The following is a 142865-nucleotide window of genomic DNA, read 5'->3' on the forward strand; positions in this document are numbered from 1 at the left end:
CAGGATATATAAAGAACTACTATGCAGTTACAAAGAAAGTGGTCTTTAAGAGTCTTAGTAAATACATTTCAGTAACAAAAAGACAATTCATTTAAAAGTCAGAGGATCGGAAGAGATCCTTTTCCAAGGAAGATGTACACAGGGCCAGTAAGCACATGAAAGGATATGGGATACCATCAGGGAGATGCAAATGACAACCACAGTGAGCTACCACTTCACACCCATTAGAGCACCTAAAATCAAAAGTTGGTTAACAAGTTACTGGATGTGGAGGAATTGAAATTCTCATACACTGAGAAATGTAGTTGGTATAGTCACTTCAGAAAATAGCCTGGCATTTTCTCAGAGTTACCATATGACTCAGCATTTCCATCCCTTAGGTATATATTCAAGAGAGACTTATCCACATAAAAACTTGCACACAAAAATTCATAGCAGGATTCTTCATAATAACCAAAAAGTGGAAGCACCCCAAGGTCAGTGGATGAATTAAGGAACATACAAAATGCGGGATACCTATACAGTTGAATATTATTTTGCCACAAAAGGAATGAAAGACTACTACATGCTACAACTTGGATGAGCATGGATGGACATGGTGATAAAGCCAGGTATAAGAGTTTATGTATTATATGATTCCGTTAATATGAGAGTCCGGAATATAAAAAGAGTAGTTTAGCAGTTGCACATGGCTGATGTGCAGAAAATGGGTAACTAGGGTGGTGATATGATAGCTGAACTTTCTTTTTGAAATGAATATGTTCTAAAACTGGTGATGGTTGCACCCTGAGTATACCAGAAGCCATTGAGTTGTACACTTGAAGTGGGTGCATTGTATGAATTATATCTCCATAAAACTTGGTTCAAAAAAAGGTAGGGACTTTACCCAAGAGAAATCTAAAGGGTCCATACGCATGAAAAGGTCTTTGATCACCATTTAGAAAAATGAAAATGAAAACTAGGCCGGGTCACCCCACCCTCCCCTCCAGACGGATAGTCATTTAAAGTGCGACAGTGCCAACTGTTGGTGAGGATGTGACATGACAACACTGCTGGTGGGAATATCTAGTATGGTGAAAACACGCATAGGACCAAGCAGTTTCTCCTAAGTCCGTGCTCTAGAAATGCTTGGATGTGTTGTACTATGATGAGCATGCAAGAATATTTGTGATAGACCCTAGCTGGAAACAACCCAGCTATGGAAATGAACTACGGCTGTGCAAAACATCCTGGATGGAATCTTAAGAACAATAAGCAAAAAGAATGAGAGAGGAATAATAGTTTTCTCCCCACTCATTCGTAGTTGAATAGTAGGTAAATACTGTTTGGTGGTGCATTCATAGGGGATGAGACTAAAGAACATGGAATATGGAAGTCAGCAGAGAGGTTGTCTCTGGAGACTGGGGTGCTGAGGGGAGGCGGCCCCTAGGAGGCTTCCAGAGTGCTACAGCATTCTGTCTTCCAACCGGGGTGGTAGTTGTGCAGGTGCTATTTTATAGTTACTGTTAAACTGCCATTATGTTTGTTAGGAGAGCAAATGAAAATTTAAGACCCAATGGGCCCTTTAATAAAAATGCTTATTTTAATTTACTGTGCTCTTTTTCATCATCAACAGTTTAGGCTGAGTTCTGTATCATTTCTTTTCTGGATACCAAAAGCTTGGGAAGAATGTAAACTTAGAAAAAAGTTAAATGTGGAAATTTTTATTGGTGACAAAATCGTTTAGTCACTTCCAAGTGGAAGACTGTCATATCATTCAAAAAGCAATTTTAAAATTCCAGTGAAATATTTCATCCCCTACTTAGCCGAGAAAGAGTGTTTTTAGATTGCTACACAAAAGCCTGCATAAAACGGAAATCAGCCCACAGTTTTAGTTGTTAGCCCTACAAGAAACGGGGAGGGGGTGTTGATGCTAAGAAAACGTAATCTATCAAGCTCTGATGAATCAGGCGGCTTTCATTTCTCTCAGATTTAGTGTTTAGTTGTAAGATGTTTTTGAAAATGAAAAACACATAATGGAGCCCTTCAAGATATTTCAGACCTAAGCTAGGCTTATTACATGAATATGCTAATGAAGCAGCCAGGCCTTCAGTGAGTCTCCTTCCTTTTGGAATGGTGGATATAAAGTACAAGACCGTTGCATTTAAAAATTTTAATTGTAATGTGATTTGGGTTTTCTTCCCTTAAACATGAACTTGGATATTACCAGAGTAAAGTCAAATAGTTATTTTCCAAGATTTAGAACTTAACCATACTGTTACCATGAAGTCTGTGGGCCACATAACCACATTTCTGAGAAAATACATGGTTTTTGCATTTTTTTTAAAGTTAGCACTAAGGATTCATCCAAGATGCAGTTGTTTTTGTAATTAATTTTATTTCTTCCCTTAAAATACTGTTTTGAGATAAAAATTGTAACAGAACAGAAGAAAGATGTTTTAGGATAGATATATTTAAAGAATAACTTTTTCCCCTTAAAATCTCAGTGTTCCACATACTAAGCACATCCTGTTAGACTTCTTAAGTATTAAATGCATCTTCTATCCTTGGTCTTTCTGCATTTAGCTTTTTTGGGAAGTATGTTTTTACCCACAGCATATGGTATGAGCTGCTGATTCAGTATTGAGTGGCTCTTTAAGCTTGTTAGTTACATTCTGTTGATCAGAATGGTACGCCGAACATCAGAAGAAAAACTGGTTCCTGGTCTGAAATAAATTAAACACTGTTAATCAGCTTCTGAAGAGGAACAAATGAGTAAAAGGGATTTTGTAAGGAAATCTAACACTGCCTTCCCAGGTGCAGTGTCTTTTTGTGGGGAGTGGGGAAGGTATTGGGTGTGGCCAATGTGAAAATGCCCAGAGTGATGCACACAGTTTGAGGCTAAAACTGGAAGTGGAGCCTAAATTAAAGTAATAGTTTTCTGCCTGATATTCTCCCCACTCTACTTCCCTTGATAGAGCTGCAGCTTTCTCTTAATTCTGCATCGGATTTATCCATGTGTCCTTCAGCTGTCTGTGGACACTGTGCGGCCGTGCTCACTGTCACAGAGAAAGTAGTCCCTCGTAGAAAGCGTCTCGTCACTTGTAGCAATGCCTTCCTCCCTCTGCAGAGGGAAATGGGGAGACCTCGCCTTGCCTTTGACACAGCAGCTTCCCCACTTCCCTGGAAGCAATGTTTCATGGTGTCAGACAACATTCAGAACATGGTCCAAATTCAATGTATGTTAGCATATTTTTGCTTTGGCTTGTGGTTTGTCCAACAGAAGTGCCCACACACATCTTTCATCCAGCTCTGTGGGAAGTTCAGCAATGGCTCGAACAATATGGGATGTTGGGCTGCTGTCACTGGACCATCCTGATCTTATTTCTAGACTTGGTGAACAGAAGACCACACTGCTGTTGCCTTCGATTCACTTCAAAGAGGTAAAAAGAAATTATAAACTCCCTTAAACAGTTAAATTGAGGAGGAAAGGAAAATTCTGTCAGTGGACAATTCATTAGCTCTAACAAAAGAACAATAGCTATGAATCCCTTGGTGTTCAGAACCAACCAGTACGTTTAACCATGGCAGTCAACCTATATCGTCACACTATTACTATTGTGTTTATTTCCTAGAATCTTGGTGACACTTATAACTAGCAGTCAGTTTAATTTTACAAATAATCTTGAATGGAAATAGCTTAAAGCCAAATTAAGCGTAGTTAAATCTAGGACAGTGTGTCTATTTTCAGTTCAGCCACCAATCTGAAATTTCAGTATGCATTGTCCATCCAGCAAGATGTATTTTTATTTTCTCCATCTTTTCTTCACATAATGATCAGGACTTCCTATTTAGTATCAATTTTAATGTGATATTTTATTATTAAACATTGTGTGGCCCAGCCACATCATGAAAATGACTTTGCACAATGAATCCTGAGTATTTTAACCTGGGTGAAGAATTTGGCAACATTAAATACTTGGTGGGTATCTGAAACGACAGGGTCCTGTGCTGGTTCCACCAAAAGCTCATAGAGGTAGGCACTTCCATCTGTGCTCCACAGACAAGGACACGAGGCCTCAGAGGTTCAGGGACTCGGCCGGGTCACACAGCCAGGAAGTGGCAGAATGAGGATTTGCACCCCAGGAGCGTGTTCCAAAATCTGTGCTTTTTTTTCCCCTTTCCATTTAGATACTTAAAATATAGTTAGGGATCTGAAAGGCACACTGGTGATAAATTTAATCTTTCTAAATATTATTTAGTGTCAAAATGAGTGGTGTAGGCAAAGGAACAGGAGTTAAGGAAAATCGAGGGAGGTGTGCTGCAGATGTGAGGCATTTCTAATTCTGGGGTGGAAGCCGCCACTCCTGTGGAAGGCTTCTCGTGGCAGCTGGGGACACAGCAAGAGGGCTCCATCTACGAAGGCCCATTGGCCGCCATCTAGGGCTTATTAGCCTGGGGACACTGGGCAGCTAAGAAGCTCCTTTCTTTCAGATGCTTACCCATCACCAAATGCTGCCATCAAATCAAGTGATTGCACTGTACTCTGGACAAAAGATTAGGCTGAAATGAAATGAGAGGGTTGGCCAGAAGCCTGCAAAATGGGGGAATAAAATAAGAAGTCAGCGGCTTTGCTAGCAGGACACTGAAGCCGGTGCACTCAGACGTTCTGATCACTTGACTTGCAGGTTATAGATGTCCTTTCTTGAGCTGGGAATGTTTGATCCAGCCTCTGGGGAATAGCCCGAGCGACTCTCAGTCAGTCTGCTCTTAATCTGTTCCTAGTGAGCAAACTGATGACTCAGCCTGCACAGGCCAGGACACGCGGCTGAGTGAGAGCGGCCAAGTGGCATATCCGGATGGCTGTTGCAGTTGCTTCGCCCTTGCTTCGCCGCTTAGCAGCGTGACTTGAAGCTGGCCCTCCTCGGATAGCTTTCCCCCCATCTTCTGTAATTTAAAGGGACTGGATTATTAGAGTTCTCCAATGCCACACGCCCAGGGCCAGGCAGGTACGGGGTACAGAGGGTAGTGGGGTGAAGGCTAATGCCAACCTAAAGGCATTCAAAAGTTTAGAAATGCTGCTGACCAAGAGAATATGTCTTTGCTTCTAATTTTGTCCAAGGGCCACCAGTGTTTGTCCGTTGGGGTGGTCTAATAGTTCCTGATTATATGAAAAATGGATGTCGTACACTTGCTGAAAAGGGGCTCAAGCCTCTGTTGTAGTCTGTGCCGATGCCCCAGTTGCTACCCCCATGGGGTCCCGCCCTCCTTGCTCCCTCTGCAAGTACCAGGCTTCTGACCCAGCTGGTAATTCTCTCATCAGGAACAGCACACTTGGCTGCTTTATTTTTTATTATCAGCTGTGATCTTAGCACCCAAGTATGTCGAGGTGTAGAAATACTCATTGATAATGCGTTTCCCTGAAACTTTTGTGGTGGTTCCTTCCCTAGAAAGGGACATGGAGAAAAAAAGACCCAGTGAATCCCAAGGATGTAGAATGGGGAAGGACCTCTGGTTACCTGACAAAGGAAAGGCTAGGTGGTTGGATCAAAGCAGCGCTTCCAATCCATGAGTTTAAGTCCAGGTTTTGGGGAGAGTGAGGGTAAGGACTTAGAGCAGGCTGTGACCTTCGGAATTCGCTCTGACTTAAGGAAACTTCAAATTCAGCAAATTTAGACAGCAACCAGGTGGAGGACAGGAATCCCTGGAAAGCTAGCCTCCTGGGTCTGCGTGTAGCGGAGGAGTTTGGGGTTCAATGAATAATAGCTACAAAGAAAAAGTGATTGGGAAGAAAGGTAGGTGGGATTATTAATTCTGGGAATATCAAAATTTCTTTTAAAAAATATATACTAATTGTTTCAACTATGAATCTTGCTCATTTAGTCATATTAATTTATTGAGTTTTTAACTTCCAGTGTCCTGTTAGTTTCAGGTGTACAATAGAGTGATTCAGCAATTCTATGCATTACTCAGTGCTCATTATGTCAATTTTATTTAACTTTTGAAAGAATCAGTTTTTGGTTTCCTTGATTTTTCCTATCATATGTCCATTTCCATTGCACTAATTTCCACTCTGTTTTATTTTATTAAGTTAATCATAATTTAAACACCAACAAGTAATTTAAGAAAAATAATTTTTAAAAATACATATATTTGGGATAAGGAAGGGTGTAAGAGAGGAAATCTGACATTCTTTCTGTTAAGGTAATGTCTAATTGCAAAATAAAGAAATAGCAGTATGAGCATGTTACAAAAAGCATGGAGACAAATGCCAGAGGATTCTAAGAGCTGAAAGCAGCCCCCTCTGGACAGTGAGCAGGACAGCACTGAGAGGGGGGACTGCCGTTTTCATTATGAATCTCATAATACAGTTTCTGAAAACCCTCTTTTTCTTTCATGTAAAAGAAATCTGGAGGTAGAAAATCTCAGTACTGTACTGTGGTTCCATGAACATCAGGGACCCTGGATTCTTTGAGCTTGTTTCTGTACTGTGTGTGACCTCTCTTCTCAAGTCCCTCATGGCGCAATACGACCACCGGGCTCCAGCCAATGCACCCACACTTCAAACAGCAGGAAGGAGGTGCTTAGGAGGATGTTCTTGCTAACTTTAAGGAAATGGAGAAGTGGTACACATTGCTTCCACTTGCATCTTCTTGGTCAGAATCAAGTCACGTGCCTGTGCCGAGGGAGGTGGGGAACACTGTCTTTTGCTGTTTGCCCTTCCTCATTGGGGCACTTGAGTAAAACTCGTTTTGAAAAGTGTGTTTAGGAATGGCAGGGGATTTTTAATTGGAGATTGGTAAATGCTTTGGGATAATGCTATTTCCTCTTCCTGCACCATCTTCGAAACTGCCCCTCCTTTTCTTTAATATTTATTTCCTCTCAAAGTGTCCTTTGGTTTCTGTTCTCCTTCCTGTGTAATAACTTCTTGAGATTCTAGTCTGTTCTGTAATCCTGTTTCCACTGAATCCAACTAAGCTCCAAATTCAGGATCTTGTCAGTTTTGCCCACAGTCCTGAGCATAGTGGGCATGGTATAGGTTCGCAGGACATACCTGTGTGGAGAGTGTAAGCTCCGGAGGGAACCCATTTTTCGGCCCCTTTGAGCACTCCAGGGTGCCCCATGTATAACTCTCCCTCTGGGCTGTCATGAAGGGTGTGAAGCCCTTGGATGTGGGCATGGCTAGAACAAAATGACCTTCCACAGAATAGACTGGGAGAGTGTTGAAGCCAAAATGCAGAGCTGTGGAGACGGGCCTTGAGTCTCATGGCTGGTTGGTGGCAGAGCTGTCTGGATGGTGGGTGGACCTCCCGACACTCAGGCACCTCTTCAGACCACAGAGCTCAGTCGGACACTGATTTCAAGGCAAAGCCTCATCACACAGCATCATTAAGAAAACAAATGGATAATAAATTCTTATGTATTCGGAAATTGTTTCTCTCCTCCCCTCCTCTTGGGATTGATGAGCTTAGTTGGAAATAATGGACCTGAAGTAATGTTTTGAGCACCAGGTCTAAATGGTAATTATTGTTCTTGTACCTTGTTTATAGACTTCCGAAGACTGTAATACTTATTAAGAGGATCCTTTTCTCTCCCCCACTTCCCACCAGTTTTTTTTTTCCCCCTTAGTGTTAAGAACTGAGGAGCCAGAAAATAAATGAGCTGGAAGAAAGAACAGTTTCTTTTTTCTAGGAGTTGTGTCATATTTCTAAAGGGCAGCTCTGTAAATACCGTCCTCCCCTCGGGGAAGGAATCGTGCTTCAAGGACACCTCACCGGAGACACATTCCAGGGGAAGAATGGCCAGTTCGGGACTTACCCAGACAATTACACGGTCATTGGCCGAATTCCTGCCTTCCCAGAATCTCGCTGACAGAGGCCCCGGGGTCACCTCATAGGGGTTTCTTGGTTTTGTTTTTGTTTTTCTGAAGCCATTTCTGCTTTTTTCTGACTTTTTTCAGGTATTTGTGGCTTGCTTAATGATATTATCCTTCAGACTGCTTGAAATTAATCCATGCCTGTCTCTTGGTTCCTTCTTACATAAAGTGGTCTCCTGTTTGTCCTTAGCTGGCCTTGTGGTTTCGAAGGCAGCCAGCCCTCTGAGTCTCGGGCTAGTGAGCAGTTCTACCCTTGGGGCTGGAAGCACTGGTGAGCCTTACAGAGGCAGCACATGGCCCCCTGGAGCTAATCCCTTAGTGACTCCTGTGAGGGACTGTGAGAGGTCCAGAGCCAGAGAGATCCCAGGTGGTAGCTCAGAGACCGGCTCCGACACTGCCCCCTGGGAGCTCTGGGGGCTTAGCTTCTGATTAACTTTAAGACATTCTCTTGTATATCTTGCCTGGGCCCTAGCAGCCCAACGGCCAAGGAAAACAAGGCCCAACCTCCTTGGCCTGAAGCTGAGTTGCTTCCCGTCCACATGTAGCCCCTACCGCCTCTGGTTCCTTTCCTAGAGGTTCCAGATCTCTGCCTTTCCAGCCCCGGATGCTCCCTACTGGCCCAGGCAGCTGAAGGACCAAGCACTCTCCCCGCTTCGAATGCTGAGGCCAGTCCTCCTGACCACAAGCCACTGGATCTTCCCGTTGCACCCCAGCCCAGCTACTTCCTGCGCTCTGCTCTGCTGCGGCTGCCTCCTGCTGTCCAGCTTCACCCCTTCCCCTGCGCTGGGGAGGACAGTTTCCCTAGAGGAAATGGGGAGCATCGTGACCCAAAGGACTGAAGAAGGGGTAAAGGGCTGAGTACAGCATGTCCACGTACTGCCTTGCAGGAGGTGAACAGTAGAAGAGATACAGCAGGGGAAGGGCGAGCAGTGTCTGCGACTTCAAAGCCTTCTGAAAGAGTCAGCTGCTGCCCTGGGTGGGGTGGGGCGGGGGGAGGAGAAGGGGTGAAAAGAGGGGGAAATGGAGAGGACAGGAGGAGGGCTGTGCTGTGCTCTGAGCCTTTCATGAGGGCTGCCAGCTGGTCGCCGAGTTGGCTGAATGCCAGCCCTGCTCCACTGTGTCTGTCCTCTGTGTGCTCTGGGCCAGGCTTTGTCTGCTCCAAGGGCCACCTCCTTCTCATTCCCATAAAGACCCTGTATGAGCAGCAGTGGCCTCTTGGAAGAAAAAGATGTCTTTGTGTTGAGGCACAAAGAGCTAAAATCCCTGAACTCACAAAGGCCAGCGCTGGAAAAATGATTCTAAAGGCTTGTAAAGGAACGCTGAATGGGAGCATGAATTTGTAGCTAGAGTGAAATGAGGAAGCGTTTTGGAAAATCTCTTTCTAGAGGCCAAGAACTACTAAGCCTTCATTAGTCAAGGAGTAGCTTGGGGCCTCAGGGAGACCCTGTCCTGGGCCAAGGGGAGCTGAACATGGACAGCAGAAGTCTAGGAGAAGGGAACAAAAGCCATGGAGCACCCAGTCTGCACCATACGTTCTGCACACAATCTCATTTAATCCACACACAGACCTGCCACCTGTGGGGACACCAAAATGGAGGCTGGGAAAAGGGAAGTCACTTGCCTGAGTGAGGTCACTGAGTTGAATAATGGAGGGACGGCTGCCCCGCATGCCTCCTGCTCCCCCTCATCCCTACCCCCATGAAGTGCTCACCGAGAGAGCACTCCCCATGCCCTGACCAGGACACGGAGACTCAGAGGACTGGAGGAATTTGCCCAAACTCACTGGGATGGTGGGGGCAGGATCGGGGGCCGCATTCGCTCCACGACATCTTCGTAGGAATCTTGCAGTTAAATTCCTCCTGTGGGGGTGAGGCGTGGTCTGCGTGGTCTGCAGAGATTTCAGTGTTTCCTTTCTCATGTTGGTGAGTCCTTTCTCAAGGTGGCAACAAAATTTGTCAGATTTTCCTCCTTCATGTTGAGAGATGCATCTCCATGCTGTTTATCAGACACTTTTATAGCAAGATACTGTCTCTCTAACTCCTCCTTTGGTTGACTGAAGTATGGGCCAGACCCACGTGCTGAGTAGAGGTGTGTTAGAGGTGGAGGTTTGTGCTGAGGCCACTGAGCCTCCTTTCACCAGCTCACCTGAGTGCCGCTGTCCAGGGACAGTCTGGCCCCAGGCAGCTGTCTTCAACATATCCATCATCTTCTCATTTAGCTCATTTTGCTGGTTTCACAATCCCTCATGGAGAGTCTAATAACTAAAGTCTTGGAAGGAATCTGGGCTGTGAACATTGTCCTCAGTGGACCAACTAAGAGCTGAAAAGAGTAAAATGAAAAGCGGGACAAAGCCATTGCTCAGGTTAGGATAATTAGAATTCGAGGCGTCTTTCTTCTATAAAAGGAAGGGAAAAACCACTATCCTGGTGGTCTCCATTAGAGAAAGAAATGTTTTATTAAATCGTATGTAATCCTGGCAATTGCTTCTATTGGAGCTTGAAGAGAGGCCTGGGAATGTTCCATCTCCCAGCACTTTCTCGCTACCTCCTTTACGACACTCTTTACTTTCTGCCAAGTCATCTGTGTCTGGTCTTAGTGTTTAATTTTTGCTTCTAGATGGTATGTCCCTATATCTACTTCTGTGGACAATTTGTAGTGGTTTGTATGCATGGAAGGTGCTCAATGAAAGATGTAATATAAGCACATGATGGATGGACAGCTGGTTGGATGGATGGCCCCTGATAGGCAGGTTAGCACGAGAAGAGAAGAGTAGAACTTGCTGATTCAGGAGGGGAGGTGAGAAGGGGAGCTGATATTCATTGAATGTCCTTGCTATGCACTATGTTTGGCACTTTATAACCATTTCGGTAATCACTACACCAATGCAGTCAGGTGGGTTTGTTTTCTCATTTCAAGGTGTTTAATACCCCAAGGACTAGGGAATTCGCTTAATAGGACCCTCGTCTAGACTGGTCTGAATAGAAAACCCACCACACTCTAAAAGTCAACCCAGCACCAGGTGGACACCGAGAGTTGGCTTTTACGATGTGGTTTACCCAGTCGTAAACCCAGTGATTTACCCACTGACCCCAAAAATCTGTGGATGCAGATTGGTGGAGCTGGTTTGGGCATGAATGAGGGTGTGCTGTGGGAGTGAGGGAGTATCCGGCCTCCCCAAGGCCTGAGTGACTGAAGTATCAGCCCAGGAAGACTGGCTGCCCTCGTTAGTTCCAGAGGAGCCAGGAGAGGTGTGGCCATGCCCTCAGCATACCTGTCCTAAAATGCTGTGTGCTGGGGACGGGGAGCCTGGGGGCTCAGTCAGCTAAGTGTCGATTCTTGGTTTCACTTCAGGTCAGTATTTTGTGGTCGTGGGTTCCAGTCCTACTTTGGGCTCTGTCATGGAGTCAGCTTCAAATTCTCTCGCCCTGTCCCTCCTGTTCACGCACACCCACTCTCCCTCTCAAATCAATAAATACAAATCTTAAAAAAAAAAAAAAAAAGTGGGGCACCTGGGTGGCTCAGTGGGTTAAAGCCTCTGTCTTCGGCTCAGGTCAGGATCCCAGGGTCCTGGGATCGAGCCCCACATCGGGTTCTCTGCTCAGCGGGGAGCCTCCTTCCCCCCCTCTCTCTCTGCCTGCCTCTCTGCCTACTTGTGATCTCTGTCTGTCAAATAAATAAATAAAATCTTTGGGAGGAAAAAAAAAGGTGCTGTGTGCCACCAGGGGTGGCCTTCTCCCTTCCCATGTCACCCAGGCCTGCCTTCCCCGCCCCCGCAAACAACTGTACCCTTCTCAGTGCCTACTGAAGAGGGTAAAAGCTAAGAGTGAGAGTTACCTGAATGGCAGCCCTCAGAGGAGGGGAGAGCGGAAGCCAAGTTCTGCCAGCTGGAGGCTGCCTGGAACAACGTTTGTTGGGCCTGGCCTCAAGCTGATGTCACCATCCAAGGAGACAGGGCTGGGAGTCAGCGGGCAGCAGGGTTTGGGAGCCCAGACTATGGATTTGGTTCTGGAGATCAAATCCTTTATGTAACTTGCCCACATGATGGCCGTCTGTCGTGCGGGAGCATCCTGGTTCCAGAGTCTATCCCAACTAGCCCTGGTGGGCCTGTCCCTCATAGATGCTGTCTCGTGGGGTGGGGGGAAGGGCTTCTGTTAGCAGGCCCACGCCGACGACAAGCTGCCACAATTGCTCTGTCCTCTTTGCGGGGGGTGGGTGCTTCTGAGTTTCTGACAAACTGTAAAGCTACCCAGCTTTTGTGAACTCCCCACAAACCCCTCTCCCTACCCCCTTGAGGTACCAGTGCAGCCTACTCATTCTTCCTGGTTATTTACACTTCAAGTCATCTGAAGGAGAATAAAGTTTGTCAGAGAATACTAATTCTCATTTCTAGTCATATGGCCTTCAGTGGTAGACATTATTTTTTCACATATATTGTCTTTTGGAGTGATTATAACCCTGTTTTATTTGCATCTCTGTGGGGGACTCATTTGTCTGCCTGACCACTCTGGCAGGCCCAGGCTGTATTGGCGCACCTCTGTACAGAGACCTCAGGAGTCCTTGTGTCCTTTGGACTGGGTTCCTGGGACACAACCCCAAGATAGGTGAAGAGGTTGCCCCCTCTCCTCCACCAGGGAGTCGATGAGGTAGAGGAGGAAGTCCCCATAAGGTGGCAGAGGCTGAAGGCACTTGTGCTGGACCTTTTAGCTCTGTGGGGAGAGGCACTTTTGGGAAGCTGTCTGTGTGGTGCCCTATGAGTACCCTTTGACCCTCGTTATCCCTGGCTCCTTGAGCAAGAGAACTAGAAGAAGAAGAGACAGCCAGGCCCCTTTTGGAGACACTCTTAGAAACTGTAACGCTGGTTGGGAGAGAAATCCTAACTCCCCAAAAAGTGGAAAGCAAGATGTGTGTGAAAGTGACAAAGTGAGGGGTTGTCAGCTGTGGCTGCGGGAGAGAAGCGTGTCGTCCTCCCCTCCTCCCCACCGCCGCCCCGCCGCCATCTCACTGCGTGGCATCAGGGAGGAGAAGGGACAAGGTGTAGTGAGGCTTCCACAGGGCCGTAAAGGCCACCACAGATGGCCTGAGCAGGACCATTGTAATGGACACCAAAGAGAACATGTCAGCCCCTCAGGTGCCTGTTGCAGGAAAGAGGGTTTTGGGGCTGGGGTCTGGGTTGGTTCTGCTGGGAGCGTGTCTGTGGCTTCCACCGTTTTTGCCACTCTGGCCACTACCCCAGGATCCTACCAGGAGAGGACCACTGGGTGCTTGCAGCTGGTTTCTCCGGGAGTCGGCAGTCTGTGCTTTTCTCCTTTGCTGATCTCAATCTCTACCCTTCCTCTGTGATCAGCCACAACTGTGGGTAGCATAGCTCTTCTGAGTTCTATGAGTCCTTCATCGAACCTAAGGGTGGTCTTGAGGACCTCAACAAAACGTGCCAGGACCTGAGTCCCGTGTTTATTTCAAAGGCCTTATAGGAGGTGGTTTCACGGGCATTCAGCACCAGGAGCTGGTAGGGAGTGTTAGTTATTTTTCTTTAAGTGAAAGAGGGAGGAGATGCCTGGAAATTTCACCTCAGAGGCAGATCTGCTTCTGTTCTAGGCTTTTCCCATATACAACCAGGACAGCAGATCACTTCCCTTCCCTCCCCAGGCTGCTCATCTGTAACACAGGAGGGCAGGCTAAACCCTGGCGAAGGGTGGCTAGCACAGGCTCTGGAGTGGGGAGCGGGGAGCGGCAGCTCCTTCTCTGTGTGCCCAGTCTCCCTGGTCTCCCTGGTGCACAGTGGGTGAGCTGGAGGGAAGCCAGCAATGCTTGGCTTGCATTCCCACTGCCCTGAAGGGGGCTCTGGGCTCTGGTGGCAGATCTGTCTGGAGTTTCTGCAGCAGGAGCAAAGCTTCCCAGTGGCATTGGTGGTGGAGCAGAGGGGCATGAGCCCAGCCTGGAGTCCACGCTCAGGCCCCACAGAGGACGGGGGTGCTCACTGCGGGAAGACTGCAGGCCTCGAGGGGCTTGATACCTTCAGAGAAAGGGGGTGAGGAGCTGCAACATCCAGGAGAAGGCTGGGCCCTAAGACGTCTCCTGGCCAGAAAGCTTCAGTCCGCCCCCAGGGATTTTGCATTATTCCCGATAACTTGTTTAGGATGAATAAGATAGGATAAGATAATTTTCCCCCACTTTTATTATTTTGATTTTTAACGAGTGGAAAGGGAAATCCCCTACTGGGGAGGGTGAGGTGAGGATAAGTGGGCTGTGGAGGGGCGGATGTTCTCAGTTTCTGGAACAAAGAGACTCTCTAGCTGGTAGAAACCTCCCTCCTGCCCTCTTGCCCCAAGCTCTGGTTGCTCGGAAGAGAATCTAGGGAAGTTGGAACATGGGAGAAGGAGACCGATTGAGAGACTCTTGTGAATCTTGGGGTGTTTGGTTAATAGTATCAGAAGCTGGATTAACAGAGACCCTGTTCCTTAAATACTAAGTCAACACTGGAGACAGTATTCGTTAGAAATGTAACAGGAGATGGCTGGAAATTTGTCTTTTTTTTTTTTTTTTTTTTTTTTAAGAGAGAGAGAGAGGAGGGGAAGGGGCAGAGGGAAAAGGAGAGACAGAGAATCTCAAGCAGGCTTCATGCCCAGTGCGGAGCCTGACACAGGGCTCATTTCACGGCCCTGCGATCATGATCTGAGCCAAAATCAAAAGTCAGGTTAAATACAAAGTAAAGCCCATTCGACCGGGCTTAACCAACTAAGCCACCCAGGTGCTCCAGGAATTTGTCTTTTAAAGGAAGGAGTGTTAGGGCTTTCATTCATCTTCAGTCCTCTGAAGCCCGAAGTCAGCAAGGTGAATCAATGATGCTCTAGAATGACCTTTTCTGTGACCTTTAACTGATTAGTAGGGTTCCCATCTCCATATGCTGGGAGCCTAGGCTTTCGCCTCCTTCTGCTCCATCAGAATCTGGTCTTGGAAGAGACTCCACTGACAGTCATTTACACTTTAGTGAGAATATGCCATTGTACTCTCTCTCCCTGGATATCTGCATTCCAAGACTGAATTTTCCCATGAAAGTTGCTATTGCTACAAAAGACATTCCAGCCTTCCAAGAGCAGGGAAGGAGTTATCCTGGGTAAGGACAATGTTAGTTCACATATTTCTGTTGCAGAGTGACCTAACTCAGTTCATAGACCAAGGGGGAAATTACTGGCTCATACTGGTGGGAAGAAAGCTGAGGATTTGGGGAAGGAAATGCAGGCGCCAGGCTCAGAGGGCACCGCTGGGCTAAGGCAGGCCTGCCTCCACTTCCCTTTGCATGGTTTCTTGCTCCCTTCTTGCAGGCTGAGGCTCTCTGTGGCCCAGGAGGGAGGATAGTCCCTGCCCCAAAGCCCTTGCAGGCAGGATGTGGTGGACAGGCACTCAGCATCCATTCCACACTCTTTTTTAGAGGGCTGTCCTATACCGCAGAGACTAGGAGGCTGAAAACTACATTCCCCAGACTCTCTTGCAGCTACCGATCTGGCTGAGATTTCGATTCTGCATGTTAGATGTGCCTGCACAAGATGTGAAAAGCAGATGGAAGAGAGAGCCTGTGCCCCTGCTGTTGGCTGCTGACAAGGGGGTATGTCTGATTTTACTGGAGTGACTTCTTTACCAGGGTGGCCTTTACACAAGTGGCTGCTTCCCAATTGTAGGAGAGATAGCAACCCTCTCAGGGACCTGGCTGTCTTGGTATGTATTTCCCAAGAGTCAGTCCTGAGAGCATCACCCAGAGTCTTTTCGACTTTTCTGGTGACACACAGGCCATTTGATAGCCCAGGTTAAATACAAAGTACAGGCCATTAGACCAGAAAAAGAGTGACAACACGGTACAGCCAAGCAGGAAACCATTCCAGGACAGGGTCTGGGAAGGCTATTCAGATGAGGTTTAAGGAGGAGAAATGGGTAACATCTTTTAAAATCGAAAGACTGCAAATTCTGTGTCCCAGAGCAGGAAAGCCAAGTCTTGTAGTGATGCTGACTGATCTGTGAGTTGTCTAAGCATGGGGGACTGGAAGGGGCCTACTGGGTGCTGGAGATGCCCATCTCAGGATTATGGTCCAGGGGTCTCTCCCCGGGGGCTATGGCACCAGTGCCCCGCAAATTCAGCCGGGCTGTCAGTGTCAGTGACCTTGGTGGCCAGGTCAGAGTTCGTCCCCGATCATAAATCGCATCTGCTTAAACCAGCTGAACTGGATTCTATTGTATTAACTTGGCCCTGATTGGAGCACTGGGCTTAGCTCGTAACCTATAAAGGGAGAGGGACACTCAATCACCCTGATCCTTGGAATGCCAAGGAGGTCCTCCCCTGGCCTGGCCATGTGCCCTCCCTTAGACCAGTAACCATGTTTGAGGATGTGGAACCATGGGTGATCTGGCCTAGAGGGAGGGTGCCAGGTCCTGTACAGAGGCGGTCTCACTCCCTACATCCTCCTGTAGAGGAACTATTGCAGGGGATGGTGACTGTGTGACACTGCTCTGGTCCATGAGATGTCAGCAGAATGGCACCAGGGAGGCCTGGGAAAGCCACTTCCCAGGAAGGCTCCCTTCCTACTGCTGCTGCTGGTAACACAGATGGAAGACGGCGAGGTCTCCCACCTCGCCACCGAGGTGACCAGCATGAGAACCAGAGACAACACGCTAAACATGGCAAGTGGGAAGAGAGGAAGTGCTGGCCTTCCTGTCTTATGACAGCATCTGCCACCAGACTCTGGTTATTTGAATCAAATCCCCTTCTTCTGCTTCTTTAAGCTCCTCTCTATTGGATTTTCTGTTACTTGCAGCTGAATGCATTCCTAACTAACACAGGAGGCATCCTGGGATTGACAAGTTTGCTAGACCACAGGGAGATGGGGTAGTTTTTCAATAGGACAGGACAGGGATATTGTTCCCAGACAAAGGGAATAGGAGAGCGTCCTAGACTGATGAAGGCAAAGGCTCCACAAGGTCCTTTGATGGGCCTTATCAACAACCCCTAATCCCTCCTCTGCAGGCCGTATTACCCCAACTGTGGGTATGACCGACTACTGTGGTTTGTGCCTCCTCAGTGAAAGCCAGCAGAACTGGGACCTGATTAAGAGGAGAAGGACTGTAAGAACCTGATCTGGAACGATCTGATGGGGGAGGAACAGAGAGGTTGGGGGTTGGGTAGAAAAGGTCTATAAACTCCCATGTTCATTGGGTGTTTTGATAAATACCGACTCCCACCCCTCACCCCTGTGGCTGCCCTGGAGTTGGAGCTCTCTGACCCCAGAGCTTTTGGAATGGGCGTTGCTGTAGCGACAGACATAGGTTTTATCGGTGCTGTCTAATGCCACATGTGAGTGTTCAACACTTAAAATGTGGTTTCTGCAACCAAAGAACTGAATTGGTAATTAATTGGTAACTTAAATTCATTTGGATGTAAATAGCTGGGTGTGGCTGGTGGGTGTTGCACCAGACAGAATCCAGCGCGGTCCTTGACAGGTCCTGGAGGAAGCAGGGACACAGAAAGACAAAGGCCTGGAGCTCACAGAGGTTTCCACAGCCTTGGGAATGTGTGCAGAAGCTGCAGCTTTCAGCAGGAAGCTGACCAGCCCACCGCAGGCGCGCTTCCTTCCATCCTGTGTCCAGATGGCCAGTCCTGCTCAGTGCAGTCCAGGGAAAAAGATGGGGTACAAATGGTCCATGTTGGGTTAGGCACTTGGCAGGTGTTTGTGGAGCATGGTTCTTAAAGGCAGCCCCGTGGACTCTTTCATTTCTTCCTTACCCTCTCTCCTCCTGAGCCCCAGAATGACAGAGCCCAAAGGCCTGGCCCTCCCAGGGCTGACACAGAGAAGGATCCCAGGGAGGGAGAGAGGCCTGCTGGCTGCCAGCGAGAGCAGCAGTCACAGGGTAGAAGGCAGCACTCATGGCCTCTGGTTAAGCCTTTCTTTTAGTGATTCCATCAACATCCCTTCTGTGAACATTTCCCTCCAAATAGAGCAGCAAGAGGCCATGGATATAATTTGCTTTGCCAGACTTCAGTTTTCTTTACTTATTTATTTTTTAGATTTAAATTCAATTAATTAACATATAGTGTATTACTGGTTTCAGAGGTAGAGGTCTATGACTCATCAGTCTTCTATCACACCCAGTGCTCATGATGTCACGTGCCCTCGCTCCTTAATGTCCAGCACCCAGTTACCCCATCCCCGCAGCCCCCTCCCCTCCAGCAACCCTCAGTTTGTTTCCTATGAGTAAGAGTCTCTTATGGTTTGTCTCCCTCTCTGATTCTATCTTGTTTTATTTTCCTTCTCTTCCCCTATGATCCTCTGTTTTGTTTCTTAAATCCCACATATGAGTGAGATATGAAAATTGTCTCTCTCTGATTGACTTATTTTGCTCAGCATAATACCCTCTAGTTCCATCCGCGTTGTTGCAAATGGCAAGAGTTCAGGTTTTTGATGGCTGAATAGTATTCCCGTATCTATATACCACATCTTCTTTATCCATTCTTCTGTCGAGGGACGGCCTAGACTCCAGTTCTTTCAGCCAGTAGAGCACTCCACTATACTTCCCCTCTCTGGTCTTTTCACTTGCCACTGCTCCTGCCTGGAACATTTCCTGCCCCTCATCAGCACGCTCAGTTTGGACAGCCTGCCTCTGAGGGCCGTCCCTGAGGAGGCCTTGGCTGCCTCCCCCGGGTCCCCCCATCGTCCAGGCTTTCCCGTGGATCTGAGGCACCTGTCCTGCCTATTGTGGTGCCCCGTCTCATAAGCCTGGAGCTCAGGGATGGTGAGGGCTATGCTGTCTTTCTCACCCATGTCTCTCTAGCTCCCGGGATGCCTGGGTAGCTCAGTCAGTTACATGCCTGCCTTTGGCTCAGGTCACAATCCTGGGGTCCTCGGATCGAGCTCCACATCAGGCTCTCTGCTCAGCTGGGAGTCTGCTTCTCCCTCTCCCTCTGCCCCTTCCCCCTGCTTGTGTTCATATGCTTGCTCTCTCTCTCTCTCTCAAATAAATAAATGAAATCTTTAAAAAAAAAAAATTGGGGACCATCCCTAAGAAGAGGGGGGTGGCTGGCCCTAAATTGGACAGGTTACTTACCCCTCTGACCCAGGACAAAATGGGGGAAAGCACCAAATTCCTAGGGTAGGTAAGAGACAGTGAGATCAATATGCAAACTCTTGTCTGAGGACCTGGCTTGGTAAATGTAAGTTCTTTTTTCTTATCTTCTCCTTCAGAAAAACAGAAGGGGAACTGACCATAGAAGGGAGAGGGTCAGCTGCCTATTGGCATGGCTGGCAGTGGATCTAAACTGGCAAAGGACTCATAGACCTCCCATTTGAAAAGAAGGTAAGGAGCCCTTTGTGCAGGTGACTGCCCCACCTGAGCTGATCACACAACTGGGGCCCAGGGCCCAGAGAGAGAAGAAGATTGAGGGGCACCAGAAGTCGGGCCCCTCCGATGCCACAGCTGGCAAATGGGCCTTAGCTGGAAGCAGGGTAAGAGGACGCTTTCATTCCACTACAGGCTGGCGTTTTTCAAACTGCTGGGTGTGATTCATCAGGAAATCAATTTAACGGCTTTGACCAGCATTAAAACAAAAGAGAACAGAAAATAAGATGCTGCCTGTCACTACAGTCCTATGAAACCTCTGGGGCTGGGGGCTAGAGCGTGATTCTGTGGATTGAGGTGACCAGGGCCATCCTTGAGGGACCCATAAACTACTTCTCAGCTGGAGGGAGGGCACCCCAAGGGAGAAGGGTGACCCAGGGACGGGCTGTGGAGTTTGCAGTATTATGATGGCCCCACCGGCAGAAGCAGTCATTTGGATGGAACCTTCTTCCCCAGTTGGCACTGCAGAAGCTTCAGGGCTGCCTGGTTCCTCTCAGGGTGACCCTTGGCATTTGTGGAGATCTGACACTTTTCTGCTCTCAGCCTCTCATTTACTTTTCATAAGACTCCTAGGGTGGGGGGAGAGATGGGGTGTCCATGATATCATTATCCTGCTTCAGAGATGAGAAAACCGAGGATCTGAGCCAGCAGGTGACTGCCAGATGCGGAACTAGATGTCAGACTCCCTAACTTCTAAGTGAGCCTGCTTTCCACACCATGACGAGAGTGCTCTGTGTTTAGAGTGTGGGTTCAAGACACAGACTGCCCATTGGGAGTACCTGGGCACCGCCCTCAAAATTCCAATGTCTGCCTGAGCTCCTCCTAGGACCACTGAAATCAGAATCTCCACAGGGGCTGGACACTGGGGAAGGAGGTTGGCTGGCGGGGGTGGGTGGGGGGTGGACTGGGCATCAGTATTTTCTCAAGTTGCCTCAGGAGAATCTAGTGCAGGACCAGGATTGGAAACCGCTGCCACCATAGGGCCAGTTTCCTCTGTGCTCATCTTCTCTGTGGGCCCAGCTATTAGAAACTGGCCCAGCCCCAATTCAGCCAAGCTGCCTGCAAGGTACATTGGTGGCTCCCAGCTCAGATGGATGTCACTGTTGTTTTGCTGAGTAACTTCCCCAGGGAGCTGCTGCTGGGGCCCAATTCAAGGAGCTCAGGTCTCCTGGGGCCCCTGAGAGGAGGTGTGATCAGGGATGTGGGGAGACAGGAGGCTCTGACAGACAGACAGCAAACAGCTTAAAGGGGTGGCAGGCTGCATTTTATTCATCGTTAATTTCAACACCCTTCAACTCCTCTCTTGGAGTACTGCTCAGAAAAATAAATGTATTGTTTAAGAAACCCTGCAGGCTTGCCCCACATGCTCTAACCCCCCTCCTGAGAGAACACAGTAGCATAGAAAATGACTTGTAAAGCAAGAGGGAGCTTCCCTGGGGAGAGGGGAGAGGGGGAAGAGGCTGAAGGAAAGGAGAGGAGGGTCTCAGGCCCTGTGAGTACAGAAATCTCATCGCTTCTCAGCACTTAAGAAGGCGCCTGAAGGTGCCAGGGCTGCTCCTAGGAAGGGGGCACAAGTCCAGGGCACAAGTCCAGGCCCCGAGTCCACGCCGAGGAATGTGCCCCGGCTCAGGAATGGTTTTGGCAACCCTTCCCCCACCCCAGCCCACAGAGACTGCAGCAGCCTCCAGCCGCAGCCCTGCAACCCAGAGGCCCCAGTGTCCCTTCTGGACTCAGAAGGACCCGAAGCAGTCTGTCTGGCTATGCTTTCCAGACAGTGTGCGTGTGGAATTGTGCTTTTTGTTTGTTGAGAATGTAAAAAGTTACAGTAAGATGGAACCCGCCTGGCCCCCAGCTCCTGGGGCCACCACTTTTGTGGGCCTCCATCCGCCTTGGTTCCCCAGAAGCTTCTCCTTTGGCTGTGAGGGCTCAGCTCCCCTCACCCTGAAGCACACAGGAAGAGGGCGTCTGTTAGGAGGCCTGTCTGAGGGGTGGAGGAGCCTGCGTAAATTTAGCAGCTATCTTCCACGGTTTGGCTTGGGTTTGGACGCTGGCTTCTATGTAAAACACAGATTCAAATGCATGCAGAGTGTATGTGAAACTCCCCCAAGGCAGAGAGGAATTTTCCAGGCCCTAGTAGATCTCCAGGGAGTTAAAAATGGGAAAGCTTTCTTCTCAACGTGATCCAGACTGGGATTTTTCCTTGGGGAAAGGGGCTAGTAGCTCCTGGTAAGGCTGGTGTGTGTGAGTGTGTGTATGTGTGTGCATGTGTGTGCATGCGTGCATGTACGTACACATGATATGGTGATGTGTGAAGCTCCTGGGCAAATGCCTAGGACTGTATAGCATTTTCCACAAGCTGAGGGCCTGACACAGCCTGAGCTTTCTGACTCTCTCCAGGCCCTGGGGACTCTGGCTTCAGTCAGAGGACAGAGGAGCCTGACCACCTGGCCTCGTTAGCAAGCAAGGATGTGGGGGGCGGAGGGCAGGCTTCCTTACCTGTCTGCTCATCCTGGAGAAGTCCCACAGCCACTCACTAAGACCCTGGCCTCTGTGTCGCTACAGCGGGTGGCAGGGCTGCTTAGAGCCCCACAGCCCCAGCCTGAGAGGGATGAGTATGGACATAAGGTGGGACAGCAACCCCAGGAGCTGGGAGCGGGGGGAGTCATAGACCACTGGGAGCTACCAGCTGTGGCTCCCGCTGGAGATCCCCACATGGTGGGAGAGGGCACAGTAGCTAAGAGGATGGAGCCTTACTTAGCTTGAGGTTCAGAAGAAACTGCACCAAAGAAAAGGGGTCCGTATCAACATTATTATTCCCGAATGATGGTAGGACCCCAGTTCTGGTTCTCGACACTCAGCAGGATGCCAAAGAGACCTTGAGGCAGGGGTCAGGGCTCCAGCAATCTCCCTAACTTCAGGAACCCAGCCTCTCCCCACCCCCCTGGGAAGCAGCCCCTGGCATTTGGGACACTGAGCACTTTGGCCAGAGGTAAAGGACAACAATGTACTGAATTTGGGTGAGGGCACTAGGGGAACATGGGCAAAAAGACAAGCATGACTCTGGATCCTAAGCTCCTTTTGTATGTTGGAGGGCTGGTGTTTCTCTGGGAGGTTGATGAGAGGGAAGAGTCCCTTTCCTGTCCCCATTCAGCCAGGCTTATGGCTCCTTCAGAAGTTTGCTCAAGCTGCTTGCAATTGTCTCCTTCCCAAGGCAAAGCAGTGGAGAAGTGAAAACAGCGAAGGCTGCAGCATGAGCAATTTAGGATAGACTTTAGGAAGCACTGCTGACAGAGAAGACTGCCAAGGAAGGTTGTGAATTTTTCTTCTCTGGAGGCGGGTCCTGCTCCCTCCCGTGGAGACACAGCTCTGTGCAGTCCTGTGTGCTGGTCAGTGCGATCCCCTGGACACCTCCTTGGCCTGTCTAGCTCAAAGAACCTCGTTAGCTAGGTCTTAAACTGGGGCTCATGTCCTCTGCATTGGCTGCTGTTTTGCCTGCTCACGAGTCCTCATGGTCTAGATGCCTCCGTCATGGGGCTCTCTCACCCCCCTCTGTCTGCTTCAGATCCCCAAGTTATTGCTTGTTGCCTGGGTGACACCTCTAATTGGATGCCTTTTCATCTTTCCTTCTTTTAGAGGGATTGGCATGACAATGTATTTCTAGGCCTTATGAGAGGGCCTTGGTCTAGAGCATGTGTGCCCCTCTCAGTGGGCTATCTCTGTAGTGTGACCCCAGCCATGGCTTGAGTGGGGCAGGGGTATCACCAGCTGGCCTGAGTGATGGTCACCGTGACTCCTGAAGTGTGGGCCTTCAGGATTTAGTGAGACTGACCTCTCTTCTGGCCACTCCGCCTTCCTCCCTCACCCACAGATTAGGGTCTGTGGTTTCAATCCCAATCCCAATCCCAATGAGAAATTAATCAAAGTAGCTAGAGTAACATTCGGATCCCAACACATTTTCCCCTTCTGGTCATGAATTGGAGCAGGGAAAGGGGAGGTTGACATCGAAACATGACTCCTAATGTGTGTGCATGTGTGTGTGTGTTCCAGGCACATACGCTTCCTTCACTGCCGGGAAGGGAGATTTCACGGCCTCCCATGCCTCTTGGGCATACAGTGTGAGGCATCCTGGTGCTTCTCCAAGACTTCCTGTCAGAAGCTGTGGATATTGGTGGGTCACACCATGTCTGACTAGACTCTGGCATTTGTCCTTGGGATGATCTCTTTAGATGAGGAAGATGGGCCAGAAGAGGATTGTTCCTTTACAGAGTCCAAGAACCCTGTCCTTTCAATGAAGGCAGCATCTGGCCTTCCTCCAGGTCAGGGACCCCTCTGCAGCAGAGGGCGGAGAACCAGTCCCTCAACTTGACAATCAACCAGCACAAAACTAATTCTAAAACCGCTTCCATCCACCCCATCCATCAGCTCCCCCCGCTCCTGCCTTCCTCCACCTCCAATACAGACTGTGCGTGGAGAAAACAAATTCACTTGACTGTCAGTGGAGGCCAAACAGGGTTTAGAATGGGATCTGTCCGCAAAAACATTATGGGCCCTGGAGCCAAATTCTCTGACATTCTCAGGATGGCTGCTTTGGGTTCCTGGTGCAGCAGAGCTCAGACTCAGAGGAGGAAAAGGGGGTTTTGCAGGCTGTGCTCTGCACCCTTAGGGGGAAAACAAGCTGCTCAACGGGGAGTTAAGAACCGAAATCCACACCAACAAAGCAAGCTCTTGTCTGAGAAGACTCAGACATTCCTGATTGGTAATGAAAAGCATTCCCAAGGACAACACTGGTAGAAGAAAGGAGGGTTGGGGGGTTCTGTGATGCACCCCCAGCCTCAGAGATCAGCTGGCTGAAGCAAAACAGGGCTTGGGGAGCCTGTGTGCTCCCCTCCCTGTGGCCACCCTGGGTTTCCAGCATTCAGAGTAGCTGCCCTGTGTGTGGGGCTAAATGCACCAACTCCAGGCTGAGAAAGGCCAGCTGAGCCCCTTACCATCCCAATTTCCAGATCTCAGGGAAATGCCACAGTCTGCAAGTCGGTGCTGTGTTTCATCTCATTGCATAATACTACACCATTCTCCGTGTGTAGCGGCTGTTCTATTTATATACATCGGTAGGCAACATATGGCTCTCCCCACCCCCACCTGTCAAAACTGTGACTACATCACTTCTGACGACCAGAAGGAAGCTGCTAGGCTGGGCCAGGATTCTAAATGCTGCGGAGGTAATTCAGAGCCATGAGAAGTTGCACCATATGCTTTGGGGTTGCCGGCTGCTTATGTGCATGGGGACAGGGTTTAGTGCCAGTCCGCAAAACCCAGGAGTGGCCCTCTCCTCGCTGCAGCATGCACCGGGTGAGGGTCTGGGGTGCCACTTTCTCTCGCTCAGGAGGACAATCTGCTGGGGGCCACGGTTCTTCAAGAGGGGACCCAGGAGGAAAACAGGCTCCCCCGAAACCTGCCCTGGATAACATCAGGCCTGGCCAAATAGTATTTCTTTAAAAAAAAAATTTTTTTTTTTTTGGTTTGATTTTATTGGGTAAAGATTAAGAAAGCGCCAGCGTCTGAGAGAAGGAAAGCAAACCACGGCCGGCGGCACGCCAGCCTGCCCAGGGTCCGTGGCGCGGCCTGGCAGTCTACCTGGAGGCGCTGGTCTCCGCCAGCCGGTTGTTCATGATGCCCAGCGCGCCCACGCCGCCGGAGAAGCCGTTCTGGCGCGTGTTGACGCACACGCTGCGCGGGTAGCCGTTGGCCGTCTCCGACAGCTGCTTCTGCAGCAGCGCCAACGACACCTTGTTGGAGGCCGTGAGGTCGCGCATGGAGATGAGCTCGCCCGACAGGCGGCGGCCCTCGGCGTCGCTGTCGCGGGCCGCGGGGTCGGCGCCGAGTGCGGCCAAGCGGCGGCGCAGCCGGGAGCCCGGCGTGATGGCGTTGCGCCGCGAGAGGGGCGCGCCGGGCGCCGGGCAGCAGCGCGCGCAGCAGCGGCAGCTCAGCTTGCGCAGCATCCAGTTGAGCACCTGCTTGATGAGGATGGAGATGACGTTGAAGAGCGAGTAGATGCAGCACACGCCGAGCAGGATGAAGAGGAAGTTGCCCAGGCGGTAGAGCCCCTGGTTCCGGTAGGCGGCGTGCTGGCTGCTCACCAGGTCCCCGAAGCCGATGGTGCTGAAGGTGACGAAGCAGAAGTAGAGCGAGTCCACGTAGTCCCAGCCCTCCACGCTGGTGTACATGGCCGAGGCGCAGCACGATAGCAGCACAGCGAACAGGCCCAGGATCAGTAGCACATGGTACACCGAGGGCTTCCAGCCGGCCAGGCAATCGGCCTCCGAGAGCGCCGAGCCGCGGCGGAAGGTGGCGGGCAGCAGGCCGCTGCGGCGCAGCTGGCGCTCCCGGCAGGCGCGCATAATGAAGGCCAGCAGCGAGATGATGCGCTCCAGGAAGAGGTTGAAGAACAGGATGGTCCCGGCGCAGCCGAACAACCCGTAAGCGATGAGGAAGGCCTTCCCGCCCACCGTCGCGGGAGTGGTCATGCCGAAACCTGGGGAGACAGGGCAGGGGTCAGCGAGGCCCTGGCTAGGCAGGTGGTGCCTGCTGGGTGGCGAGCTGGGCGGGCGTACGCAGGTGCTGCCGTCGCTTCTTCCCTGAGTGGCATCACTCAGAGGAGGGGAGACGGTGCTTAGACATTTCTCTCCCTTGGCGGCACTAGGCTTGGTTCCTGATTTCGGGGCGATGCCTAAACTGATGGAGGAGACACACCCCTTGTCTTGGGGAATCTGTAGATCGAAATGCGTGGGGCAGGATGGCCACTAGGAAGGACCCATAAAGACTCAGGAAATGAAACCACTGTGCAGATGCAGACCACTGAGATACCTACAAAGCGACGAAGAGATGTCACCTGCTCTCCCACCCCTCAAACTGTTTTGTTTTTTGTTTTTGTTTTAAGGTAGCCAATGCACATGTGGACAAACTTAGGACAAAATTCCATAAAGGCTTCATTTTAACCGGGGTTACTAGGGATGGGGTAGAGTGTGTTCAGTCTGGGTAGCTATGCGTGATGGTCTCTAAAAGGGGGGTTATGAAACTGACAAAGATTGAGAATGAGTCCACAACCTTCAGAGAGTGAGCTGGCTCTGTCCTTAAGTGTCCAACCTGGGGCCTATCCCAGGACCCTTGGGTCATGACCTGAGCCGACTGAGCCACTGAGGTGCCCTTATCAATGGATTTCTGTGGGAGGCTTGACATCCCACCAGTGTGCTCAGGCCCCTGCCATCCAGGGCAGTGCAGCTCTGCCCCTCTCACCTGAGCTCTCAGCCCACTTCTGCTGTGGTCTCTTTGTGGGACCCATGTTTGCCTCACTCTGGTTATAGAAGGTACAAAGACTTTGGCATCAAGATTCACTGCTGCCTGGAGTCTGAGCTGGAAATGGATCATCTGTCTGAACAAGCACCATGGCACCTTTCAGCTCCCAAGCAGCAAAAATTCAAGGGCATCCCTGTGCAATGTATGCCCCCACGTCAGGAGGTCAGCCTGTGTGCTGCTACTGGTGGGGTGAACCAGCCCTGGGAACTGGGTGGAGAAGAGTTTTGTCTCACTTGGCTTACTATTTCCTTAAAAGAGCCAGAGAAAATATTTATTTTCAGTAATTCCTTAAGCCTATATACTAATCATTCTCTAGATTCCCTGGAGGAAATCTCAATAGCCTAACCATGGTCATTTTCTGCTTAATGACTTAAGTTAGGAGGAAAGTTTATGACGATACCATGTTGAAGAAGATGAATTATATCCGTAGATTCATATTTTGTCCACAAGACAGTAAAAACAAAAACGAAAACACCAAAACTGTATTAGCAGTGTGACCAATTTAATAGAGGGACTTTTCCACAATCAAGGGGAGCCTGGGTGGCTCAATCTATTAAGCATTGGCCTTAGGATTGAGCCCTGAGTTGGGCTCCCTGCTCTGTTGGGAGTCTGGTTCTCCCTCTCCTTTTGCCCCTCCCCTGTCCATGCTAACCCCCATCCACACCTCTCTTTCAAACAAATAAAATCTTAAAAAAAAAAAAATCTTAAAAAGAAAAATAAAGCCCAACCTAAGTTCTTGAATTCACAAAGAAATCAGTTCTGAATCCATATGGTTATATGTGGTTATATGTGAAGTGAAAGTGTTTGTATTTGTGTGTGCGTGTGCACATTTATATAAAGTCCTACACTGATGACCCAAATATCCAACAACATAACCAAGTCACAGTCTGTTCATACAAGGATAAAACATTGAGAAAGCATCGACCACAGCTACTTGAAATAATAAGAATGAGCCTCACAAAAGAATGTCAAACAAGGAAGCTGAGCACAGAATACCTTCCGTATTATTCCACGTATAAAAAACTCAAAACTGGGCACCGGGGTGGCTCAGTCAGTTAAGCGTCTGCCTTCAGCTCAGGCATGATCCCAGGGTTTTGGGATGGAGTCCAACCTTGGGCTCCTTGCTCAGCAGGGAGTCTGCTTCTCCCTCTGCCCCTCCCCACTCGTGCTCACATACTCTCTCAAAAATAAAATCTTTAAAAAAAATTCAAAACCAAGCAAAACCAAACTATAGTAATTTTTTAGGAATACATTCTTGGTTGGTAAAATTATAAGGTAAATCAATTTCTTTTTTTTAAGTTTTTATTTATCTGAGTAATCTCTACTCCCAACACAGGACTCGAAGTCGTGACCCCAAAATCAAGAGTTGTATGCTCTCCCAACTGAATCAGCCAGGTGCCCCCCCCATTTTAAGTTTTTATTTAAGGGAAGTAATTTGAATAAAAGAATTGAAATTTCCCCTGGGCGTGGCAGGGGGTAATAAATGGGAGGGAATACAGGGGCCTCTGGGATGTTGGAAATATTTTGTTAATCTAGATAGTGGTTACATGGGTTGTGTAATTATCTATGTGTTTTATGAGGGTTTTGGCTTTTTGTTTGTTTGGTTTTTTGTACTCATGATATGAAAAACTTTAAAAACCTCCTAGACTCTTAACCCTAAGAGACCTTAATTCTGACCTACCTTTCACTGTATAGGGGAGGGAGCAGGAGCAGAGGGGACATGACCTGCAGCTTCTTGGGGCACATACCATACATGTGTCCTGGCTTCTAGTCTGGTGCCTAGACCATTCTACCCAACACTGCTTCTAACACACTGAGGAAAAATAGCACCTGTAATAGGGGATTCCTTTGCTAGATTCCAGAAGAAATGGAAAGTCCTGAGCCTGGAAAATTAACAGCTGCGTGAGAGAATATAGGATTTTCTGAGACAATGGGATTTTCCCAATCTTTAGGATTTTTAGCTGAAGTTCCAAACATAAGAGTGACACATGGTATGTTATCCTCTATTTGAAAGAGAAATTCTAGATGCATCTATGCCGGATTCCTAGAAGTCCAAAAATGGGTCTGGTGACTAGCACACCTCATCTCCAGGCTATATGGAAAAGGCTAGAAATTATCCAGGGATAATGGGAGATGGTCATGAAGTAGCAGAGTTTTTGTGGCGGAAGGTACTGTGTCATCCTGGACCCACCTCCAGGGCAGGTATGGGGGGTGTGGTCAAGAGCGTCTCTGGTTGCAGCCTCACTTCCGGAGGCTAGCCAAGCTGCAGACACTGGGAGGCCCAGCCAGGGCCACTTGTTGCAGTATAGCAAGAGTTTGGGGAGAGCCAGAGGTATTTCCTAGAGTCTGAAGCTATGCTGGAGAGTTCTCTGGATGGGAGGCTGGCTGGAGCAGCCCACACAGGCAGGGGTGGGAAGAGGAGAGCAGTCTGCCCTTCTCATGACGCTTGTTGCATCAAGTATGTGTGAGAGTGACACGGTCGAGCAGAGGGCGGCCAGATCTGAAGAGACTCTGCCCAAGACAGTTGCTGCTGAATGCAGGGGCCCCTAGGAATAGGAGGCTAAGGCGCGGGGTGCTGGGACAGCGTTGGAGGTACTCACAGGAGGTAGGATGGAGAGGGCTGGCCCACTAAGGGAATAGCGCAGGGCATCTCCAGAGACCCAGAGATGGGCCCCATGAACATGCATGTTCGTCCCCACAGTGGCCACGGCAGTGCTACCAGCAATAGCTAAGAAGGGATTATAGTGGCACCAGTGATGTCAGACGAGGCGAACAGATTGCCCCTCTCTCACTGCAGGCCCCTTCCCTTGAACTGAGGGCCAGGCCTCAGCCGGAGGGAGAGGCTGAGCTTTGATTAGAAGTGAACTTGAAGATTGGATTTAGATTAGGTTGAGATCGGACTGGATATTTGAGACTGAGTTTCAATTAGAAAATGGCTGGTACTTAAAAAAAAAAAAAAAAGACTAATTGGAAAACTCTAGCATTTGCTCAAGATGTGAAGGGATCCAAAGCAAAGTTATTTAAGAGACCAGATGAGGACCATTTCCCGGGTCAGGCCATTGAATAAACTGGTTCCACCTGGGCTCAATGCAGGGAAGGCCACACACACCGCCCCCACCCCCACCCCCCACCCCCCCCTGCACCCCCCCACCCCCGCCCGGCCACCGACATACCCCCAACAGGCCTCCTAACTTCATCTCTGCAACAGCTGTGAGGGAGCATACCCCACCACACAGACAGGAAATCAAATACTAGGGGGGTAAGTCGTTGTCAAGGCCCCACAGCATGGAAGGGTAAGCTGAGACAGAAACCCAGGTCTGCCAGTACCCACCATCCACATTCTTCCCACACTGCCTTCCCAGGGCACTGAGGGCCTCCGTTCCTCCTAGAAAACCTAATTTCCATTCTCCAGGGCTGGCAGCCAGAAGCGTGCTTTCGTATGGGGAGGAAAACCCTCAGTCACCACTCCTGTCTCCAGGCAGTCCTCTGTCCCCTGTGGCTCTCTTTCCACTGACCACTGCTGGAGAGAGGGGCCACTGATCCTCCTTAATGTTCCCACCAAGGTGGCTTCTTCACCCCTCTTGTGGCTCAGTGAAGACAAGTGTGACTTTGTAACCAGACTCAACCCTGGGCTTGGTTAGGGACAGCAAGAGGAACGCAAAGCTGAGGGGACCTCTACTTTTGGCTAACTGGCTGATTGCCCACAGGCAGGGGACTCATCTGCCTCACAGGACTGCCCCTACCTGACCTACCTCCTAGTCAAAGGCCATGCCCTCGATCAGCAGCATCCTTGGATTCCTCCAAACTCCATGTCTGGCTTCCCAGACCCTCTCTGGAGCTGCGTATCTTTCTTTTTTAAGATTTTATTTATTTATTTGAGAGACAGAGTGTGAGCACAAGTAGGGGGAGAGCAGAGGGAGAAGGAGAAGCAGATTCCCCACTGAGCAGGTAGTCTGATGCAGGGCTCAATCCCAGGACCCTGAGATCATGACCTGAGCAGAAAGCAGACACTTAACCAACTGAGCCATCAGCAGCCCCTCTTTTTTTTTTTTTTTAAGTTTTACTTATAATTTTTTAAAAGATTATTTATTTGAGAGGAAGAAAAAACATGAGTGGAGTGAGAGGCAAAGGGAGAAGCAGACTCCCTGATAAGCAGGGAGCCCAAAGTGGGGCTCAATCCCAGGACCCAGAGAGCATGACCTGAGCCAAAGGCAGACACTTAACCAAGGATAAGTTAAGGATACGTCTCTTCCCTTGACGATGGGATTGAGAATGAGAGGAGTTTCCTTACCAACCATTCTCCTTCCCTGAGGGGGTGTGGCCTTATCCTAGGGCCCCTTTAAGGTACACCCCGAGATATGCTGCTGGAAGACCAACACCCACCCATTCACTCCATCAGCAAACACAGTTTGGCAGGTTTTGTGCTGGGCTCAGGGATATGGTGGAAAACCGGACAGATGCAGTTTCTGCCCTCACAGAGTATCTGGGCGGTCTTCTTAGACGTATTGACTTGAATTTCTCTGCTGCCGCAGGCTCACCCCCGGGCCAGGGCACAGAGTTTCCTTCCTGCCCCCACAAAGAGGCTGGACCAGAACTTATTCTGGGACCTCTGCATGGCCACGACCACAGGCCCAAAATGGTGCCGAATGCTTGACTGGCTGTGGTCCCATCATCCCAGAATGAAGGGAACAGGCAGATTAGGAGTCTCTCTGACAGCACAGACAGCACCCAGTCAAGGTCCCTCTCACCAGCCCTATTCCTGAGGTCTGGCTCTGTGCTTACTGTACCTCCTTTTGCTTTCCTACAAACGACACAGTCTGCTTAGCTCAAGAGATAGGGTGGAGGTGACAGTTTACCCTCCTTCCCCCATTCATACCCACAGCCTCAGAGCTCTGGGGGAAGGGGAGGATGCTGAGGCCTTGGGGTCAGGCTTCTTGCTGAGGGCTGAGGGTGGGGGTGTCGTCTGTGCCTAGCGCTGGTGTCTAGCCAGGTGCTTCCCAGAGTAGAAGCGCTGTCCCCCAAGCTCTGGTAACCTGTGGGGAGCCAGGCTGGCCCTGGAGGGGGGCCTCGAAGCCTTAGCGGAGAAAAGGCAAACCCAGCCATCCTGAGAGTCCCTTCCCTCCCCCAATCACACCCTGCAGAGGCGTAATCTGTCCCCAGTTTAGCACCAAGCCTGCTGTTTTGTTTATGCCACAATTGATCTGCCATCCCAGTTTGCAAAGAGCAGACACTTGGGGGCTTTATTATGCCACTTTGACAAAAGCTGTGAAGCTCTTTTCCACAGCCTGTCTGGTGCCGCCTTCGCAAATGGGGCCCTGGTGACAGGGCCTCTGGAGTTCAGCTCCAAGAGGCTGGAATGGAGATGGGGAGGCTGGTACTGATCTATGTCGGGTGCTCCTGGCTGGCCCCTTTGGGCCGGACACTGGTCGCATGTCCTCTCATCCAGTCCTCCCAGCCACCCTATGAGAGAGGCATCATCAGCCCCAACAAGGACAAGGGCTAAGGGAGCTGAAGGCCGTTGGCTGAGTTCCAATTTGTAAGTGACTGAACTGACCCTGAAGCCCCTTCTGCTGGGCCGGACAGAGGGGGGTCTTTGCTCTTCACTGGGGAACATTTTCCTGGCCACTCTACAGTGTCAACTTGGAGAAGGGGAGATATAATTTATAGCCCAATCCAGTATACTTTTCAGAGTAAAAGGGGCACTAGTAATAATTTCCCAGAATAGCATGGAGAAATCAGAGGGGATCCAAGCAACTGGGAGGTATGATTAAAATGCAGATTCTAAAGCAGAGGCCGGTTAGGTCAGCTGGTTAGAGTGTGGTGCTAATAAAATGCAGAATCCAAGGCGGGTTCCACTCCAGAGGTTTATTTTGTGGGCCATGAAAATGGCCAGGAATCTGCATTTTAACCAACCTTCCCTCATGATTCTGATGCAGACGGGCTAAAGCTGGTTCTTTAAGAAACAATGTTACAACGTAGCCCTGAAGGTCCTGCTGGTCGAAATTTGCCTGATTTCAACTATTTTGATTTAAATGTCTTAATTTCTTTAAAAAAAAAAAAAGGGCTTTATTAAGGTATAGTTAATACATAAAATTGTAAGGATATTTAAAGTGTATGTTGTTGATTCAAATTTCAAGTGGCCTTCAACGCTTGTGGCAGATATTGTAGGTCTCCTTAAGAATACGTCCCACCATGGGGCACCTGGGTGGCTCAGTGGGTTAAAACCTCTGCCTTCTGGGACGCCTGGGTGGCTCAGTTGGTTAAGCAGCTGCCTTCGGCTCAGGTCATGATCCCAGCGTCCTGGGATCGAGTCCCACATCAGGCTCCTTGCTCCTCAGGGAGCCTGCTTCTCCCTCTGCCTCTGCCTGCCATTCTGTCTGCCTGTGCTCGCTCGCTCTCTCTCTCTCTCTGATAAATAAATAAAATCTTTAAAAAAACAAACAAAAAAAAAACTCTGCCTTCGGCTCAGATCATGGTCTCAGGGTCATGGGATGAAGACCAGCATCAGACTCTCTGCTCAGCGGGGAGCCTGCTTCCCTCTCTCTCTGCCTCTCTGCCAACTTGTGATCTCTCTCTCTCTCTGTGTCAAATAAATAAATAAAATCTTAAAACAACACAAAACAAAACGCGTCCCACCTCCAAACGCTGTGTGAGGTAGTCAGACCACTTGAAGAACCACCCCACGTCCAGGGGCGGGCTATGTGCTGGTTTAGCCAATGGAAACGACCCATCCCTTACCGGGATTGGCTTAAGGATGGATAGGCCTAAATCAATCAGGGCAGGACATTTTTCTGGCTACAGAGATGCGTGCAGGAAGGGGCATTTGACCCCATTCAGGCGAATCAGATGAAAGGAGATTTTCTCTGGTAGTTTTTGGGCAGAAAGATGGTCACTCCAGAGCCGCCCTGGATGTGGAGGGAGCGGAAAGTGGCCACAGGAGTTGCGGACAGCCATCTGTGGCCATGAGGTGGAGCCAGCCTTAGATGAAGCTGACATGGCAGGTGGCTGAGTGGAGGCAGCTGAAAGAAATGAGGCCATAATGACCCCAATGAGTGGTCCAATCAAGCTGACCCTGCTGTCCAGCCTACCTCCAGACTTCCAGTTGCTTGAGCCCATAAACCCCTTTTCCTGCTTACACCTTCCATGACACGCAACCAAACCAAATTACTAAAATCAACTGCTGTGATGGTGAAGGGCCTGGGCAAGCAGCTCAGGGTCCAGGAAATAGGACCAGACTTGAACTCAAAGATTTGACCTCTGTTGTGGCCTCTATGGGCCAAGTGTGAAGCAAGTTGGTACCGTGAACTTCTGAGCCTCCATTTCCTCATCTGTAAAATGAAACCTCCCAATGGGAATGCTCTTTGTAAACTGTAATATGCTATGCCAGCCTATGTTCCTGAACATGATAGAATAGACTTAATGGTTTTGGGGTGGAGAAGTCCCAAAATTTAAAAAAAAAAAAAAAAAAAAGTGGATGAACGTTTATTTATGGCAGGACTTTTCAGAGCGCTTATTGTGTTCCTGTGATTTATGAATTCGAGGGGCAGTCCTAACACTCTCCAGTGTTCCCCATACTAATCTGACCACAGATTGTATTTGCCTCTAGTGAACTTGAGTGTTTCCAAGAATAACCTTTGGGAAATGCTGCATTCTACCCTCATGAAGACTTAAGGATGAGACATTTTAAAAAATGCTTGAGGAGTACCCACATTTTTCAATAGTCACCGTGACAATGCAGTGCCTAGAATAGAATAGCCCCTGCTTTGCAGAACGTGCTTGAGCTAAGCTTGTCGAATGAATAAATAGACTCCCTCTGCTTATTTGGAGCAGTGATTCTCAAACTAGATGGCCTAGGACCCACCTGGAGATCTTGATGGATTCTGGGGCAGGGCTCCCAATTCTGCATTTGTAATCTGGCTTCAGGTGATACTACTCCAGCCGGTCAGTGATTTTTATTTTAAGTAGCAAGCACAGATGACTACATCATTAATTACCTTCAGGGGCCTGTCTCCACAATGAGACTGGAATCCCTTGCACTTGGGGCCACATCATACTGGCTATTTGGAACTCTGTTTCTCAGGTTTTAATCCTAGCTCTACCACTCCCTGGCAAATTAATTAACCTCTCTGTGCCTGGATGCCCTTAGCTGTAAAATGCAGATAACTTAGCTACCTCAATAATTTTTTGTATTGAGTTAATATATGCAAAATACTTAATGCCTAGCACATTAGGAAACCCTTAATAACGATTTATTAATCTTTCTCTGCTCTACAGTGAACCAGGAAATCTTATGTAAAGTCAGCAATCATAGTTATTGAACAAATGACTGAAAGTAAAAATTTTAAGAACTTCTCAATTGTGAGCATTACTGGGAAAGCACAGGGGTGGGATCAACAGGTAGGGATGGGCAAGGCTTCATTAGGGTTTCCAGATAAAATACTGGAAATAGGGTTTCCAGATAAAATAAAACTCCCAATTAAATATCAAATCTCTTTTTAGTATAAGTATGTCCCAAACACTGCGTGGGGCACACTGGCACTAAAAAGTGATCCATTTTTGGGTATTTGATTGGCTCAGAGAAGCATGTGACTCTTGATCTTGGAGTTGTGAGTTTGAGCCTCATGTTGGGCACAGAGATGACTAAAAAAACAATAATAAAATTAAAAGTTATATATTCAAGAAGAAAAAGAAGGGTTACATATTGGGGTGCCTAGCTGGCTCAGTCGGTAGAACAAATCTCAGGGTTGTGAGTTCGAGCCCCATGTTTGGTGTAGCAATTACTTAAAAATAAAATCTTAAAGAAAAGTTTCACTGCTTATCTGAAATTCATATATAAATGGGTGTCCTGTATTTTTATTTGCTCAGTCTGGTCACTCTACCCATGGTTGCACTTGCCTGCTTGGCGCAGTTTTCTGGGAAGTTTTTCCCAACATCCTCATCTCATATGATCCTTCCTGACTGGCTAGAGGAAAGATTAACAGCCTCATTTTAATAATCAAGGAACCTGAAGCTCACTGGAGACTGGGTAATGCTCAAAGTCAGGGTAAGCAGCCAGGCCTTCCCCTGCCCCTGCCTCCTCAAGCAGGGAGCAGTGGGAGATTCCGGGTGGGCTATAGGGTGGAGGGTCCGATTTCCATGAGGCTGATCTGTGGCTAGAGCCAAGACACTGACTCTGGGGAGAGGGAGGGCGGCTCCTCTGTGGAGGAAGGCTGGGTATGTGAGAAGGCGTCAGGCCATCAGGCCAGAGAGACTTCCCTGGGACACAAGCCCAGGCCCTTGGAACCTCAGGGCCTGTCCATCCTGCTGTAATCACTACCCTGGGGTCAGGGGAGGGGTGTCGGGGGAACAACCCCCAGCATCCTGGGTAAGCCCCGAACATTTTGGGAGAGCTGGGGGCTGAAAGAATGGCTGGGAAAAGTCACTAAAGCGTTCCATGAGGAATAAAAATGTGGCGGGGGCTATTTATAGCTGACATGTACTGAGCCCTCACTACTTCCGGGCCCTGGGCCAAGACTTCACGTATCTCCATACATTTGAAACTCACGACGACTCCGTGAGGCACTGGGTTTCATTCATTCCAAGTCACAGCTGTTTTCCCTTGAATTTTAACACGCCTGAAACCAGGCTGCTTCTCACATTCGATGACCTGACATAGTTTATTTGGCAACATTTAAAATTCTTAATGGCATATACAGTATCGATGCATTTATAATCAATGGTGTGATTATAATCTCAGATGGGATGAACCACAGTGGGAGGTTATTATCATCCCCATTTGTTAGATTAGCAGATGTAGTCACATTTAATAGATAAAGACACTGAAGTTAAATAACTTGCCCGGATCACATAAGTGGCAGAGCCAGGATTTGGAAGGAGAAGAAGGAGCTTGCAGTGCGGCAAGGGAGAGTCAAGTGCTGGGGAATTAGGAAGAAAGAGAGGCAGGTTGCTTTTGGCTGGAGCAGCAGGTCTTCACCGGTGCGCAGGAGAATCGCCATCGCCAGGGAGACTTAAAACTGTCCCCAGTGCGCAGGCGCGCTCGCCCCGGCGCAGGTCAGAACCCTGGCTAAGGTCCTCCCGCTGGAGCGTCTGGGAAATACTGACGGGGGAAGGCGTGTTTGCCCAGAAGGGTGAGTGCGGTTTCCAGAGGCAGGAAGTAGAGGCCCAGCCTTGAGAAAGGCGTGCACATCAGAAGAGTGCCAGGCCCACGGCTGGCTGTGCGGGGGGTTCAGTCTGGCCCCCAGAAAGTGTCCAGTAGCCCTCGCCAACAGAGTGTGCGTGACTGTGGAAGAAGGAAGAGGACAATGTGGGAGAACTTCCCCTCCACCTTGTTCTCAGGCGGAACATCATGGGAGCATTGTGGGAGTGAGGCCTCTAGAAGCTTCTCCAGCACCTGAGCCTGACATCCAGCAAAATGCCCTGCCTTGTATAAACATCCATGCTCTGGAAACCTCAAGCTGTATTAGACAAAACTGGCGAGTCTCCATTACTGTTCCTATTGGCTCGGGAAGGGCCAGGTCACCCTTCTTGGAGCGCTGGGAGCAAGGTCTGTGGCGTCAGGCTCTTGCCGCACTTGCTAATGGGGCAACATAGACATGTTAGTTCTTCCCGGAAAAATGGCCTGCCGACTGCCTACCTCAGAAGGTTATTGTGGGGAGTCAGTGAGGAGGTGGTTCCCCCAGCTTCCCACAGTGCCTGGGACATGCTGATTGCTCACCAAGCAGCAAGCTTAATTGGCACGGGAGAGGCACGGCCCTTCCATCATGGCTCAAGGGCATCGGGTGAAACCTGCAAGCCAAGGGCCAAGCAGAGACTTAAAGTTTCCGCAGCCGGGAAGCTCCCCACCTACCCATCCCAGATCCCACGCTCCCACTGACTTTCACCTCTCCGGGCCTCAGTTGATTGGCAGTTCCAGGTAAGTGGTCCCACCCATTCTGGTCTTGTTTCAGGGCTCTGGTCCCTGAGCGGGGTGGGAGGCCCAGCTAGAGGCAGGCACAGCCTTCTTCCATCCCCAAATGTACCGTGGTACTGGGGCGGGATGCTGGAAAACGGGACTATTGGTGTCATGGGCTGTTGTATTGGTTGGCGCTTGTGGATTTGTCTAGATTGCAAACTCCATGGACAGCTTCCCAAGGCCAGTAGGCCTTGGTACCCTTCTCTCCATGGCTGAGCGTGGGGCGGGGCACACACAGGATGCTGGATGACTCAGGACAAAATGGCACCACTTGCAAAGCATCTGGGAAATGTGGGCCCCTCCTTCTCCCATTTGCTTTTGGCTTGTTCTGGGAAAGGTTTTTGGATGACCTTTGTTTGAAGAGACCAGGTGGGGGTAGCTGAGAGGGCAGAGGATTAGGAAAAGAGGACTGAACCCCTCCCCACCCCACCCCCAAGCTGCAGGCTGGTGATGTTTCACACTAGAAAAGTTTTTGGCAAACTGTGAGCAATGGGGAAGTGACTTCAAGAACTAGTCGTGAACCTTGGCACAGCTTTTCTGGCCAGCTGGGCTGACTTGAACCTCATACTCTGTGCAGCTTCTGTGGGATTAGGGTTTTCTCTCCTTACCAGAAATCATTCAGCAAAATGAGTTATTAAAAGCCAGTTAACTACTCCTGCCTCCGGGTAGCTCCTGCTTAACAACCTCTCCCGGGGAGCAGCTGTCAAACCCGGGCCCCACGGAGCTGGCGGGGAGATGAGTCATTTACATGGAGCCCATCCTCCGTCCTGCCCCCCAGATCTGTCCCTGTCTCTCTGATGACTAATTCTTCTCAGGGATGAGATCACTGGCCCTCCTGCCCCCCACCCTCCCCAAAGAGCAGAGCCCTAGCCTCAGTCCAGGACTGGGGGAGAAGACTCCAAGGCGAGGGGAGGCAGGACTGGTCCCTAGTGGGACCCAGGCCTGGCTGGCGGGAGCCTGGAGTCAGCCTAGTAACAGGAGGAAAGCCTGCCCTGGCCTCGCTCCTTGCTCTTGGACCCCCGGGGCCCTGTGCAGGCCTGGGGTGAGGCTGCTCATTCAGGGAGGAGCTTGAGAGCTCGCCTGCTTGGGTGTCACTACAGTGTCAACTGAGTCTCCAATCACCTCTAGTCCTGTATCTAGGGGAGCCGTTGTTTTCAAGCCCATGTTGGTTCCTGTACAGCAGAGTCTGCTCTCCCATGGATAGTTCACCTTCTCTCAGTCAGTCCTGCTTTCATGTATCCCGACCTTCATCTGTGCCTGCGGAGCTGCAAGCCATCTTTGAAGGAGGGCCTCTGTTCCCTACTGAGAGGAGACGTAGGGAGGGAAGTCGGGTGCTGGGAAGCTGGGTTCTCAGCCTTCAGGGTCAGGCACCCTGTGCACTGGGGGCCCATCTTCAAGGCCCTGGTCTGTATGAGGAGTTGTCGCAGCACTTGGCTCATCCCCCTGCTTCCCCTCACAGGAGGCCTGTGGGCTGCTCCAGGGGAGTGATGAAGACAGAGGAGGGGGTGTGATGTGGACAACCTCACTGTTGAGAGCTGCAGTGGGAGAAATGCTCTAGAGGGTCCATGCAGAACCCCGCGTCTGCCCTGGTGCTCACCAACATGACCCCGCCCTGTGGACCAGCAGACAGGCTAGGGGGGCTGCCACAGCGTCTCAGCTCAGTGGTCTCCGTTAGGGCCTGTCTGTGTCAGGAGGGATTGCACTTGTGGCCTCTGGACTGAGGCTAAGGAGTCAGGAGGGCCTCCTCTTCCCCATGGGGCATGGCTGCTCCTACTGCATGTTCCGCTCTCAGCCACCTGCAGGGAAGGGTGCCGGCTGCCAGCTTACAGCAGGTGAGGGAGGGATGGACTGGGTATGGAACCCTACCCAGTGCCCAGCATTCTGCTGGTGCCCCCAGAGCAGCTCTGGAGCTGGTGCTTCTGGTCCTTATTCAGGTGAGAAAACCATGGCCCAGAGATGTCAAATAACGAACAAAAGAACACCAGCGCACAGGTCCCAAACCCGACACCCACGTGCTCTCCATTTGCCCTTTTGAGGCGCCACTCAGCCTTTGGCTCAGAGAATACCCTTGATCATGCCCCAGAACACCACAGCATGATGGGAAACTGTGGCCAGAATGCCTGCCCTTGGTCTGTGGCAGGAGTGTGGAAGCTGGGGCTTGGTGGCGTTAAGGGCCTTGTTCAGAGTCCCAGACAAAGGCAGACAATGGAATTCCAGCTCAGGTTTGCCCAACCCCACATCCCACGTTCCTCATCTGCTTGCCTTTAGCCTCCCTAACCCCATTCATAGAGAAAGCTAATGCCTTGGAGCCCTCCTTCTGCAGACTGCCCTGGGGGGACTGTCCTGCTCCAACCTCACCAAGCTCCCAACAGGAGGACCCAGAATTTCTCACACTGGCACTCAAGGCCCTGACCCACTTTTCTAGCATCAGCTTCCCTCATTAAACATTCGTCAGGCACTTGGGTCCCCTCAGTGCCTTATGCAGACACACACGTTCATTCACCAGGAATTCACGGAAAGCCTGCTCTGTGTCAGGCACTGGAGGACAGGAGGCAAGCAAGATGGGCAGAACTGCAGCCTGCCCAGAGCCTAGCATGGAGCAGATGCTCCACAGACACTCCTCCACCACCATGTCTTTGCACCTGCTGTTCCCCACCTTGCAAGGCCTGTGGTGACTTCTTTTCTTTCTTTATACCTCTCGAAGCCCATTCATCACCTGGCGGTACATTTAGCTCTGCGGTGGCCCTGTACTGTTGACCATGTCCCAGAGTGTTCTTTACCCCTTTGTGCTTCTCTGTGTTGCCTTGTCGAGGAGGAAGACCGAGCCCATGTCTTATATTTCCCCTCTCCCTGTACAACATAGGTGCTCAGGCAAGAGCTGCTGAATTCCCAACGGAACTGGCACGTTGTCTAGTGGTCACCCAGCAGGGCCCATCCCAGAAACATGGTTTGTACCTTAGTTTAAGTGACTTCATCTCACATGTTTTTGAGGTCTGCTTTGTGCCTGCCATGGGTCAGTGGAGGGAACACTGTGATGGACAGTATCTATCGTCTGGGCCCAGCAGCCAAAGACCACCAGGAACACCCCTGTGGACACACGAAATGGAGTTTCCTGACTCATTGAGACAGGGAGAGGTACACCATAGGGAGCTATGGGGTGTCTCTGCCAGCAGGTATCAGAAAGGACTTCTTTAGGTTTTGGGTTTGAGTTAGGTGGGTTTGGGGGAGGCACCAGGAAGCAAGGCTTTGCTCTGGATTGGATGCTGCCAGGAAGCAGGGAGAATTCTAGGAGTGGACGTTTTGATAACTGTTACCTAGAGGGTGGGAATAATGGAGCAAGGCCATAGCCATGGTTGGTAAAGCAGCAGCAGTCGGTCACGGTAACCAGAGGGGGGTGTCTGGTCATGTGGGTGTCTTAGATGATGTTCTTATGGTCTGTGTTCAGACATGACTATGGGTGAGTGGTCTTCTTATCTTACTCCTCTGTGGTCATCAAGGGGCCTCGTCTGTTCTCGGTGTCCTTTGGAACTGCTTATGTTCCATGCCTGAACACTCAGTCTAGATGTGAGCACTCCCGGCTTGCAGGAGCTGCTTCCGTCTTTCTCAAAATGGTTCTGCACTCAGCATTCTCCAACAGCATTTTATTGGATGTCATTCATTTTTTTTTAAAGAAATTCCTTCTAAGTTTTTCAGTTTTTAGAATATATATATATATATATATATATATGCATGTGTGAGTGCATGTGCATGTATTTAATTCTATGTTGTAGAATTATGGGTAATTTTTATTTTACTTTTCTTCTATATGCTTTGATAAATACTTCACATTTCCTCTGGTACAAACAGGATAGTTACTATTTTAGAAATAGTAACTTTTCCCTAAACAATACTTTTTAAAAAAAATTTATAAATAGGGGGACCTGGCTGGCTCAGTCAGTAGCGTGTGACTCTTGGTCTTGGGTTCATGAGTTCGAGCCTCCTGTTGGGCACAGAGATTACTAAATAATAAATAAAATGTATAAATAAAAATGAAAGAGATAAGGACCTCATTCTCAAAAGAATGGCCCTGATACCCTATGAAAATGACAGCACGGGAGAAACCACAAGAAGCCGGCAAATAAGAGAAGAGCCCTAGGGGACTTGCTGAGGAGGTGCCGCTGGCTGAGTAGTAAACATGGCTTAGCCGAGCAGGTGGAGGCTGGGAGATGGATTCAAGGGTCATATGGGTTAGACTTCTTGGGGACTGTATATAGTATGAGAATGAGGGCCTCTGGGGAACCCTGAGAGTAGAATAGGAGCCTGTGAAGGAGGCTTTTGTGCACTCAGCAAATACTGAGGGCCTGCTGTGTGCCAGGTGTTAGGCTGGGCCCTTGGGATTCATCAGTAATTCAAACGGGCTTATATTTCAGCTCCGAGATGGATTGTAAACTACAAACAATATGCAAGTAAATTGTGTTAGGAAGTGGCTGGTGCCTTGGAGAAAAGAAAAGACTAGAGCTCGCGAAGGGGGTAGGGGTGCCATGGGCTGGGAGGGGGCACCTTGCAGCATGAAGTGGGGTGAGTCAGGGCAGGCCTCACTAAGGAAGGAACATTTGATGAGGCACTGGAAGGAAGTGACATCAGGAGTAAGAGCGTTCCAGGTTAGTCAACAACTAGAGCCAAGGGCCGGAGGCTGGGGAGCTGGAGGTGGACTATGAGAGCAGGAAAAGGGAAGAAAAGACTGGACAGAAGGATTAGTCAGCGAATCTTTCATAGACCTTCTCAGAGCAAAGTTTAACTCACACAGATGCCTTAGAACATGAGAAAAGCTAGCACTCTCATTTGATTTTTAGCATGAGGGGAAAACAGATAAGCTAGTGGTCTTCAAAAAAGAGGAAGAAATATAATAACTATTCAAATAGATTTCAAGGGACAGCAGAAATGCTGACTATAACTGGTAACTACCTTTTTTCTCTATTAGAATCACATGCCATTTTAGAAAGGAATTAAGATTATAAGAACAACCATCAGTTGCTCAGTATACAGAGACAATTTTTATGTTTTACTGTATTTCCTTAATAGTGAGAGAGAGAATCCCAGATGCTGCACTGAGCATAGGGCCCCACTCCGGGCTTGATCTCATGACCTTGAGATCATGACCTGAGCCAAAATCAAGTCAGACACTTAACTGACTGAGCCACCCAGGCACCCTACAAATTTTTATGTTTTATTACATATATTCACCACTGTTACCCAGGAAGGAGAAAGGCATCATAATCCCCATTTTGCAGACGAGGGAACTGATTCGATGGGAAGTGATAAAACTTACCTGACGTCTTGACTTCCTCAAGTGTGAGCCAGAGTCTACCTCCTCCTACCTCTCACCCCCATCTCTTAAGCCTAGCATAGAGAAATATTTGAGGGCATATCAGTTTGTATTTTGTATGTAGTGTTCATACGCTCTCAATCAACGTTTAGCTATTAACATTTTTTAAAAGATTTTTATTTATGTATTTTGAGAGAGAGCATGAGCAGGGAGGGGAGAGGGGGAAAGGAGAGGGAGAAGGAAAAGCAGACTCCCCACTGGACCGGATGCAGGCCCATCCCAGGATCCTGGGATCATGACCTGAGCCGAAGGCAGACACTTAACCGACTGAGTTAAGCAGGCCTAGCTATTAAAATTTTTACATGAGAGTAATAATAATAGTAATAATAATAATAACAATAAAGCCAGTCTCTCTGTCTGCTATATTGAGGACAGCCAGAAGGGTCAGGCTCTAGGAGTCCAGTTCAGAGGCTGCAGCACCGGAACAGGTGGGGGTGGCCCGGCGCAAGGCAGTAGCCAGATGGGGACTAGGAAAGACTAGGAAAGGGGAGCCAAAGGGAAGACGCAAAAGCAGGAGAGAACAAAGTCACTGAAGCTAGAACAGACAAAGGGTTTGAGAAGCACGGATGATGGAGCAAGGGGTCAGAGACTTCTAGAAGAATCTAATCAGACAGAAACCTGACAGGTCCCCTGGGATTTGGCAATTGGGAGGAGCTGGCTCTAGGCCTGAAAGGAGGAGTTAAGGCCTCGCGGATGCCAGTCTGCAGGGGCAGGAGCCGAGGGTAGTGCAGAGGTCCTGAAAGGGGAGGAAATGGACACAGGGGAGGAGCCTGCCCCTGAAGCAGCTTAAGGGGGCCACCCCCACCTGGCAAGGCTCAGGGCCAAGACAGGTGCTTCACTTACTTTACCTCAGGGAGCGTTGCCTTCTTAATGTTTGTGTCCCAGCCCCTGAGGTGATGGCATAATGAGGTGGGGCCTTTGAGGTGGCTTCTCCCTCATGAATGGGATCAGTGCCCTTGTAAAGAGACCCCAGAGAGCTCCCTCATCCCTGCCATTATGTGAGGACACAGAACAGTGTCACCTATGAACCACGAACTGGGCACTCACCAGACACTGAATCTGCCGGCACCTTGATCTTGGACTTCCCAGCCTCCAGAGCTGTGAGAAATAAATACTGTTTCAGCCACTCAGTCTCTGGTATCTTTGTTATAGCAGCCCGAACAGACTGGGTGGGGAGGCTGAGCAACTTGCTCAAGTATCAGAAGACCGAGGTTAAAATCCCAGGCCCTGGAATCCAAGATTCAGGTTGTCTCCAGCTCCACACTCACTCAGGGCTACCTGGCATGCCTGTGTCTTATCTGTCCCATGGAGACAGCAGGACCTCTAGGTTCACTCTTGTACTCAGCGGAGAAGACATCAGTGTGTTCAATATTGAGTTTACATGCCCTACAAGGGCCAAGAGGGACAAGCTGGGCAGACCTCTGTCTTGGAGGAAATACAAACAAGGTTTCTAAAATTTCAGGTGTCAGATCTTGCTTTCAGCCATTCACTCCCTGTCTCAGTCTGTTGGAGCTGCTGTAACACAATCCTATAAACTGGGTGGCTTGTAGGCAACAGAGATTGACTCCTCCCAGAGCTGGAGACTGGGACGTCTAGGATTAAGGTCCCAGCAGATTCCATATCTGGTGAGAGCCCTCCTTCCGGCTCAAGGTACCTTTTCTCTGTGTTCAGGGGAGGGAAGGAGTGAAGGATCTCTCCGGAATCTTTTTTATAAAGTCCGTAATCCTGTCAGGAGGGTTCCGCCCTCATAACCTAATCACATCGCAGAGGCCCCAGCTACCTAATACCGTTATCTTAGGGGCTAGGTCTCAACAGGAGAATGTTAGGCGGACACAAACATTTCAGACCACATCACTCCCTCACTCTCACATGCACTCACCTGGTCTCTCGCTTCTGTAATGAGATGTGCCTACATGTGTCAGCCATGAGCTGTTTTCACTGTGCTAAGGGGCTTTGTGTCTGTCTTGGGAAGTGGGAGGAGACCCAGGCTCACCCCAGTAGAGGCTGGAACAAGAGCCTGGAAGCTCAAAGCAACAAGCCCCCCCTCTTGTGGGGTCTCCAAATGCCATCTCTGCTCTATGTCAGGTCATCAGAAAACAGCGATCGTGGACCATCCTGTCCTTGCTCCCCATGGAAATGCTTTCAGAAATTATTTAATATTTGGCCTCCTGCCTTTAGGAAGACCAGGTCTGTGTCTTTTGCAAAATTGAAGGAAAAATATTGCCCATGTCCCTGATTAAAGATCCATGAGGGGTTCCTGGGTGGCTTAGTCAGTTGGGCATCCAACTCTTGATTTTGGCTGGGGTCATGATCTTGGGGTCCTGGGATTGAGCCCCCAGTTGGGCTGCATGTTCAGCGGGGAGTCTGCTTGAGGATTCTCCCTCTCTTTCTGGCCTTCCCACAATCTCTCAAATAAAAATAAATCTTAAAAAGAAGAAAATTCATGAGATTTTTTTCTCTTTGGGTGTAGGATCTGAGATGTTGCCTTCCCAGGAGCACCTATGTGTGTGTTTCCCCTCCCTGAGTTCTGAGCGCCTAGGGGAGGCTTGGAGCCAAGGTAGTGACCAGTTGCCATAGGACTGTGCCCCAGCATCTGGGACAACTCTCATCTTTAAATTATTTTTTAGCTCCTTTCACCCCTCCCTCCCACCTTCCCTCGTCCTCTTCCTTCTGTCCACAAGACCTGCTGAGCACCTGCTCTGGGCAAGCACCATGCCAGGACACAGCCCTGCCCTCTTAGAGCTCACAGTTCAGCTTATTTCTAGTTTTACCACAAAGTTTTTTCATGCTCTGTGGAAAGAAGCTGGCTTTTAGGGGTGCCTTGGGGGCTCAGTCATTTAAGCAGCTGCCTTTGTCCTGGGATCAAGCCCTGCATCTGGCTCCCTGCTCAGCAGGAAACTGCTTCTCCCTCTCCCTCTGCCTGCTGCTCCCCTACTTGTGCTCCCTTCCTCCCTCTCTCTCTGTCAAATAAGTAAAATCCTATTAAAAAAAAAAAAAAAGGCAAAAGAAGCTGGGTTTTAGTCATATATAACAAGCTGCAGCAATTTCCAGAAATCTTCAAGTCACAGTGATCCCACCAAATACATGCAATCTCTTTCTCTAAGGTGGTCTTGAAAATGCAGACCAACTCTCCTTCATCAAGGAAGGTCTCTGGCAGGTTTCATTCTGAAGGCAGGGGGATGACCTCGATGACCTCTTGCTCCCCCCAATTCTTAGGTTTAAGTCCTAACCCTCCAGTTCCTCAGAACATGACTGTATTTGCTCATAGGGCCCTTAAAGAGGCAATTAAGGAATAGGAGGCCATACAAGTAGGTCCTAAACCAGACTGGGGTCCTTCTAAGAAGAGATTAGGGCCCAGACACACACCAAGGCAGGACCACATGAAGATGCACAGAGAAGATACTCAGGGTCAAGGAAAGAAGCCTCAAAAGAAACCACCCCGTGGACACCGTGATCTTGGACTTGGCACCTCCCATACCATGAGAACATAAGCCCCCACGGCCTATGGTGCTTTGTCCTGCGAGCCCAGGCCCGTTGCAGGAGCCCTGCGTCACTGCACCCTCCCTCATCCTGGTGCTTACAGCAGTGGTGGTGGCAGGGAGCTTGGATCAGGAGGCTGTGTTTATATTTATCCTGCTGACTGCAGGGGACTGTTTATACCCAGAGCAATAACCTCCCAGGCTAGAGGAGGGCAGCCAAGGAATCAGCTGCCTCCGTCAGGCCTGCTGGCTTCCTCCAACAGGGCCCACACTTGGAGGCCCCGAGGTTCTCACGTGCCACCTCTCTCTCTGCAGGCTCTCTGTGATGCCAGCTTTCCTCACCCCCACACCGGTCTGGGGCTCAGGGGCCGGAGTCTGGTCTTCCTGAAGCACAGGTGGATTGCACGGAAGCTGACTGCTGCTCTCACACTCTCCACAACACATACAGCCCAACGACTCCTGCTAGACTCATTCCAATTCATTGTGACACTGGGTGTTCAGTAGGTGCTCAATAAACAGAATAAGGAGGGGTTTGGGTTTAAAAAATAATTAGTCTAGACTTCTACCTTTGTAAACTGCAAAGTGGTTTTGCCTCCTGTCCTTCCTTCTTGCTTCCCTTCCTGGGGGCTCTGAGGGGCGATCCTGGGAGTGGGGCCCAGCAGCTCTGAGAATGTTCAGGGGTCTTACAGCTGGCCTGGCCTTCCTGGAGCCGATTCCCAGAAAGGATTCAGCAGGACTCTGGCTCCGATGCCCAGATTGTTATTTTATCAGAGAAATCACTGCTGCTTTGTGACCCAGGAGGTCCACACCTGGGGAAGGAGTGAGATGCGAGAACCCAAGCCAGGTGAGGGGACCCAGGCTTCTGCTGCCTGCAAAGAATTTGGGTGTGCAGGGAGCCAGTGTGTGCATGGAAACAGGCGAGCCAAGACACAGCTAGGCCTACAGGTTTTCAGCGCCCACTGCAGCAGACACTCTGCACTCCCGGTGGGTAAATCCATGGGTCAGTCTGCACACTGACACGCACCCATGTTCTCCTAATGGGCTGTTTGAGGTGAGAACAGGCATTTACTTGAGCAGGTGTGTCACTGTAACTGTGAAGAGGGAGCCCTCGGAGCACTGCCTCACAGACCCTGCCACAACCACAGCCACCACCACAGGCACTGATGACAACTACATCTTTGAGCTCAGATCCCTACTCTGTGTCACATTCCTCACTAGGTTTCTGGGTGGGGGGGGGTGCGGTTGTGAAGGTCATTTTCACAGTTTATTTGCCTCTCCTCCCAGCCATCCCAGGTGGGTGCGAGTACCCTGTTTTTAGATGCGCAGTCTGACAGGCATGGTCTGAGACAAGAAAGTGGTGGACGTGGTGTCAGAATTCAGGTCCGTGATCCCACAGGTTCCAGGTCTCTGATAACACCGTCCCAGAGTTTCAGAGCAGACACTCGTCAGAAGCTTGGCTGTCTCACTAGGTGCTGCTGTCCCACTAGGTGCTCCTGCCCCTGGCTGGACAGATGCCCCAGAAGCCAATGGGGCTGTCCCCCCAGGCATGTGCTCTCATGGCTCTCTGGGAGAAAGGGCAGTGTGGGGATCACCATGGCCACATGACCTTGGACACTGGCCATGGACTAACCCTCTGGGAGCCAGGCCAGTGAGCTAGGGCTTAGGGATGGGTCATTCCCTCCTCCTGTCTGCTGGGATTCTGGAGGTCTGTAGAAGAACGTGTACCATCTTTACAGTTTCCCCTGTCTTGCCCCACAGTGAGGGGTCATCCACCCACGGAGAGTTCTCCTAGCTCTCTCTGTCCCTAATGAGAGGAGGTCAGGGGATCTTTCCAGCATCACGGCTTCTAGGAGCCGGGGTTCCCAGACTTGGCACCAAGTCTTCAGGGCCTGCCTGGCTTCAGCTCTTGGTGGCAGTGAAAGGCCAAGTAACATTCTAGAAACATGGCCACCGGTTTCATCTCTCGTTCTTTTGGACCGACCCTGCGTCTCAGAGGAGAGTAAAGACAGACCTCCATCAGAAGACAGAGGCACAGACATGCCTGCATGCCTCCCACCCAACACACACAGGGTATCACAGGGATAAAGCTAGGCCAAAGGGAATATCATCACCTCATCTCTTCCTATAGTTTCAGCCTGTTCTTGGGCAAGGCCTCGTAGCCCAGGGAAGCCCTGGCCTCTGTGCCCAGGGCCTGCATCTCACCAGCTCCTAGTGACAGGGACTGCGGATGGCAGACTGTGGACAGCATCTGGGAAAGCCTTTCTCTTTCACGCGGCACTTTCCCAGGCCCCAGAGATGGCTAGCTTTATTGTTCCCAGGGCTCTCGCTAAAATGCATCAGTCCTGTGCACTTTCCTGTCTGAGTAACTCATAGATTGCAAAAGCTATAATTTCATGGGATTTGTTTTAAATGCCCTTTGTTGGCAGATATGGGCTCAGCATGAGCACTCGGTAATTTTCCAGCCTCCTAAGTGGCCCCCCTGTAGCTAACACGTACCATGCACCAAACGTAACCCACCCTCTTTCCACTCCACAGACAACTCGATTACTCACTCACATGGACTTACACCAGGGCCCTCCTAGGGTGGGGTGTGTGTGTGGGGTCCCTCGCCTAGGTCCTGTGGGGGAGGCATTCATGCTTCTGACAAGCTTCTGACAAGCATGTCCTCTCCAGAGTACTATGCATCCAACAACAGGAATGCTTTTTAAAAGCTTATTTCTATGTTATATATCAATAATGAAAGACCTGAAATTTTTCTCTAGGAAAAAACCACTCCAAGACAAATCTCTGTTGTAGTTCTATTTTAGTGGTATTGGAAATTGGAACATTTTTTCTTTCACTTCTTTGTGCTTCTTTCTTTATCAAATGCTCAATAATGAACATATGGTATTTGAGAGGATTAAAGACTATGTCATTATTTTTTAAAGGCAGGGTCTGACTGGGAAGGGAAGTCGCAGGTGCGTGGTCAGATAGTCCTTGGCAGGAGTGAAACCAAGAAGGAGGGTTAGCGGAGCCTGAATGATCAGGGTGGGCTCTGCTGAGGAAGAGGCCCTTGAATGCTGTGTGGGTTTTGGAGAAATGAAGAGGAGAGGGTGGGAGAGGGCTTTTCTGGGCAGAGGTGAGGTCATAATAAAGAACGGAGGGGCCCAGTACCAGGTCATTTGACTAGAGCTGAGGGCGGAGCAAGGAGAGGCATGGAGAGACTAGAGCCAGTTTCTGGAAGCTTGGAGGATACAAGGCAGGCTGCTGCCAGAGAATGGACCTTTTGGGAGGTCTGGATCCAGCTCCACATCTTTCCTCAATTCAGTCATTTACCAAGTCCCTTTTCTGTCTCTAAATCTCCCCATCATTCTGGCAGTACCAGCTTTGTGGCAGGGTGGGGTGGGCGGTGGGCTGGCTGAGGAGGCAGGGACCCCGGGGTCAGAGTCTCCGTTTTGTGACTCGTTAGTTCTTTGATCTGAGAAGTCCCCTTAACTTCTCTTTGCTTCAGTTTTCTCACCTATAAAGTGAGGATATGAATTGCACCTGTTTCCGCAGGACGATGATGAGGATTAAATAAAATAACGTGTAAAGCGCTTAGCATAGAGTTTGGAAATGTTGACTATTTGTGCTGTTAGAGAACAAAGAACAGAATTTCTAAAGATAGGAGATGAGGAAGAATGGGGAAGAGAAAGGTGGTAGAATAAAACTCCCAGACTGAATTTCACTAAGCTTCCTTTGTTTTCTTTGGGTAAATAGTTGGCTCAGGAGGCCAGCAGGCATTGTCTCCATGTTCTCTTGGGGAGGAACCCACCCACATTAAACTCCCAGAGAGAGACAGCTATGGACAGGGAAAAGCTGTAAATGGAACCCACATCGTAGATTCCCAAGGAACAGAGGAAGAGCCCCTCCTTCAGAAACTTCCAAGGGCTTCCAGAGCATAGAGCCATGGGTCTCAATTATTAGGCTGAGATTCTCACAACTCTGCATTTATTGCAAAGGCATCTGAATCTGTTTGTTCTCAGCTATAATAACTTTCTCCTACATGCCTGTGCTATTCGTTTCCAAATAAATATGAAGTGAAACCATGAATGCATTTAGAAATGGTACTGAATTCAGAGGACTTCATGCATCAACCTATTAACTAATGGGTACAGAAATTATATGTAACTTCTATCATATTGGTTCCAAAAAAATATTTCTATCATTCAGGTTCCATAAAAATACTCTAAATAAATAAAAATATTTATTATGTAAAAATATTTAAAGTGATCCTCACCTTTTAAAAAGGTTTGAAAGGCATCTGGTTTGACTCCCTGGATTGATTCCCTCTCCCTCTAAGACCCTGTTAACATGACAGTAAAGGGATAGAAAGGCATAAAGCAGGAACAAAAGTGAAAATGCGGGAGGGAGGTTTCCAGTGGATGAGGAATCTCAACATATTTCTGGAAGGTGACAGCAGGTGAAGGAGTGGTGACTGATGAAGGTGGTTGTGGCTGAGGAGGAGGAGGAGATGAAGTGCCCCCAAAGAACCCTGGACAGGCTTAGGTGAAGGCCATACCAAAAGATAATGGCTGGCTGCTATTAGAGAGAAACTTGAGCCTACAGGCTCAAGTCAGATTTTCTGTTTCTAATTCTTAAATGTGAATGGACAGCCACAATTCAGACATTTGCAGAAAGCCTGTGACCTCCTTCTATCGGTTCTCCTCCCAAGCTTAGCCACTCCTTCAGCTTTTGGACTGCTAAGGCTTAGTCTTCAGATCACTTCTGAGTCCCATGATCACTCCCTTGGCTGCACATTAGAGTTACCTAAGGACTTTAACAAGATACTCATACCTATGTCCTACCGCTAGAGAATATGATACAGTTGGATGGTAGGGGTAGGGTGGTGGTTGGGCATTAGGACTTTAAAAAGCTCCCCAGGTAATTTTAATATGCGGCTAGCTTATCTTTGGCAGGGGGTCAAATGACACTTATAAGAGTGGTTCTCACTCCTGCCTGCACATTAGAACCATCAGGAGAACTTTAAGAAATATCATTTCCTAGGTCCAGTCCCCAGAGATCCTGATTGAATTGGCTTAAAGTCGAGTCTGAACACTGACATTTTTCTCTAAGTTTTCCGAGTGTTTTTAATACCACTGCAATCAGGGTTGAGAGCCATTGGTCTATAAAAAATTGATATCTCAGGGCTGAACTCTCTCTTGAGTTCTAGACTTGCATATCCTATTGCCTACTGACATCCAGCCTGAAGTCTAGCAGTCATCTCAAAATTAATGTCTTCAAAACCGAGCCTTGATCCTACTCTCCATCCAGCAGCTCCCCTTCTTGATTTGACTACAGCCTTCCTTATCTCAGTAAGTGACAATCCATCCTTGCAGTTGCTGAGGTCAGAAGTCTTAGAGTCCTTTTGGCTTATTTTCTTTCTTTCCCACCTTATATCTGATCCACTAGGAAATCCTTCCATTCTACCTTTGAATCATATCCAGAATTTAACCACTGACTTTTGCTTCAGGCCGCAAAGGAGTAGCTGGGTCCAGACCTACCTCCCATTATAAACAATGGGGAAGCCACATAAAATCTATGAAACAGTTATTTTCAAAAACTGGAAAACAGGTAGTGCAGGATTATGATCCCTGAGAGAAAGGAAACAAACAAGGCAAGACCTTTGATTGCCCTGGTTTTCTGGTTGGAGGCAGTTTTCAAACAGCAGTAGAAGAAATGGGGATCCAAATAGAGCCCAGCACTCACTGAATTGAGGAGGCAGAGATTTGAGTTCAAGGAGGACCAGGCAGCTGTCACTTAGGCAGTACTTGCAGGGTAGTGTATGGGAAAGGAAGGAGCTACTGAGTGAAAGAGCAAAGGGCTTTCCTTGAGTCTTTAGCTGAAAAACAACCTGTGCAGGTATAGGATGAAACTTCTTAAGACCAAGAAAAGAACCAACATCCATGAAAGGATGGCTGCCAGAGATGTGTAAGCCATACCATTTCCAGAGCTTTTATAGAGCCAGGAATCACCTGAGTTCCCACCAGGCAAGGTACAAAGGTTTTAATGAATACACAAGGCATTCAGTAGAGACCCCAGAAAGGTTATGCCTTAATAGTGCAGCTGAACTAGCCCCAGAGAAAAGTCTCCTTTAGATTTGTCTTTAAAAAGTTTAAAAACAAGCCTGAAAAAGATCACATGTATCTATCAGTAACTCGACTGTCTTCCACAACAAAGTCCAACCCTTTTTTAAAAACAAAACAAAACAAATTTATCTGAGTGAGCATGAGAGAGAATATGCATGAGCAGGGGAAGGGGCAGAGAGAGAGAGAGAGAGAATCTCCAGGAGACTCCCTCTTCAAGCATGGAGCCCAATGCAGAGTTCAATCTTACAACCCTGAGATCATGACCTGAGCAGAATTCCAGAGTGGGAGGCTTAACAAACTGAGCCACCCATGCACCCTTTTTAAATACTTTTTAAAAGGAGTCCAGCATTTAGGAGTCCATTAGCATTAAGGTCCATTAGGATTAAAGGACTCCAACACTTTTTAAAGGAGTACAGCATAATCATCAAAAATGTAAAATTCACAATGTCTCTATTAAAATTATCAGACATGCAAAGAAGCAGAAATGCACAAATGAGAAAAATTAGTAAGTAGAAAATGATCCAAAAATGCTAAAGATTAGGGAACTAACAAAGATATTTAAACAGCTATTTTAAATATGTTAAACATGTTCAAGGATTTAAGAAAAAGATGAACATAATGAGAGAAATGGGAAAAAATAAAGAACTAAGAATTTCTAGAGGTAAAAAAATAAAATATCTGAAATGGAAACGTCACATTGGATAGGATTAAGAGTAGATTAGCCACTGCAGGAAAAAATAAAAGATCAAACTTGAAGACATTGCAACAGAAACTATCTAAAATGAAGCACAGTGAGAAAAAAGGTCTGAAAAACAAAAGAAGCAACAAAGGTAAGAGTTTGTTACCTGTGAGACAGTATTGGGTGGTCTACTATATGTGTAATTGGAGTCCACAAAGGGATGGTGGGAGTAACAGAATATTTGAAAAAGTAGTGGTCAGAAAATTTCCAAAGTTAGTAAAATTTATAAACACACAGACCCAAGAAGTTCGGTAAGACTAAAGTAGGATAAACTCAAAGAAAACCATGTCAAAGCACATCAAAATCAAATTCCTGAGAATCAGGGTTGAAGGAAAAATCTTAAAATCAGCCAAAGGGAAAAAAGGCACATTACTTAGATATAAATAAAGATTAAAAATCACAGACTTCTTGTTGGAGACCATGTAAGTAAGCCAGGAAACAATCTTTAAAAAAGGTTGAAGGAAACCAAACAACCCTTAAACCTAGATTTCTATGCCCAGTGAATATATCTTTTCTGAAAGCTCTTCTCAAAGATCTCATCACTTCTTCCTGGCTCTGCCTTTAAAATCTGGTTCAAGTCACCATCATCTCTCACCTGGAATATTACAAAAGCCTCCTAACTAGTTTCCATGCTTCTACACTCACTCCGCAGAAGTTTTTTTCTTGAACAAGAGTCAGCACTCTGACCTTAAAATATAAGTCAGGTTATCTCTCTGCTCTTCTCAGTACCCTCTAGTGGTTCCCCATTTCACTCAGTAAAACCCAAAGGCTTTGCCATGGCCCAGAGACCCTGCATGATCTAGTCCTTGGTGGTGGTTCTGACTTCACACTATGACATTCTCTCACTTGACCCTCCTCCAAACAACATTCCAGCCACATGGGCCTCACTGCTGCTCCTCCAACAAACTGAGGAAGCTCATGTTTAAGAACCGTGGCTGGAATAACCTTCCTCCAGGAAGTCACACAGCAAACTCTTACTTCACTCCACGTCTTTGCTCAAGGGTCATGTTGCCAGAGGCCCTTTTAGATCACCCAGTTGAAGACAGCACCCCCATTTCCATTGCTCTTTTATTCTCTTAATTTGCTTTTTTCTTTTTGTAGCCTTCGTTCCCATCTGACACTTCTTTTTTTCTATTTTTTCCCTTGTGATGAGACCCCCCTTTTTTAAAAAAGATTATTTATTTATTTCTTCATTTGACGGGGGAGAGAGAGAGAGAGAGCAGCACAAGCAGGGGGAGTGGCAGGCAGAGGGAGAGGGAGAAGCAGAGCCCAATGTAGAGCTTGATCTCAGGACTCTGGGATCATGACCTGAGCAGAAGGCAGATGCTTAGCTAATTGAGCCCCCAGGTGCCCCTGACACTTATTTAATGACTGACTTCCTCAGCTAGAATGTTAGCTCTTTACAGTGGGGACTTTGTCTACTTGTTCACGGCTGGACATGGAAAGTGAAATCAATCACTGCCACACATACACACATAAACACACTGCGTCCCTACCTCAGATTTTTCTGGAACTCTGTAGTTTGAGACTCCTTGATACATAAAACATCTTGGTGCCCTCAAAGGGCTGGGAGGAGCTCTACATGACATATATTTTAGTACAGTGGCCTCACTCGGGCGTTGGAAACCCTGGAAACATTACAAGAGGAAAAGGCCAGGGCCTCGCAGATGCTGGCTCATTCGATCATATCACATGCAAAAGTTGGGCCTCTCCCTGCAGGGTCTGAATCATCTCCTTCCTCCCTTCTCAGCTCTGGGGAGTGGGGCAGGGTCAGGAACTGGGATAGAATTAATCAGAGTACTCGGCTCCAAGTCTGCAGCTGGAGTGCCCTTCAGTCATAAACAGATATAAAAGAAGAATTTTTTATGGAAAAACCATTTAAAAAGAAATAAAGCAGAGATTTATTTGGAGGTGAAGGTGGCTCTAGGAACAAAGACACGATGAATTAAGGTCACTGCTACACACCAACCTCTGTTGCAGACTTGCCCCCCTTCCCTAGCACCATTCTCAGCTGCCGGGCACCAGAGGCTGCCCTCTGCAATCTGTGAGCCAGGGGTGAGGGGCTGCCCTGCTGAGCCCAGATTTGGGGAGGGGCTTTCTCCTCCGGCTTCAGCCTGACTTCACTCCCCACCTTCTGTGCAGTTGGAGCCTCCTCAACTGCCTTCCCCCCATTATTAGACACACACAACTGGATGTATTGTAGAGATCCACAGGCTCACTCTCAGTCCCCTTCCCTGGGCCCTTGTGTGTGGCCTTCATGCTGAGAAACGGGGGCAGAACAGAGAACAGGAAAACCCAAGAGCAGTAGAGATACTGTTGAGTCACGATGAGCGCTAGTCACTAGATCCTGCCATTCAGTTTCTGAATACGCCTCTCTCAGCTTCTCCTCTGGTCCTTTCCAAGGGCCACAGGATGCCTACCCCTATCCCAGGCCGTTTCCACCCCATTCACTCTGCACACAGGTATTCAGCATCCCAGATTGCCATATAAACAGATGAACAAACATTTATGGCCTCTTGGCCTATTATATGAGGGTCTTCCCTGAAACCCTGTGAGGCAGACGTTATTGTGGGAAAGACGTGTATGTGGCTGCTGAGTCCAGTGTGCCAAATTCGGCTAGCTCTTTGTTCCATGTGTGTACGCCAGTAGCTATACAGTAAAATTATAACCATCATAGATCATGAGCCACTTAGAGCTCATGAAGAAACAATACACATTGGCAGTCCTTTTGAATGAGTTTGGAATCACACTGCAGTTCAGAGCTAAATATACAAACTAAGTACCTACTCCTCAAGGATTTACCACCCATATACACATGTAAGCTCCCCATAAAGTGCAGGGGACAGCTGGTAGTGGGCTGATTTAAATGTTGGAGGTGAAGAGCCAGAACGAGGTACTTCACAATTATCTGGCTGTTTCCCGGCAGTCTAGAGAATGACAATTTAGACTAACTAGATTGCCTGATTTAATGATCTAGTATATAGTGACTGATCAGCCAGAACGCTCCTCGGAAACACTATCCTCACAGTGCAGTCCTGCTCAGGAACATGCAATGGCTCCTTACTGCTCTGCAGGCCAAGGCCAAACATTTCTGCCTGCGTTTTCAAGGCCCGCTGATGGGACCCAAACCTATAAAATCCGTTTTTCCTGTCATTGCTCCATAACATGCCTCAGACTGGCTGGTCCTGATGTCTCTCACTGTTTCTCCAGCTTCCCTATCCTGTAGCTCGAGAGGTGGCATCAGACACAATGGAAGGAGCAAAGGCTCTAGGGTCAGAGAACACAGCTCAGGGTCTAGCTTTGCCACTCACAGTGTGATCTCAGCCACATTATTTATTAATAAAAACAGTAGCTCTTAGAGTGCCTATTAAATGCCAGGGCCAGATTAAGAACTGCACTCATTATCTCCTGTCACTCTCCCGACAACCAGTGAGATAGCTGTTGTCATTACTTCCATTTAAAGATGCAAACACTGAAGCTCTGGAAGTTCATTCATTTGTTCAGCAAACACCCGGAGCTATGCTTAGTGACAGGAATGTAACCATGCATGAGAGAGAGAGGAACCCGGCTCTCAAGGAGCAGGGAGTGGCCAGAGGTTGGGCAACAGAGAAACACACAGATAGATGAACCAGACGATTTATGAAAGTGGTTTATGCTCTAATAACACATGGGAGTGTAATGAGCAAGGGTCATGGGGTGGGAGGACTGCTCAAAGGGGTACATTTTAGATTTTGACATTGAGACCTGAATGTGGTTGAGTGGTCAGCCATGCTGAGACGCACAGAACAGTGCTCTAAGGAGCAGAGACAGCAAGTGCAAGTACCCTGAGGTCTAACATCCACTTTGGGTGGAGTGACAGGAGCGTAAGGAATCCGATTTCCTGCAACCGGGAAGTCACTGAAGGCTTTCAAGTGGAAAACTGGACAAGAACTTGATCTGATTATACCTTTAAAGATCTCTGTGGCAGCTGTGTCGAGAAGAGGTTGTCCCGATGCAGACAGGAAGCTGAGAGTTGGTTAGGAAACTGATGTAGTTGTTCCAGCAACAAGTGGCAGTGGGGGTCGGAGCAGACGGTAGTGATGGGCATGGGGATGAGGGGTTGGGATCAGCATATATTTTGCAGACTGCCCTGACAGGAGTTGATGATGGATTGGATATAGAAGGTGAGGGAGGAAGAGGAATCAGGACAGCTCCTTATGTTGGTGACCTTCATTCAGATAAGGAAGACTGAGCTGGGGCAGGAATCAAGTGTTCTATTGTTGGTCTTTTTAAGTTTTGATACCCAATTAGCCAACCACGTAGAGATGTCAAGGAGGCAGTTGGACCTCTGGTCTTGAAGGTTAGTGGGGAAGATTGGGGTTATTCTTGTGGAAGTCATTAAGAGATAGACAGGGTTTCAAGCCATGGGCTGCAAGGGGATGGGAGTAGGCAGACCCAAAATATGCAACTTTGGTATAGGATTATTCTGAGCTGAAGGCAATGGAGAAACAGCAGACGCAAGAAAAGCCCTCTGCCCATCTATCTGCCTAAATGTAGGGTATGAAATTTCCTTTGTGAAGATATCTTCCTTTCCCTCGACCATACCAGAAAGAACTCCTAATCACCAGAGACACTCTTACCACCCTAGTACTGCCTGAGATTGAGTCTGCATAAGAAATCCTACTAAAGAGGTGCCTGGGTGGCTCAGTGGGTTAAGCCTCTGTCTTTGGCTCAGGTCATGATCTCAGGGTTCTGGGATTGAGCCCTGCATTGGGCTCTCTGCTCAGCAGGGAGCCTGCTTCCCTTTCTTTCTCTGCCTGCCTCTCTGCCTACTTGTGATCTCGCTCCCTGTCAAATAAATATATAAATAACCTTTTTAAGAAATCCTACCAAAAAACCTTTGTTTCATTAGTTTCCCCTGACTACAATTTACCACTCCTAGAAAGCTAAACCCTCTTTCCTTTGTCTTATAACTTCACAATTTATTAAGATGGCATATAAGCCCCTAGCCCAACTGCTTCTTCGAGAGTATTCAGTTCTTTCCTTAAAAGGCCTCCAGGCAGAAACATAATAATACCTTTGTCCTGCAAATCTGGCCTTTGTCAGTTTAATTTGCAGGCCCCAGAAACTGAATATAAGAGGGTAGAAGAAAAAGACTTTTGCTCCCCCACAAGTGAAATGAGACTGTCTGAAGAGAGGGCAGAGAGAAGGGCCTGAGGACCGACTTTGGGGCTCTCCAACACTGAAAGGCCATACAGAGGAAGGGACCCAAGGAAGGAAACTGAAGAAGGCAGTCAGGGAGGATAAAAGAAAGCATGTTGTCCCAGAAGCCAAGAGAATAGAGGATTTCAAGAAGGAGGAGTGGTCAGCCATGTCTAATATTGCTGAGATGGAGATGCTGAGATGGGAGATGCTGAGATGGAGATGCTGAGATGCTAAGAGGAGAACGGGGAAGTCATCATCGAATTTGCAGGAGGCTGCTGGGAAACTTGCAAGTTCAGACTCCGGAAAGGTGGCGTGACCTCTTGATTGATGTGGATCCGGAAGAGAAGGGAGGGGAGAAGGGAGATATTGACTACCCTTCTGAGAAGTTTTCCTGTACATGGGAGCAGAGAAAGGAGGAGGTAGCCGGAGGATGATGCAGGGGTCAAGGGAGGGGTCTATTGAGAAGGGAGAAAATACAGCATGTTTGTTGTTTTTTTTTTTAAAGATTTTATTTATTTATTTGACAGACAGAGATTACAAGCAGGCAGAGAGGCAGGCAGAGAGAGAGGGGGAAGCAGGCTCCCCGCTAAGCGGAGAGCCCGAAGCGGGGCTCAATCCCAGGACCCTGGAATCATGACCTGAGCCGAAGGCAGAGGCTTTAACCCACTGAACCACCCAGACGCCCCAATACAGCATTTTTCATACTCATCGAGGACACTCTGATAATGCATGGGTGTGGGTAATGGCAGGAATGGAATCTTTGAGCAAGTTAAAGGGGATGGGTGGACAATTCATCTGCTGTCATAACAGGGACAGCCACTACATATAGTGAGTAGATTTAGGGGTGTGAGGATAAGAGAGTCCCTCTCTGATTACTTTCATTTTCTCCGAGAAGTGTGAGCAGAGCGAGGGGTATGGGAGGCTGGAGGTTGGAGGGGCAGGGAGAAGGGGTGAACTGACATGGTAGGAAGGCGGTAGGAGGGCCTGCCAGTTAGAGTTCCCAGCTGGTACCCAGGGATCACTAAGGTAAAGTTGGATCAGCCAGCATGTTTGCATTGTTTTCTTCTGCCACAATCAGCTGCTTGGGTGCGGGAGGGGAACAGGTGGAAATCTGATGCTTTGATGGTGGCAGAGCAGGGGTAAGGGCCCAGCACACACGGAGAAGGGCAAGGAAGTTAAGGGTCCCTGCAGAGGGAGTACATCTAGGCTGGATTACAAAAGAAGCGAGGTCCCAAACAAGATGACAGAAACATAAGAGCAGGACACCGTAGGTCCTGAGGTCCCAGGATCGCTGTTTGGGAGGCAAGAGAGGAGGAGAGCGGGCAGGACGGGAGATGGTGGTCAGAGGCAGGGATGTCTGGAGTCAAACACTCTGAAGGTAGGGCAGGGTCATAGCAAGGACAGCGGGAGAACTGCATACCTGCAGAGGGGGACTGAGAAGAACATAGTGGTTGATGAGATGAGATGGTTGAGGGACAGGAGCCTTGGGTCTTTGATGGGTCACCCTCGGCAGACGGGGGCAGGAAGCAGGGGAAGGCAGTGTGCAAGGCTTCCTCAGTGATCAAGGAAGAGACATGTCCCAGCAACTGGCTAGGGAAAGACCAAGCTGAAATTCAAACCCCAGACCAGGGCTCTCGGCCTTCTCCCTGTCCCCTGTGTCACACGGCAAGGCATTGGCTGGCAATGCAGATTTCTTCATTCTGCAATAACGGGCACTGCTCCACTGAGCAGCACGAGCTGGGGAGCTTGGTATGGCCCCTTCTGCACAGTAGGTGTGCTGTCCAGAGTGCCACCCCGTGGGTGCAAGGGCACACTAGCCACAGAAGTTCCTGGGCACTCCTGCTTCTCAGATGCCCACCAGACCGTGCAGTGTACTCACTAATGTGACCACAGTCTCCTGCCATTACGGACTGTGCTGCCTCAGGGGTTTGGGGCTTGTGCATAGGTGGTGATGGTGATGGCAGCACAGGGGACTGCATACGGCTGTGGGGCCTGGACACACTGGTTGCACAGTGCAGTTCACTCCGCACACCAAGGTGCTTGGCTCTACTTCCAGGAGCCCTGGGATGACTCCCTCTGCAAACTGAAGCTTTCTTGGACAAGGTGAATCGTCGTCAGATTTTCACATTTTACTTTTTCATAAATGGGTGCCTAGGTAAACTTGAGAATCTTGGAAACAGCCATTCAGCCCACAGATATTCCTGGAGCCTCTCCCATGTGCCAAGCCCTGTGCCAGCCAACCGGGGGCATGGCAGAGATCAGAAGACACAGCTTCCCCCACCCCACCCCACTTCCCATGGGGGCTAGCAGGGTAGGGCCCTGCAGTTCTGCTTCCAAAGAAAGGGTCCTCTTTCCTGCCTCCTGCCTGGGGCCTTCTTCCCTAGCACTGGCTCACCTGCCATCTCACCTTTCCTTCCTTTCCCTACCCTCCATTTAAAAATAGAAGCCAGCCATCAAAACCTGCATGGTCTCCAAAGTGCACTCTGCCCTCCTCAGAAATGCCAACAAGCTCAGTGTGGGCAGAGTTTTGTGTGTTCCTTTCCCTCTGGGCCCGGGCTGTTTCTGCAGCATTTCTGGCAGGCCCCGGTATGAGGAGCTCGGAATTCAGAACACTTGGCAGCAGGGAATGAGATCGCGGCCATTTGGAAAGGATTAGGAAGAAGTTACACGGAGTGTGGTTTGGGGTTTGTGTTTATCTCAACTGTAACTTTCCAGAAAGCTGGGACACCCAATTCCAATAAAAGCCTCCCCAAGTATTTTTGGGAGGCATTGTGATGGCGCTGGATTGTGTGGGTGGAAGTGGTTTTTCCCCAGTTTGTGCAGTGGGCTCAGTTACTGGGAAAACTTCTGTCCAATTTGTGAACCAACATGTGGTTCCCAAGGGATGTGCCCTGGGCAAGTGGGGAAGGTAGCACTGCTGGGCTGAGGGAAACAATTCAGTAGGGCCTTCTTCGGCTAGGGACCAGGGCCTGTGGCCAAGGGCAGGCCAGACAGGGAATCAGTCGGTGGGAGAGCTGGGACCAGAAGCCTGGCTTCATTGTTCAGGACTGAACTCCTGCTACCACTCCTGGGGTGACGGGCTGAGGCTCAGAATCGGCTGGTGGTGTTTCCCGCCAAAGATCATGCAGGACCCCAGGCAGGGTAGGAAAGGACTCAAGAGAGCCATGGAGGCAACACCGCCAGCGAGGGGAAGCCCCGCCAGCAGGAGCTGGCTGCCCGCTGCACCTCTACCAGCCGATGAGAGATCGTTAAACCAGTGGCCCAGCAGAGGGGCCGGAGCCCAGCCTGCCCCTCCAGCTCCAGGGCAGAGGGAGAGGGAGGCGCAGGGAGATTCCTGGAGCCCAGCCTGGGCCCAGCTTTTTGCATTTAAAAGAAAATTTTTTTTTATTACTATGTCTAGCAGTCCAAGGTTTTCAGTTACTCACACTCATTTATTCATTCCATCCATTCAACATACGTTGATTAATCACCTATTTTGTGCCAAGCATTCTGCTCCATGATTTACAGAAACTATCTCTTTGCTTTAATTATCTCCATCTATCTCCAGACACAGTGCCCCTTTATGGTAGCTGTTTGGTGCACAGCCATTATTAACTACAGCAGTGACAAACCCCACTAAGACAGAGCTCCTAGCCTGGAAGAAGAGGAAGGGAGAGTAATTTCTGACACCTACTACATGCTGGGTCCTGGGGCAGCTTCTGACATGGCTTGCATTATTTCCAGGGACACCGGCATAGAGACAAAGAGTTACCACAAGCCCAGGGGCAGAGGGACTTCACGGAAGGTCTCACGCTAGTGGCCCCTTTTAAGCTGGGCCTTGAGGACCAAGTTCACTGGTAGAAGATGGAAAAAAAGGGGAGAACATCTCGGGTGGAAAGATCACCACAAGCCATGGCCTAGAGGCTTACAGTGCCTGTTATTTGTGGGTGGGGTGATGGGAAGGGTTGGGGTGGAGTGGGGTTGGGGAGGGGTAGCCAGAAGTTAAGAGCGGCTAGAGGCAGGGTGGGGGGTGGTACGCTGGCAGGTGCTTGGTTTCATGTGCTCCTGAAACATCTGGGAAGGTTTGCCTCCAGGACATGACCTTGAGCAGAGTCTTCCATAAGGCAGTTGGCCCTCAGAAATGGAGCTGGCCCAGTCCCCAGACTTTGCTGGCTGGTGTGTGGACCTTCTGGTTATTTGGTTTTGTGTTCCTGCCTCTCCGTGTCCACTGCTGCTAGCCCAAGTGCAAGGCTGAGGGCCCTGAGATCCGGGGGTCCCCTCTCTGGGCCGGAGCTTGGCATTGAGTTCCGCACAGACTCCCAGAGTTCTGGTGAGCTCTGCACAAAGCACTGTGCTTGTCTGCCTTCTTTCATCTGCCTGGCAGCCTCCCTCACAGAGAGGAGTACGTTGTAGAGGATGGAAAGCTAGCAGCCCTTGGTTCAGTGTAGCCACTGGGGCTGCAGGGAGCACAGCATTGCCAAATCTGAGTCCCTAAATTGTGCTTGAACCCTTGCTGATACTCCTCTTATTCTCTTCCTCCACCCCCACCACCCAGCAGACCCCAGAATGGGCTCTGATCCTTCCCCATCCTTGGTAATGCAGGGCTCAGGCAGAGAGGATGCTGGGTGGTCAGGGTCCTGAATGCTCTATGCTGCCAATGACTCACTTGTTGTGTGAACCCAGGCAAGTCACTTGACCTCTCTGAGCCTATATCTTTGTCTGTGAAATGGGATAATAGCATCCTCTTTGGTGTCGTCAATAAACATGGGTGATAGCACAGTAAAGCGGCAAGCATGGCATATTTATGAGGGGGAGACCATCAATAAGGCTTCAGCTGTCCTCTTGCTCCCCACAGCAAAGGCCCCAGTTGCTGGCAGGGTACAGTCTGAAGCGGGGAGATGCTGGCAGGCTCTGCAGCCTCCCCGTCCTACCCTAGGAGTCTGACTGGGAATGCTTTCTCTGCCTGTCAGGGGAGCTGAGGTAGTCCCCTGGAGAAAGAATGTCGGTGCCGTGGGGGCCTGATGACCTGGGGCACCACGCTGGCTCTGGCTCAGAGTGGGGCCGTTTGCTACAGCACCATCCTCCAAAGGCCTCCACCCACAGTCCCAGCACCAGGCCCACCTCAGAGAAGTGTGGCTGAGCCTGACTTCAGCTGACGCTGGGCTCTGCCTGTCCCAGCTCCACGTCCTGCCCTGAAGCCTGGGACCTGCCAGGAGGGCCCAGCCCATGAGGGTGGGCAGGGGGTGGGCTCACCAGGCCTCTGTTCTGGGAGGGGGGAACAGAGAAGTGTCAGGCGAAACTGGTCTAACCACCACTCATTCATTTGGTGTTTTTTAAAAGATGAAAGAGCGCACACACGTGAAGCATTATTAAGACATTCTAGTTGAGGAACGAAAGAAAATGCATTTTAAAAAGCACCCTCCCAAGCCAGTTATGCAACAGTGCAGGACAACCACACGCCCCAGAGACAGTGACCAATGAGAGGGCAGCAGAGGCCCCGCTGCAGGGGTGGCTGAGGCCCAGAGGGCTGTGCACAGGGTGGTAGATGTGGCTGAGCTGAGGGGGATGAGTAGTGCCTCAGTTTCCCTCGTGGACAGTGAGGCAACATGGGGCTTGCCAAAGGGGCCTGCCTAGCTCTGGGCAGCTGATGCTTCCCCCGGCCAGGCACTCAGTGCACATGGCCTAGCTCGTTCAGTCCTTACAATAGCACCCTACAGGGCAGGAACCATCACTGTCCTCACTTCCCAGAGGAGACCCAGGTGCAGGGAAGTACACGCACTCACCAGGAGCGCAGGGCTAGTAGGTGGCAGAACGGGGACTGGGGCTCCGGGTGGGTTGCAGAGCCGGTGTGTTCAGTCTCAACTACACTGCCTTGGGACAATAGGAGCAGATCACCTTCCAGGACATGGGGACATCAGAGCTGGAAAGGACACCAGGGACTCTGGGTACTCGTTCCTTTTAGGAATGGAGAAACTGAGGCACCGGGTGGTGATGAGTCCTGCCTTAAGCCACGCAGTCAGTGAGGGGCAATAGTGGGTCTCAACTGCGGTCCCCTGATTCGTCACTGCTCCTCTCCACCGGGCTAGTACAGGTGTGGCCTGGAGACCAATGATGGGGGTATCCCTAGGAGCTTGTTAGGAATGCAGAGTCTCAGTGTTCCCCAGACTTATGGGCCAGAAACCTGCATTTTGACAAGAGCTCAGGGATCCATATGCACTTTCTAGTTTGAGAAGCCCTGCTTTGTGCTGCTCTACTTTTCTGGTCTGCGCTGTTACTGTGAGTACAACAACATTGTATCCAGATACAGTACAAGCTGCAATTAGAAAATTCTGGAAGCTCCATCCCAGGCTCACGTTGGGGTGAGTCCTCTGGTATCTCGGGGAGGCGACAGAGCCGGTCCTCCTGAGCTTGGTCTTTCTTGGGCTCAGGTATACCAGCCACCACTGACCTGCTGCCCAGGTGAGAGCTTAGCACTGAGCTGGGGGTTACCAAGCCCAGGGAAGAAATACAACTCAGGGTCCAGAGCATTGCTGCTGATGGCTAGCGGACGAGGCCTAGATTCCCGTGAGGAAAACCTAAGGCCTGGAGGCTGGCCTGCGAATGGCGGGTTCAGGATAGAATTTCCTGGGGCGGAGACTGGCAGCAGGGGTGGTGGCCAAGAGCTTGCACAGGGCTGAGGGCCAAGGAGCTTTGGTTCTTTCTCTGCTCTCTCCCTGCCCCTTCCTGTGTACTATGAAAGGTTCTTCCCAGTTCCATGGAAGGTCCTATGTCCCCACAGCCTCAAGACCCTCCGCCTCCCCACTCTTCCCTACAGAGAAATCCCGTCACTGTCCCTGAGTGCAGTGAGAGGTAGAGACGGCCCAGCATGCCCCCCGCACCCCCACCCTCAACCTGGTTGCTGGCTGGCAGCCCCTGCCCCTGCCCTGGGTCCTGGGGAAGTCAGCGGAGCTAGGCAGAAGACTGGGACAGACTCCAGTTACTCCCTGTGGGAGTAACCGCAGGAACGCAGTGGCCTTTTGCTCTGTCTCTCGGTTCCTCTGAATCTGAGGCAGCCACGTAAGGGCAAGGAGAGTTCCACTGTAGCTGGCAGGGCTGGGGGCACCGAATCCATCTTCAAACACAGACCACCTTCAGATGGAGCGGGAGCTTTTCCCTGGAGGATGCCTCCAAGGCACCCGAGTTATTTGCTGTTCCTCTAGTGTCCTACTGTCCTCTCTACATGCTCTTCCCCTTTCTCCTTCGTGTAATGCTCCTCTGACTTGCTATGTAGCCTCTCTCCCTCTCTGAACATTATGTGAAATGAGGAACAAGGCTAAATTAGCCCTCTTCAGGTGGGTCTTAGAGGAGCTCTAGGGCTCCTTGGAGAATCTGCGGGGGAGAGCATAGCATCTGAGGGTAGGCCTGCTGGGCAGGCCTCCAGCCCCTGCCTCTAATCAGAGGAGATTTGCTACTGTCTGTTTTCTATAACGGGATGCTTTTGGCTTTTTTTGGCAAGATGGTCTAAATGCTTGTGAGAAGTTCTGGAGGACTTTTATAGTACCGTCCAGCTGGAATCCCCTAGGAGGTAGATCTTTGATCCATGTGGCACAATTCTGGACCATTCCAGGCTGGCGCCCAGGCAGGGCTAAGGCGAAGGATGCTCCCCCTCAGCTGGCTTGGCGCAGGAGTGCAGGGGACAGGAGGGAAGAGGGTCCAGGTACTGGACCTCTCTCTCAGTCTTTAATGGTCTGGCAGCTACTCCCATCTGTTCTTTGTTCCTGCCCTTCTTCACTTACCCAAAACTTCCCAAAGGAAGCACCTCTCATGAAATCAGTGCAGACTGACAGTGTCAAAGCCACAGCCTTGTTCAAGGGGTGGCTCAGCCTCTGGGACTGAATGCAATCATGGGGAAAACAAAGTGGCCTGTTTCCGTGGAATAATCAGCTGGAAAACTGTGCAGTCTCTGCTAGGCCATGTAGAGGCTCAGCTTGGGGGAGACCAGAGAGTCCCTCACTCTGAAGGGGCTGGCCACCGAAACCAGGAAGACAGCAGTGTCTACTGACTCAGCAATTTCACCCCTGGGAATTCAACCTAAGGAGATATTACAGAAAGAAAAGGCCATCTGCATAAAGAAGATTGCTGTGGCATTACTCAAAATAGCCCTAAACAGGGAACTACCCAGCTTCCCAGCAATAGGGGTAGTAAATTATAGAACATCAACCAGATGGAATATTATGCACCCACTAAAATTAGCATGGGAAGGCAACGTGGAAGCATGGAAACAACACTGAGGATAAAACACTCACGAATGGGAACTGGCTCCACACAGATCAGAATTTTTTCTTTTCCCTACAAAAGGTGTGACAGAGAATGGCAGCTGTATCATGAGTGATTCGCTGTGTAGTTCACTAAAGAAATCATGATTGTCTCCCACATGCTGGGGCCAGGGCTGGGGGCTGAGGATGGGGCGAGGCTGAGAATGCCTTTCCTGCTCTCCATCTAGCACCTCCCATCTAATCCTGAAGCTCTTCCCTAAACGTCCTTCAAAGTTGTCACAGCATCGTCTTTCAATAAGAAGTGGTCGGTAAGGGCAATATGGGAGGAGAGGTGCTCCTCTTCTTCCTGGGAATGTTCCTCAGCTCCCGGGATCTCACAGCCACCTCCGGCTGGATTACAGACATGTCAGGAAAAAACCAAATGTCAATGTGGTAGTGACATTTCAGTCTTATAATGTCTTAGTTTCCTTTGAAGCAAAAGCCGCTTTAAAAACCCATGTTAAAACGGAGGAAAAAAGTTAGGACTTGTTACTAATCTCACGGCTGAATAATTAAGTGTGCCTAATTCTGAAAGTAGCAGGCGAAATTATGCAGTGCCAAAGTGACACTTCTCATACCTACACCATCCCGTCTACAGCAGCGTGGTTTTGACTTTATAGCTTAAATATGCTGCCAGAAAACCTAATAAAAGGAAGCAAAAATATTTCTGTTTATATCAGGCTGCCATTTGAGAAAGACTTTTAAATATGTTCTTCCCCATGTGTAAATCTGACAGCCCTTGCATAATTAAAACCCCAGTGGAGAGTTTCCTCTGAATCTTTTCAAAGTAAACCAGTAAAACATCTTTTAGGCTGTGAAATGATGGATTAATACTTGGCCGTCTCTGAGCAAGAACACTGCCTCCAAGAATATTGTTTGGGGTTAAAAGAACACAGGCCACCATCTCTATCTGTGGGAGTTCATGTAATCACAGGAGATGCAGGTAACGATGTGCCCAGGGGCACACACGCATCTATGATGAGTTCTGCTCATCTCGGATTTTGTTAAATGGAGGACCAGATAAACGAATGCTCTCACATTAAAGCAAACTTGATTTCAACCCCTTAGGAACATGTCACATAGCATAAATGAAAGAAATAATAATGACCCAGGATTTCATTTCAGTGTGAGCCATCAAGATGAATGATTTAGACCGCAGAGTGGTTTTTTTTTTTTACTGCTGAACAATCACAGGCAGTGATTCCTGGATCTGTTCCATGTGGACACACATGTGTCTATGCCTAGCTTTGGGTATGGGACCCTGTTCCAGCTAAATGTCCATACAAAGAGTTTATGTTATTCTGATGTTCCATCTAACCCTAAATACACATGGTAACACCTGAACTTTTCTTCTATGTCTCCCTCTAGCTAAAGGCCCATTCCTGCCCCTTCTTCCCCTTCCCTACATGTGTGCATGCATGCATAAACACATGCACACATGTGCATACACACACACACACACACACACCCCAACCCCAGGGCAACAAAAGGCAGAAAGCAAGTGGTTTCTATCTTATACCATTCTGATAAACATCACAATGTCTCCTACTCGCTAGCACCTTTGCCTCGCTAGCACTCGCTTGCCTTCTCAGTTTAGACCTGCCAGATGCTTCTAGTCTGTCTGACTTCTAAGATATGTTTGATCCTTCATGCTTTCTCTGGACTTAATCAGTTGTTGGCCTGACCAACAGACAAGACCTCCTGCTCAGCCCTGCCCTGCTGTCAGACCCACACACACCCACACCCATTATTAAATACTTCAGTCTCAAACAAGGATGTGCCCACCAATTATATGCATGAATTTGGTAGACTGAACACTGCATAACATGGATTCTGCACCCAGCTGAACATATAATTAACTGTGACCTGAAACAAGTTCCTTAACACTCTGCACCACATGGTATTGGACTGAAGGTCTCCTCCTTGTTCTAGTCCTCTTTAGTGAAAATAGCCAGGATATGCCACCCATAAACAGTGTGATCCATCTCTTGTTGGAATATACTTTAACCTGTGTCTCATAGGATAAGCTTTAACTTTTCAAAATCTAGCACCAGGTCTGACATACACAATATATCATATTTATAGAATAAACAAAAGAAGGTTTTTAAAAAAAAAATCTAAAATCTAGATGCATCATTTAGCAGGGTCCATACAAACACAAAAAAGAAATGTCCACACTGCAGCATGAACCATATACACCATGATCTTCAATGATCAGATAAAGTGCATGCGAATTTCTCACCGGATAAGGTGACAGGCATACAATCCTTTTGGACTGAGCTTTGGCTCCCTGAGCTGCTAAATCCATAAAAGCACCAACACTAACAATAATTGTCTCTGAAGACTCAGAGCATTTAAGGGAAAGAAACTATGTAAGCAGAAGAGAAACTGACGTATGTACGTCTTTAGTTAAATCTCATCAAAGTATATTTTGCAAGAGAAGGGTGAAGTGACAACCATGCTACTTCGGGATTCAGCAGAACTTATCTAACGGACAGAAGTGACTGAGTTGAACCACCGGCTCAGACCACTAGAGCAGGTGGATAACTGACAGTGATGCTGCTGCTCGCTTGGCTGTCCTGGCATCCCTGCAGAGGTCTAGTTCAATGCTAAGCCGTCCACAGCCTAGTTCTGGTCCCTGAGTGCAGCTCCCCTGAGAGCTACATGTCTCCCTGCAGCAGATTTTGGAAACAGTGTGCTGGGTCATTCGTAACACAGCCACATGCTTGAGTGTAGCCCTCCTACACTGCTTGCCTACATCTGAAAACACAAATCTAGAAAGAGAACATAGCTCCTTTCTGCTTGACTAAAGAACAGCCAATCCTGCCAGTACATTAAAGACTGGGGCTTGGAACAATTTGCTAACACACAGACTTGATTTTGTGCAAAGACTGAGAGGAGCTTTAGGAGCTGTGGCTGGGCAGTGAATGAAGAAATTGATGAGAGTGCCATCCGAGAGGCGCTGAGACCACAGGTCATTGGCATGGGGCCCGATTCTCGTGGACTCACTGCCTGTAGGGGAAGAGGACGCTGCTAACACCCTTCCCTTTAGCCTGTGAGTTTCATTAGGAAGCTAAAGCCAGAGCATGCAAGTGGGAGAGAAACGCTGTCACCGCCCATTATGTGCACAGGTGTGCCTCTAGGTGCAGGAAAGCAAAAGGGTGTGTTTACAAGAGGAAGAACACAAATCCATAATGAGCTATGAATGCATGATGTCATCCTCTAGGACTAAGCATCCTTAGTACTTTTAAAGCACTTAAAAAAAAAAAACTCTAGTTGCTATAGCAACTTGATGCAGCTCTTAAAAGGGGATTTTTTTCCAGGGGGTCATTTTATATCTTCAATCACCATAACAACATGATATAGCTTTTAAAGTGTATTTTTATCCAATTTGTGTGTGCTTTGGGCTTGGGCCATATTTGCCTTTTCTACTTAAAATAATCAGATCAAGCATGACACACGAAAAATCATTGAAGGAAAGGAAGCCCTTTCGTAGACTATACATATACACTCAGAGACACATCTCTAGCTGCTCATATCCTGCACATGCATGAAGTCTTTCTCTGTCTCCCAGCAGCCATCCGCGATGGCTTACACTGGCCAGTTAGTCTGTGCCTGTCTCTGAGCTGGCATACCAAACTAGCCCAGAACCTACCCACGGAAGTTGTGTCCATACAATCCCCCACTTCTCAGCCCAGTGGATCCAGCCCCCTCCTCCAAAACTACCACCAGGAGATGTTGCCTTGGGGTGACTAGTGATATGGCCAGCCCAATGCCTTCTTCCACCCTGAGACTCAAAGCAGGAGCAGATGGGACACACAAAATCTCACCAAAGTGGAAATCCTGTGTTTATTCTGCACTCTGTAGTAGCTGGGGAGGAGGTCTGTTCACATGACACCCAGGGTCCAGGGAAAGGGAGGGCGGGGAAAGTGGATGACAGGAGAAGAAGACAGACCTGGAAGGGGTGGAGTGGGGAGCAATAAGTGGTTCCAGATTCTCTTCGGGAGAGGTTCAGAGAAAGGGTAAAAGTGGGAGAAGTGGGGGGACTTACTAAAAGAGTACTTACACAGCATGTTGTGTATGGTTGTGAAACCGTGAGCTGCTTGTACCAAAAATAAGGAAAAGGGATAATAAAAAGTATAGAGAAACCAGCCCCCTCCCCCACCCCACCCAGCTACCCCCTTGTGCCACTATTGGTTGGAAAAGATGGCAGGGTAACAGGAGAGGTCAGGAAATTGGAGAAGCCGTGAAGAGGGTGGAAGGAGAAGGGGACGGCGGGGAGCAGAATGAGAGCGCTGAAGTCCTGGCCCCCCAAGTCAGACCGGCTTTTCTTTGGAGGAGGTGAGGTGTAAACCGTAGGAGAAGCGGGTGGGAAGGAGATCAAGGAAAGTGGTCGCCCTCCCCAGGGTAAAGGGCTGGAGGATACTGAAGGAAAACGCGTGGCGAAAGAAGAAAGGAAGGAGAAAGAAATAAAAACGCTGTGAGTGGAGGTAAAAGGGCTTCTCAAATCACCTGGATGAGGAAACGGACCCAGGGGGCGCGAGAAATGGAACGAAACAGCAGGCCCTGACGCTTGTTCTCTTTAGAAGAGAAAACTGAGGCGCACAGAGAGGTTAAGTCATCGAGCTGGTAAGTGCTGGAGCGCGCGGGCGGCCGCGGGTCAGCCCAGCGCCTGGGTGAGGGTGCTCCCCATTAGGCACACTGCCTGCGAGTCACCTCTGGGTGAGGACCAGAGACTGGCCTCTCCGGGCACTTCCCGCGCGGACAGCCGGTTAAGAAAGAGAAGGGTCAGGAGGAGGGGGACGGGTGGAGAGGTGAGGGCAAGACGAAAGCAGGCGGTGGGTTGTTAGAAGGTAAGTGGGGGAGCCGAGAGACGCGGACCAGCCTCGGAGCCGTGGAAAGGGCGGCAGGTAAAAGGCACGGAGAGGAAAAGACGCGCGCGGGGCGCGCCGCTCACCTATGGTCGATACCACGGTGCCCACGAAGTAGAAGGCGCCGGGGAAGTCCCAGCGCGGGCGCAGCGCGTCGGCTCGGACGCCGGCGGCCAGCGCGGCCTCGTAGTGCCGGAGGAAGGCGCGCAGCTCCGGCTCGGCCACGCCGTGCGCTGCGCTGAAGTTGCGCAGCGTGGCGCCCCAGCGCGCCCGCGCCTCCGCCTCGCCCGGGCTCTCGAGCGCGGAGAAGACAGTGGCGCCTGCCACCAGGTAGAGGCCGATGAGCGCCGCCAGCAGCACGAAGCGACCCGTGTCCTCGTTGAGGTGCGAGCGGCGGCAGCAGCAGCAGCAGCAGGAGGGGCGCGGCAGGCGGCGGCGGCAGCGGCGGGGCGGGGGCCGGGGGCTGCGGGAGGACATGGTCCGGAGCTCAGCCCCGGGGCCGGGGCGGCTCTCGGGGCCCGGGCCGCGACATCCCCCCCGCGGGAGCAGAAGCGTGAGGATGGTGGCCAGGGGTCGGGGGCCGCCGCGGAGCCCCTTGCCGCCTCCCCCAGAGCCCGGACGGCGGGGCGCCTCGCCTCCGCCTCTGCCTCCTTGGCGCTCAGGCCGCACACGGGTCCCGAGGCCCTTCGAGCGCCCGGGCTGGGACGCTCCTCTCCGCGCCCCGACGCCTCGTCGGCTCCCGCGGCTCCTCACCCGCGACCCTCGGGTGCAGGGGTCTGAAGCTAGGCCCCTGCCGCCCTATGGCCGGCGTCCGCGGGGCCCCGGGCCTCATACTCCTCTCCAGACAGGCCGCGGGCTGCGGGCGGGGCGGGCAGGGGAGCCCGGGAGTCTTAAGACTGGGACGCTGCAGCAGGGCACGAAGAAAGCCCCCGGGGGCGTCCCATGAGGCTTTCCCCCTCTCTGCGGCTCGCAGGCGCAGGCTGCGCTGGCAGTCCGCTCCCACCCCCGAGCCTGAGCTGGCGGCGTCGGCTTCGCAGCCTCAGAACAGAGCCGAGTCCCGGGAAGCGCTCCCTTTCCAGCTCCAGCCGGAGAGCCGCCCGGCACGGAGAGGCGGAGTCACCGGCGCCCGGGGCGGGGTGTTGGGCGGCGTGGGGAGGGGGGGAGATAAGGATGGGAAGAAAGGGGTGGGGAGTTGGGCTGCTGCGACGCCTCCCGGCCGTTCTGGAGGCACTAAATGCGGGGCACCGAAGCAGGTGTCCGGACTGCGGTGCTGGCTGCCACCCTGCCAGGGAACCCCGTCCGGCCCGTCCCTGAGCTTCGGCTCCGGAATCCCTTTCTTATCTCCAAGCTGCCGCCAAACTTTGCTCAACTTGAAGGTGCCTTGCGGTCTTAGGGGTTGGGGGCCACACGACGCGAATCTTCCAACACCTGGTTCTCGGACTGCAGTCCGAAGTTTAAGTTCCCTCTTGCTCGCTTCTTCCTGGATCCTTTCGCAGCGCTAGGTCTCTGATGGTTCCTTTGGAGAAATGATCCCGTATGGGAAGGAATGGGGATGGGGTCACTCGGCTCCAGGCGACCTGGGAATGAGGGCGTCTCCTCCCCTCCCAACCGAGCGGGCGGCCGGCGTCAGCACCGCGGACAGCGCATCGGTGCTGCAGCTCGGGGGCGGGCCGCGCTAGGGCTGCGGGGGCCTGCAGCGCGGGGCGAGGCCCGTCACCGTGCTGCGCGGTGCTCCCCAAACCCTGTTTCCTTTTCTCCTTCCTCTATGCCCTTCCCCCCAGTCGGCGGCAGGTACAGTCGCTGAGCAGCGTGTTGACAGGGCGAGGACGCTGCGGAACAGAAAGAGGGGAGGAGTCAATTGCGAGTAGGGGAACGAGGTGTCACCGGAGGAAGAAGCGTCCAGACCCACCCTGCTCCTGGGTCTTCTTTCGCCACCCTAGCTCCCTGACTTCTCCAGCCCGGGGTGGGGGAGCCTGGATAGGAACCTGGTTGAGCAGGGTTGGTAGAAGAGGTGCAGGGGAAGCTCGCTAGCGGGCTCCCCCCGAGGCCGGCGTGGGGGGCGGAGGAAAGGGTGTGCGGTTGAGAGCGGCGGGGGCGGGGAATCGTCGCCCCCTCGTCCCGCAGCGACCGCAAACAGCCGGTGCTCCGCGCTACCTTGGGAGCTTATCCGCACAACAGTCGGGCAGGGTCTGGGTCACAAAGTTCTCTGGTGAGGAACGCCCTCCGTACGGACGGAAGATCATTCCCTTAGGGCAGCCAGCCCCTTCTCTGTCTGCCACCTTTCCATGATGATGATGATGAGACTACGCAGATAACAGAAAACAAAAACAATGGTGGTGACTGTGTTTAGACACCCCAGGTGGGTGAACTGTAGCAAAACTAGAACTATCTTCCCACCCCATTTCCCAGCTTGTCTGGCCTCCACACTAGAAAACACTCAAGCTAAGGTCAACCTGAAGTGGTGGCAGCATAGTCAGTCCCCTTAAGAGTCCGGGTGCTCAAAATGGTTCCTGAAAGAGCCTCCACTACTCTTTGGGCATTTTCCAGCTTAGAAACTAGGTACCTCTGAACCCATGCCCCCGTTTGGAGACTGGGGTGGTGTGGGGCAGGTTGGGGAGCAGGAGAGCTATTAGAAAGCAAAAAGGGGGCACCTGGGTGGCTCAGTGGGTTAAGCCGCTGCCTTCAGCTCGGGTCATGATCCCAGGATCCTGAGATCGAGTCCTGAATTGGGCTCTCGCAGAGAGCCTGCTTCCCCCTCTCTCTCTCTGCCTGTCTCTCTGCCTGCTTGTGATCTCTCTATCAAATAAATAAATAAAATCTTCAAAAAGCAAGCAAGCAAGCAAGCAAGCAAATAGGGATGACTTGGGGCATTGGTTTTCTTAAACCAGGCACATTGGAGACTTGGATCTTCCTAGAAATGCTGTTCAGGTTTGTAGATAGAGCCAGTTGCCCTCTCCTATACGTTAGGAGAGACAGATGAGAAGAAACTTCATCACCATGGTCAGAACTACGATTTCTGGCTGTGAGTGGCATGTGTCAAGTTTTGCAGTGATCTTCTTAGAAAGGGGCAGGGAAACCTTTGCATGAGGGAAAGAACATTCATACTGGGAGCTTTAAACAAACACAAATTATTGCCATTGCACAATATTGCTATTATTTGCAAAATGCACTTCAATTATTTATTCCCCAAGTCTTTGTCCCTCTTGAGCTTTACAAAAGTGCTGTTGCCCCAACTTCTCTATTTCCTGCAATGCCCCCATCTCTACAAGTTCCTTTCGGCAGGAAGGATAGCCCAGCCATGGACCTTTGGAGCTGGATTCCGCCTGACTGGTCAGTCCTGACAGAAACCCTGAGAAGTGTCATTCCAGGAGTTGGCACTGGAAGCCTCCAGATGCAGCTGAAGGACACTGCCAGACCTCTCAGTGTCTTTCTTTACCCAGACTCTCAGAGCAGGGACAGTGTTGTGCTGCAGTGTTCTGTGCCTCTGGACCAGCTCCTTGCCCAGTTGGCAGAGGGCCTGCCTTGTCCTCCAGCTTGTTATTCTAGCTTGATTAGCAGCAAACCCCTGGCATCAATCTCAACTCTGAATGATCTAATCAATTTATATAATAGGAAAATGATGAGTTCCCTGCACATAGGCATGGAGTGCTTTAGGGGACCAGCCCCATGATGAATGCCACTTTTGCCCACTGAATCAATATTTAAGTCACTGATTTCCAGCTGGCTATCCTCAAAGCCTTTACTTTGGCCCTGAATTGCTGCAGGAGCCTCCTAGGGATGAAGGCTTGCTATCTCAGATGCCTCCCTTTTTAGCCCCATCCAGCTTGCATCTGCCAGTCATTGCTGTGATCATGCCATTTGATCTGATCATGTGACTAATGTCCCTAGATCACAGTCTTCCATGACTTCCCCCAGCTGTAAAAACTTAGTCTTTAAACCCTCGGGGCTGCCATTAAAAGCCCTTGCTGATGTGATTCCCAGAAAATCATTCCAGCCTCACCTTCTGCTATGCCCTGCTTATCCATACTCAGCCCAATCATCAGGCCTTTGCTTGGCCCCTGCTGGAGTGCTATCTTCTTTCTCATCCTCTCCAGCTCTTCATATATACAGCTCAACTCAGGTTAGAACTTTTTTCCAGAAGACTTTTTTCCTTTGTAGGGTATTTTGATCCAATCACTTTGATGCCATCATTTCAATCCTAAGGATCATTTGATTCTGCTGTGTCCTTGAGAACTTCAGATAAAACACCTGAGCAGGTACAGGTCTTTACTTTTTCTGTGTCTCTCTTTTTTATAAGAGAAAATGGCAGGAGCATTAACTAGGAAAATTAGGGAATGTCAACCCAACTGGCAATTCTACCCCCATGCATATACCCAAATTAATGGGAAGATATATCCACACAAAAGCTTGTCCATGAATGTTCATAGCAGCATTTATCAATAATAACCAAAAAGTGGAAATAACCCATCAAATTCACAAGTCTCCATCAACTTATGAATGATAAATACAATCGGGTATATCTATACAATGACATATTCAACAATAAAAAGAAATAGAGTACTAACACATGCTACAACATGAACAAATCTTGAAATATTACACTAAGTAAAGAAGCCAGTCACTAAAAGATGACCTATTGTATGATTTTATCTGTAAGAAATGTGCAGAATTGGAAAATCCACATAGATATAAGTAATTTAGTGGTTGCTTAGGGCTAAGGAATTGAGAAATGGGAGTGACTGCTAATGGGTATGGAAGTTTCTTTGAGGATGATAAAAATACTCTAAAATTGTGGCAATGATACTAAAAAGCACCAAATTATATATTTTAAATGAATGAATTATATGATATAGGAATTATATCTCAAGAAAGCTATTAAAAATACAAATACAATTAGTTGATCAATTGTTATTGAAAAAACAGAAACAGAAAAAAATTGATCCCAAGGACAATGATTTCTTTAAAATAAAAAATGGGAAAAATTGGGGAAAGTTTAGCTGTGGTAAAGAGAAAATGGATTATGAAGTTAACTTGAATAAAATAATTTTGATCCAGAAAATACTTTCTCTCAAAAATTAATCTCTCTTGGTAAAATTCTCATGAAAAAATCTGCATTCCAAGTAGCAAATTCAGAATCTCTTGGGTGCCTCCAAAACTCTTTGATCTTTCTGATCTCAGAACTCCTCTATTATTTATTACTCGCAATTAGTTGTGTAAAAAGATATAAATAAATTTAATGTATGTATATATAAAGTCTGGGTCTGGAGAAGCTGATCGTCTCTGTCATGTCAAGGGTCACTTGAGTTCTATAATGGCAGAAACCCTCCTTGCTCGTTCTCCCGGAATTAGGAAAAAGAAAGATCTTTTATGTTTTATGTGATCTGGCAAACATTTCCTCACACCATGTTTTACAGAGCTGGTGGCTGAGGAGGGCAAAACCAATTCCACCCAGGACCCTCTGGGATGGAAAGAAAAGATGTCTGGTTTGACTTCCCTGAATCTGAGGTGAAAGAGCCATGCTGAGGAAAGGTATAGAGGGCAGTGTCTAACCACAGCCCAGGATCTGGGAAAAAGTCCCTTTGAAATGAAATTATTCTGAGGATGAGGAGTCAGAATGAAGGCTAGGCTCAGACAACTGTCTAAATGCTTTGGTAGCAGAGGGTGTAACTGATGCCAGATTTCCCCTAGGCACATCTCCCTCATACTCTGTAGGATCTGAGGACCAGAGTTGGTTGAGCCTGGGCTTATGACCTGAGAGGAGAGTATCCTTGGTGCTCAAAGTAGCACCTCACGGTGAAGTGCGTCTAAGCAGTGATAGATAAGCAGTGCTGCAGATGGTACAGAGGTGCTTACAATAACAGGATTGATCATGTACCTTTTCTTTCCACTTGGCATTTGGGGGAGGGGTTCCTTTTGGACTGAATAAGCCTCTGTTCTTACTGTTCCTTTGTCTAGATTTTCTATCCATTATTTAAGGTGGGTATTTAGAGGTACCTGGGTGGCTCAATCAGTTAAGAGTCTGCCTTCAGCTCACGTCATGATCTCAGGGGGGGGGGTCTCTGCTCAGCAGGGAGTCTGCTTCTTCTCCCTCTGTGCTCCCCACTCATGTTCTCTCTCTTTCTCTCTCTCTCTCAAATAAATAAAAAAGTGAGTATGTAAGTCTTCAGCTATTATCATAAAACTCAATTTCCCCTTCAAATCTGTCAGTGTTTGCTTTGTTTTGGGGCTCTGTTACTTGGTCCATATATGTTTATTATAGCTTCTTGATGGATTTACCTTTTTTTCAATATGTAATATCCTCTTTTGGTCTGTCATAACAATTTTTTTTAAAAGATTTTTTTATTTATTTACATGACAGACAGAGATCACAAGTAGGCAGAGAGGCAGGCAGAGAGAGAGGAGGAAGCTGGCTTCCCACTGAGCAGAGAGCCTGATGCGGGGCTTGATCGCAGGATCCTGAGATCATGACCCGAGCTGAAGGCAGAGGCTTTAACCCACTGAGCCACCCACGTGCCCCTGTCATAACAATTTTTAATTTAAAGTCCATTTTGGGATACCTGGGTGTCTCAATGCATTAAACATCTGCCTTTGGCTCAGGCCTTGATCCCAGGGTTCTGATATTGAGTCCCACATCAGGCTCCTTGCTCAGCAGGGAGTCTGCTTCTCCCTCAGCCTGCTGCTCCCTCTCTGATAAATAAACACATAAAGTCTTTTTAAAAAATTAAAGCTTTTTATCTGAAGAAGACATCCAAGTGGCCAACAGATGCATGAAAAATGCTCCACATCATTTGGCATCAGGGAAATACAAATCAGAACTACAATGAGATACCACCTCATACCAGTCAGAATGGCTAAAATTAACCAGTCAGGAAATGACAGATGTTGGCGAGGATGCGGAGAAAGGGGAACCCTCCTACACTGTTGGTGGGACTGCAAGCTGGTGCAGCCACTCTGGAAAACAGTATGAAGGTTCTTCAAATAGTTTAAAATAGAGCTACCCTACTACCTAGCAATTGCACTACTGTGTTTACCCCAAAGATGTAGTGATATGAAGGGGCACCTGCACCCCAGTATTTATAACAGCAATCTTCACAGTAGCCAAACTATGGAAAGAGCCCAGCAGTCCATTTATAGATGAATGGATAAAGAAGATGTGGTATGTGTCTATACATACACACAGACACACAGACACACATACAATGGAATATTATACAGCCATCAAAAGTGAAATCTTGCCATTTGCAATGATGTGATTGGAACTAGAGGGCATTATGCTAAACAAAATAAGTCAGTCAGAGAAAGACAATTATCATATGATCTCCTTGATATGTGGAATTAAAGAAACAAAACAGAGGATCCTAGGGGAAGAGAGGAAAAAATAAAACAAGATAAAACCAGAGAGGGAGACAAACCATAAGAGACTCTTAATCATAGGAAACAAACTGAGGGTTGCTGGAGGCAGGTGAGGGGGTGGGAGGAGTGGAGGAATGGGGTAAGTTGATGATGGACATTAAGGAGGGCACAGGATGTAATGAGAAATAAGTATTATATAAGACTGATGAGTCACAGGCCTGTACCTCTGAAACCAATAATACATTTTATGTTAATTAATTGAATGTAAATAAAAAATGTTTTTTAAAAAAATGAAGTCTGTTTTATATGACATTTAGCCACTCCAACTCTCTTTTTGTTACTATTTAAATAGAATGTCTTTTTCCACCCACTTACTTTCATTTAAAAAAACTTTTTTTTTTTAAATTTTTGAGAGAAAGAGTGTACACTATTGGGCGAAGGAGCAGACGGAGAGGGAGAGAAATCCTCAAGCAGACTCCCCACTGAGAGCAGAGCCTAATGTGGGATTCAGTCCCAGGACTCTGAGATCAGGACCCGAGCTAAAACCAAGGGTCAGATGCTTAATCTACTAAACCACTCAGGTGTCCCATCACCCATTTATTTTCAATCTATTTCTGTCTTTGGATCTTAAGTGGGTCTCTTGTAGATAATATATAGTTTGTACATGAGATTTCTAGTTGAGCTTGTTAAGAATGTCTATGATTGTTCTGCTGCTTCCTGGTATATTCCCAAATAATCAATGAATAGACATTTACTGAGAACCTGTCAAGTACAAAACTATGTGATGTAAGTGTGGAACCAATGAAGGGCTCGATCTCATGACACTGAGACCATGACCTGAGCCAAAATCCAGAGTTAGGTGCTTAACTGACTAAGCCAGCCAGGTGCTCCTGTCTTGTCATTTTTTTTTTTTTAAGATGTTATTTATTTATTTGACAGACAGAGATCACCAGTAGACAGAGAGACTGGCAGAGAAAGAAGGAAGCAGGCTCCCCGTGGAGCAGAGAGCCTGATGTGGGGCTCAATCCCAGGACCCTGGGATCATGACTTGAGCTGAAGGCAGAGGCTTTAACCCACTGAGCCACCCAGGTGCCCCATCTTTTTTTTTTTTTTTAAGGATTTTATTTATTTGACAGAGCTCACAAATAGGCAGAGAGTCAGGCAGAAAGAGAGAGGTGGAAGCAGGCTCCCCCATGAGCAGAGAGCCTGATGTGGGGCTCAATCCCAGGACCCTGAGATCATGACCTGAGCCGAAGGCAGAGGCTTTAACACACTGAGCCACCCAGGCACCCTTGTCCTGTCATCTTTATGTCAGCATGATGCTCAGGGATTAATGAAGCCACTGATGCCTATCTGGTTACAAGGAGCTTGGAAATGAAGCCCAGAATCCTAGAGTGAGGAGTTGCCACGAGGCCACTAGGGACCACTCCTTGCCTCCTAATTCTCTTGTCCATCCAGAAGTCTGTGCGTTCCTTGTCTAAACATCTCTGTGGGCCCTCTCTTTCCATTCCAAATCACTTCTTAATTTTTAAGTGTCTATTTCAACTTTTATTTAAAAATCTGGCCCAGATTTTTTAATTCTGTAGGTAAGACCCTATGTGTACTGATTTGTCCCAAGTGGATTTTGACATATTTTTAAAGACTGTATACATAGGCCAGTTTCAGACTGCCATAGCTGGTGGATACCGCAGGTTCCCTGGCAGCTCATCTCTCCTCTCTTGGGCTCTGAGATGATGGACCAGAAGACACTCTGCTCCTTCTTCTCCCCAGGTCCTGCCAGGAAGCCACATGCCCACAGTCCCAAGCTGTCCCATCCTCGGACTGGCCTGGCAGGCAGTAGCTGAGGAGAGCAGGGATGAGGCGGCCAGCTGCTCCAAGAAGGCCCCAGCAGGGCAGGAGAACCCCAGCACATTGTCCTCCTCACCGCTGAGCCCCGGGTAGTTGGTCCACGTCCAGAGGAACAAGGCTACCCTGCTCAGACTTGCCGCATGCAGCATACCCGTGGGTTTCCCAGACAGCTGGAACATGTCACTGAGTGCAGAGTCAGGAAAACCATATATCATAAAGCTAATGGGATTTGTTGCAGAGGAAAGAAAACATTGCACTGTTTATCTACCCGCATACCAAGTCTTTCTGTTGCCCCAGATGTGTTGTGTGCCCTAAAACAGATGAAGTTTGTCACCCTGGGACAGGATCCGTCTGGTGGACCCATCTAAGCCCATGAGCTCTGCTTTAGGGTTCGAAGACCTGTTCCAGTGCCGCCAAGTTTAGAAAACATTTACAAAAAGCTAAGTACATAGATGGTTTTGTTCATCCTGTTCACAGAGATTTATCTGGGTGGGCCAAGCAAGGTGTTCTTTTACTCAACACTGTCCTCATCGTCCAAGCACATCAGGCTAGTTCTCGTAAGGAGAGGGGAAGGGAGCAATTTACTGATGCAGTTGTGTCCTAAGTCAGAACTCCATTGGCCCCTGTCTTCTTGCTCTGGGGCTCTTACTCTCAGAAGAAAGGCAGTGCCATTCTTAGGAAGCCCCACTATGTGCTACAGGCTGTGTAAGCCCACCCCCCCATCCCCCGACCCCCCACCCTGCTGTCGCTGTGGGCGCGGGGAGGGGACAGAGGGTTCTTCGGATGTAGACATTTCTCTCAAACAAATGCACTGCTGTAGAAGGCTGGCAAGGAGCCCATCAACTGGAAGGATCTGTGACCCTGAGCTGGAGGACTGTCTCTGAGCAGTTTTCTAGAAGCTGCTATCAAAGTATTTGCCAAGAGTAGCAGCTTGATCCAGACAGAAGCACGAAAGGTTCTACCCTGGGACCATATGGCTGTCTTTGCAACACGGCTTTGGCCTAAAACCTGAGGTCACAGTATATGGAAGAGAGTGGAGGTCAAATAGTCATGAGACTTTTTCCATCACCTTTATGGTAAAGGGGAAAGGGGACAGAAGCACCTCTTCGGTACAGCTGGCTGCTACTTGTTTTTACCTGGCAGGTTAGACTTGAGGTTGTAAGGTGTCAGGTGTGTTTATCTAGAAAGCCTCCCCTCCCTTTGTCCTGGCTGACATTCCAGTTATTGGCTTCCTGGGTCCTTGCCCCAGCCCTCGGACCCCTCCTTGAAGGACACAGGAGAACAATTTGCAAGTGCCTAGAAATTTAGGGCTGAAAATTCCTGAGGACTGAACCTCTGTGTGAGCCTTCACAGACAGTCCGAGGGAAGTGAACTGGGGCTTGTTTTTACAGTTATCCTCTGGGTGTTCCTAGGAGTGAGCAGCGGAAGTTGAACTGGAAGAAAGAGAAAGGGGAATTTTTTTATTTTATTTTTTTTAAGTGTGGAAATGCTTTCCTCTGAGGTGTATCCTGAGTTGGAGTTTTTAACACAGCACAGACTGCCAAAGGCTGTTTTTTATGGACTGAAATCACATGGGGATTTTTTTTTTCCCTGCAACACTGGTGAATTTCGCTGTTTTAAAAATACTTATGCATATATATATATATATATATATCCTTTGTTGGGGAGACAATTTTTGTTAGGTCTGTACCTTCATCCAAGATCCTATTAGAGGTGCTGTTGATGTGTTAGCCAGGGAAAGAGTTAACCCTGAGTGAGTTTGGGAATAAAAGGTTGTTGGTTTCCAAAGGGAAAAAAAAACAAAAAGACTGTATAAATACAGTGTAATTAATATAGAATAATTGAAAAGTTCAAGGGACACCTGGGTGGCTCAGGGGGTTAAACATCTATTTTTGGCTCATGTCATGGTCCAGGGTCCTGGGATCGAGTCTTGTATCAGATCAGGCTCCTGGCTCAGCGATGAGTCTGCTTCTACCTCTGCCTGCTGCTCCCCCTGCTTGCGCTCTTTCTCTAACAAATAAAAAAATAAAATCTTAAAAAAAGAAAGAAAAATTCAGTAAAGCAAAAAAGAAAACAACAAAAACCACCTCAAATTCTATCCCATAGTGTTACTGTTGTTAATCATTTTTTCCTTCTTTTCTTTTTTTAAAGTAATCTGTGCACTCAATGTGGGACTCAAACTCATGATCCTGAGATCCAGAGTCACATGCTCTACCAACTGAACCAGCCAGGTGCCTCTGGTATTAATTATCTTAATGATTCCACTGCCCGGTTGACTGGCTCACTCTACCTAGCTATCTACACATATTTAATTTCACAAAGATGATGGGATATTTTACATTATAGGTTGTCTAAAATTTTTCCAATTAAATCTCCCCCCAATATATCAATTGAAACATTTGTTGAGCACCTACTATGTGCCAAGAACAACTGTCCCAGGTACCTGGGACATGGAGCTTATCTAACTTTCAAATCTGTATCTATACTTATATCTATCTATCTATTGAATGTCATTTATTGACATTGTGCCCTTCCAAATGAAGTTTCAGCTGAATTTCACATTGGCAGGTCTTCCTGAAATTTTTAGGTTCCCTCCCTTCCCTTCCTTTGTCTATTTTCATTACTTTTTCCTTCCTCCATTAAAATATCAGTAAATGTGTGGTTTGGCTTCTCAATGAGACTACTAGTTCCTATTCAAATCCATTCTTCACCTCTTTTTCACTAGTAATTTGTTTTAAATTAACATTTTCTTGGCACGTACTGTGTTTCTAAATGCTTTAGAAAGGTTAATACTTTTAGTACTCACAACAACCCTATAAAGTAGGTATTATTATCGTCCCCATTTTACAATTGATAAAATTGAGGCACAGAGGTTAGCTGCTTTGTGCAACATTACACAACTAGCAAATTGCAGAGCTGGAATTTGAACCCACGCAGCGGGGCTCCAGAGTCCATCCAACGAATAGAGTCCACGGGGCTTTGGGGTTAGTGGGGCAGGCAACAGCACAAACATGCAATTTTGAGTGAAACATTCATGATGGAGGATACAGCTCACCAAGGTAAATCTGTATTAATAGGATGTCACAAGAGGTGAATTTGTGATTGTAAAAGGCTTTCTGTTGTGTAATTTGCTTTCTTCCCCGCAGAGAGGGAACAGTCTGTAAGGACTGTTTCTATATGTTTGTGAATGGACCAGGTAGGTTGCTTAAAGGGTTAAGAGCCAGCAGGGAGCAGAGTGATGCTAAGTAGGCTGAGCAGAGTGGAGGCAGAGAGGTCAACCTTGTTTTCTAGCTCCTAGCCTCTCCATCCTACCAGGCATTCTCTAAAACTGTATTCCTCATTCACCTCCTGTCTTGTCCTGTCCTCCAGGACACTGGATTCCTTCCACATTTCAAAAAGACTTGCAAATCATCTCCCTTGTCATCTCGAAAGAAGTGTCCTGTTTCTTAGGCAAGGAGCTAGAGAAAGATGGTTAATTAAATTTTCAAGTAAGTAGGCAGTGTCTTCCTTTCTTTGCTGCAATGGAGGTCAGCATTGGTTCTTTTAAAAGAGCTTTGTAGAGACTCAGCAGATTCTGGGTATAGGTTGGATGCTTGCCTGACTTGGGCCCGAACAAAGGGCCTGATTCCCACATTCTCCCTGCCTCTGTGCTGCTCCCACCTTCTTACTTATGGAGGAGCGCAGTTCCTGCAGTATTCCTTCATCCAGTCACAGGGCCTGAGTGGGGACAGGGTGGAGTCCCTGAGGTGGGTCACTCCCTGCCCTGGGAGATGGAAGCCTCCTGGAATGAATGCCTCATGTTGGATATATTCCTTGGTTGATCATCACCAAGTCTATAATGGGGACTCTAGTGGTTCTAACTGTGTACACAAGAGAGAGGGAGCAAGGGAGATCCGGGGTGGGTCACAGGTTGCAGAAGGAGGTCCAGGAGAGGACTTGAACCCTGTGTGAGAAAAATGGCAGCCCCAGGGAGAGAAAGAACAGGGGAAAAGGCACTCTTGTTTTCTCTCTCTTACTAGCTCTGTGCTCCTGGACCCAGATCCATTATTCATTACTGAAATAAAACTCCAGAGAGTCAGCTTGTTCCGGTAGAGCAAAGACTGTTCAGTGGTCAAAGAGGTGATTAGGAGAAATCTCACATACTCAATGGAGCTGTGAGGGCTGCTAACCATGTTTTCTAACCTGGAGTCAAGACACATGGTCTGATCCAAATATGATCCTGGGAATATGACTAAAAGGACTGTGCCAAAGAACTGAACACCTGCAGTCAGGTCCACATACACAGAAATCATTCTCCTCATACTGTGTCCAAAAGTGTCTCGGCAGGAGGAGATGGAGAGCAGGAAAGAGAAGGGCATGAGAAGTCACAGTCTTCATGGTCCTGGAGTGGATATTGTTGTTTTTGCTCATCCAGACTCTTTCCCCTTCTCAATCCTCTGGTTTGGGTGGGGCAGTTCCTATGCATCTCACCCCCAGTCCGACCCCATCCCCACCATAGGGATGACGAGACCCAGCCTAGCCAAGCAGTGCACTCCATTCATCTGCCATGGCATTGGCTCAGGCAAATGAGACTTAAACCTGGGACTTTTGACATGTCCTTGTTCAAGTGTTTGAACACTTGTTTTCAGTTCTTTTGGGTATATGCCTGTGAGCGGAATTGTTGGGTCATACATGAATTCTTTGTCCACTTTTTTGGAGAAATTGCCAGATTCTTTTTCCACAGCAGCTGAACACAAATCCCCTTTTTATTGTTTGCTGTGACTCAGGGAGAGCTGAGATGCCAAGGCTGTGCCCTTTACTGTTCCCAGGGCCCTCAGGAGAATGGTCTTCACTAGTCTGGAATTATTCCTGGACTGGTGTGGTGACTCTGATGGTGCAGACTGATACCCAGGAGCAATCACAGTGGAGGAGCCACATCCCATTGCCCCTACGACCACTGAGAACCCATGTTCCAGAACAGCCTCTTTCTCTAGCTGTTGGGAGAGGCACTTCTGGATGTCCCTCAGTCTGTTTATTCATACTTTCCTCCTGGAGGCCTCCCCCAGAGCAGTGCTGAAAGGTGGCAGGTTAGTTTGGGCTGAATTTCAAGGAGGGCTTAGGCCATAGAATGGTCTGTCTCTCCACAGACCCAGACCTTTGGGTCCATCTATCATAAGGTATGGGAACGACGGCCCTGGTGACCGTGGAGAGTGTCAAGCCAGGGCCACAACACTTGGGCTTTATCTGCTGCCTGCCCACTATGTGACCTTAAGTAAGTCCCTTCCTCTCTCTGGGTCTCAGTTTCTCAGGTGTCAAATGAGAGTGGATGATGATTGCACTGACTGTCTTGGGGCTGGGTGCCTCCCACCCCACCTTGCTCCCAAACTTCCCTTCTCTGAAACTTCCATAAAAGCTTAGGATTTTGCAGTTGGTCAGAGGTATGGCAATCATCCAAGCCACCCTCTCTGGCCCCTCGTCCCCACACTTTGTGTGCGCATGCTGGCTTTGACTGGCTGTCTGCAGGGGGCACTCATTAGCACCAGTGCCTTCCTACAGCTGCCGTTTGCAGAGTGTGATGATGTGTGCTCCCACAGCTGGCAGATGCCTGATGAGATATGCTCCCACAGGTGGCCCCTAGTGATGTTGGGACTCCGGAGGGCTCTGGGGGAGGTGGCTCCCTGTTTAAATGCTCAGCTCACAGCTGCCAAGTTCATCTGCATTGACAGCAGTGTGGCCGGGTGCCCCCATGTGCCTATTGCCAGGGACCTTGGAGGGCTGAGCAGCATTTGAGGTACATGTCTGTGTGTGTGTCTGTCTATGTACACGTGCAGACAGCTGTCCTGGAACCTGGCCTTTGCATACTAAGTATCCACCTGAGAATGCCTCTGTCTGATATTCTGTTACTCTAATCAAACATTCACTCTGTTTTATGACATATATATCTGACACACCCAAAATGCTGTAATAGAGTAAGGTGTATTGTTTCTATTGCTATTATTATTTTTATTACCCAAATCTTATAAATCCAACAGACGTCACAATTTTCTAAGTGCAGTTTCTTTTCTTTTCTTTTCTTCTTTTTATCTATGAGACAGAGAGAAAGAGTAGTGAGAGAGAACATGAGTAGGGAGGAGAGAGAGAAGCAGGCTCTCTGCTGAGCAGGGATTCTGATGAGGGCCTCAATCCCAGGACCCATGACCCAAGCCGAAAGCCTGATGCCTGACCAGCGGGGGCCACACGGATACCCCTCTAATTGCAGTTTCATAATGATTCTCAACATCTAAATCTTTCTAAGTTTCCATATAGAAAATCTAAAGGTCTTGAACTGGTCTTTTGAACATGACATGACAGAAGCCAATGCTTGGAGACCCTCTCTCTCTGTGGGAGAGGAGGCATGTGTGGTTTGGGGAATGTTCTATTCATGCCACAGACCCCTGCTTTTCAGAGGGCCAATAAATTGTCTTATTGAAAAAATGTTGTTTTTTTTTTTTTGTGATCTCTGGGGCTCCATTAGCCCATCCCTTGGGTATCCTCTCAAGGTCTGGACATTACCAAGGCGACTGATGCGGTAAATGCCTTTGACCATGGGCAGCACCCAGAGGCCTTAGTAATGAAGGATGGAAGGGGCGTGTACAAGACCATAGTGGAGAAGGTGGACACTGGAGCTCTTCTTTTAGTGCTACTGATGTTGACAAGGGGATTCAGGAGATGGATGAGGGAGGTGGAGGTAGGAGGATGAGTAAATGACCCCTAAGCAGTTTTTCACCCTGAGATCCCAGGCTCTGTGGTGAAAACTATTAATTAGGAGTACATCCTCTGAAGATTTTGTGCCATGTGGCCCCACCTTGCCCAGGGAGGAGCTCTTCGGCTCTCCTCTAACCAGCCCTCCGCATCTGCCCAGCTAGGGCGGGGGTGTTTTTTTGCCCACATCAGGCGGCCTCTGAGGTAGGCATGCAGTGCCTATAGGAAGGACTCACGCCTGATGACTTGACGGTGAGTTGCAGTGTCAAGAGTGGGCACTCACGTAGGAGACCCCTGCCCCTAGCATGCTCTTAACATCATCTTTAACCCTGTGGCCCCCAGGGACAGTTCCAACTAGCAGAGCAGGATAAAGGTACAGAGATGGTAAGGCTGTGTGTGGTAGGGGTGCATATGGGACATCCATCCATCAGTCCAGTCTTTGACCCATGCAGGTTCCTTCCTGGATTCCTCCCCGCTCTCAGTCTCTCAGGCCAGGGCTATGGACTGCCCAGGGCCAGTTGGATCTCTGCTGAGGGGAAAGGGCTAGCAGAACCCATGAGCCCCTTCCTTCTCATTTCTCCAGTGAGCCAGGAGGCTCAACCCAGGGGAGAACCCTCTGACCATGGTGCCCAGGAGCCTGTGTTGAGCTTTAGCCTAGGAAAATAGATAGCAGCCTCTGTGGTATAGCCTAAGAATTAGAGCAAGTTCCAGTGGCACCCTCAATATGTTTCTCTTGGCTGCCTGAAATCTCATCACTAGCAGTCCTCACCTTTGAGTTTTGATGATTTAAATGTTTATGGAAAGGGCAATGTCACACTTGGAGACCTGTTGCTCCCACATTTTTCCCATGCTAAAAGGGCCCTGGAGTGACACAACCCCCAACCCCACCCCTTGTCTGGAGCAGGATCAGGGGAGAGGTACCTCAAGTGGGACAGGTGTTTAGAAGACCAATGTTCTTGACTTGCCTGTTTTGCTGTGAGCATCCCAGCAGTGCATGGAGGAGTGGACAGGAAAGGGAAAGGGGGAGACTTGTTGTGAGTGGCTGCTGTGAATTTTAATTCAATTCAGTCTGGCTGGCTTAATGATTCAGTGTTGGGAAAACACGGTGCTCTCCTGGGAGGAGAGGTATTTGGTATAAATAGAAGGTATTATCATTGTGAGGCAATTGGGGGACATCATGTAGCTCAGTACAGCTCAGGGAAGCAGAGAGAGTCCCAGCTGTAGGCTGTAGGGCTGCAAGCGACATGCTGTTATTTGCTTGTCCCAAGAGGATGAGCTCTAGCTCTATTCAGGGCTCACCACCAGTGTGGCCTAAGCAACTCCAGTGCCCTCTCTGGGCCCTCGGCCTCTTCACTGCTGGGTGCATTGGGTCATGTCCATTCTCAGGGAGCCCTTGGTAGGGTCCTAACCGTACCGGTGAACTGACGGTAACAAGGGCTTACTATCCTCCATTCAAAATCTGAGCGAGAGCTGTGCCTTTCCCAATACTGTGTTCTTTATTTTTAAATAGCTTTACTGAGCCATAATCATTATACCATACAATGTACACATTTAAATGATGATTCAGTGGTTTTTAGTATATTCACAGATAGGTAACGCCATGATCACAACTTTCGAAAATCTTTATCACCCCCAAAAGAAACCCAGTACCCTTTAGCTATTCTCTGCCATCTTCCTAACAACACCCAAGAAGCAACTCTACTTTCTATCTCCCTAGATTTGCTTAATCTGGACTTTCCATATAAACAGCATCATTTAATAGTGGGCTCTCTTGTGACTGGCTAATGTCACTTAGAGTGATGTTTTCAGGGTTCATCCATCTTGTGATATGTAGTTTCTTTTTATGGCCAAATAACATTCTGTGGTATGGATTTTCTGCATATTCTTTATTCATTGGACGTTTGGTTTATTTGTACCTTTTGGCAATTATGAACAATTTTTTGAAGGACATGTTTTCATTTCTCTTGGGAATATATCTAGGTGTAAAATTGCTGGGTCATACAGTAACTCAGTGTTTGATCATTTGAGAATCCCCAAGTTCTTATTAATTATTAAACAATATAATATGCTATATTATATATTATATATGTTATATGTTATATTATATATGCTATATTATATATAGATAGATTATATAGATTATATATATTAAACAATATAATTGTTAAACAACTTAGATTAATTGTGGGCCTTTGAGGCAGTCACTTGACAAACACTTCCATAACTCTTTCTGTGTTCCAGGCCCTGTTCTGGGAGCTGAGAAGGGAGCATTGTGAATGTAGGGCCATCTGCCATGCAGTTTTGCTGGGGTAAGAACTTTGGCTTTTACTCCACATGAAATGCAGAGAATTTGGAGGTTTGTTTTATCCCCCAAACGGTTTATCAAAGTATAATTTACAAGCAACAAACTGCGCACATATAGAGTGTGCAATTTCTTGAGTTCTTACACGTGTTCTTACATATCTGTGAAAATACCACCAGAAAGATAGTGAACAGCATCCTTCTAAGTTTCCTCGTGTGCCCCTTCGTAACTCCCCCTCCTGGCCCTCCTTCTGTACCTACCTCCAGGAAATCACAGACAAAACTACAGATTAGTTGCATTTTCTTTTTCTGTTGTTTTATTTTATCATAAACTCTTTATCCAACATGGGGCTTAAACTTCTGACCTTGATATTAAGAGTTGCACCCTCTATTGACCTGAGCCAGCCAGGTACTCTTGGTTGCATTTTCTAGAATGAAACAGTATGTGCTCTTTCAGGTGTGTGGCTTCTTTTAACTTGGCATAATTATTTTTTTTTTAAGATTTTATTTATTTATTTGACGGAGAGAGAAAGAGATCACAAGTAGGCAGAGAGTCAGGCAGAGAGAGAGAGAGAGAAGCAGGCTCCCCACTGAGCAAAGAGCCTGACGCAGGGCTCGATTCCAGGACACTGAGATCACAACCCGAGCTGAAGGCAGCGGCTCAGTCCACTGAGCCACCCAGACACCCCTGGCATAATTATTTTGAGGCTTGTCTGTATTGTTGGTTGTATTGATAGTTCATTCCTTTTTATTGCTGAGTAGTGGTCCATTATATGTAGGTGTGACAATTTGTTTCTCCATTCCCCAGTTGATTGACATTTGGAGTGTTTCTAGTTTGGAATTACTACAAATAAAGCTCTGAGGAACACTTGTCTACAAGTCTTTGAAGGGACATATGTTTTGGTTTCTCGAGTAAATACCTAAGTCTGGGATGATGGGATCAGATGGTAGATGTGTGTTTAGCCTACAAGAAACTAACAGACTGTTTTCTAGTGTGATTGTACCATGTCCACTTCTATCAGCAGTGTATGAGAGGTCCAGTTGTTTCACAGCCTTTCTAACCATGGGTATGGTCCCCCCTTCTTAACTTCAGCCATTATAGGTGCGTAGTGGTGTCACTCATCATGATTTTAATCTCCATTTCTGAATGACCTGTGATGCTGAGCAGCTTTTCTTGTGTTTATTTGCCCTCTGTGCCTTCTTCGGAGAAGTGTCTGTCAAGTCTTTGCCAAGTTTTAAAAACATTGCATTGCTGATTTTCTTGCGTTTTGAGAGTTCACGTTATATACCAGATACATGTCTTTTATCCGACCAGTGATTTGCAATATTTTCACCTAATCTGCGGCTTATCTTTTCATTCTCTTTTTTAAAAAAGATTTTATTTTTTTATTTGAGAGAGAGAGAGAGTGCACAAGCAGGAGGAGGAGCAGAGGGAGAGGGAGAAGCAGGCTCTCCTGAGGACCCTGAGGCTCCCCTGAGGACCCCCCATGACCAGGATCATGACCCGAACTGAATGCAGATGTTTAACCAACTGAGCCACCCAGACACCCCGATCTTTTCATTCTCTTTACAGTGTCTTTCAAACAGCAGAAACTCTTTCTTTTTTTTTTTTTTTTTTAAAGATTTTATTTTTAAGCTATCTCTCCACCCAACATGGGGCTCAAACTCACAACTCCAAGATCAAGAGCCCATGCTCTACCAACTGAGCAAGCCCGGCTCCCCACAAACAGTGGAAATCCTTCATTTTGGTAAGTCCAATTCAGCAGTTTCTTTCATGCATCCAGTGTCATAGCAAAGAAAACCTTGCCTCACCGAAGGCCACCCAAGGCCATCTATTTTCTTCTACAAGTGTTATAGTTGTAGGCTTTACATTTAAGTCTATGATTCATTTCAAGGCCGCTTTTTCATAGGGTGAGAGGCATGAATTGAAGTTCATTCTATTGCATTTGGCTCTCCAGTTGTTCCTGCACCGTTTGATGAAAAAAAAAAAAAACTATTCTTTCTCCTCCGCGATGCCTCTGCACCTTTGTTGAAAATCACTTGTGCATAGATGAGTGGGTCTATTTTGGGGCTTTCTATTCTGTGCCATTGATCTATTTGTCTATCTTTATGCCAATATCAGCCTGTCTTGAGTAACTTTATAATAAAGTCAGTCAGTGTTCCTTCGGCTTTGTTCCTCTTTTTCAAAGTTGTTTTGATTAGTCCATGTAAATTTTAGAATCAGCTTGTCAATTTCTACAAAAGAGCCTCCCAGGGTTTTGATTGGGATTTCATTGACTCTATGGAACAATTTAGAGAGAATTGACATTTTCACAGTATTGAGTCTTATGAGCCATAAGCACAGTCTCTGTCTCCATCTGTTTGGATCTTTGATTGCTCTCAGCAGTTGGGTCGCTTTTAGGGTCCAGGTCTCTACAGGGTATATGTGCTTCCACCTCTCTTATCATAGAACGGTCACCTACTAGGTGAGCTCCACACCTGTAACAAGAGTCATTCTGGTTGATGAGAGAGCAAGTACCCCCCATCGGGGGCCACTTGCTGGAAATATGGAGGTGGTGATGAGCTTGTAGTATCAGCACCTGCCCCCTCTTCCTGCCAGAAATCATCGTATGGCTGCTGCTTGGGGATTGGTGAGCTTTTCTGGCTGCCATCCTGCACACCTGCCATCCCATCCATGGAGCTTCAGGCCCAACTTGGGTCTGGCAATGACACTGACAAAAGTAGGGCTGAGCCTATCCTGCAGAAAGCCAGCCCCTTCCTCATACTCAGCTTTGTGCATGTCCTACCTGATGTGCCCTCATCATCTCCCATCTGGATGTGTCCTCTGAATCATTTTCTTGGATACCACCTTAAGTTTTTCCAGGAAAACACCCACAGGTGAGAAGTAGCCAGATCTGTGCTGTTGGTACCTAAAGCCAAGAAGTAGCATAAGGTAGGGTAAGTATGGAGCCCAGAAGGACATGTGTGGATTCTTCCTTTCTAAGATTGGTCGGTTCCCCTCACTCAGACCACATCCCCTCCTGCAGGTTAAAGCCATGGATGCCAGGCTCGATGCCTCTGGACTCTGACCTCCAAAAAATTTCTGCAGGGGGTGGGCTAGATTTATCCTTATGTTCACTGTATTAGTCAAGTTCCTCTCCTGCTCAAGAACCATCTGTGATTCCCCAGTACCTCAGGATAAGGTTCAAACTCCTTGACATGGTACTCAAGGAAACCCAACATCTGTTCCTTCCCCACAGGTTCCCAACACTCTATTCTAGCTAGACTAGTTTTCTTACTGGCCCAGCATGCTCCCAGCCCCAAAGCCTTTGCTCACATGTGCCCCATCCTGCCCTTCCCAGACTCATATGCTCAGATCTCAGCTCCCCTTAAACATCAGTTCAAATCCTATTTATCTATGAAATGTAACTAACGATTCAAGCCCACCCAGTCATCTTCTGTTCCTTAGGTTTTATTTACAACTTGATTTCATCTTCATTAGTTCTGCTTAAACTAATTTATTATATAAGGGTTCCTGGGTGGTTTGGTTGGTTAAATGTCTGACTTTTAATTTTGGCTCAGGTCACGATCTCAGGGTCATGAGATCGAGTCCCACTTCAGGCTCCGCCTCTGGCCCCATGCGTGGCAGGAAGTCTGCTTGAGATTCTTTGCCTCCTCTCCCACTCACCCTGCTCATGCTCTCTCTCTCAAATAAATCTTTTTTTTTTTTTTAAGATTTTGTTTATTTATTTGACACAGAGAGACACAGTGAGAGAGGGAACACAAGTAGGGGGAGTGGGAGAGGAAGAAGCAGGCTCCTGCGGAACAGGGAGCCTCATGTGGGGCTCAATCCCAGGACCCTGGGATCATGACCCCAGGGAAGGCAGACGCTTAACGACTGAGCCACCCAGGTGCTCCTCAAATAAATCTTTAAAATTAAAAATAAATAAATAAATAAAATTTATTAACTAATAATAATTAATAGAAGTTCTCACTTAATGAGAGCTCTGATATCTATGCCAGACACCACACAGACACACACACACACACACACACACACACACACGGCACATTTTTTGCTTGGTCTATAAACATTTGTTTCCTTGTAAAATTTGTTTCTAACTCAAACATCAAAAAGTCTGGAGTTCCAATACCCTAATTATAGATGGTGACATGGAGACTCAGAGAGCCTAAGTAACTTTCCAAGTCCCATAGCATGTGAATGTTGTGGGTGGGATTTGAGCCCATACCTGTGTCCATCCCACTTCCATTCCTAGAGGATAAACAGAGCTGAGAGTCTTGTGTTGCAGAGGAACAGGTGACCCACTCTCAGGCCTTCTAGAGAGCACTGCCTGCCCATGTGATCTTCTCGCTCAGCTTTCTCAAACTGGAAAGTGATGCCTGGCCACTCTTGCCAACCTCTGTGCTCCCTTGGCCAGAGAACGTTTTCTGCTAAGAGGGACTGGAGCCTGAATTTCTGCTCTCAAGTGACCTCACCTCGCCCATCAAGTCCAGTTTTCTGCCCCTACCTCCGGGGCTCAAACCCCACCATCTGAGGCTGTTCTTTGGTGTTAAGGCAGGGCCGTCTCTATGCTTCCAGTCTCTAACAGAGGTAGCTCAGAGGATGGCAGAGAGGGTGGTGAGCTATAATCTCCATTTACAAATAAAAATGCCGCACGTGATAGGCTAACGGCTTCTGCCCACACCCAGCGGCTTCCTCCTTCCAAGCAGATTGCGCTTCCCAAGCCCTTCCTACGTAGATATCCCAGAGCCACCCCTGACCCTCAGTATGAACAAGTTCATCCAGCCTTTCCCTGTGAGGGAGACCCAGATTGCAGACCTGTTCTAGTCGCTGGGTTTCTGCACCTCAAGTTCAGGGCACGGATAGGGGGTCGGTCCTCGGCCTCTGTTCCGTGGGCCTTTGCACACCTGCGAGCAGATGTGCAGGAAACACGCCCAGGTTTGTCCCGCCCACCGCTGCTCTCCTCTCCCTGGCAGTGGTCAGACTTCGCTGTGTGGGACCAGCCACTGACTCCAGGAGCTGTGAGTTATAGCTCCTCCACAGGCCACCCAGTCCCCACTGCTGCATTGCTCCTGGGCTCTCCCATGCCCCAGCCATCCCTGAGGCTTCCCTGGGGCTGGATAAGCCTCGGCAGTGCTTCCCACCCCTTCGCTGCTCTACCGTGTGTGTGACCTAACTCAAGTGCAATCATTTCTTTACTGGCCATTTCTTTCGTTTCCAATTGTTAGGCTGTTATAAATGATGTTATAAATGATGCTTTGTGCCTTCTGTCATCGAAATGGCCTCTATGGGAGCCAGACAAAGACAGGAGGGATGCTTAGAATCCAATTGGATTTAAATATATGCAAGAGGTGTGGCCCTGCCAGATCTGGAGAACATGAAAAGAATTCAGAATTACATTAAGCAGTCAATAGAGGAGCTCTGATGTAGTGAGGAAGGAATGGGTGGGGGAGGGGACCGCCGTCTGCAAACTCAGAACAAACACGATGAACAGGGACAGGTGGATCAGGGCACAGGCTGTGAGGCCACTCTGTTTGGAGGGTGTAGACTGGCAATCACAAAGTTTAAGCAGAGCCACTCTATAATTGGGTTCAAATTGTCCCAACTGTCCTGAGAAAAACCTCCTCAGGCGTCTGTAACTGCAGATCTCAGGTCCCACTCAAAACTGTGGCCTATGGATAACATTGGTCCAGCAAGAGAATGGTAATGCTTCAGTGTTTTAAGCATTTTTTTTTTTTTTTAAGTTTCGTTTCATTGGGACACTTGGGTGAGTCAGTTAAGTGGCTGCCTTTGGCTCAGGTCATGATCCCAAGGTCCAGGCATCGAGCCCTTCATCGGGCTCCCTGCTCAGCAGAGAGCTCTCTACTTGTGCTCTCTCTATCTCTGTGAAATAAATAGAATAAAATAAAATAAGATAAAATAAAAAATTTTATTTCATCTGTTTATTTGAGAGAGAGAGTGTGTGTGTGTGCATGAGTAGAGGGAGGGGCAGAGGGAGAGAATCTCAAGCAGACTCCTCACTGAGTATGGAGTCCCACAGGAGGCTTCATCTCAGGGCCCTGAGCATGACCAGAGCCAAACTCCAGAGTGGGGCACTTCACCGACTGCCACCCAGGCACCCTCGGAAGCATTTGTTTGTTTAGAGTGACTGATAGATTCTCGAGGGAGCCCTTTCCTCACCCCTCCCCCACAGTGGTTTAGCACAAGGACAGTATTAATTTTGCTCTCCTTAACCAGGCAGAATGGGGGCCTGCCCAGTTTCAGGGGGCTGGGGAAATCAGTGTTTCTGTGGGCAGGGGCTTCGTTCCGGAAGAGCATATGGAACGGGAGTACAGCTAGGAGCTGTGAGGGCCATCCAGCCTCTTGGAAGCCACTGGCTTGGCACCGGCCCTTTCCCCAAGGCCCTTCTGGCCTCATCTGCCACCCAGTCTCAAAGGCCCCCATTTTAGCCTTCGTTATGGAGTGCCCCAATCTCTATCAGATATCTGTTGCTGCACTTTTTACCATCCCTAAACATAGTGACTTAAAACAATGACACTCCTTTTTTCTCATGAATCTTCATTTTGAGCAGGACTTCGTGGGGACAGCTCATCTCTTTTCCACTCAGTGTCAGCTGGAGCTGCTGGAAGCCTGGGGCGTGGAATCCTCCCAAGGCTTTCTCACTCACACATCTGGCCATTCATCCTGGCTGCAGCTGAGGCTGAGAACAGCAGATTCACCCAGCCCTTCCCCATGTGGCCTGGGCCTCCTCACAAGTGGTGGCTGAGCTCCAAGACCAAGTGTCCGGAGACAGAGAGAGAGGCTGCTGGAAACAGTATTGCCGTTCGTGGCCTCGCCTCATAAATCCTAAAGCCTCCTTTTTCACACATTCTGTGTTGAGATAGTCATAAAGGGTGAGAAATAGACTCCAGCCCCCCCCCCCTTTTAAAGTAAACTCCACACCCAACGTCAGACTTTAACTCATGATCCCAAGACCAAGAGTCACATGCTCTACTGACCAAGCCAGGCAGGCGACCCTAGACTCCACCTCTTGTTGGGGGCAGCAACCAAGTTCTGGAAGAACATTTGGGACAAGAGATACTGCTGTGGCCCTTCTTGGGAATGATCATCTTTGCCACGATTCTGCACCAATCTGTCATTGGCTGTGGGCTGCCACAGCAGGAAGGGACTCCCACGTGCTTGCTGCTGGGGAGGTAGTGACTTAAAGGATGTCTTTCTAAGACAGTCGCTGATATGGGGTGTTCAAAATAAAGGCGCATGGAATTTGGACAAAAGGTGCATAGAAACACTCAGGGGTAGATCTGGGAGCTCTGGGAGATGTACCAACAGAGTCTGTTCCAGGATGATAAAACAGAATACTGATAGATCAGAAGGCAAGGTGAATTATAGCCCTGTCCCTTACCTCATGTGATTACAGACATCTCAGTCTTTTAGTGAACATTAAGTGACAGAAAATGTGAACTCAAAATCAGCTAGAGGCTCATTTGTAACCAAGAGCCGGCCCAACCTGGCATGTCCATCTCTCAAATCCTTATGATCTCTGACCACTGAAGGGATGGACCAGTGACCCTCCCTTAAATCATGCCGTTACTTACCCATGATTTGTTTTGATCCAACACAGACTGGAAATTGGCCAGCTGGTTTTTGCCCATGATCATATATGCATGCAAAATGAAGAGGTCTCTGTCTGCTGAAGAGGAGTCTGAATAAGGTTTTGATTATAGCTACCAAAAGGTATTTATTTTTAGTTTATTTTTTAAGCTTTTATTTATTTATTTAAAAGAGAGAGAGACAGGGACAGAGACAGAGACACAGCATGAGCAGCGGGGAGGAGGCAGAGGGAGAAGCAGCTTCCCCACTGGTCAGGGAGCCCCACGAGGGGCTTGATCCCAGGACCCTGAGATCATAACCTGAGCTGAAGGCAGATGCTTAACCTACTGAGCCAGCCAGGCACCCCTGCCAAAATGTATTTAAAGATCTTTGTTGGGCCATGAAAACTGTAGTGTTTTGCGTATATGAACTAGCTTGTCTGAGCAAACATGTTCATGGAAGGTGGGCATAAAACAGCTAGAGAGTGTACTCCCCACCAGCCGACCCCAAGAAGATTGTTTCATATATTTGTTAGGATGGTGTCATGGAATAGATTTTTCTGCTACAAGATAAGGTTTTTTTATGCTGCATCTAGAAGTTTTTCTCTTCCTGCCCAAACTTCATAGGCACTCAGACCCTCTCTCACCATCATGGTATATCTCCCAGAATGACTCTGAATAAAGGGCTCCCTGAGGGGTCCTAGAGCATTGGGGTGCTCATGAGATGCTGTTCCCAGGTAGAGCAGCCATGTCCTCTGCTGTCTCTGAAGGAGTCAGCCTGACTCCAGTTCTGACATCACAGGGAGAAGAGTTTGTCAAGCTGCCCCAGTTTCCTCAATGTAACTATGACTAGACTTGTCTGAAGAGACCCCATTGGAGGCAGGAACACTTAGGGTCAGTTTGCCACTGGTGCCTGGTGGTCCAACAGTTGAGCCATACCTACACCCCCTTCCAGAGGGGTGTGGCAGGGCGTTGGTACTCACAGGACTATACATAATCATTCAGTGGTATCCCTGAGGCAACCGTGAGCTTCTGCCACATGTCCCAGGCATGGGACCCCCATGGCTAGATTCCATATGTCTTCAAATCAGGACTCTTCTCTTCTGATCCATCTTGAAGCCTTCCATGGAGAAAAGTCTTAAAATGCAGAGTGCCTTCTCTGGAGAGATCACTCACCTAATCCCAGACCTCTGTCTCCTTGGAAAAGTAATGAACAATCCCAAACCATAAGGGAAAGCCATTGTAAAATCCCCAGGCATGTGTCTGGGCAAGCCAGAAGAAAGAGGACCAGCAAAGGGGAGATAGAGCAGGTTCTTCCACTGGATTCCAGAGTCGTATTCAGCCCAGACCTCCCTCCTTTCTCTTCCTCTTTGGTGGATGCCATGGGAGTGAGCAGATCTGCTCTGAGCTTTGCTGCTGTCATGGGCAATGGAGAATGCACCAGATTTGGAGATAGAAGTCCTGGACTAAGCCCCAATTCACCTCTTACTAGCTGTGTAACTGGGGCAAATCCCTTAGCCTCTCTGAGTCTGCTTCCCTGTCTAAGCCTGCCTTCCCTTCCTCACAGGAGGGTGCTGGTGGACAGGTGAGATGCATGGTAAAGAGCTCTCCCAGTCCCAAAACACTCTGTCCAAATATAGACAGTCACAACTGGCACTGACATGGCAGAAGGTTCCAGGTTTTCTGTCTGGGACATTGCACAGAATCTCTGAAGGACATTCCTGAACAGAATTGAGTGATGCCTACTTTCACTGGGCTGCCCTGAAGAAAGACATTGCAAGGCCTGCCTTCCTGGATGCATCCTTGAACTTCTCAGGCATGCAGCATCTCAGAGCAGTGTTGTGGAGGGTGGACTGGCTGTGGATATGGTGAGAGGCATTAATTCCTCCTATTACTGGCTACTGACAAAGAGTGCAGAAAGCTAGCTTACAAAATTCATGAAGATCTCAGAGAAAAGCAAGAGTTGGAATGAAATGCCAGCATCGTGCTGGGTGATGAGATATGATCAATGAACTTAAATCTGTGACTGATTTGATCTGGGCACCCTCCCTCTTCAGCTGCCCAAGGCTCCCATCTACCAGGATGGGCACTCAGGAAAGGCCTGCCATTAGTCACTTCACCTTTGATGAAATGGAAACTACTCGGCCTTTCCCCTTCAGGAAGACTATCAGCTCTCAACTAGCAGGTCAAGGGTGATTCTTAGGGGTAAAGGGGCTTTTTGGTGTCCCTGAAATTCCTTGCTTTCCATTTTTGGGTCAGGCTGACCTTGGAAAACCACAAGATCTGGGCCATGGGGTATCCTAGAAATCTTGGGATGATTTTCAACTCTCAGAGAAAAGAAGCGGGTCTACAGAGGATCTCTGCTCTGATGCAGATGGGGCACTCAAGGCTCATCTGACAGCTGCAGACATCACTCCTGAAACCAGACTGGTTTGCCCAGCTGTCTATATAGAGGGGCACTTATTGAGGTGCCTGACTGGCTCAGAGGGGCGTGTGACTTTCGGTCTTGGGATCATGAGTTCAAGCTCCATGTTGGTGTAGAGATTACTAAAATAAATAAAAACTTTAAAAAGAAATAAAGAGGGGCACCTGGGTGGCTCAGTCATTAAGCATCTGCTTTCGGCTCAGGTCATGATTCCAGGGTCCTGGGATAGAGCCACATATTAGGCTCCTTGCTCGGCAGGAAGCCTGTTTCTCCCACTCCCGCTCTCCCTGCTTGTGTTCCCTCTCTTGCTGTGTCTCTGTCTGTCAAATAAATAAAAATAAAATCTTAAAAAGAGAGAGAGAGAGAGAGAGAGAAGAAATAAAGAGACACTTGTTAGAAGAACAGAGGTTTCTCAAGGTCAGAGGCTGCTGGGGAAAGGTCACCAGGAGTCCAGACATGGGAGAGAGCGCCGTGGGCACAGTGCTTCTGGGAGCTGGGAAGGAAGCCTCACCTCTCCTCCACACCACCCAACTTAAAAAAAAAATAAGTTATAATCTGATCCTTGGGCTGCCACTGAAATGCCAGTTCCCCTGGGAGGGTCACCATCCTTTAGTCACTGGTAATTTGCCCTGAGACCTCATCTCAGAAATCTGTATTGGAACAAAGCAGGATAGTTGGAGCTTATAGTTGTGGACTGTGGAGTACCAGGCAGTGGTACACACTGAAGTAAGTTTTCTCATGTTGGTCTCACAGTAACTAGGTAGAGAGGATCTTACCCCATTGTCTAATGAGGACGGTGAGGCCCAGCAAGCCATTTTCCGAGGTCAGTCAGGCAGTAGCCACCAGCAGCCAACACAGCTGGCAGGGCAAGCCGGATCGGCCTGGCCCCAAAACCCCACAGTCCTTCTTCCAGGCAGAGGAGGGGAGGTGGTGAATAGTGATGGTGGGAAGAGTGGGGACCCAGACAGCAGGGGAAGAGCAGGCTGTGTGAGCATGTTTATTTTGCTTTTAAAGATTTACTTTAAAGGGAGAGAGTGTGCATGCTCACATGCCCGAGTCAGAGGAGGAGCAGTGGGAGAGGGAGAGAGAGAGAATCTGAAGCAGACTCCCTGCCTAGCATGGAGCCTGATGCAGGGCTCGATTTCAAGACCTATGAGATCAGGATCTGAGCGGAAGTCCTGAGTCAGACATTTAACTGACTGAGCCACCCAGGCACCCCAGGCTATGAGCATCTTAAAGCATAGCCCTAGGACTTCAAGGAGAGGCTGATGTAAATCTGCCTCCATGCCAGTGTGCTCTGTGGTTGGTGCTGCAGGTCTAGAAGAAAGAAAACACAGTGCAATGGTTCTCAATCTTGTGGGAACACACATCGCTGGGCCCCATCTGCAGAGTTTCTGGTTTAGTAGGTCCGGGGTGAGGTGTGAGATTTGCAGTGAAAACGGTTTCCCAGGTGATGCTGATGCTGCTGGTCTGGGGACCACATTCTGCAAACCACTGACCTAGGGCACGTCTGAGACACTTTCTTCCTGGTTGAGGGCAGAATTAACACCCGTAAACCAGCAGAGGGTTTATTAGATAGGGCTGAGGAGAGGTAGCTGTGATAAAGAGACCCAGCAACCCAACAGTGACTTCGAGAGCACAGAAGTTTCTCCCTAGGACAGTCTGCAGCCAGTGCTGTGGGGCACCGCCCAGGGTCCCCTTTCAGGATTGAGGCACCATTTGCCCAGATGCTGGAGAGGGCTGTTGTTGAGGGCTCACAGCTGAGCCGGTCTCTGGAAATTGCCCTTGCCAAAGGGATGTGCCTCATCCAAGCGATGCCCTTTTGTGGGGACATTTTGCATCCAAGAAAGGTGGATAGATAGGGAGTTCAACAATCCCACCCCCTTGTCTCAGTCTAGGGTGACTCTGAAGGACCAGCCTAACTCCAGAGCTCCCCACTGGATCAGCTGAAGCCTCTTGTCTGACTTCACAGCAGTTCAGCTTATGGTTCAGTTCACAGCAGTTCAAACTTACAGGTGCTGTCCCAAGAGTGTACCCCAATAACCCTCCAGGACAGAGTCTGTTCCAAGTAAGCCTGCCTAAGGTGCCATCTCAGGTGTGCATCCTTGCTTGGCAGGTAGCTTTGGGGCCCTTAGCCAGTGAGGGACCAGGTCCTTTCCAACTTGTTTCTTCGCCACCCCTTTGGGTTTGCCCTTGGCTGAAGCCAGATTTTAGGTCCCTCTGTGATCCCATTTGTGGAAATAGAGAAAAAGAAAGTAGGGACACCTGAGTGGTTCAGTCAGTGAAGTGTCTGCCTTCGGCTGGGGTCATGATCCCGGGATCCTGGGATTGAGCCTCGAGTTAGGCTCCCTGCTCAGTAGGAAGCCTGCTTCTCCCTCTCCCTTTGACCCTCCCCCTTGCTCATGTTCTCACTTGTGCTCTCTCTTTCTCTTAAATGAATAAATGAAAAATCTTAAAAAAAAAAAAAAAAGTATAGAGCCCGCACAGTGTGTCTTAGGACACCAGGCAGGGAGTGGCACACATTACCTCTAGCACTCCACTAAGTTACTTAAACTTACTCACGCAGCTACACATGACTGCAGGGATGCTGGGAAGTGCTGTATGGCAGGGCGACCGTACCAGGCTGTAACTCCTACTTTGGAAGAGGAAAAGAGATGATGGTAGACAGCCAAGGTCCCCCCATGACAACCTCTGAATGTGAATTTGGATGGCCCCAACTCCATGAGCCATATGCCTCTGCAGCCAGAGTAGAAACATGAGCCTGCTTCCGGGCCCAGAGACCCCCAAAGCATCGCCGTCCACATGCATCAGCCCCCAGAGCTACTTGGGATGCGGTCACTGTGGGCTCTGCGTAAAAGGCTACACTGAAGGTTTCAGCCTCTGTCTAGAGTGCTATGACCCTAGTCATGTCTCTGCCAGTCCACAGAAGCTGAGCTGGATGGAAGTGAGAGAAGGGGACAAACCTCAGTAGGCTCAATAAAGAGAAAATCATTCCCAAGCTTTAATTTTTTATTATTAGCTACAAATGACTTGTAAAAACCTTCCATTTGGTCATGGCATGTGGTTGCCTGCGTTCACCAGTCCGCTTGTTATCCGGGGAGAGCGGGTTTGCTGGTGCTTTCTCTGGTGGAGGAACTGCTTATTGCATCAGGATGGGGCAGATTGTCCCCCATCCTCCTCCCAGGAATCCTGCCAATAGGCCTGGGGCACAGGGTCACGTCTTACTGACCCCACCATGCCCCCACCCTCGCCTTATCTGGCTTAGAGTTCACGATCCATCTTGTCATGCCTTTGTTGCAAATATCCTCAATTTCCTTGTCACCTTAACCGTAAGCCTACCACCCACCCCATGCTACAGAGTCTGTCATGCATCCGGGCTCTGCTCCCTCTTTAGATCCCCAAATCTCAGATGTGCCCTCAGTACCTTCAGGGAATCCTTATATCCCTTCCTATCCCAGGGAATCCCTTTCCTGCCCATCTTTGCAGTGTTGGGCCTTCTCCCCTCCCCTCATAGCTACATCCCCCCGCCCCCTTTACTGAGGCCACAGGCTTTGAGGAGAACACACCCCATCAGAGGGAACGCTTCACTGACCCACCCCCCCTGCCACCAGTGCTCACCCACTTCTCACTCCTGTCACAACAGAGGAACCGTCCCTGTTTCTGTTCAAGGCCAAACCCTCCTCTTGGTCTCTGAATCCTGTCCCTAAGCTCTGGTGTTCACATCTGCAGCCATGCCTTCTCTCTGAGCCGGAGACTCAATCTCAGGCCCCTCTGCTTAGTCCACAGGGGCCAAGGACGGAGACACAAAGCTAGACAGGCCTGATCACCCCCAGGTCAGTAATGGGGGTGGAGGGTGCCCACAGAGAAGGAAAACTTGCCTCCTGGCTGTTGGAGAAAACGTTGCTGAATTGGGGAGATGACTGAAGGGAAAAGCTGAGGCAGGTCATCCCTCCTAGGATGGAGCAGCCCGTTTCCTACTGGATGCCTTAGCCATCCATCATTACAGAGCGGACGGTGAACGAGAGGCCTTGGCAAAGGCTCCCTTTGCTTCTGCTCCCCACAGGCCCTGCCAGTGGCTGCCCTCTGGCCTCCGAGATAACCCTCTTCTCCGGGGGTGAGGTCAAGGCTGACCTCTTCCTGAGCAGGCGAGGGCCAGGCCCAGATGCTCTTCCTGCTCCCTCTCAGGAGATACAGGGAGGAATTATTGGCAGCCTTTGTCCTGGTGCTGGTTCTGGGCAAGGAGACCCCCCCACCCACCCCGCCTCCCTATGTGCCCAGGCTCTGGAAGCCGCAGACTCTAACACCTCATTAAGAAGCTGCCTGGGAGGGGACAGGCCGTTCGGTCACCCTGGTCGCTTACCCGTCCTCTCTTCCAGCTCCCTGCACTTTCCACCCAGCTTGTACTTTGGCCAGCATCGGGGAACCAATTTATTCAGGCCCTGGGGTTTGTTTTGTTAAGGACTTTAAAATGTATTAAAAATAAAGAATAGGCTTTGTCATCACTTTTCCCTTTGGACTGTACCTGAGCAATTGGATCAGGAAGTCCCTGCCTGCCTCTTCCCTGGCAGCCCAGCAAGGGTGGCTGGATGTCCCAGGATGAGGCAGCCAGCTGGGGCTCGGTCCCCCTTGAGCAATCCCTCTGGCCACATCGCCTGGACTGTAATGACCTGAGCCAGGAGTATGAGGGAGTAGAGAATATGAGAGGGGAAGGGGGCTTTGCTCTGTTCTGTTTCCTCACTTCATTTAACCTGGACTGTAAGAGTCCAGGAGGCAGAACCCAGGACTTTGGCGCCCCAGCACCATGACTGTCACTGCATCACACAATAAAGACTCGAGTCATGATGATAGACTGAGGTGGGGGTCAGGCGCCTGTCTACGTCTGGCTCTCCGAGTCTGTCTCCTGTGCCCCATCTCTGGTACGTGCTCAGGCAGGCAGGTCCCTAGGATCTCTCCTGAGACTTCTTCCCCTGGAGAAGGTGTTTGATGTTGCTCAGATTGGAGCTCAGGCACTGAAGAAAGAATGCTTATCTCAAAATGGGTTTAGAAGCTCTTATGCGTCCACCGTAGTCTCCTCAAAACGGTATGTTGAGGTCTTAAACCCCAGTACCTTTGAATGTGATCTTATGTGGAAATGGGGTCATTGCAGAAGTGATTAGTTAAGATGAAGTGGTACCTGGGCGCCTGGGTGGCTCAGTGGGTTAAGCCGCTGCCTTCGGCTCAGGTCATGATCTCAGGGTCCTGGGATCGAGTCCCTCATCGGACTCTCTGCTCAGCAGGGAGCCTGCTTCCCTTCCTCTCTCTCTGCCTGCCTCTCCGTCTACTTGTGATTTCTCTCTGTCAAATAAATAAATAAAATTAAAAAAAAAAAAAAAAGATGAAGTGGTACCAGAGTAGGGTGGGCCCTTTGTCCAGTACGACTCGTGTCTTACAAGAAGAGGCCAAAGTCACCCAGAAGACACCAGGTGACTGGAAGCAGAAGCAGAGACTGGATTGCAGCTACAGGCCAAGGAAGCCCACGGATTGCTGGCAAACACCAGAAGCTCGAAGACAAAAGGAAGGACTCTCCCCTCCAGGGTTCAAGGAGAGCATGACCATGTCAGCACATTGATTTCAGATTTCATCCTGGCTTCCACAACTGTGAGACAATTCACTTTCCCTGTTTCCAGCCACTCAGGCTATATTACTATAGCCCTAGGAAACTAAGCCAGAGGTGAACTGCTTCACTCCAAGGTATCCATTTAAGCCATGTTAAACCTGTCAGTCGATGGTGCCAGTATGGCCTGGAGCCTCATCAGTTACCCTCCTACTCACCTCTCCGCTCCCTGAAGGCCTGGTGGGGTCTGGTCCCAGACAGGGCAGGGCAGCCCTGAGTGATGAGCCCCACTGGGACCATGGGCAGAGATCAGGCCTGGGGTCAGGGTGGTGGTCTATAGAACTCGATTCTAGGCCAGACTCTCGGTACGTCTGCTGCAGATCCTCGTGAGGGCCCACTCCTCTGAAATCTGCAAAACACGTTTTCTCACCGATTAATGTGACTCAAATGAATGTCTCAGCAAAACAGAAATTATTGCAGGTCACGAATCTTCAGAGTCAACTGAAGAATTCTTCACGCTCTGAATGTTAAATGTGCGAATGCCGAGGGTATGGCAATGACTCTCCCGGCACATCTCTAGCCTGCCCACCTCACGGGTGGTCCTGGATGTGCACACCTTTGCTGGGTATCCTGCTTGGGGGCTTTGCTATAACTTCCCTCAAGCTTACCACCAACCCAGAGAAAACTCAGCTTTCCTAAAACCACCTTTGAATGGTTTGAGAAACAAATTCAAGTCCATGGTTTTAAGAGTTAGCTCCATTCTGTTCACCTCATCAGCACTGTTCCTGGCCCCAGGCCACTTTACCCTCACAGGCAATCTCTGATGTGGTCTTTTATCTCCTAGTTACAGAAGAGGACATAGCTGCTCAGAGAGGTTGAGGACTTGACTCAAGGTCACACAGCTAGTGATGGGCAGAGTCAGAACACAAGCTCCTCGTCTGTTTGAATCCACAGCCCAATGCTGTCCGCTCCCTCCCGATGGGGGGCTCACTCTGCCATCCTCCTAGGACAGCTGCCTACTTTCTGACAGGAATCTTTTAGAAAAACCAGAACGCTTAGGAATTTTAGGTACTGTGATGTGCCTTGGATGGAAAATTTTGGAGCAGCAAGTCCTTCTGGGGCAGCCTTTATGCTTATGCCTATGAATTCAGAAAAGTCTCGATGCTTAGTTCTGGATCTATTTTTAGCTCCTCTCAATCTTGCCTGCGGCCCAGGCATGGCCTAAGGTTCGGCTGTCCTCCACAGGCAGAGCTGATTGAACCCTACCTATTGAAATGCTCGTGTCATTTGAGATGAGGTGCTTTTCCCAGTTAATTCTAACCTGTCAGTATTCATTTTTTCCGCTGAAGCCCAAATAGCAACATGTCACCTCCCTAAACAAAGGGCCTGCATTGACTTTCATTCCCCTTTTTGGCTTCGAGTCTTGGAAGGTGCCAGGATCTGGAAGTTAGGGCTTGTGTTTCTGTGTGGAGGGGAAGGATCATGGGGGACATAAACAATGGGGCACCTATTCCATGGAAAGCAGGGCAAAATTAAAATGCCAGTGTCTTTATCAATGTGAGGAGGTGTTTACAATATATTGTAGAGTAAAAGAACTGTGGACAGTATAACCCACTTCGTATTTTTAAATATATCTACACATAAAAATGACTAGGAAGACATATCCTGAGATAATTATAATTGTTCACTCTGGGTGGTGAGGGTTTGGGTGATTTAGTTTTATTTTATCCACTTATCTGAGTTTTTTTTTCTTTCTAGTGTTTTCCCCACATTAAACACCTGTATGTTTAAATTCAAACATAATACATTTAGTCATAAATGTGGAACTGTAATAGCAGACCCTGGTTCTGACTTTGAGAAGTTACTGGTTCCTCTCAAATTAGGTCAGAAGAAACTTACTTTTGGATGGATTTCTATTCAGGCCCATAGTCCATTTTTTAAAAAGATTTTATTGATTTATTTGAGAGAGAGAGAGAGAGAGGGAGAAAGATATTCCACTGAGCAGGGAGCCTGATTGAGCAGGGCTCAATCCCAGGACCAGGAGATCATAACCTGAGCTGAAGGCAGAAATTAACCAACTGAGTCACCAGGCGCCCCGCTTCTTTTTTTTTTTTTTCAAGTTTTTGTTTATTTTTTTTTTTTGAGAGAAAGAAAGTATGCATATACACAGGTGAGGGGGTGGAGGGATGGGTGGGGAGGGGCAGAGGGAGAGGAAGAGAGAATCCCACGCAGACTCCACAAGCCCAGAGCCTGTTGGGAGGCTTGATCTCAGGATGCTGAGATCATGACTTGGCCAGAAATCAAGAGTTAGATGCCCAACTGACTGAGCCACCCAGGTACTCCTCTGTTCTTCTTTTTTTTTTTTTTTTTTCTTAAGATTATATATATTTATTTGAGAGAGAATGAGAGATGAGGAGCAGGGGGAGGGGCAGAGGGACAAGCAGAGTCTCTGCTGAGTGAGGAGCCCAATGTGGGGTTCAATCCCAGGACCCTGAGATCCTGACCCAAGCTGAAGTCAGAGGCTTACCTGACTGAGCCACCCAGGTACCCCATTCTCATGTGCGCACACACACACACACACCCCTATGCACCTAGTTTTCTATTCTGAAAAACTTAAGACCCAGAGAAAAATTGCAGGAATGGTACAATCAGCATCCAAAGTCCTCTCACCTAGGTGGATGGATTGGTCATCTTTGCTTTATCTCCGTACTTTGCCGTGTATATTACTAACCCCCAGCATCTGACAGTGTTTGCAGTGAATGAATGAATGGCTGTAATGACAGGAAAGCCAGTCCTTCAAGGGCAAGGAGTCCTGAGCAGGTGAGGGGATGGAAGTAGAGGCCATGGCTCTGGTTATGGTGTGGGGGAGGAATCAAGGATGCCTCCCGGGGTCTGACTCCAACATGTGAGTGGGGCACACAGAAGGAAGACAGGCCAGTGGTCAGGGGTGGGGGAGAGGGGATGCTTACTTCAGTTTTGACGCATTGTGGTTGAGTAGCCTGCTGGATATCCAAACAGAAATACCCAGTAAGCAATTGACTAGGGCTCTGGAGCTCAGGGCCAAGCATAGGTCTGGACATGAGAATTTTGGAAACCCAAGAATGATATGGGTGGTTGACCACCTTGCTGGCTGGCTAGGGCAGGCCCTGTTCATGTCTGTATCCTAGCAACATTAACTAATAGCTTCTCCTTTCATTTGCCAGCTTAGACTGTAATTTGTAGGGCCACCCTAAAAAGTTGAGGCCTGTTGCATCCTGTATTCACCTGATCCCTGGCCTGGCTCTGTGGGTGTTTTACTTTATTGTTTATTTTTAAGATTTTATTTATTTATTTACCAGAGACAGAGAGAGAGACAAAGAGCACAAGCAGGGGGGATAGGCAGAGGGAGTAGCAAGCTCCCCACTGAGAAGGAACCCAATGCAGGACTCAATCCCAGGACCTTGGAATCATGACCTGAGCTGAAGGCAGACACTTAACCAACTGAGCCACCGTGTCTTCTGTCCTTGGGTATACCCACTGTGCTTCACTTGGTATACACATGTACTTTCAGGTACATGGTTCCTAAGAAACACTTGCTTGTCTTATGGTTGAGAGATCCATGGGTGCTTATCTCCTGAAGGGAGAGAAGGTGGGAGAGGTTCTTCGGGCTTTCTTGAGGGAGCCTGGTAGACTGAGCTGCTCCCCTTAGACCAAGCCACTATTAGGTATGGGATTTAGGAAATATCAGAGAGGTGAGGAAGCTCTAAGACATTCTCTGTTCTCCCCACTGGCCCACTCTGGTTCCTTCCCTTCCCTTCCCTTGTGACAGCTGGAGTGTTAGTTAAGACCTGTCCCCACCAGACCTCCTTCAAAACCCTGTGGTCACCCAGTTCTAAATGAGTCCTTCTGGAGCCCGCTCTCCTGAGGAGAGCCATATCCTGGACATATGTTTGGACAAACCCTGTCCACCCTTACTTTCTGCTGTTTCTTCTTTGTGGGCTTTTCAGCCAAACAGCCCTCAAACACATCGTGAACACTTTCCCTCTGGGACCAGGAATGACTTTTCGACCTGAGCCGAGGCATCCAGATATCCCCAAATCTACCTATTCTTTGGGGTGACTTAGATGTGACCTGGTGCTCCGGGAGACAGTCTTGGATCTCTCCCTGCTGGATACAACACTCACTTCATCTGGAATATCCCAGGGAGACCTGCTGTCTTCCTCATTTTTCATCTGCGTTCTTCTCTTGCTCTTTGGAACTCTGGGTGGAGATCCTTTCTTTTGTATTTTTTTAATTCTCCACAATGCCAAACATGGAAATAATTAGTCCATGATGTATACAGAAAGTGTGTGGAATGAATTTCCAAGGATTTAGTCCCCAGGTAAGAAGCCCCCACTGAGGGTTATAAAACAGGATGAAAACCCGATTTGCACTCACTCATTTAACACATACGTACTTATTGACAACTTGGACCTACTAAACACTGGGTTGCGTAGGGGATTTACAGCCACAATCATTGCCTTCAAGGACCTTATTATTTAGAGGTGAGAAGGAACAAGACTGACCTGTGAGTAAACAGTTACCAAACAATGCAACATGTACCATAATAGTGCCAAGACTGGGTGCACAGTGGAGTTGGGACCGGCTTCAACAGGGAAGTGACATTTAGGCTGGGTCTTGAGTATGCAGAGGAGTTTTCCAGGCACCAGTGAAAGGGTGCTCAGTAAGAGCAAAGGCACTGAGCCTCAGAAATGATTGCGTAGGGAACTGGAAGAAATTCAGTACCAGGGGGGAGGAGACAATATAAGTCTCTGGGGGGGAGGCAGGAAAATACCAGGTAGGATCAAGCAGGGGAGAAGGAAGGGAGCCCAACACTGGAGGCACAGGGCAGGTGTTTACGGAGAGGGGAGTCGTGACAGCTGTAGCAGCAAGGAGAATGAAAGAGAGGCAGTTGTGAACCAGTAGCTCCTGTCCTCCATGTTTACCCCTGAATGTTTACCCCTGAATGGGTCATGGCCACTTTGCTTTGGATAGGAGGTCCCTGCAGGGAGCCCCCTGCCTCACACCGCTTTATTGCCAGCAGCAAGTACAGATTCCGGTCACCTCCACACCTGCTCTCCTGGAGGAGCACTTCGGGGAACAGAGACCTTGGCAAGGCCAGTTTCTGGGCTGAAACCTCCTGTGTCCCCAGCAGGAAGATGCCTGCACCTCAGGGGTGGGCAGATGGTGAGGCCTGCCTTCCAGCTAGGCAGCCACACTGGACTGCCAGTGCCCTTTTGAGCATGGGGGAGCCAGCAGGGGCCCGCAGGCCAATATCCGCCTTCCCAGGTGTCCACTCTTGGCAGCCCCACCTGTCTCCAGCCAACTGTGTCCTTGCAGATGAAACTGGCAGAAGGAAGGAGCCAGGCTCCTAATTGGATTCTTGATTTTTTTTAAATCACAACTTGGATGTTTCTTGTACTGTCCGGTTAGACTGCCGGTCCTTTTTTTGATTACCCCTTAATGCTTCCTAGATGCCCTTGGTCAGCCTGGGGTGAGGGGACTCTCCCCCTCCCCCAGCCCCCAGCACTTACCTAGTCTTCCTGGCCTGCTAGGAGAGCAGGTGGGTCTTTCAGCCTTGTTGGGAACATTTACACAAATGGAAAATGCCAGCATTTAATCTGTAAAGGAGCCCAGGCTGGGAAGTTCCAAAAGCAAATGTTTGAAGGTGCAGTTGCTTCCTCTGAGCAGGTCCGGGGAGGCAAGATCCCATTTATTCTGCATACTCTGTGGGGGAAGACCCCCCCTGGGAGGCTGGGAAGATATCCTGCCTTCCAGGAGTTTCCACAACAAAAAGCAAATTCACAACCTATTAAATCCCAAAGTCCACACCAGGCAGGGAGGGTTTGGTGGAGGAAAGGGCTCACTGTGAATTGGGCTGGGAGCCAGGGTGGGGAACGAATGGACAGAGACACCTCCAAGAGGGAGACAGGAGGAGCACGGAGAGCATGTCAGGCTATGGTAAGAGTATAACCAGAAGGCGAAAGAAAGAGCTCAGGGACAAGGGTAGCAGGCCTGGAGGGTGGTGGCCAGACTCAGGGAGCCTTGAACGCCTGGCCAAGGAGTTGGGCCCTTCTGATGTAGGAGAGGTGACACAGGCCTGTGGACATACCCAATCCCAGCTCAGCCACTTATCGGTCAGCTTGAGCTTGGTCAAATGGTTTCTCCCTCTGGGCCAGGTGGCAGGGGTGGACAGAGGCAGAAGTTCCCAAACAGGACGACAGGGGTGCTCTTTAACAAATGCATACGTCTAGTGCTAGTCGTACTGGAGAACATCTCTGGGGCATGGCGGGGACATGTCTTTGTTTTAAAAGATGCTGGAACTTCTTGTGTGTATCACTGAATGAATTCAATTCTAAGCTCTCATTACCTCTAAAATGAACGTGTTTCTGAGGTATGAGAAGATGGTAATGTAGTGAAAGAAGAACTTTTCCTCCACCCTCTTAGGTTCAGGGACTAGATACTGCAAATTAAACTGACAGCAGACAGCAGCAGGAAGATGTTTATTTACACACGTGTCATGCATATGTGAGGGAGTGCTCAGTCATGAGTAATTCCAAAGGGTGGTTGGAATTTGGGGCTTATACACCTAACTTAGTAGAGAAAATGCAGAGAAGGGGAAAGCTCCTATGGGAAGAGCAAATAAGTTTCTTTGGGAGAGACAAATGCATTTTGAGGAGAACAAATGGGAGATAAAGTCTGTGATGACATTTGTTTATGCAGATGTGAGTGGTCTTTCCTCCTTTAGAGCCCTAGAAATTCCCTAGGGAGGAAATTGATGGCTTATTTGTTCTTGATCTGTCTCCTGGGTGTAGACCCGACTACCAAAGAGGGAATTTATGGCAGTCCTCATTTCTCAGAAGTTTCTGCTTTTAGTCAGAGAAGAGAAGCTCTCAGAAGGCTTTTATCTGCATCTGTTGAATCACAAAGGTCTTTAGCTTAAAATAATCTTTATACCAACCCTGAGGGTCTGAATAGAGCCCCGTGGTAAAATGGCTAACACGAAGGAATTCTTGGCCAGACTGGAGCTGACCTTCACAACCCGTGGAAACTAGTGGCTGAGGATTCATTCTCACTGTGTAGACCATGCATCTGAATTGTTGGGGTTATATGGATAATTTCAGAGCAAAGCTGATGCTGGGGGGTGAAGAGACATTTTGGGGTCTCAACAATCCAGATAATTGCAGTGGTGGTGATGCCCTCCCAGAATGCCCTGGGGTGGTGGGTGCACATTAGTCATAGGTTGGGGTGAGGAGAGGTGGTTGAGGAACAGGGAATAAATAAAAGGAATGAGCAGTCATGTCTCAAGCGGGCCTGCGAGGGCGTGGGGGGTGGCTGCCAGCATCCCAGGCAGGGAGACATGAGTCACACCCTGAGACGCTGACCTGCCAGCACCCAGCCTCTCTAGAAGGAGGGAGGAGGAGGCAGGCTCTGGAGATTCCAAATGTCAAGCTTTGCCTCTTGCTGTAGCCTTGGGCTTAAGATTTTTGTCATCTTTCGTCATCACCCTTCGTAAAGCTACACGACGGACTGACCTCTATTCGTTCATAGGTCTTCTGCTGCTCTTTATCCTTAAGCCCTCAGAAGCTCTACTCCTGACCTTAAGGGCCATAGCCACACGGTCACTATCCTGGCCGCTAGTAACCAGGGTACTCTTACCTCTGAAGCTGCCCCATGGGACTGCTGTCTGTTCCAGACAGTGGGGCTGGTTGGTGACTTTGGGAGGGAAGAGAGACTTGTCACTGTGTTCTCAGCATCGTGGTCCTCCCCAAGGCCTTCTTATATGTGATCCCTGGCCCATCTGGGAGGTCTGCCCAGGGATCGGAGGTCTTTTCTAATGTTCTAAGGACCCCCAGACCCCCACACCCAGAAAGAGTGGGCAACTCTCAGAGCAACTGAAAAGCTAGCTGTTGCTAAGCGGCTTTGCCAGGCACCATGTCCTGCCCCGGGGGGGCCCAGGACTGCTCCAGCTGAGAACAGCCACAACCTTTGTTTTCCTTTGGGACCCACTTTCAAGGGAGACAGAGGCCAGAGTCACTATGTGGTCAGCTCCTAAGCTGACCTCCCAGATATTCCTGGGGCTGAAATTAATGCTGCCCTTTTTTCTCCACTCTGTGTTCTGTGACCTCCAAGGTCACACTCTCACCCCCACCAGCGGCCCCCCCATCCCTCCCCTAGATCAGTGCCTACACCCTGCTCTGATCCCTGGCCTCAGCCAGCTCTGGAGCGTGGGCCCCGTGCCACAGGCCTTTGCCTCGCCAGAGGCAGCCTGGGTGGAAGCTGAAGATCGAAGTCTTTTGCCAACCTTGGCGGAAATGTGCCAAATCTGTGTCAGGTAATGCCTGTGCGAGGGGCTTTTATTCCCAGAGTCTGCTGGACCGTGTGGGGCAGCCCTGTGTGGCTAGCTGAGGGTTGGTATTTTTTCGCACAGCTGGATGTTTACAGCGTCTGTGATGCACTTGCCTTTTAAAAATGTCATCGTCGAGAATAGCTCTGTTTCATTTTATGTTTAGTCTCCCTTTTTATCTTTAAGTGGGAAATGGGGAGATCAGAGTGAAGGAAGCAGTTACGAAGCTCGCCTGTGTTCCAAACAAGGGACATGAGACTGCTCCCTGCCCCCACCCTTTGCATGTGCTTTCCAGAACTAAAGAGGAGAGCCTGCATTCCAGCCTCCAACAGGCCCCTTGACCTTGAACCAGGCAAGGCTGACAGTCCTGGAACAGGAGTGGCTGCTGGGAAATAACTGGGAGACGTCATGTCAGGGCAAAGAAAGAGCTGGAAGGAGATAGGAGGCTTCACCTTCACAACCTCCGGCTTACACAGCGCCTAGACAGACCGCCCCTGGGACAGGTGAGAGGAGCCAATTCCCCCAGAGAAGGGGCCGCTGGGTGAGCTGCCTCCCTCCCAGCACTGCGATGCAGTTGATGAGGGGATCTTCCCACTGGGGCAGACCATCCGACACAGTGGTCACAGTCACGTGAGGTCATGAGAGCTACATTTAAATAAATTGCAACGAAGGAAAGTTTAAGCATCTGTTCTTCGGCCGAATTGACCATATGGCGGTTCTCCATGGCCACGTGTGACTGGTGTCTGCCTGGTCAGCAGCGAAGATACAGAATGTTTCTGCTGTCACAGGACGCTGTCTTGGAGAGCCCTGCAGGTGTTTGGGAGAGGCTGACAGAACTCATCGAATCACCTTTACAGTGACCCAGTTATCAACTCCAGGTTGCGTGCATGCCTCTCCCACCCGTGGTGGGCCTTCCAAGACTTCATTTGCTCTGCAGATGGTCCCAAGCTGCGTTCTCGCACCAGAGAACTGGCTGCATGGCCTTGTGACACCTCCCTTCTAGAAGGAACAGGTAGCATGCCTCTGATAACCAGACTGGATAGGCAACCCTCACACACCCCAGCGATCAACTAAGAGCCTGACATTTACTGCCCAAATGCATACCTCTGTGTCCTGTGATGACACATCTTACTAGGTAGGCCATCCTTCTGTCCCACTGCCACTTAATTGGTTCATGCTGGATGACGGGACCCATCAGACACGCTGATGTCCAAGCAGGTTTCCTTCTTGGCTCCTCAGTGCCACCCCTGCCTTCCCCCAAGCACCATTACCTACAATAAAAATGTCTGTTAATATCCTAGGTGCGGTCCATGAAGCTCCTAACTCGGCATTCCTTGGTGGGGAGGGGCTTGTTTGTTTTTTATTAACATGTAATGTATTATTTGTTTCAGGGGTACAGGTCTGTGAATCATCAGGCTTACACAATTCATAGCACTCATCATAGCACATACCCTTCCTAGTGTCCATCACTCAGCCACCCTGTCCCTCCCACCCACCTCCACTCCAGCAACCCTCAGTTTGTTTCCTATGATTAAGAGTCTCTTATGGTTTGTCTCCCTCTCTGGTTTCATCTTGTTTCACTTTCCCCTCCCTTACCCTATGATCCTTTGTCTTGTTTCTCAAATTCCTCATATTATGGGATCATATGATAATTGTCTTTCTCTGATTGACTTATTTTGCTTAACATAATGCCCTCTAGTTCCATCCACATCATTGCAAATGGCAAGATTTCAATTTTGATGGCTATTTTGATAGTATTCCACTATATATATATATATATACACACACCACATCTTCTTTATCCATTCATCTGTTGATGGACATCTGGGCTCTTTCCATAGTTTGGCTATGGTGGACATTGCTGCTATAAACATTCGGGTGCAGTTGCCCTTCAGATCACTACATTTATATCTTTGGAGTAAATACCCAGTAGTGCAATTGCCGGGTCATAGGGTAGCTCTATTTTCAACTTTTTGAGGAACCTCCATACTGTTTTCCAGAGTGGTTGCACCAGCTTGCATTCTCACCAACAGTGTAGGAGGGTTCCCCTTTTTCCAAATCCTCACCGACATCTGTCATTTCCTGACTTGTTAATTTTAGCCATTCTGACTGGTGTGAGGTGGTATCTCATTGTGGTTTTGATTTGTGTTTCTCTGATGCCAAGTGAGTTTGAACACTTTTTCATGTGTCTGTTGGCCATCTGGATGTCTTCTTTGCAGAAATGTCTGTTCATGTCTTCTGCCCATTTCTTGATTGGATTATTTGTTCTTTGGGTGTTGAGTGGTAAGTTCTTTGTAGAGTATGGATATTACCCCTTTATCTGATATGTCATTTGCAAATATCTTCTCCCATTCTGTCAGTTGTCTTTTGGTTTTGTTGACTGTTTCCTTTGCTATGCAAAAGCTTTTTATCTTGATGAAGTCCCAATAGTTCATTTTTGCCCTTGCTTCCCTTGTATTTGTTTTTTTAAAAGACTTTTATTCATTTATTTTAGAGACAGAGAGAGAGGACACGACTTGGAGGAGAGAGAGGAACAAGCAGACTCCATGCTGTGCACAGAGCCTGATGTGGGGCTCGATCTCACAACACTGAGATCGTAACCTGAGCCGAAATCAAGAGTGATGTTTGGGGCACCTGGGTGGCTCCAACGACTATGGTCGTGATCCCAGAGTCCTGGGATTGAGACCTGCATCGGGCTTCCTATCAACAGGGAATCTGCTCTCCTTCTCCCACTTCCCCCTCCCCAGGTCATGCTCTCTATCACTCACTCTCTCTCAAACAAATACATAAAATCTTAAAAAAAAAAAAAAAAAAAAAAAAAAGAGTGATGCTTAACTGACTGCTACCAAGGGGAGCTTGTTTAAAATGCAAATTTCTGGGGGAACCTGGGTGGCTCAAGTGGATTAAAGCCTCTGCCTTTGGCTCAGGTCATGGTCCCAGGGTCCTGGGATCAAGCCCCACATCAGGCTCTGCTCAGCGAGAATCCTGCTTCCTCCTCTCTCCCTCTCTTTCTACCTGCCTCTCCACCTACTTGAGATCTTGGTCTGTCAAATAAATAAAATCTTCTTTAAAAATGCAAACTTCTCAACCTCCAAGCCAATGGAATCAGAATCTCTGGGTGGGACCACTGACTTTGGGAAACACTGTGGGGGCAGGGTGGAGGAGCTCAGGAATCACCGCAAGAATCCCTGGAAACTAGAAATCAACCCCTTTTGCATTCTGGGATCTCTAGTATATTGCAGACTGCCCCTAGTGCTGAGAGCCAGATGCTGATGGCCTCAGCCGCTGCTGGGTGTGGGGCAGCTGCTTCCCACTCCCTGTGTACACACACGGGTGAGGACACATGCACACACTACTTGCCCATAAGGTCTGCTGGGTAAAAACAGAACTTCACCTAAGAAATGCCTGCTCCAGGTCTGGCCTTGGCGGGGCGGGGATGCCTGCCAGGCCTTCTCTCACTCCCCTGCTGCCTGGACCGCTGGAGCAGCCCCCACTGCCTGCCTCAGAGAGACTGTCTTCCTTTTCTCTAAATCAGGGTTTCACAACCTTTATCAGCCCTTGCCTTCCTTTGGTGAACATAAAACTGTTCCTCTGAGATTCTAATGCGCCTTTGTCTCCCTTCTTGCCTCCCCTCCCAAAGACTCCATAGTTTGTGTCCCATTCTCCAAATGTAAAACTATATGCACATAATACTTAACAGAGTATGAAGGTACAGTTCATTACTGGAAAGAAAGTCCTCCTCCAAGGCAGAGTTTCTCCAGGCCCCGCCGGGAATGAGAATCCCCCGCGGGGCGGGGCTTGTGAACCACAGATGGCCGGCTCCACCCCCAGAAGCCGCTTCAGGAGATCTGGGGCGGGGCTTGTGAACCACAGATGGCCGGCTCCACCCCCAGAGGCCGCTTCAGGAGGTCTGGGGCGGGGCTTGTGAACCACAGATGGCCGGCTCCACCCCCAGAAGCCGCTTCAGGAGGTCTGGGGCGGGGCCTGAGAATTTGCGTTTCTCACACGTTTCTAGGTAGTGCGGCTGCAACTGGGTGGAGGGGGTGTCCCACTTGGAGAATCACTGCTGTAGGATGGTTATCCTCACATACCCCCTGGAAAGGGCCAAGCGTTTCTTTAAAACGCCCAGATGGGGGCGCCAGACTGACCCAGTCTAAGGAGCATGTGACTCGATATCTGGGGTCATCAGTTTCAGCCCCAGGTGGGGTGGAGAGATTACTTAAATAGAGACAACTTTTAAAAAAATCATAAAACACCCAGATAATCACATGGGGGAGCGGGGTGGGGGTCTCTTCTCTCTAGTCTCCTTCCCTCTTCAGACAGGAGCATCTCTGAAGCAAACCAACTCTGTTCTCAATAACCCCAAAGGCCTTGCCGGGTGGACCTTCCCCCATTGTTATTCTGACCCAGTCTGTCCCTGCCAAAGATGTTGTCCACACTGGCTAGCCGTAAAGGAGAAGGGAAAGGTGAAGAGTGAAGAAGGCTTTCTTGCCAAAAATAATACCGAACACAGGTTTCAAATTCCACCTCTAGGAGATTGGTGGAGGGGTGTTATGGTGCATGGTGTGCGCGTGTGGGCACGTGTGCACGTGTCCACGCCTGCACGTGGGCCCGCGTGTGCTCATATGCATGTTTACTGCTCTCTAGATTTCTGGGCACAACGTGTAGTAACCAAAGCCGAAAACTCCTACGGTGGCATCGGAACAGCACGGATGGAGAAAGCAGGCCTCCAATCCCAGGCAGGGCTTGGAAGGAAACAACAGCATAGCTTGTATATTTATCTGGGCCTTGGCGTCTCAGCAATGAAAAAGTTTGTGGAGTAAATGAGCAAAAGATGGAGAACTTTTCTACTTTGTATTTATAGGTTTTGGCTTTCCCCAAACAATCCATCTTGAGCTATCCCCATAAAGCAGGCAAGCAGCCTCTGATGCTCGCATCTTGTGAGAAGTTTTACACTATTTGTTTTATTTTTTATATTTTGCCGTGGGAAACAATCTAGTTCTCTGCCACCGAGGCTGTCAGGCAGTAACAGAGTGCCTGAGCTCCTGCGGTTGTTTATGGGGCTTTCTGTGAAATCATTAGCCCTTTTCCACAGATGGGAAAAGCAATGAAAAATCTCTCAGCAGCAGCCATGAGTGGTCCATCTGTCCTCAGCTGTCCCCATGCCGCTGCTTGTTTGGTAGCTATCATACTGTTTGGCTAGTCTCACCTGGGTTAGTCGTCTCACCTGGACGGTTATACTCTGTTACAGGGACTTTGAGAGGAGAAGGACCCATATGGGGAAGGACTTTAAATGATGCCTTACAAGGAAAGACAGAGGTCATGGAAGGTGTCATCTAGTGTGTCTCCTCGGGGACACTGCCCCATCTTCAAATACCCAGACAGCTATTATGTGGTAACTTCTGGAGCTTGCTTCCTGTGCCATCAAGGGACGTCCTGACTCGTGAGTCAGGTTATTTGCCAGGGTATCCTCCTCTCCGGGCACCTAATGTTAGTGTCCCTCACAGTCTTTTCTCTCCCTCCTTCCCATGTAAGCAAAATCATTGCTTCTCGTGGCTTTAAATATCATTTCTCAGCGGACAACTCCCAAATGTATATCCCTAGCCCAGATCAGTTTTCTAAAATGTAGACTTGTATGTTCAACTGCCGACTCACATCTCTACTTGATGTCTCCCTGACATTGCCAATGTAATATGTACGAAAATGAGCTCTTGATCCCCCTCCAACCCTAGTCTTGTCTTCCCACGACTTTCCCCATTACAGTCAATGGCACCAGCCTCTACCCCGTTGTTAACTCAAGAACCTGGGAGTCCGTTTTAGCACTTCTTCTCATTCATATGCCACATCAAACCCATCACCAAGCTCTGTTTATTCTCCCTCCAAACTATGCTTTGAGCTCCTCTACTTCCCTCCCCTTCAACCCCACCACCTCCATTCAAGCCTCTCAAAAGCACTAGTCCCCAGCTCTCCAACTAGTCTTCCCTGCCTCTAACCCTGAGTCTAGTGTTCAACACACAGCAGCCAGAGAGGCATCCAGAGCTCCCCATCTAATCGTGCCGCCCCCCGCTCAGACACTTCAGTGGTGCCCACTGCAGTTAGAATACAAGCCCTGGGCTCCTCTGGATGCTTAACGACTGAGCCACCCAGGCGCCCCAGATTTTTTGTTTATAGAGAGAGAGCAGAAGCAAGAGAAGGGCAGAGGGAGAGGGAGAAGCAGACTCCCTGCTCAGGAGGGAGCCCAACATGAACTGAGCTGAAGGCAGACACCTAACCAACTGAGCCACCCGGGTACCATCCCCCTCTAAAATAAATAAATAAAATCTTTTAAATTTTTAAATAAACAAATAAAGACAGACAGACTTCCCATTGTCCTTGTCCATCTCCCAGTCCCCAGTCCAGGCTAGCTTAGTTCGGAGCAGCGGCCCCTCCCCCAGCAGCATTAATGGAGTTCTGCAAGACCTACTTTTGGCAAATTTGAGGGACCAGAACTTTTTTTAGTTTCGATGTGTTCTCTTTTCCCACCCTAAATCATTCTCCCCGGAGAATCCCTCATTCATACGAGAAGTAAATGACTGCTAGCCCAACACCTTAATCCAACTACAGTGCCCGAAGCACCTGGCCCTCCTGTTATAATGCAGGCTCAGATGGGGGCGGGACTGCGGTGAGGCTGGGTGCTGATGGTTCACGGACTGGAGAAACGAGTCGCTTGGTTAATTGGCTCATGCTGCCATAACAAAATACCACGGGCTGAGAGGCTTGAGAAGAGAAATTTCTCACAGCTCTGGAGGCTTTGCCGCCAAAAATCAAGGTACCAGCAAGGTAGGATCCGTTTGGAGACCTTTTTCCTTGGCTCGTAGGCTGCTGCCATCTCGCTGGAGGCTCACGTGAGCCCTTCCTGTGAGCACGGGGAGGGATCTGTCTGGAGTCTCTTCTTTAGAGCTCAGTAGTCCTACCTGATCAGGACCCCACCCTTATGAACACATTTAATCTCGCTTCCTTCGTTAGAGGCCCCATCTCCAGACAGCTGAGAGAAGGGCTTCAGCATATGAATTTTAGGGGGACAAAACATTTAGTTCATAGCACTAGGGGACAGAACACTGGAGGGAGAATGTCCTACTCTGTCCTGTCACTGGGGAAAGCACGGACTCCTTGACGTCTGTGTCGGGATGGACCTCGACACCAGGGATGATCAGACTAAAGGATTTATCAGTAACTGAGGCCAGTAGTATTTGTTGCTGGCAGGAAAAATCCATTGTCTAATTAGGAACCTCGGCATCCTAGAATTATGGGGGCAGAGCCTGTTTTCAATTCGTTTTAACAGAGCTTCTCTCTGTGGCAATTCTAGCCAATTAAGCCGACTCTGCAGGTGCCCAGGCAGAGCGGGCTTTGTGTATGGGCTATATTTAGTGCCCAGGTGGCAGGTGGACATCTGCTACACTGAGCCCAGCACTACCTTGCTCACCACCCAGGCAGTGTCGAGATGACGCCTGGGGGCTTGTGCGGCAGCATGGAGGGCTTCCCCCGCCCCCTAGTCCTGCACTAACCCAGACACCTCCCTCCCACCCCCCAGTGGCTTTGGAAAAGCTGCCTCAGGTAGCACAGTACCTCTTTGTGGGCAACTTGCTCTGGGCCTGCTGGCTTTTTAAGGGCCTATGGAAAATGAAACCGAATTTAAAATGTATGTTTCTAAGAGAGAAAAATTTCTAGATTGAGGGGTGCCTGGCTCACTCAGCTGGAGGAGCTTGTGACTCTTGATCTCAGAGTTGTGAGTTCGAGCCCCACATTAGGTATAGAGATTACTTAATCTTTTATTTTATTTGTTTAAAATAGAGCACACAAGCAGGGGTGGGGGGGGCAGAGGAAGAGGGAGAGGGAGAAGCAAACTCCCTGCTGAGCAGGGAGTCCCATGCAGGGATCAATCCCAGGACCAGGGGATCATGACCTGAGCCAAAGGCAGACACTTAACCAACTGAGCCACCCGGGCACCCCCAGAGTATTTAAAGATCTTAAAAAGAAATTTCTAATTTGAAATTAGCAGATGTTAATTAACTATCCAGGAAATGTCAGTGAGCACCTACAATTGAATTCTACTGTTATATAAATGCCTAATAAATATGTGGTTATGTTATTATATAATGTATTTATAGATGACAATAAGAACAATGTGGGTATTTTAGAACACTAACATGGGTAAAAGTCCTTTCCAGTTTCCTGAAGCAAAGAGAGATCTTTAAAATGAGTTATGGGTACGTTGTAATGTTTGATGTGATGTGAGAGGCCCCCTCATATTAGCATGCCCAGGTGTGTTTTCTAATGGCCGTGAAGGCCCCGACCCTTGGACAAGGCCTGATTCTCATTCAGTCTGTTGCTGAGGTTGTGAGGACTCTCACCTTGGCCTGATGTGTCCCCGGCACCATCCAGGCCCAGATGCTCTGCCACAGAACTTCTCAGGGAGTCCTCCTGAAACCCCCTGCAACATGGGGTGTGCTTGTTTAGCATGTGGTTTGCGACCTGGAGACCTACTGGGTCACATTCCCCGGGAGAGGGCCCCGAGAAGCTGCACTATGGCCAAGCTCCCAGCCGACTCAAATACACAGTTAGGTATTGGAAGCTGAGCTCTGGAGGCCCTGCCTCCTGTTTGGCGGAGGACTGCCCAGAGTCAGTACGAAGTGGGTCTGGAGGTGTGAGCCGGGACCTCTGAGGTACCATGCCAGAGGGCTGGGGCCAGAGCCGGGACCCAGGCAAGGTGTCTGGGGGCTGGCAGGGGCAGCAGGTAAGACCAAGAGATTGGGGCTTGTGCCCTTCTGGCTCCTGAATTCTCCCACCTGATCCAGGACAGGCGGACAGACAGCTGAGTCCTGGAGCTCCTTGGGGCTTGATTCCATGTCCAGAGCAAGACTAAAGGGACAGACATAGGGTAATGGGAGGACTTGTATGCACTCACTGACCCATACATTTGGTATACATTCCTTCATCTGATATTGATTGAACACCTATTTTGTACCAGACCCTGGGCCAGGCCCTGGCCATTTAGCCATGAACGAAAATGAGTATTTTTCCCTGTGTTGTGAGGCACACAGATCTGGCACAGCCACCTGGCAGATGCTGACAGGACAGCTGAGGGCTGGTGAGAGCTGCTGGGAAGTGGAGATGAGGTCATGGGCCAGAGGAAGTGGTCCCCTCTCACTCTAGGAAGGGAAGGGTCCAGCCCGGGGGTGTCTGTGGAATGTCTGCTGAAGGTTCTGCACCTGTAACTGATTAACCTGTAAGTCTCTGCACCTGCCTCTTTCCCCTGTTCCATCTGCCTCCAGTTGCCATCCATTCTGTTTCCAAAAACATCTCTTGCTACTGTCCAATTGTCTTCATTTCCATTGCTACTATCTCAGCCCAAGCAACTGTCCTCTCCTGCCCAGGAAGATGGCAGGAGCCACCCATGGGCCCTGTCATTTCAGCTCTGTTCTTCACCATCTCCAAAGCATTATCATCTTAGCTTCCCGCCAGGGACGTGGATCCCCTGTGTAAAGCCCTTCCAGTGACTTCCCCCGGGGCATTCAGGATAAAATCAAAACTAACTCTAACATGGCTCATAAGACTTCTGATCATTTAGCCCTGGGCTTCCTCATGGACCTTTTCTTATGCCAGTGTCCCGCTGGCTCCCTCTGCTTCCTGCCAAGTCTGTCAGGCCAAGGACACTCACACACCTAGAATGCCTTTCCTCACTTCCTTTCCCATTGCCTAAGTGATTGTTGCTTATCCTTTTGTCACTTCCACAGAGAAGGCTTCCTTAACTACTCCCCACGCCCAAGGTAGATGAGGTCTCTTAGCTCTTTTACTTTTCTTTTATTTTCAAAGCACTTATGTGGTAATTATATATTGTGATTATTTAATGACTGGATCATAAGCTTTTCTAGGCAGAGATCTGATCTGTTTTATACTTTTTGGTAGGCACAGTGCCCAGCACATTGGTGCTCAATAAATACATGTCAAACGAATGAGCAAGCATGGACATGGTGTGCATGTTCTAAAGTGTCCATCTTTGGGACAGGAGTCATGGGAAATTCAAGAAGAATAAAGTCATAGTCCCTGAATTTTAATAGATTTAAGAAAGTATTTCTTTTTTTTTTTTTAAGATTTTATTTATTTATTTGAGAGACAGAGATCACAACTAGGCAGAGAAGCAGGCAGAGAGAGAGGAGGAAGCAGGCTTCCCGCTGAGCAGAGAGCCTGATGCGGGGCTCGATCCCAGGACGCTTGGATCATGACCTGAGCCGAAGGCAGAGGCTTTAACCCACTGAGCCACCCAGGCACCCCAAGAAAGTATTTCTTAATCAGGACATTGGGTTAGTTGTCTGCTACTGAATAAAAAAATTACTCCCAAATTTAGCAGCTTAAGACAAACATGTGTAATCTCACATTTTTTAGTAGGTCAGGTGTTTGGAAGGCATTTAGCTGGGGGGGTGGGTGGGGATCTGCCTCTGGTCCTCTCATGAGGACAAGGCTGTAGTCATCTGAAGGCTTGACTGGGGCAGGAAAATTCATTTCCAAGATGGCTCACTCACATGCTGCCATTAGTACTGGTTGTTTCTTAGTGGCCCTAATTTGTCACCACGTGGACCTTTTTATAGGGCCACATAAGTGTCCTTCTGACCTTGACATGGTGGCTAAATTCCTCCAGAGCAGGTGATCCAAGAGAGTACAACCCAGAAGTCAAAATGCCTTTTATGAGCCTTGGGATTCACACTGTGTCATCTCTGCCACCTCCTATTGGTTGTACAGGTTCTTCCTCCATCCGAGGAAGAATTACACAGGGACATGAACTCCATGTGAGAATCTGTGGGAGCTATTGTGAAGGCTGGATACCAAGTGCTGAAATGTAGCACCCTTGTATAAGCATGAATTCAAGGAAGGGGATGATCTCTGGTCTGATGAAAGTGGTCGATTCACTCTGTATCCTGAAGAATGACTACTGGAGAATTGTCCATAAGTGGAGAGAAGGCAGGCCAGGTAGGAGCATAAACAAAGGTACTGGGGCAGGAAGTGGACATCATGAATTTATTAATCAGAGAGGAACATGGTGTGGCTGGAACAAAGAGTGTTTGTAGTTTCTGATAGAGGTAATAAGATGATGTAGTTAGATGAGAACTAATCAAAAAGAACTTTGGAAGCCAGGCAATGACTTTATTCTGATGGGTTGTCAATAAGGAGCAATGATGAGTGTTCCGATGTCTGACCAGGATGGAAGCAGAGCTTTAGGAGCATAATCTAGGGGCATCTTGTAGGATAGTGTAATCTGGGGAGAGACTGAAGGGAGAGCCATGAGCCTTGGCCTGGTGAGAACCTGAAATAAGATCTTCATGATGAGAGTGGAAAGGAGGCAGAGTTTTAAGTGTTATTATTAGAGGAAAGAGAAATGGAAGGTGAGGTGGAGAGATGGGTCTGCATCTCACTTTCTCCATGCGCAGAATGGGGAGGGGGCCGGTTAGTGCCTATTCACCCATCCCCCAGCCCTGGGTTGAGCACCATGGGATTTGGTGGATATGAAATGACTTTGATGGGAGAGAAGGTATAGACACTGAAGGGATCACTATTGTTGTAGGAACAACTCACTTGGTGAGCAGTGTTTATTCTAGGACAGAGGGAGGTAAGGCTGGGAAAAGAAGAGAGGATATTCGGAGTCATATCTGTCCAGCTCCCCCTCCTTCTACTCCATTCATCCATTGTGGGTCCAAAATCTAGCACCTTTCTCTTCCCCTCTCTTTGTGCCCCACAGTTAGCAAGCTGCAATCCGTATGCTTGATTCCATGCATCCTAGGGGGAACCCAAAATCCCCTCCTTCTCCTCTGTTCACTACAGGCACACAGCAGTCAAGAGACTGTGCTGGGGGAGCACCAGCACCAGCCAGCTACAGCTTTAGACTGAGCAGCCTGAGAGACTAGGTCTTGTCAAGCCTGAAGACGTGCCCCCGAGGCACAGAGGCGGAGAGCTGACCCAGGCCACATGCTTTGACCTGCAGGATCTTAACCTCCACATCTCATCTCTCCTGATCCACTTAGTTCCTTGCCCCAAATTGATTTGCAGAGAAGACACAGTGGGTTGGTTCTCACTATTGTTAATAACAATGAGATTCTGTGTTTGAATTCTTCTTATCATTTCCAAGTACTTTGACAAACATCACCACTAAGGGGCACATAACTGACGACGGCACTGTTCTGTATTGAGTCCTCATTTCACAACTTACCAGCTGGTGAGCTCTGATCTGTAAGCCTCAGTCTCCCCATCTATGAAATGGGTTAGCAATAGAACTACCCTTGTTGAGCAACAGCAATGACTGAATGGAACTCAGCAAGGTGTCTGGCGGGTCATGGCAATAGGGCAGAGCTCCCACTCTCAAAATGCCTGCAGGCTGGTTGGAAAGACATGTGAAAAGAAAAAAGTCTTGCTTTTTTGGGCTGCCTGGGCTTTTGTTAATAAATTTCCAGCGGGACGTTTCCGCCACTTGCCTTTTTTTAGAGACACGAAGAGAGGAGAATTGAAAACATTTCCTATGTTGAAATGAAAGGCACTATTTAATCTTGCCACCATCTGCCTACCCTCCAGGCTGGGAGCCCACAGGCCCAGCTCCCCGTTTCCTAGCGACAGGACAGGCACACCTTCCTCATTAGAGAAAAACACCCACTGTGGGGGAATGCTCCTGCCCCAGGGAACTGTGAACAGTTGTCCCAGAGCAGAAGGGGACCCAGCCTTCCTGGTCGCGTCTTCGAACAGGCTGCGCTGTTCCTCCTTCCCTGGGGTCACGCTGCAGCTGGGCTGGCACTTAGTTTGCAAAGTCCTTGAGGGTGATGCTCCATGCCCCAAAACCCCTCCATCTCCCCAACAAAGCTCAAAGGCTGTCTCCGTTTCCTAGAGCTGCCATAACAAAATACCACAAACGGGGTGGCTTCCAACAGCAGAAATTCATACTCTCATAATTCCAGAGGTCAGAAGCAAAATCAAGGCATTGGCCCCTTCCAGCGCCTCTGCGGGAGACCAGACCCATGTCTGTCCCTAGGTTCTGGTGGCTCTGGCAACCACTGACATCTCTTGGTTTGTGGATGCCTCAGTCTGCCTGCATCCTCCAGTGGCTTTCGCCATCTCTTGACCTCTTTCCTCATCAGGGCACCTGTCACTGGATTTAGGGCCCACCCTAATCCAGAATGATCTCCTCTTGAGATCCTTACCTTAATTATACTTTTAGAGACCGTTTTTTCAAAATCCTATTCTGAGGTTCCTGGCAGACAAATCTCTTTTTGGGTGGGGGAGTGGGCATTACTCAATCTACCGGTGGAGGCTATGCTGTCACTGCGGCGCCTCTGGTCCAGGTGAGGTTTGGCCAGCTGCTCTCAGGGACATTATTTGGGATGCCCCTTGATTCACAGCGACAAGATGTGTATTTTGGAAGTGGAGCTTGAAACAGCACAATTGCATAACCCAAGAGGATGTAGCCCCCATGGTGGGACACCTGGTGTGGTGATTCTGCAGGGACACCCTATCTGACAAGGTGTCTTGCCAGGGATCCTGTGCCCTGAGTGACAGCAGCCAGGCCCATGCAGCTGGGCAAACAGCAGAGTCATGCCTGCTACGCCAATACCCTTCATCCTCCCTGGGCGGGGAGATAGGCGGACTGCCCCACTGGTGGTCCTGGCCCACCCTCCAAGGGGCCCCCCAGGCTCGGGGAATGACCCATCTTCTTTCCTCTTCCTCTCACCACCTCTGGATTTGGGAGGGTCTCCTGTTCCCCAAATATCCCCCTCACAGCTGGCTGAAACCCAGCCATCTGAAATCCATTTCTTTCCGTCCTTATTATTATTTTTAAAACATACTGTGCAGGGAAGCCTTGGTGGCTCAGTCAGTTGAGGGTCTGACTTCAGCTTAGGTCATGGTCCCCAGGTCTTGGGATCGAGCCCCACGTCGGGCTCTCTGCTCCGCAGGGAGCCTACTTTCCCCCCTTCCTCTGCCTCTCCCCGCTGGTTGTCCTCTTTCTTGCTCTCTCTCTCTCAAATGAATAACTTTTTAAAAAATAATAAAAAGTCTGTGCAACCACAAAGCTATCATATGAATTTATTTTTTGTTTTTAATTTTAATTTTTAAGATTTAATCTATTTGACAGATCACAAGTAGGCAGAGAGGCCGGCAGAGAGAGAGTGGGGCAAGCAGGCTCCCTGCTGAGCAGAGAGCCCGATGCGGGGCTTGATCCCAGAACCCTGAAATCATGACCTGAGCCTAATGCAGAGGCTCAACTCACTGAGCCACCTAGGTGCCCCCATATTTTAAAATTTTTATTATTTTTTTGATTTTTAAAAATGTATTTGCGAGAAAGAGAGAGAGAGAAAAAAAAAAGCACGAGCAGTGGGGAGCAGCAGAGGGAGCCTGATGTGGGGTTCAATCCCAGGACCCTGGGATTATGACTTGAGCCAAAGGCAAACACTTAACTGATTTTTATTTATTTATTTTAAGATTTTATGTGTTTATTTGATAGACAAATCACAAGAAGGCAGAGAGAGAGAAGGAAGGAAGCAGGCTCCCCGCTGAGCAAACAGCCCAATGTGGGGCTCGCTCCCAGGACTCTGGGACCATGACCTGAGCTGAAGGCAGAGGCTTTAACCCACTGAGCCACCCAGGTGCCCCTGACTTTTATTTATTTTTAATAGGTAATGCATTGTCATAGTTGCCGATTCAAAAGAAACAAAAGGACATTCTGTGAAGATTCTGAAGATTCTCCTTCCCACTCCTGTCTCCCAGCCACTCAGGGCACCTGTCCAGAAGCCACTGATGTTTCAGTCGCAAGTGTGCCCCCGAGATATACATATAGTCCCAGATCGGCGTCTTGCCCTCTTCTGCACAAATGGTAGCTACTATACCTAGTTTTGCAACTTGGTGTTTTCACCTCACAATGTATTTTGGGGCTCCTTCCACACCCCTCACAGAGAGCTTGCTCTTGTATTTTTTTTTTTAAGGTTTTATTTATTTATTTGAGAGAGAGACAGGGAGAGCATGAGCAAGGAGAAGGTCAGAGAGAGAAGCAGACCCCTCATGGAGCTGGGAGCCTGATGCGGGACTCGATCGCAGGACTCCAGGATCATGACCTGAGCCAAAGGCAGTTGTCCAACCAACTGAGCCACCCAGGCGTCCCGCTCTTGTATTTTTTAAGTGGTGGAAGGACCCACAGTGTGCAAGCCCCGTGGCATGTTCCCCATACCCTGTTGATGGACACATGGGCTTTTGGCTAGGTTTCCTGCTCCGGGAAACAAGGCCACAATGAATAACCTTAGGTGTGCATCGTGTCTCGTGTGGGTGGGAATAAACCTCTAGAGTACATTGCAAGAAGTGGCCTGGTCTGGGGCCCCTTCCTCCCACCGTACACCTTCTGGAAGGCACTCAGGCCCTGGACTGAACAGCACAGCCTCCAAGGGCCTGGCTGGTTTATTTGAAGATGGTGAGCACTCTGCAGGTGGAAATGTGAAATCCATCTTGATGGGGGTGTTTAGGGATGCCACAGAGTAACTCAGATGCAAATTCAAGACCTTATCACTGTTTTTTAAGATTTTGTTTGTTTGTTGGAGAGAAAGCACAGAAGCAGTGGGAGAAGCAGGCAGAGGGAGAAACTGGCTCCCCAGTGAGCAGGGACCCAGATGTGGGACTTAATCCTAGGACCCTGGGATCATGACCTGGAGCCGAAGGGAGATGCTTAACTGACTGAGCCACCCGGGTGCTCAAGACCATATAATTTCTATGTTGCTGTTAAACCTGGCTCATGCCTTGCCTCAGCCTGTGTCAAGATCCCTCAGGGTGGGCTGGAGATCCCTCAGGGTGGGCTGGCTCAGGCTCTTCCCTATGACCTTGGCCAGCCACTCACCCTCTCTGGGACAGTGAGTACTTGAGTCCTTGTCATTCCTTCTTTTTCAGACTTGTGGAAGGGTAAGAAAATGTTCCACAGCCCCCTGCAAGTCATGTCCCAACAGCAATCACACTCTATTTATTAATAATTACAGTAGCCGTGAAACAAGAGTAAGCCCCATTTCACTCTCTGGCTGGTGTATTTATTTCCAATTTTATGTCCTTGACTCTGTGAAAGAAAAACAAGTTTGAGGAATGTATTTCATTCTGGGCTGACCTGGCCTGCGAGGGCGGTGGGGGCTGCAGGCAAATCTGTGGAGTCTGGCCCTGCAGACCCTGAGGGGCAGGGGAGTTTGCTATGGATGCCTCCTGGGCCAGGTTAAGGGTAGGGTATCTGTGAGGATTTTCTGCCTGGAGGCCTTGAGTACGGACAACTAACATTTTCCTGGTGCTTTCTCAGTTAATCTGTGATTCGGTCAAATTCTTAGTAATACCAGATGTAAGCAGAAAAATAAACTAGTTTTGGGGGGGATAAGGGAACTCAGAGACTTGCCTTAAATTTGAAGCAGGCAGCTCAGAGACCAGATGGGAACCAGTACGAGACAAAGCAGCCGGGAGCTCAGATCACTCCCCAGAAACAAGGAGGTGAGGACCCCACGGCTTCAGGCAATAGATGTCCCCACAGGGAGGATGGCCACTGCCTGGGCTGAACACAGGACACCAGAGGCTGAGGTGACCTGTTACTGTAAATTGTCATCCCGTTGTCCACCTCAGCCACCAAGGTGGGCCCAATGGGGTGGCCTCTGTGTCTGCTCTTATAAGTCACCTACTTGAAAATAAGTATCCCTTCCTGCCCCAGTGCCTGATGTGTGGAACCTGGGTCACTGTCCACAGCCCAGCTACTCCAACCACAAGGGAGGTGGAAGGAAGCCGGTGGCCTTTTCAGCTTCTAGGATGGGAAGCCAGCCTGCTCCTCCAAAGACTTAGGGAGTGGGATCCTCCCTACTAAGGAGGGGGTGTCAGATGTAGGATGGCAGAAAGGCAGCTATCATGACTCACTGCACCACAGTCTCGGGATTTGGGTTACTATAAGCATATCCTACTTGGTGCTGGGGTGGTGTCTTTACCCGAATCAGGGCTCCTGGGATCTATATATGGAGATCTCTGCGCAGAGCCGTCTGCCCTAGAGCTTACTGCTCACAGTCAGCTCACCATTAACGGATTATTGGCCAATGCCACATCTTTTCCATCCTTTCCAACAGTGGTAATGGTAGGCCTGGAGCACACCCCCACATCCATTTGAAACCCACACCCGTTAAGCTGCCACAATAGCTCCTTTTAGTCATGAAAATAATGCTGTTTATCCTTTGGAAGATATTTGCTGGGAAGCAAAGAACTTGGTAGAAAAATAGGATGTTAGGGCAGAGATGTAGCCTGGGGCTGTCTGCCAGGCTAGCTGCCTGGAGCTGACCAGGGAGGGACCCAGAAGGCTGCCGAGGGCTCGACCACTGGTGGTCACTATGTAGCTCGGTGTCACACCACGGGGGTCCGCTCTGGGGGGACAGTGAGGGAGGGATGCCCGAGCTCCGTTGCGCAGTGAGCAGCAGAGCGCAGAGATGCCTGGCCATGGCTGCACATCGTAGGCCTCAGGAACAGGTGGTGGCAAGGGCGACTTTGTCCAGCCTATGAGTGTTACAGATGTGGAAACCCAGGTGCGGAAAGAGGGGCAGGGAGCTGCCCAGGGCGACTCCACAGCTCAGGGGCAGAGTATGGTCCTGGATTAGGTCCCCACTCAATCCTCCCCACCTCCCCGACCCAGGATGCTGACACAGGTGATGAGAATGGGAATATGAACCACCAGGGGACCTTGCTGGAATGCAGACTTTGATTGGGGGTGGGGAGGGGCTGGCTGAGAGTGTGTTTCTAACCAGCACCTTCTAGGAGCCAAGCTTTAGAGCAGTGGTTTGCACCCTGGTGGTGCTTGAGAATCACTTGGGGTGCGTTCATAAAATATGGATGCTTGGAACCAGAGCTCATGGAGCTGGAGGTGGTCAGTGAGCCTCATAGACACTGGGTTGAGGAGAACTGCAGTAGAGGCCACCAGTGAGAAGGGGTTTCAGGAGGCCAGCAAGCCTTCTCTCTTCCAGCTGCTATGGCTAAAACCCCTCAGGTCGTGGCTGAGTTTACACAAGCCAACACCTCCCAGAAAGGTGCAGTGGCCCTGAAATGGGGCTCCTTAAGCAGAGGTGCTGGGCACCAGGAGCACTGGGAGGAAAAAGCCAGGGAGGGAGGGTGTGTACAGGGGAGGATGGAGCCAGGAGGCACGTTCTTTTTAAAAGATTTTATTTATTATTTATTTGACAGAAAGAGCGTGAGCCCAAGCAGGGGGAGTGGCAGGCAGAGGCAGAGGGAGAAGCAGACTCCTGTGGAGCAGGGAGCCCAAGGCAGTACTTGATCCCAGGACTGTGGGATCATGACCTGAGCTGAAGGGAGACTCTTAACCTACTGAGCCCCCCGGGTATCCCCAGGAGGCACGTTTTATGGCTGGCCCCCAGCTTGGGCTGTGAGAGAAGACCTTAGCAAGCCCACATGGGGAGGGGCCTGACAGGTTTGATACCTGAGGGGTACAATGAAGGACCCCCCTACCAGCGGGGCCACTAGCAGGCTGAGTGGTCTGCCTCAAGCAGCTTGAGTTCCGCCTTTCCCTGGGGTGCAGGCGGGCCCCTCTCTGGCCACTGCTGTTGCCATGACACCCCCTCCCCGATGGGGCCTGGTTTCCCTTTCATGGTCTGGCCTTAAGGTGAACCTCCCTGCCCAGCACAACTGAGGCATCCCTTTTCCAGAGGGATGTCACTCATTCGGGAGGGATCTCTGTCAAACAGAACCAAGGAAGTGAACAGTGCTGATGGAAAGGTGTAGCTCTGTGACTACTGCCGTGGATGAGCTCCCCTGGGGAACACCAGCTCCACCTGGGGCTCCAGAGGGGCACACTCTGTGCCCTCTTAGAGAACGGTGAGGCCCTGAAGCAAACGAAGGGTCTGCAAATTCCCATTAGCTTTATTTAATCCAGTATTTCCAAGTTCATTTGGACCATGGAACTCTTTTATTGCGTTACGACCATTAATGTTCTGGAAGGCCCACTGTGGGATTGAGACCCCCCCCTTTGTAGGAGACTCCAGGACAGGACTGATGCCCGAGTACCTCAGATCTGGAGGCCCAGGGCCAGCTGGAGGCTGAGGTGTGACTCCATACCTCCAGCATTCCTGCAGTCCAGAGAGCCCTTCCAGAGCCTTCCTCCCTGAGGACATTTATAGGGAGCCTGGCCCAAACAACACCTTGGTTTTGGACTTCTGGCTTTCAGCCCTGTGACAAAATCGATTTATGTCTTAAGCCTCCAAGTTTGTGGTGATTTGTTACAACAGCCTTAAGAAATTAACACAATTATTTGGTTGCCTTGAGGAGGTTTCCTGGCCCACTGGCTACGTGGGTTCTAGCCTCACATACAATGCCCGCCCAACCCCACTTTTGACGTGGTCTGCCCTCAAGGGCCTGGGTCTTGCAGCTCTCTAGGGGCCCCTTGGGTTGGGGGGTCTCCCCACAGAATCTCCTAAGTCCCCTCCTCAGCTGGGGGCTGGTATCTGGAGATGGCTTCCAGGCCAGGAACCTTTCTTTCTCGGCACCCAGGTCCCTCGAATCCATGCTGGTTTGTGAAGGGCGTTGCTGGCCGGGAGCACAGATCTCAGAGAAAAAAGGGGCAGGCCTTTATGAGTGTGGGGACGTTGCAGTGGCTCCTACCTGCTGTAGAAGTTGCTTTGGCAACTGCAAGCCTAGCCTGGAAATGGGTCTCTGCGAGCCATGGGCCCCTGATTTCCTCCTTCCACCTGCTGCTGGAGTCCCACAGGCTGGGATACCCCGGGGTTTGGCCCCCAGGTCCCCCAGAGGGACTAGGGAAGCTGGGGTGGGGTGGGCCTCAGCCAAAGTCATCTGAAGGGGAGCTGTGTCCTTCCCCCAAAACTGGGGGAGAGGGAAGAGGGAGGGAGGGCCAGGAAGAGACTCAGCAGGAATCACACACCCCCAGGAGGTGGGACACCTGCTTTCATGGGCTGTGTGATCACTAATGCATTATTGAACTTTTCTGTGTCTCAGTTTCTCCTATAAAATAAGAGCTTTGCTTTTGATCACCCCCAAGTTCCTATGTTCTCTCTGTCACCAAAAGTCTCTAAGACCAAAAGGGGTACTAGGCTTTAGGGTGGGGTTCAAAGTTAAAGAGAACATCAGACTTGCCCTGGAAGTGAGTGCAGTCTGGTGGGGAAAGCTAGACACTCACCAGTGACAGAAGTCCTTCCCAGAGGACAGTGGGAATGGGGACCCTCTTACAGGATGGGCTACGTACCAGAATCAGCCGCCTGAACCCCAGAGGAACCACCAGGGGTCCTGGAGTAGAATCCTGGGGGTCCCAATGTGGAGCAGGGCAGAGTACCCCAAGGGAGGAGGATGCTAGATGGCAGGGTGGGGCGGGGGAGACCTCTTGGACGGAAGTGGGAAAGGGGCAGAAACCTGAAAGAAGACAGACTTAAATTCATATTCAGGTCAGGTTTCTGGGCTTACATGGTATAAACTGGTGTAAAGGGTGAAGGGGAAATTGGTATTTAAGGGTGGCTGAATTGATTTGTATCGAAAAGGGCAGGAAGTGAGCAGGGGGAGCCCTGAAATTTGGCTTTTGAGAATGCATGAAGGAGGGGAGCAATTTTGGGGTAGCTGAGCCATGGTGCAAATAGCCACCAATGTGTCCTCTGTGCTAAGGTTATAAGCTGCATTTTGTGTCTTTTCAAATGACTGTAGTAAACATTTACATTGCTTTTCAGTTACTCCTGCTTGGAGGCCAGACTGATGATTCTTTGGATACTGAGGCTGACTTTCCAGGTAAATGAAACCAGCTGTTCCTGGGGGGGTGCAGGGAGGTGGGGCCTGCCTAAGAGGGAGAAATGCAGAGCAAGACCCCATGTATCTTGTGGCCTGAGTCAAGGTCAACCACAGACCTTCTCCCTTTTTCCCCTGCCAACTTCCCAGCTCTTTGTCTCATGGTGATCAGTGAAGATTAGAACTGTTGGTCCCCCAGAAACCAGCTAGACACAGATTACCATTACCTGTTCAGCTGAGACTTCCCCGAATCACAACACACTTCCAACTGCAGGTCCCCTTCTCCATACCTTGTGCCCTCTCTTCCTGGAAAAGCCCAGGTCAAACCCCTGAGGTGGTCTAATCTCATCCAGCAGTAGCCTGAACAAAATGAATGTCCTTACTTGTCCGGTTTTGGTCTTTGACACCCGTGATATGCTTTCTCCAACTGTGTATCATTTTATCTTCATGACACTCCTAGGAGGTAGATGAAGAAGATATTCTTTATTCCTCCTTTGTACTTGGGGAATGAGACTCTGTGATGGTAAAAGCAACTTTCCTGAGGTCCCAGAGGCATGAGGAGACCAGAGGCTAGAACCTGGGTTTCCTCATTCTTATTGCTTCTAAAGCTGGCCTGTCTTTAGTGCTGAAACTGGTCCTCGCCCTGGTCAGGTTGGTTTAGACTGACAAGCTTCTGGTCCTGCAGTTGGGCTCTTCTCCCCATCTGCTGTCAGCCTGGGGCCAAACTGCATGTAAGGATCCTAGACCTCAGAGCTGAAAGGGCCCCCAAGAGATGATGTGATCTGAGCTCCTTTTTGCAGAAGTGGCAACAGACTCATGAGGTCTAGTGACTTGTTGAAAATCACACGGTAAAACAGGTTGTCCCTAGAGCAGGGCTGAGTGGTGGGAGTGGGGAGGGCACCTCAGGGAGAGGTGTGACCCCTGACCTTGCAAGTTACAGTCTGGACTCTGGATGAGCAGCTGGGACAGGACCTCCTTTGGGCTGTGCCCAACCCATTCCTCAAAATGGGTTCTCAGGGTTTGAAGAGATGCTCAACAAGCTGCCTGGCATCTCCCAGCACCACAACTGCAAAGTGGGGTGTCCGCGTACACACTGACCCCAAAACTAGTTGTTGGGATGTTTGAGAGCAAGAAGTGGGTATGAGGTTGTTTCTAGGAAGGGTGTCTGCAGTAGGCTGATGAATGGCCCCCAGAGATGCCCTAATTCCTGGAACCTGTGACTCTATTACTGTATATGGGAAAAGGGACTTGGCAGACAGTCTTGCAGTAGGGACGATTCCGGATTACTCATGTGAACTCTAACTGTAAAACCAAGTGTCCTTGTAAGGTAGAGGCAGAGGGAGATGCGGCAGTAGAAGGAGGGGAGCTGTGAGGACAGAAGTAAGGGGTCAGTTGGTGTGAGAAAGGGAGCACAGGGGCTTCCAGAAGCTGGAAGAGGCAGGGAACAGGCTCTCCCTCAGAGCTTCCAAAGGGAAGCTTGATTTTGGCCCCTGAAGAGTCATTTTGGACTTCAGTCCTCTAGGCTGCTGATAATTTATCACAGCAGCCCTAGGAAACTAATGCAGGGTCTTTCCAGAGGCATTCACACCACATAGCCTGAGTAGCCTCCTACTGTGCCTGTGGGTAAGGCCAGCTCTGAGTGGGGGTGGGGGGGAGGCCTGGAACAGAAGCAAAGCAGAAGCAAAGCGGCCTTTCTCCCAGTGCCTGGGACAGGACTGCTGTCTGTGCCTGTGGGGAGGCTGAGGGGCGAGGGCGGACTTCATGCTCCCCTTGCCTCCCTGTCTCCTGCCACACCCCCCCCCCAGGCATTCTTCCCCAGCCTTTCCCTGGGTCTCTATCTGTGAGCTCCCCCTTTCTCCTCCAGCAGTCAACCACTCATGACCCCAGTACTGGTCTCCTCCTCCTTGGTTTGTAGTAGAGTGAAAAAATAACGTGGGTGGTCTTCACAGCAGCACCAGAATCCTGCTCAGAGAGGGAACTGTCTTTGTTCAGGAGAACACTATTATGGGCCCTCTGGCTGTCAGGAGATAGGCCCTGGGCAGGACCTAGAGTGATGCAACACAAGGAAGTGAGGGCAGAATTACTTTCCCAAGACAAACCGTTTGTCACCAAAAGGGAGGGATGGAGACCCGGTGACAGGGCAGGAGCCAAACTGGTACATGCACAGTTGGGACTTTATTTTTTTAAGCTTTTATTTAGTTATTTGACAAAGAGAGGGAGAACAAGCAGGGGGAGCAGCAGAGGGAGAGGGAGAAGCAGACTTCCCACTGAGCAGGGAGCCCCATGTGGGGCTTGATCCCGACCCTGAGATCATGACCTGAGTTGAAGGCAGACACTTCACTGACTGAGCCACCCAGGCGCCCCCACAATTGGGACTTTTTGTTTAAAAGGTTAGGCCGTCTAAATTTTAAAGTGTGTGTTTGTATATATTTCCTCCACCTTTTTCAGCACTTCAGTGAGTTTTGCTAGGACCAAAACAGCATTTTTACTTTCATTTTTGTCTTCCTTTGGCTTAAAATAAGCCAAGGAGAGGGGTTGCCAACTCTGCAGTTGGCACAGGGTGGGGCCGGCACGTTTGGGATGGGGAGCTGGCCTCCAGCCTGGACTGCCGTTCAGCAGGAGCACTTGGCCCTTGACTTGACTTAATCCTGCCACAGAAAAGCCAGAGTGGGGCAGTTGTGGAAGGGGTAAAAACAGATCTTACTCAGACTTTTGCAACAGGGGAGAAGGGACTTTAATCTGGAACTGTGTTCAACTCGGAATTAGGCAGGGCAAGTGGGAATTTGTAGCCAGGGAGCCGGAAGGAGGTGGTGGATGAGAGAAACACGGAGGGTGATGGGGATGTTGGCTAAACTGACCTCCCGGGAGACGACATCCGGGAGAGGGAGGACGAGGAATTTGATCAGATATTGAGGGTGAAGAGATATGGAGGTGAAGGGTTCTGGTTAGGCTGAATTAGCAGGGGTCTTGCAAAAAGTGGGTTTTACAAGGAAGTGCACAGGTGGGCCCATGAGAAGATTCAGGAGTCTGATGAAATTTGGTCAAGCCAAGAATCTTCATCAATCCTCACAATAATCCAGGGAGGTATATGCCATTATCCTCATTTTGCAGACAAGGAAACCGAGGCACAGGGATATTACATCCCTTGCCCAAGATCACACAACTGGTGCGTTAGCACTCCAAACCAGGCCATCTGAATCCAGAGCCCTCTTTCTTTCTTTTTTCTTTAAACTCCATTAATTATCTTATAGTATATTATTGGTTTCAGAGGTAGAGTTCAGTGATTCATCAGTCTTATAGAACACCCAGTGCTCAAGTGCTCATTATATCCTGTGCCCTACTTAATGTCCATCACCCAGTGATTACCCCATCCCCTCACCCCCTCCCCTCCAGCAACCGTCGGTTGTTTCCTGTGATTAAGGGTCTCTTGTCATTTGTCTCCTTCTTTGTTTTCGTCTTGTTATATTTTCCCTCCCCTCCCCTACGCTCTTCTGCTTTATTTCTTGAATTCCGTATATGAGTGAAATCATAGATAATTGTCTTTCTCTGATTGACTTATTTTGCTCAGCATAATACCCTCAAGTTCTATCCATGTCATTGCAAATGACAAGATTTCAATTTTTGGGGCGCCTGGGTGGCTCAGTGGGTTAAAGCCTCTGCCTTCGGCTCAGGTTATGATCCCAGGGTCCTGGGATCGAGCCCCGCATCAGGCTCTCTGCCTCCTTGTGATCTCTGTCTGTCAAATAAATAAATAAAATCTTAAAAAAAAAAAAAGATTTCAATTTTTGATGATTGCATAGTATTCCATGGTATATATATATATCACATCTTCTTTATCCATTCATCAGTAGATGGACATCTGGGCTTCTCCATAGTGTGGTTATTGTAGACATTGCTGCTATAAACACTGGGGTGCAGGTGCCCCTTCAGATCACTACATCTGTATCTTTGGGGTAAATACGCAGTAGTGTGATTGTTGGGTCATAGGGTAGCTCCGTTTTCAACTATTTGAGGAAACTCCTTACTGTTTTCCAGAGTGGCTGCACCAACTTGCAGTCCCACCAGCAGTATGAGAGCAGATCCCCTCTTTCTAACCCCTCGGCTGGACTGCCTCCTAAACTCCCCTACTGAGTGAAGTTGCAAACTCTGCCCTTGCCCCCAAGAATGCAGAGAAATGCTAAGCTGTGTCAGCTATGGAGTGGGAGTTCAAAGCCATCATCATGGGCCCCTGGGGACTGGGTGATCCCAGTTCACACTTAGGCTGTATGTACCTTGTCCTGTACCCTGTCCCCAATCACGCTGGGGTTCCTGGAGGGTAGATTGGCACAGGGCAGCTTTTCTGGATCAATGCTACATCCAACATTTGTGGAGGGCTCTCTACTTTCTCTGTGTACTGTCCTGTATGCAGTCTAATTTAATTGACGCAGTTGTCCCAGGAGGTGGATAGAAATCATTGCCTTCGTTTATGAATGAGGAAATCAAGGCTGACAGAAGCAGCAGGGCTTGCATGCGTCACGTAACTGGTAAGAGAACACTAAACTAGAACACGAGATTTTTTTTTCTTTCCACCCCAAAGTGCCCCCTCATCAGGTTAATGCTTTATAAAGCATCCCCCCCGCCCCCTCAAAAAAGAGCCCACTCTCATTTTCTTTCCATTTTCAAAGCACAGGCCCCCCCTTGCAGATGGTCTTGAGCCGGAAATAGCACGGTTTGGAGATGATTTCCTTGGGATTTGGCATTAACTGTTCATCTTGGGTTTGTCCTTCCCGGAAAGAACTCTGGTCAGGATAATTGTTGCACGTTCATCCCCAAGGGCACTTTTATATAAATGCAGAGCTGAGAGCTGAACTCTCACTGTTGTCACTGCTATAACAGCGCTCTTCGCAAAGTAAGAAAATGGGTCTTCCATCAGCTTCTGCTCCAACTCGGAGAGAGGCCAGTCCAAGCAAAAAGCCACTTCAGCTAAGGGACAAATGGGCGCAACAGAGCAGCGATCTCCCTGATCCTAATTGGCTTTTCCTTTTCAATTTCTCTGCTACTTAAGAACCTTTTCCTGGGGGGCGCCTGGGTAGTTCAGTGGTTTAAGGCCTCTGCCTCCGGCTCAAGTCATGATCCCAGGGTCCTGGGGTCATCAGGCTCTCTGCTCAGCAGGGAGCCTGCTTCCCTTCCTCTCTCTGTCTCTCTGCCTGCCTCTCTGCTGACTTGTTTCTGTCTTAAATAAATTTTTAAAAAGAAAAAAAAAAAAAAAAAGAACCTCTTCCTGGGAAGTGACTGATGGATGGTTCTGTCCTATATCCGGGGACTTTCTCAGTACATACATCCAAGGCTTGGGGTGAGGGCCATCTGTCTGTCATAAGCTACACCATTCCCTCCCACAAAACCTGAATGGAGCACTCATTGGGCACCCGCAGCACACCAGAGTAGTTCCTAAAGGATCTCACCACTGGAGAGTGAGGGGAAGAGGGGACACAACAGGAAGGATGCAAGAAAAACAAGTGCCTAAGGCTTGAAGGAGGCAGGAAGGTTTTCAGGGAGGAGATGAGCCATCCAGAAGACCAAGAGGCCTCCTCAGTTTGTTCAGGAAGAGTTCCCCAGCGCAAGCCTGACCGCAGGGGTCAGGCTCTGGGGTTGGAGCACTGAAGATTATTAGGTCCCTTATTAAAGGAAACGAGACTGAGACAAAGTGAAAGTTATTTAAAGCTTTATTTTATGGTAAGTATTAGAAATCAGATTGCTCGACCAGGGGAATGAGACTGAAACAAAGTTAAAGTTATGCAAAGCTCTATTCTATGCCAAGCATTAGAAGTCAGACTGACCGGCCAGGGCCGTCTCTGAAGAGAGCGACCACCCCCAGCTTGCAGGCTCAAGAATCGACTGACAGTCAGGGCTGCCTCCGAAGACAGCCACCCCTCCCAATCTTACGGGCTACCTTTTATTGGGTGAAACTGCAACCTGTATCTTGGTATCTCAACCCACCGGGTTTGTGTGTCTCTTGTTGATTGGCTAGTTTCATCCTGTCTGGTGACGTGTTATTCAAGATTACTCCATACTAGGACAGTTACAAACAGTACTTTCTGGGAAGGCTTAGTCAGTTAACATATTCAGTGTGAATAATAAGATCGTCATCCTTCCCAAGATGGAGTCATTTAGGTTTGGGCAAGACCTTCTCACTGTTAGAAACAGTACTTCGTACTGATTAGATGTCTCTATCTGGCCTGACTCGTACTTGTATTCTGGGCTCTGTTATCAGGAACTAGTCGACTACATTTTACTGGTTTCCCGGACTTGTTTTTAAGGAAGTTTCTCTGGAGGAGGAGAATCAATTTAAGTTTACTGCACAAACAACAAAATGGCTATTTACCCAAGATGGAGTTGCTCTGGCTGAATAGGTCCTTACAAAGATAAAAATTCCTGCCACCTTGGTGGGAAGCAACAATAAGGAAGCCACAGAGAATTAGAAGGGGGCGGTGGGGGGGGGGGTGTGCCCAGGGAAATTAAGAGCTATGGGATGGGGTAAGGAAGGGATTGTGATTTTTTTTTTAAAGATTTTGTTTATTTATTTGACAGAGAGAGAGAGAGATCACAAGTAGGCAGAGAGGCAGGCAGAAAGAGAGGGAAGCAGGCTCCCTCCTGACCAGATAGCTTGATCTGAGCTAGGAGCCTGCCAGGAATTTCTGAGAAACACAGTTGGAGTGTGGACTGTTTCTTGGCCAGGGGTTGTGACGGGGGAAGTGTCCTTTTTAAAAGCAGTTAACTCTGGGCAGCAGTAGGGAAAAGCATCTGGGAACTTCCCTTCAGTTCACTGGTGGTTACCAGTGTGGCTAGAAGGATGATGTGCTGGGGGAGGGGAAGAGCAAATGACTAGGATGATGGGGTTTTGCAATATAGGTGAGGTTCTGTGGGGTGGAGTCTGAATCTGATGACCAAGAAAGAATTCTTGAGAGGTCTTTGGTGCAAAATGGTGGTTTATTAAAGCAAGGGGACAGGGCCCCTGGGCAGAAAGGGCTGCTGTCCCTGGGTGTGAAGGGTGGCTGATTATATACTATGGGGTTGGGGAAGGTAAGGAAAAGGGAGGTCTTCAAAAGGATTTTCATATGTTAAAGAAGACTCCCAGGATACGGAAGGGCCTGCCTTGTCAAGTTAAGGTTGTTCTTCCTTCTAGTAAGGCTTTACCAGTAAGACAGTGAGGAGCTTCCTGGAGGAACATTGCACTTTGCCCACTCCATGTATCTGCCAATGGGCTGCAGATTATAAGGACATTTAATTGCACTTACATTCCCTTCTGGAAGCTCGGCTGGCCGTTGATAAAGATGCTTTGTTCTTGTAAATTGCTGAGACTTTTGTAAACTGAGGGAGACTCCTGTCTTGCAGAATTGTGATTTCTATAAATTAACTGTTAGTTTTTCCTTTAGGGTAGCCAAGAGTGCCTGAGGAATGTCACAGATATCCCATGGAGTTGATGGGGGGGGGGGGGGTGTCAGCTTCTGCCTGTCTTCAGCTTGCCTTCTGCTCCCTCATCAGGGTAGTCCAAGCAGCCATCTTCTCTTCAGGGGATACCAGTGAAGTTAGTGGCAGAGGAGACTTGTGCTCAGATGTTGGCTCTAAGGGATTACTCTGTATTAGGAAGAGTCTATAGGGTCCAAGGGCGGAAGCCAGGAGACAGGTTGGTACCACAGAGTTGATAAGTGTGTACTTAAGTCAAGAGAAACTGCCAAACCAGTGTCTGAAGTAACGGACATTTTGCCTTCCCACCAGCAACGTATCAGAGGGCGCTTGTTCCACATTCCTGTCAATGCTTGGTCTTATCAGTCTTTTTAATTTAGCCATTTGAGCGGGTGTATAGTAGTGTCTCATTGTGATTTTAATTTTTACTCCCTGGATGACTAATGATGTTGGGCCTCTTTTCCTGTGTTTGTGGTAGGAAATTGGCAGTGGTTTGGAGCAGGGTTGTGGCAGGAGAGACGATGAGAGGGGTCTCATTCTGGATACAAGGGGTCTGGAAAGAGCAGTGGGGTGATGCCCTCAAGATTGGGGAGTCAGGGGGCTCTAGAGCTAACATTCTTCCTGAGTCCTATGGGAAAAGGAACCACCACCGGACAAACTGGATCTCTGCCTGAATTGTTTGTCCTCAGTATCCGCTTTCCCTTTTTCTGAGGTGACAGAGCCCATTTGGCTGAGTGCAGGTTTATCCAAAACGGAGACCGTCCTCCTCAGCCCCTTGTGCTGCTGCTGGAGGCAGTGGAACCAAGTTCTGGCCAATGAGGTGCGGACAGAAGAGTTAGGGCAGCTCACAGAGCATTCTGTAAAGGACAGCCAGCATG

The 142865-nt window shown here is 49.1% G+C and overlaps 1 protein-coding gene, 1 long non-coding RNA gene and 1 pseudogene across 2 annotated transcripts; 2 read left to right on the plus strand and 1 right to left on the minus strand.

The window, feature by feature from the left end:
- Nucleotides 1-239: 239 nt before the first annotated feature.
- On the plus strand, nt 240-20460 carry LOC116595544. The gene is made up of 3 exons (XR_004287731.1): nt 240-611; nt 3263-3422; nt 19081-20460. It is a non-coding gene; the product is annotated as an uncharacterized LOC116595544 (long non-coding RNA).
- Nucleotides 20461-20482: 22 nt separating this feature from the next.
- On the minus strand, nt 20483-73396 carry KCNK12 (potassium two pore domain channel subfamily K member 12). The gene is made up of 2 exons (XM_032352040.1): nt 71643-73396; nt 20483-25766 (listed from the first exon to the last, which is right to left on the minus strand). The coding sequence occupies exons 1-2, from the start codon at nt 72031-72033 to the stop codon at nt 24865-24867; spliced, it is 1293 nt and encodes a 430-aa protein (XP_032207931.1). The 5' UTR covers nt 72034-73396; the 3' UTR covers nt 20483-24864.
- Nucleotides 73397-80639: 7243 nt separating this feature from the next.
- LOC116595543 lies at nt 80640-81616 on the plus strand (annotated as a pseudogene).
- Nucleotides 81617-142865: the final 61249 nt, after the last annotated feature.

Source organism: Mustela erminea, chromosome 7 (genome assembly GCF_009829155.1).
Source record: "Mustela erminea isolate mMusErm1 chromosome 7, mMusErm1.Pri, whole genome shotgun sequence".
Lineage (NCBI taxonomy): Eukaryota > Metazoa > Chordata > Mammalia > Carnivora > Mustelidae > Mustela > Mustela erminea.

Coding starts and splice junctions, on each gene's coding strand:
- KCNK12 (XM_032352040.1), bottom strand. CDS start 72,033: ATGTCCTCCCGCAGCCCCCGGCCCCCGCCCCGCCGCTGCCGCCGCCGC. Junction 25,767..71,642: donor CACCGTGGTATCGACCATAG/GTGAGCGGCGCG, acceptor CTGTCTCCCCAG/GTTTCGGCATGACCACTCCC.